The following is a 144,179-nucleotide window of genomic DNA, read 5'->3' as shown; positions in this document are numbered from 1 at the left end:
CCCTGAGATTGAGGTTTAAGTAACCCCCCCCCTCTCTTCCTCTCCTTCTTATAGTAGTTTTCTTCCCCTCCCCTTCCCATGTGAATCTTTGTGTGAGAACCATTATTCTATTTGGTCTTTCTTTACCCCCTATTTATACATTACATTTTCCCCACATGTTAGTATACATGGATTGATATAAATGTAGTCTTTATAGAAGAGAGTTTGAGTAAAAGAAGAAGATAACATTTTTCCCCTTTCCTTAATATTTACCTTTTCAGGTATTCCTTGCTCTTTGATTTTCGGTATCAAACTTTCCACAGAGCTCTGGTCTTTTCTTTGCAAAAAGTTGGAAGTCTTCTATTTTGTTGAATGCCCATACTTTCCCTTGGAAGTATATAGTCAGTTTTGCTGGGTAGCTGATTCTTGGTTGGAGACCTAGCTCTCTTGCCTTTCTGAAGATCATGTTCCATGCCTTACGATCATTCAGAGTAGAACTTGCAAGGTCTTGTGTGACCCTGATTGGCATTCCTTTATATCTAAATTGTCTTTTTCTGGCTTCCTGTAGGATTTTTTCTTTTGTTTGATAGCTTTGGAATTTGGCAATTACATTCCTGGGAGTTGTCTTTTGGGGGTTTAGTGTAGAAAGTGTTCTGTGAGCTCTGTCAGTGGCTGTATTGCCCCCTTGTTCTAGAATCTCTGGGCAATTTTCTTTGATTATATCTTGTATCACCGTGTCCAGTTTGGTGTTTATTTCTGGCTTTTCTGGGAGTCCAATTATTCTTAAATTATCCCTTCTCCCCCTATTTTCCAGATCTATCACCTTGTCGGTGAGATATTTTATGTTCTCTTCTAATTTCTTGGTATTTTGGCTTTGCTTTATTAATTCTTGCTCTTTTACACGATCGTTGTCTTCCAGCTGCCTGATTCTGGCCTTTAAAGCCTGGTTTTCCTTTTCAGTTTCATCATACCGGTTTTGTAGATGCGTGAATTTCTTTTGCATTATTTCAAACTTTTCCTCCCAGAAGGCTTCCATCTTTTTGGTCATTTCTGATTCAAATTCTTCATAGGTTTGTGGAGAGTTTCCGTTTCCTTTGGAAGGTTTTGGAGCATTTTCTTTTATATTATCTTCTATCTGCTCTGTATTTTGTATTTTGGCTCCATAGAATGTGTCCAAAGTCGCCCCTTTCTTCTTATTTTTCTTGGGATTTGGGGGCTTCTGTGCTTCTGTGGAGTTTTCCATCTCTGAATGTGGAGGATTGGCTTTTCTTGTCTCTGTCTGGTGTTCAGAGGCTTTAGTCCTGGGCAAATTGTGGGTTCTATGAGCTTTCCCTGTGTTAAACTGAATATGCCTCACTGGAACTGGAATGGAAGGGTCGGACCACGTTGCTTTCCGGAAGTTGCCTTCAGAATCGCTGGCCGTGAGGCTGTTTCGTCGGCCTGCGGGGGGATGGGCTGCAGCTTCCCCAAGCTCCAGGGGCACAGACTTTCACTGAGACTTGGATAGCAGGATCCAGCCCGTGAGGCTGTTTTGCCCGCCCTGAGGGTTGCTGTTGTTTCGACCAGCTCTCTGCAGCGGAAGCCCCAGGCAGTAACTTTCACCCGGACTCGGGTAGAAGGCCCTGAGGGTTGTTGTTCCGCAGATCCTTCTCTCTGAGCCCAGCTGGGCTGCGGCTTCCGGGAGCCTTGGACTCTGCGCTCCCACCCCCGAGGTCCGAGTGATCTCTGGTTCTGGCTTTTGAGGGGAGCCGTACCTTTTGAACCGGGTCCAGGTCCAGGAGGAGGGTTCCTCTGTGCTGTTGATCGTTTTGAATTTCGGCGCCTTAGGAGCTTATATTTTGAGATCGGTCGGGAAGGGTTTTCCGGAGATCTGAACTTCAGCTTTCTCTAAGCCGCCATCTTAACCGGAAGTCTCTGACCCTGTCTCTAGAGGAAATGACCGAGTAGATGCCTCTGCAAAGCTAGCAGCCATAGAAGGACCTGGATTAATTTTAACATTAACAACTACTGATGATTTAAATTTATCACTTCCTATAATGAAAAGGAAGTGGAAAAATGGAAACAAAAATTTAAAGCAAAACAGATTAATGGAGTGTGGCTATCATCTGAAGGGAAAAACCCCTTCTCCCTAGAAGTTTCTATCACCAAATTTGCCAATCTATTCATAAAAATGGTCACTTTGGTACCCAGGGCATCGTGGACTCTGTTAAGAGAGTATGGATAGCCCCTGGTATAACTACCATAGCCTCTAAAGTGTGTTCAGTCTGCTCTACCTTCCAGGCATATAACCAACACCCCTTTTGTGGCAAAGCTTTTGGTGGGCGTCCTCTGGTTTACACACCTTTTCAGCACCTACAGATAGATTTCATAACAATGCCAAAGGCCGGACATTATAAATTTTGTCTACTCATAGTAGAAAAACTGACCAGATGGCCAGAAGTATTTCCTGTGACCCGAACCATGACGGATTTTGTTGCTAAGGTGCTTTTAAAAGAAATTATTCCTCGTTTTGGCCTGCCAGCATGTATTGATTCAGATAGAGGAAGTCATTTTTCTGATTCTGTGTTAGATCAAATATATTCTTGCTTGGGGATAACTCCCAAATTCCATATTCCATATCATCCCAAGAGCTCAGACCAAGTTGAAAGGATGGATAAAGAACTTAAAACTATGATTGGCAAATTATGCACTGAGACCCATTTAAAATGGCCTGAAAATCTCCCTCTGACCCTATTTTATCTCAGAAGCAGGCCTAGAGCAGACTTACATATTTCACCATTTGAGATGCTTTTTGGACATCCCCCTATACTGGTTAAGCCTTTCTCCCCGGGATATACATCACTATTAGGGGGAGATACTACTATTTCTTCCTATATACAGGAATTACAGCATAAACTGCATGACCTTCATGAATCTGGAGCTGCAGTACAAGCCGGACCACTAGACTTTTCTCTTCATGACCTGAACCCAGGAGATAAAGTGTATATTAAGAATTTCAAGCATACTGGAGCAACTCAGCCTTCATGGGAAGGACCATTCCAAATATTGTTAACTACTCCAACATCTATAAAGGTTGGAGAAAAGGACTCTTGGATTCATTGTTCACATGTAAAGAGAGCATTTTCTGCTGAGACTGATTGACTGTATCCTATCACATGCATTGAAGATAATAATCCATTGACAAGTGGATGCTGTTTTTTCAAAAGCACATTGAATTCCTGATTTTTTCTTCTCTTTCCCTTATTTTTTTATTATTGCTTTTGTTTTGAATATTTGAATTTTTTCCCCTTTCCTCATTTCTTGTATAAAAGGTACATACAATTAAATTTTTTTCTCTCTCTCTGCAGTAATATAAGTTTAAATATACATACCCAAACAGCTTTAGACTGTGGGAACCTGCCATTTTTATTTTTATTTATTTATTGATAAAATGTTATGGGACTATGATTAATGTTTGTGTCTGATTCCAGGAAATCGGATAAAAACAAGGAGCACAGACTTTACCTGAATAGTGCCAAAAGAGCACACAGGATATACTAATGTGGACATGAGGTTGCGACGCTTGACATACGTTAAGTCGTAGGACTTCCTTGTATCTACCCTCTTTATGAAGTATTCATACAAGCACAAAAATTTGACTATCATGCTGATTCCCTATATCCTTGAGAATGAAAAAAAAGTCAGATCAGGGAATGACACTTCCCTATCAAAATAAAATTCTAGTTCCTTTCCTTCTTATAATATGACAACTTCCTGTAGTCTTGGCTGCAAATGAGTAAATGAAATATTACTGCATTCTGCCCTACAGACTTGTGGGATAGAAATTACTTTAAATTGGACCTTTAGAAGGGCCCATTATGAAGTTATTCTTGTTTACTCAACATTTTATACATATATTTTGTTATTTTGATTCTGATTTTGAATTTTTTTCTTCCCTTTCTCCCAAAAGTTTAATTTTCTTCCATATTTTTTCCCTTTATATATTTTTGGTTTTTTGTTTGCTTTGTTTTTATTGTTTTTGAATTCTTTTAATAACTGACTCATATACCCCCATAACTCAACAGTGCATCCTGAGCTGAACTGGATTTTTTTAACACCCACTTCAGGGGGGATTGTATTTTAATAAAATTCCAAGATTTTGAAAAGTATTTTTTGTTTGAGAAACATCTTCAAGGAAGAAGCTGGCTAACTCCTAAATCCAGAGAATGAACTGTTGCAGAAAGATGCCAGAAAACCTACATTACATCAAAATCAAGAATGAACCTTGGGGTGTGGTTGCTTGAACTGGAGGTTGATTGAATTTATTTTGAATGTACACTCTTCTGCCAAAGAGGACTGCCCCCTAATTGGCTTTTGTCAATGTGCCCAGCAAAACATTGGTTTTGCTGTCTCTATCTCTCCTATTTTTCCCTTATCTCTAACTATTGTAATTTCATAGCTAGAATGTTTACAAGACCCATCAGAGAGGTTAGCCTTCCTAACCTCTCTCCATTTTGTATGGCTGAAGTTGGTCTCCAGACTCTGTGACAGTGGAGTTCAGAAATTTCCAGCTAGGCTTTACCTATGATATGATGGCAGCAACAGAATACAGTGGAAAGGGCATAAGACTGGGTGTCAGGTTGGGACTTGATTAAACACTGTTCTCTCATCTTCTTGTATCACTTTTCCAATTATCTCTTTGATTTTGTGTTTCTGCATGCCAAGAGAATGGGTATAAAAATAAATATCAGACATCGGGAAAGTGGAGCAGCTGTCAGATGCAAAACAATCCCATGGCTGTTATGATTAAGTTGTCTTCTGTTTGTTATTTTTGTTAACTGATCATTCATACCCCGGAGTCTCGGGCATGGGTGGATTTTGCCCATGACATTCATCCACTGAGGAATCTCTGCTCCAATTTAGAAAATTTCAGTAAAGAAATTAAGCATTTTATCACAAATGTAGGCTTTAATTGATTTTGTGTCTATCTTTCAATGTGACCAGCACTGGGGTCTTTCAAGAGAAAAGGGATATTATCTTTTCTGAAGAATTTTTTTGCTTTAAAGAAGTTTTGCTTTATCCCACTAGTATAGTTTTACTATTTATTTCCTCCTTCAATTCTACTAGTTTCTCCATTAGAAATTTGGGTTGCTAGATCATTTGGTCCATACATGTTGATTAAGTGATATTTCCTCATTATCTATACTCCCCTTTATCAGGATGTATTTACCTTCCCTATCCCTTTTAATCAGGTCTATTTTTACTTTGGCTTTCTCAGATATCACGATTGCAATTCCTGCCTTCTTTCTGTCAGTTGAGGCCCAATAGGTCTTAATCCACCCTTTACTTCTGACCTTGTGAGTATCTACTCGTCTCGTGTGTGTTTCTTGTAGACAACATATGGTAGGATTCTGGATTCTAATCCACTCTCATATTCATCTACTTTTTATGGATGAGTTCATCCCATTCATGTTCAAAGTTATGATTGTCACTTATGAATTCCCTAGCATTTTGATATCCTCTCCTAGTTCTGACCTTTCTCCTTTGGCTATATCCTTTTAAACCTTTTATTCAATCCCCCTATTCCCCTCCCCCCCTTGATATGCTTCCCTTTCTGACCCCTCCCTTTTTGTTCTCTTATTGTTTTTTTAGGGTCTGTTCAGGTTCCTGCCCCCATTCCTTCCTTCCCTTTTTTTTTAACTCCCTCCCCTCTACCCTCCTTAGTTTTCCCTTCTTCCTTTCCCTGAAGGATAAGATACACTTCAAGGTCCCAATGGATTTAGATGCTCTTCCCTCTCAGAATTTATTTCACTGAGAGTAATATTCGAATATTACCTATTAGCACTCTCTTCCTCTCCCTCTTATGAGTATTCTTGCCCTCCCCTTCCCATGTGAATATTTTTGTGACAAAGATCATTCTGTTTATTTTATTTGTTCAAGTATCTCTTGGTACCATCATTGATTCCCCCTCCCCCTTCTTTTTTTTGCATATCATTTTATAGCCTTTAATGCCCCAATCAATTCCTATGAATGATTCTTCTCTTTGTTATAATAATGAAAACATTTTTACAGTTACAAATTTCAATATTTCCCCCATATATTAATATATATAATTTGATCTAATTGTAGCCCTTAAGGAAGAGATTTTGAATAAAAAAACCATTTTTCTCCTTTTCCCTCTCTTTCATATTTACCTTTTCCAGTTTCTCTTGAAGAAAGAAACAAGAAGTAAATTATGTGAACACAGAATAGTATACATGTCAGACCTTTGGGAAGGGAAAGATTTTAAAACCAAGCAAGACTTACAAAGAGTCACAAAATGTAAAATAAATAATTGTGACTACATCAAATTAAAAAGTTTTTGTACAAACAAAACAATAGTAACTAAAATCAGAAGGGAAGCAATAAATTGAGAAACAATCTTCATTACAAAAACCTCTGACAAAGGTTTAAATACCCAAATTTACGAAGAACTAAATCAATTTTACAAAAAATCAAGCCATTCTCCAATTGATAAATGGGCAAGGGACACGAAGAGGCAATTTTCAGTCAATGAAATCAAAACCATTAATAAGCACATGAGAAAGTGTTCTAAATCTCTGATAATCAGAGAGATACAAATCAAAACAACTCTGAGGTATCACCTCACACCTAGCAGATTGGCTAACATGGCAGCAAAGAAAAGTAATGAATGCTGGAGGGAAGGTGGCAAATTTGGGACATTAATGTATTGTTGGTGGAGTTGTGGATTGATCCAACCATTCTGGAGGGCAATTTGGAACTATGCCCAAAGAGTGATAAAAGACTGTCTGCCCTTTGATCCAGCCATAGCACTGCTGGGTTTGTACCCAAAAGAGATAATAAGGAAAAAACGACATGTAGAAGAATATTCATAGCTGCGCTCTTTGTGGTGGCAAAAAACTGGAAAATCAGAGGATGCCCTTCAATTGGGGAATGACTGAACAAATTGTGGTATATGTTGGTGATGGAATACTATTGTGCTCAAAGGAATAATAAAGTGGAGGAATTCCGTGGGGACTGGAACACTCCAGGAAGTGATGCAGAGTGAGAGGAGCAGAACCAGGAAAACATTGTACACAGAGACCGATACACTGTGGTACAATCAAATGTAATGGACTTCTCCATTAGTGTCAATGCAGTGTCCCTGAACAATCTGCAGGGGTCCATGAGAAAAAACAGAATCCACAAGCAGAGGACAAACTGTGGGAGTAAAAACACTGAGGAAAGGCAACTGCTTGACTACAGTGGCCGAAGGGATATGATTGGGGATGTAGACTCTAAATGAACATTCTAGTGAAAATACCAGCAACATGGAAATGGGTTCAGATCAAGGACACATGTGATACACAGTGGAATCATGCGTCAGCTATGGGAGGGGCGGCAGGAGGGGAGGGAGGGAAAAAATGATTTTTGTATCCAATGAATAATGTTTGGAAATGACTAAATAAAAATAATGTTTAAAAAAGTTTTGCTTTATTTAATCATTTTTCTCCAGGTAATCTGACCAAAGCGAAAAAGCACAGATTGAAAACAAATGCTTGGAAGCATCTTCTAACTTGGATAAACTCAAAGAATAGACAGCTCGGGTAAGGCCAAGTTGTACTCATGCAGGCCTTTTAGGGAGCTGTAGGCTCTTCTCATTCTTTTGCCTTGCTCATCTGGCAGGCCTGGGGATAACAGGCCTAGAAGGTTGGAAGCCATTTAAACCAATCATTTTCCACGGGTAGAATAGTAACAAAGTTCAAATTGTAGCCAAAACAATTTCTCTGAATCCTTTAACATGTGATCCTACCCTTCATCCTGTGGACATCCCTTTTCAGGAGAGGGCAACTTCAGACCTTTTTCTGAGACAGTTGGATACCCAAAGGCTCTGCTTCTGAGTACTAAATGTCTTAGAGGTTCCTCTTCTGAAGATTGTACCCCTATCTTATACCCTCTCTCTAACTAGAGGGATGGTGGACTAACCCTGAAGGTACTGAGTGCATCATTATGGGGTCCTGGATTATAATTAATACTCTTAAGATTCAGGGGCCTATTTTAGAAAGTTCTCCAATTTCAAATTTCTGAAATAGGCCATTGGGGGCCTCAGATAGGCCCATTAGGGCTTTAGTATCTTAAGCAGAAACCCTAATATCACTGAAAATGACTTTATTCATATTATAAACAATAAAATGTATATATCCTTAAAAAAAAACAAAAAAACCTTCCATCCCTGACCACCAGCAAGTACAAAATCTATTTGAAATTTGCAATTTTTTTTGTTTGTTTATTTTCCTGGCTGGAGGCTGAAAAAGTGGCAGTAGCAGTGATTCTATTATAGCTCTCTGATAAGACTCTCTGATAAGAAAAAAGGAGAAAAAAAATCAACCTAGGCTTTAAAAGATGAAAATATGGCCAAATAATTCAAGGAATTTACATAAGTGCTGGTTAATTCACATAATTTAGTCATAAACCCAAATAGTCACTTTCAGTACAATTGGGACCTCCTTTTACCCCTTTAAATTTGTGGGGTGTTGTGGGGGAGTGATTTCAGGTAAACTCACCAATCTGTAGCCTTGGGGAGACATCTTAAGCTTGGAGAATTTGTGTAGGAACAGTAGAGAGTCCCATCAACCTAAGTCTTTGTTGGTGGGTGAGCCAGTTGTGAAAATTCATCCAGGTACTAGCTTCCTATTTTTTAAAGGGGGAGGAGTACGTTGAGGAGTGGGATGGAGCATCTAGGGAAGGTCCACAGTTCATCATCCTATCAGGGGTAACCATAATGTAATGCCAGAAATGATCTAACCTATAAATAAGGTCACTGAGGCAGATCTCTGAGCCAATTACTATTTATTAAAGGGACCTGGCCACTATCTGAGACTGCCTCATGTTCAGCCAAGTTTTATAATCCTGAAGTCTCATCAGACAGTTCAGATGGGACAGTTCAAAGTACAGAATCTCCTTGGGGGTCCCACAGTCACTCTGGGGTTCACAGAGTAAAGGTCTAGTAGATCTCCACCTCTATTGTTGAGTAATGGGCTTACAAATATAAGTACAGAGCAGGCAGAATCCCACCCAAATGTTGGGCAACAGACTCCTAACTTGGGGACATTTTACATTTTGCAGGGACCTTCCAACACATTAGAACATTTCTATCCTCCAGTACTCAGACCGTCCAGGCTGGAGGTCTGGGAGTCTTCCTTGCCCACGTAGTCATCAGGCCACATCGATGGAGGTCCCCTAGTTAGGACACTCTTGTGCTCAGCCAAGTACATGTTAATGACAAGTTGAAAATCTACTATAAAATAGGATCTATTTAACCTACTCTAATTATTCTGAATTGTGTTACATATTGGGATTAGTTGATTATCCTTAACTGACTCAATGTACAATAATGTCTTTTAATACACAAGAAATAATCTGTCCCCTTATGAAATGTCTTTAAACTGGATTATACTGATGAGCAATTAGACTAGGGGTAAAATCATTGATTAAGGAGGGGCAGAGGGCTACTCAAATAGGGTGGGGGTCCAATTATTGCTCATTGTACCCATCTAGCAAGAAATGGATGGAACCACTAGAACCATATATAGTCTATATTATTCATACTCAGTGATTCCAGTAGTGTCAATAGGAAGATTGACACAAGTAGATCTCTGAGCAATTGTATCAAACAGTGGCTGTCTCAGACCTCCCTCTTCCCCAGAGGATCAGAAGACTTGACTCCCAGGGTAGGTTACCTCCACTGACAGATGTACCCATGAGATTGCATTCACTGTCTCTGGTTTGGTTGGTTTGTCTGTCACCAAAAGGATTCAGTCTGGACAGAGAAAGTTGTTTATCTCCTTTCCAGCATAAAGAAAAAAATAATAATCAATCAAATCTCAAAGGGAAAGGAGATGGAAAGGCCTAGAGCACAAGGTTACAGGAGATCATTTGTAGTAGTCTTCCCAATAAGGATAATTGATGGGGGAAAGGAGGAACCAACATTCCCTTTGCTTTTTACCAGAAAACAACTCTTGCTGGAGAAGAACCTTGTAAATGCTATCACTGTGGGAAGATGGAAGCTTGGATCTGTTTCTGATACCTTTAGAAAGCCCCTGCTTAGACTTGCCTCATTTCTGAGATATCATATAGAAAAGCCAACCTGTGAAATTCAGGAGGGAGCTCTGGAGCCAGCCTGACTCTACGATGATGCTGTTGAGGTTTGGCATGCCTTTGTGGACATCTTCTCCTTGAAGCATATTTAGAACCTGTGGGAAAACCAGATTCCTTTGTTGGAAACTCTCTTGTCCTGTGTAGCTTCGAGACTGGACTTGTTTATGGGTCTGGGTCCAGATTTGTTGCTTAATCAGCACCTACAACTCATGTTGATCCCAGAAGCCTTTCAGGAGCTCCACAGATTGAAGTAAAGAAATTTCTGAGCTAGACCTTTTAACAGGCTATGAGCTGTATCTGGGAAGTGCCTCAGCCATTGTTTCCTCATTCCTATGTTTCAAATTTATAGAAGTAAAACTTCTAGACGCTCCTCGACAGGCCCCCTATTTTGGCTCTCACTTCTGCTGCAGGACTTAATCAGCCATTCTGAGACCCAAGACCTTAATAGTAGAAATGGAAATGCACATGTGGGCATGCTGGGATTTGAGGGAATTTAGTATTTGGAAGTTGTTTCTGACTTTTGTTTTTAATCAATGCCTGGTATCTCCAGAGACTACTATTTCTTGGGGTCCCAGATGTTTAATAAATGCTTGTTGACTTAAAATATCTGAATGCAAGCTCCTCCAGGGAGTTATCATGTAATCTTTTTTTTTTTTAATCTGTAGCACTTAGTGTACTGTCTGGCCCTTAGTAGGTCCTTTATAAATGAGTACTGATTGAGAAATGCTTCTTGAATTAACATGATTTGAATCTCCACTTCAAGGGAATTTGAGGCATTCTTCCCCTCCACCCCTCCAAAGTCCCCCTCAGTCCAAGACCAGAGGAAAGCAAATCTAATCAAGGAAGACTGTGATCTGCATTCAGACTCCATCAGGTTTCTTTGGGAGTAGCATTTTTTTTATCCAGGGTCCTTCAGAATTGTCTTGGATCACTGTATTGCTAAGAATACTTAATTCATTCATACTTGATCACTGAATAATATTGTAACTACAGTGTATAATGTTCTCCATATTCTGCTCACTTTACTTTGAATCAGATCATGAAAGGCTTTTCAGGTTTTTTTCTGAAATTATCCTCATCATTTCTTATAGCACAACAGTATTCTGTCATAATTATGATACCAAAACTTCATTTATTCCTCAATTGATGGGAATCCCCTCAATTTCCAATTCTTTACCATCACAAAATGAACTGCTAGAAAATTTTGTCCAAATAAGCCTTCCCCCCCCCCAAAAAAAAAGATATCTTTGGGATACAGACCTGGTCATGATATTGCAGTTTTAGAACCTTTTGAGCAAGCTTCTAAGTTGTTCTCAAGAATGTTTGAATCAGTTCAAAGTTCAACCAACAATACATAAGCATCTCAATTTTCCCACATTTCCCCCATTTGTCATTTTTCTTTTCTCTCATATTAGCCAATCACATAGGTATAATGTAAGTACCTGAAGTATTTTAACTTCCATTTCCCTAAATATACATATATATTCTTCATATTTAACTTGCTGTAATTTTTTTTTACATTAGGATTAACTGGGTATTTTCCTCCATCCTATTTTCCCCTGTTTATCTTACTTGCTTTTCTCCTTTCATTCTCAAGTGTTTTCCTTCTGACTACTGCCTATTCCAATTAACCCATTCTCTTTTCTTATCCCTTCCCTATTCTCTTACAAAGAAATACACTTACAAGTGTATTTCTATCCTCAGTTGGGTGTTTACTGTTTGCTCTTTGAGCCAATTTCAATAAAATTTAAATGTTTCTCCCCAACTCCATCTAACCCTCCACTTCAAAAGCTTTCACTCTTTTTTTGTGAGATAAAGTACCCCATTCTACTTCTCCCTTCCTCCTTCAAATGCATCCTTCTCACCCCTTACTTTTTTATGCATTCATCTCATTATAGTAAACTCATACCCATGCCCTTCTAACTGCCATAGTAATGATAAGGCTCCTAGGAATTATAAATATCATTTTTTCATGTAGGAACATAAGCAGCTTAAAGTTACTGATTGATCTAGGATTTCTTTTCCTTTATGAATCTCTTGAGATTTATATTTGAAAATCAGATTTTCTTTTCAGCTCTGTCCCTTTCACAAAAAATGCTTATGAAGACCTCTATTTCACTGAACATTCATTTTTTCCTCATGAATGTTTGTACTCAGTTTTACTGGGTGGATGATGCTTTGTTGTAATCCTAGTTCTTTTACACTCTGGAATATCATATTCCTAATTCACCAATCATTTAACATCAAAGCTGCTAAATCTTGTGGTATGATGACTATGGCTACACAATATTTGAATTTTGTTTCAATTCAGGGGATTGTTTGCTATATTTCCTGCTTAATCTGGGAGCCCTGGAATTTAATTTTTTTTTTTTAAATCATGGCATCTACTGCAGGTCAGTTATTTTTCCAATGAGATATTTCACTTTTTTTCTATTTATTTATTCTTTTGATTTAAATTTTTTTTCTTAACATCTCATGGAGGCATTAGCTTCCACTTGCCCAATTCTAATTTCTAAGGAATTATTTTCTTCATTTAACTTTTGTAGCTCCACTTTCCATTTGACTAGCTCTACTTTTTTTTTTTTAACTTTTAAACCTTATTTTATTTGTTCATTTTCAAACATTATTCCTTGGAAACAAATATCATTTTCTTTTCCTCCCCCTCTCCTCCCACAGCCAAAGTGCGATTCCACTGGGTATCACATATGTCCTTGATTCGAACCCATTTCTATGTTGTTGATATTAGCATTATGGTGTTCATTTACAGTCTCTTCCATTTGGCTAGTTCTACTTTTTAAGAAGTTCTCTTCAATACATTTTTGTATATCTTATTCCATTTGGCCAATTTTGATTTTAAAGAAGTTCCTTTTTTCAATGGATTTTGGTGCCATTTTCATCACTTGCTTTATTGTTTTTTAACATCTTTTTTTTTCAGTATTTTTTAGTGCCTCCTTTACCAAACTACAGACCATTTTAAAAGAATTATTTTATTTATCACTCAATTATTTTCTCAATTTCCCTCTATTTCTCTTATTTGAGTTTTTAAATCCTTTTTTGAGCTCTTCTAGGATGTTTTTGTTCCTGAAATCAATTCACATTTTTCATTGAGACTTTGTCATTTTCAGTTTGTTTTGATCTTCTTGTAACCACAGTAACTTTTTATGGTGAAGTGCTTTTTCAAAGTTGTTTGCTCATTTCCGTAGCCTATTTCTTGACTTTTATGCTAAATTTTAAGTCTGCTCCTGGGTAGAGGAGGCATTGTTTGAAGCTTGGTGTTTTGTTTTTAAATATAAGTGCTTTCAGAGGTGGTGCTGGAATGGGGTGGAGTGTTTCTATACATTTTCACTTCTTCCAAGGTGATGTGATGTACAAAGAGGTGTGTTCACTACTCTCTTAGCCTATACTCTGGACTGTGAATAACCAGCCTTTTATTTTACATTTTGGAACTGTGATCAACATCCCAAATCCCTCATGGGTGCAAATTCTACTACTTCTAGAGCTTGTCACTAATGGAGGTTCTTACATTGGGACTGCCACCAGGCCTGGAACTAGAACCCACATATGAGCTATGAAACAGACTCCTGCACACAATGCTAGAAAAAGCACCTTTGATCTTCTGTTAAGTTGTCTGACCACCCCCTGCCCTTACTGTCTGTGGACTAAGAGCTCCACAAGTTGTTGCTGCCAGTTCAGTTCCCTTAAGGGCCTGCTGCTGATGAGTCAGGGCACATGGCTTTGCTGCTGACAGAGTAAGGCATGGCCTTGCTATTATTCTGTTAGGGTATAGCCTGTGCTAGACTTTGCTCCACTTTCACCATGGTGGGAGTGACCTTTCCTGCTGGCCTTCTAAAGTCTCTAGGCAGAAAAATTCTTTAACCTCATCCTTTTTGGAGTTCTTCTGTTCCAGAATGTTTTGAGACATTTAAGTCATATTGAGGAGAATTTGGGAAACCTGAGGTAAATCCCTGATTTCTGTCTGCTGTCTTGGCTCTGGTGACCCAGCATTTTTTTTTTTGAATTTCAAATTCTCTCCCTCCCTACTTTTTCACCCGACTCCTTGAGACGGCAAATAATCTGATATAGGTTATACATGTGCAGTCATCTAAAACTGATTTCCATATTGCTCATGTTGCAAAAGACAAGATGACTTGCAATGCCCCCAGATACGGTGAATTATCTTGGAGTCGTTGATGTCTGATCAAACTCTAAATGCTTCCATAGTGTTTGCTTCAGCTACATTCATGGTACTGAAACAAACTGCTCTTATCAACTAATTCCAATTAAGCAGCTAAGTGGCACAATGGATAAAGTAATAAGAATTTTAAATGGTAAATTGCCATTCATCTTGCTGACTGGCTAAGGAGCTAAAAACAAACAAAAAAAAGGCATATTCATCCCTCAGCAAGAAAGTTTGTAAACTTCTCTCATTTTCAACCTCACTCATATATGAGCATTTTTAGTTTTCTAGTACATTGGATAGAAGCATATGAATCTCAGACATTCGCTAGTACTGTGACCCTGGGAAAGTCATAAGACCTCTGCTCACTCCGGTTGCTTCACTTATAAAATGAGAATAATTATTACACTGAACCCTTATGGTTCTTATGAGAACCAAATGAGCTAATATTGATGAAATGCCCTGCATATACAGTAGGTGCTATATAACTGCTATCTATTACTTTTTTCATTATGATTGTAATTTTTATTATTTGTTCCCCAATTCTGCCCTTCTTAAACTGTAATTGTTCTCATACTTTTATTCACTCATTTCCCTGTTTAACTAAATGCATTTCCATCCATAAAACACCCTCTTTTCCCTGGATCATTTAACAGCCAGATTCATGATCTTTTACTGTAAAAAAATAGACTCGAATACAGGACTACAATCCCCACAAGCCTTTGCTCCACTTCCCCAAAATGCTTTGTAATCTCCTTGGGAATTCTGAGGTGGGCCGAGATCGAGGAAGGATTTAAGCTGGTGGCAAAGGTTTTTGCGGCTCTCTCTCGTCCCTTTTTGGACTTCTGTTTTGGAGCAGACGCGTCTCTTCCGTGATGTGAGGTTATTTTGTCTAGGCCTCTGGCCTAGGCACATGTTTCTTACTTGTATATTCTTTAATCCTTAATAAACCTCTAAAAAATATAATATTCCTTGCAGAGAGAAACTAATTTCAACCTGCCTCAGTCTCCCCATATTCCTAAATTTTAACTGTTACAGATGGTGACCACTAGATTGGATGAGAACTTCTCAAATTTTTTAGCCTAGAGAATTTTTTTTAAGCCATGTATCTCCAAGATGCCTTTTAGAAAACCATCTTGATCAGCTCCTGCCTGCAGCCCTCTCCGGCTCCTACTTCTGCTCCTGGACTCTCACCTGGTGCCTGAGCTCCCGGCCCCGGCGGTCTGTCTCTCACCCATCTGGCCTCCGACCCAGACAGCTCATCACCCAGATCCTTGGAGCAGATCGCTCAGGACTCATTGAGATCAGCTGGTAACAGTATTGGCCACGTGGGCGGAGGGGAGAGACGAGAGGGAAAGAAGAACTGGCAATTTTCCCTTAAGCTAAGCCTCCAAGTGGACAGGGGTATTGACTCCACGTGGGCGGCCTGGGCTCCACGTGGACTAGGGCAGGAGGAGGTATCAGAGCAGGGGAGAGAGGAAAGGGAGAGAAGAAACAGATTTTTTCAAACAGAAACTTAAAAAGCAATGGGCTGTTTAAAAGGATACCTTTTGATTCTTCTGGTAATTTCATTGATTTTACCTGCCTGTCAGGGAGCAGACTCAGTCCAAAGATTCAACTTTAACTTTGAAGGGGCAAATGGGTGGCTCAACAAACTGGAAGCCAGACCTGAGGACATGAGGTCCTGGGTTAAAATCTGGCCTCAGATGCTGAGCAGACCCCTTAGACCTCATTGCTTAGCCCTTACTACTCTGCTTTTCTGACAATAGACATTTAAATGGATAAGAACCCAAGGAACTTTGAAGAGACTAAAGGCTATATTCTAAGGCATTTCCGACTCCAATGGTTTATAAAAATTGTTGTATTCTATTGCATTTTTTGTTATGGTTTAACTTTGTGATTTTAAGTACATATATTACTGGATTCAATATTATTCTGCTTGAACTGAAGGTTGATTGAATTTATTTTGAATGTACTTAGTTTTAAAAATTCTGTTGTTTTTCCCCTATAACTGTGCTGAACAAATATTATTATGAATAAGCCATATATGAAAAAACAGCTTTTTTTCTATTTTGCCGAGGATAGATGGACTTCAGAACTGGTTATAATTGTGTTAACAACTTTGGAAAATTTAATGTGCTAAATACCTCAAATGATTTTAAGGGGTTTTTTAAATATGATTTTTGTAATTTTTTTAAACAATCTCTGGTTATTTTTGCCTGCCCCTACCACGAGGTAAGGCCTAGTAGCTGAAGTGAAATACATTTTATAACCCCCAACCTTCCCGCATTTCTAAATATGTGAATGGAAGTTGGGCAATTAATATCAGGGCATTTGTACCCTTAAAAAGCCTCCAAAAAAAAGGAGCATCCCTTTATTTATACTCTTCAGCTCACTATTTTACTTCTACCAGAATGAGATATAGATTTCTTGATTATGTTCTTAACCCAAGATGAGTTTTACTTTGTTTAAAAATATGTTTAAATACCAAGGTTAAAAGATTGCTATGTTTGTAAAAATTGTGACAAATGTCCATCAATTCATAGGTTTTAAAAATGTCATACAGCAACTTATGTAAAATATGAAAGTGTGTTTGTTTGCTATTGTAATTAATTGGGCTATTGAGAATATTGGGGATATTGATATCTACATATTTGTACTATTATATTTTTAAAAAATGAAAAATTAACCTTGTTCAATTCATTTGCCTTCTACTCACAGTGATCATGGCCAGATATTAAGAGGAAATGGATCTCATTTTTTGTGAGAAAGCCTTGCATTTTATATTTTCTTAGCTGACACAGAGTGTCAATGATTATAAGCTATATTTTTGAATTTTTTAAAGCTCTTTTATTATTATATTTTTCTTGCATGTGCAATATACTTTTTCAGGTTTTTTATTAATTTTTTTCTCTCCTTTTTATATTTGAAGCACATGTCACCAGCATTAAGATTTCTTTAACCTTTTGATTTTTAAGTTTTAAGATACATTTGCTAATGCATACCCTAAAAAGCTAGAGACTATAAAAACGATGCTACTAATTGTTTAAAAAATTATGGGACTTTGCTTAATGATTCTGTCTGATTCCAGGACAAGATATACACACAAGAGCCATTGCACAGAGCCAAAGAAAGGCCAATCCAGGATGGATTGATGCACTTCTAGGCCAATACAAAGGTCTTGAACCTAGTGTGAAGACTCGAGGTTACTATATTTAACATGTGTTAAGACATATGTAAACCTTAAAATTTCTTAGACTTATGAATGTTGGAAATTTCCCCATTGGGAAATTTCATACTTGAAAAATTTTCTACTGATAGTAAGAACTCTATTGGAATGTGAAACTCCTTGGCATGGGAGGATCCTTCTCCTCCCTACTTAAGACTACTTTAGGACAGAAACCTTTTGCTAAACAATGGAAAGGGCTTTGACCTATGCTTAAGCATAGAACAGGAAGTTCTTTGAGTCGTGATTGATTTTAGAATTGATACAATAGAGATACTTGGAATGACAGAACCAGGTCTTACAATCTCCTTACAATCTCCACCCTACTCAGAGTAACAGGATTTAATAAGGGCTACAGCAAAGATCAAGATTTAATTATTTGAGAATATGACCTTCAACAGACATGTGCAAAGGAAACAGACCTCTGGGCGGTCCTGGGTTAAGCTAGAGCCACCATTGGCACAGGGGAGACATCGACAGTGATTGGTAGATGTGAGAACTGAGGGGAGGGGACTTAGATGGTTTCCTGAAAGATAGCTGAGGTCTGAGAGGAGAAGGCTGGAGGGAGAGTTCCTAGGAGGTTGCTCTGAAGGAGGAGAGGAGTTTTTGCTCTGAAGGAGGAGAGTTCCTGGAGGGGGAGTGGATGCTCTGAAGGAGATCTGAGAGGAGAGAGGTCCTGGAGGGAGAGCTCCTGGAGAGGTCTTGAAGGAGGCTGTGGAAGGAGAACTCAGGAGGAGTCAGGAGGAGAATTCTCTGGAAACATTTCTTGAAAGGAGGCTCTCTTGAAGGTGGAGCCTGAGGTTGGCATGAGAAGCCTTACATAGAGAGATCTTGGGTGAGTGATAAAACCAACTGACTGATTTATTCATTCTTATTCCTTTCTTACTTTCTCTCTTTTTCTATTGATTAATCAGTGTATTATAAATTAAATTTCTCTATAAAACCCAGTTGGCTTCGGCATATTCATAAATTGGGAATATATTCCCTGGCGACCATCTTATATTTATATAAAACCAAGACACAGTAGAAAACATATTTCAGAGGTCATAATTGTTATACATTTCCCTTGCTCCCAAAACATTTTAATTATAATAGTTTATGGCTCCCACTCTCTTATCTACAACTATTTAATGCTCAAAACTATTTTAAATCTAACACGTAGGCTTTCCTTGTGTCCACACTCACTCTGAAAATACTCACAGACAAGTATCCCCAAACCTTGGCTCCTATAATCTGGTCCCCTTTTCTGCCTTCCGTAATGTGGTACCTTTCTGTAGTCCTGGCTACTGACTGGGTAAATGCATCATTGCTTAGATCATTTTGATTGGGCCCTAATAGAAGGACCTGTTATAGATTTATTTTTCTTTTTACTTGGAATTTTTACACATAAGACTTTGATAGTCTATATTTTCATCCAGAAATTTTTTCTTTTCTTTTGGATTTTTCTGATATCATTTTAATATCTCTTGCCAATTGATTCATATACCTCGGCCATGCATCCCTAAATGATCCCGGTTTTTTAATCACCCTCTTAACAGGGGGAATGTAAAAAAAAATATCATTATTTAAATTGCAAAGTTTAAATTCCTTTTGAGAAGAATTTTAGGTAAAGAAGATGCTACCTCTCTGAATCCAGAATTGAACTGTTAGAGAAGCCATCATGAAGAAGCCTCCAGACCACAAGTTGCACAAAACTGAAATTTGGGTGTGGTTAATGAACATTTATTTCCATGTATATTTCATGCTAAAGGTGACTGCCCCCTAAATGGCTTTTTGTCAATGCGTTTCAGCAATTATTGGTTTAATTTTTTTCTTTCTCTTTTTTTTAAAATATATTTTATTTGATCATTTCCAAGCATTATTCGTTAAAGACATAGATAATTTTCTTTTCCTCCCCCCCACCCACCATAGCCGACGCGTAAATCCACTGGGCATTAGATGTTTTCTTGATTTGAACCCATTGCTTTGTTGATAATATTTGCATTAGAGTGTCCATTTAGAGTCTCTCCTCTGTCATGTCCCCTCAACCGCTGTATTCAGGCAGTTGCTTTTCCTTGGTGTTTCCACTCCCATAGTTTATCCTTGCTTATGAATAGTGTTTTTTTCTCCTGGATCCCTGCAACTTGTTCAGGGACATTACACCGCCACTAATGGAGACGTCCATTACGTTCGATTATACCACAGTGTATTAGTCTCTGTGTACAATGTTCTCCTGGTTCTGCTCCTCTCGCTCTGCATCACTTTCTGGAGGTTGTTCCAGTCTCCATGGAACTCCTCCACTTTATTATTCCTTTTAGCACTATAGTATTCCATCACCAACATATACCACAATTTGCTCAGCCATTCCCCAATTGATGGGCATCCCCTCGTTTTCCAGTTTTGGGCCACCACAAAGAGCGCAGCTATGAATATTTTTGTACAAGTCTTTTTGTCCATTATCTCTTTGGGGTACAGACCCAGCAGTGCTATGGCTGCATCAAAGGGTAGATATTCTTTTGTCGCCCTTTGGGCATAGTTCCAAATTGCCCTCCAAAATGGTTGGATCAGTTCACAACTCCACCAGTAATGAATTAATGTCCCTACTTTGCCACATCCCCTCCAGCATTCATTACTTTCCTTTGCTGTTATGTTAGCCAATCTGCTAGGTATGAGGTGATACCTCAGAGTTGTTTTTATTTGCATCACTCTGATTATAAGAGATTTAGAACACTTCTTCATGTGCTTGTTAATAGTTTTGATTTCTTTATCTGAGAACTGCCTATCCATGTCCCTTGCCCATTTATCAATTGGAGAATGGCTTGATTTTTTGTACAATTGATTTAGCTCTTTATAAATATGAGTAATTAAACCTTTGTCAGAGGTTTCTATGAAGATTTTTTCCCCAATTTGTTGTTTCCCTTCTGATTTTAGTTACATTGGTTTTGTTTGTACAAAAGCTTTTTAGTTTGATGTAGTCAAAATTATTTATTTTACATTTTGTGATTCTTTCTATGTCTTGCTTGGTTTTAAAGCCTTTCCCCTCCCAAAGGTCTGACATGTATACTATTCTGTGTTTACCCAATTTACTTATGGTTTCCTTCTTTATGTTTAAGTCACTCACCCATTTTGAATTTATCTTGGTGTAGGGTGTGAGGTGTTGATCTATTCCTAGTCTCTCCCACACTGTCTTCCAATTTTCCCAGCAGTTTTTATCGAATAGTGGATTTTTGTCCCAAAAGCTGGGATCTTTGGGTTTATCGTATACTGTCTTGCTGAGGTCGCTTTCCCCCAGTCTATTCCACTGATCTTCCTTTCTGTTTCTTAGCCAGTACCAAATTGTTTTGATGACTGCTGCTTTGTAATATAGTTTAAGGTCAGGGACTGCAAGGCCCCCATCATATGTGTTTTTTTTCATTATTTCCCTGGATATCCTTGATCTTTTGTTCTTCCAAATGAACTTTGTTATGGTTTTTTCTAAATCAGTGAAGAAGTATTTTGGTAGTTCAATGGGTATGGCACTAAATAGATAAATAAGTTTGGGCAGGATGGTCATTTTTATTATATTGGCTCGTCCTATCCATGAGCAGTTAATGTTTTTCCATTTGCTCAAGTCTAGTTTTAGTTGTGTGGCGAGTGTTTTGTAGTTGTGTTCATATAGTTCCTGTGTTTGTCTTGGGAGGTAGATTCCTAGGTATTTTATTTTGTCTAAGGTGATTTTGAATGGGATTTCTCTTTCTAGTTCTTGCTGCTGAGCTGTGTTGGAGATATATAGAAAAGCTGATGATTTATGTGGGTTTATTTTGTATCCTGCAACTTTGCTAAAGTTGTTGATTATTTCGATTAGCTTTCTGGTTGAATCTCTAGGATTCTTTAAGTAGACCATCATGTCATCCGCAAAGAGTGATAACTTGGTTTCCTCCTTGCCTATTTTGATGCCTTCAATTCCTTTATCTTCTCTAATTGCTACTGCTAGTGTTTATAGTACAATGTCAAATAGTAGAGGTGATAATGGGCATCCTTGTTTCACTCCTGATCTTATTGGGAATGCATCTAGTTTATCCCCATTGCAGATGATATTAGCTGATGGTTTTAGATATATACTGTTTATTATTTTTAGGAATGACCCTTCTATTCCTATGCTTTCTAGTGTTTTTAATAGGAATGGGTGTTATATTTTATCAAAGGCTTTTTCTGCGTCTATTGAGATAATCATGTGGTTCTTGCTAGTTTGCTTGTTGATGTGGTCAATTATGTGGATGATTTTCCTAATGTTGAACCAGCCCTGCATCCCTGGTATGAATCCTACTTGATCATGGTGAATGATCCTTCTGATCACTTGCTGGAGTCTTTTTGCTAGTATCCTATTTAAGATTTTTGCATCTATATTCATTAGGGAGATTGGCCTATAGTTTTCTTTCTCTGTTTTTGACCTGCCTGGTTTTGTAATCAGTTCCATGTTTGTGTAGTAAAAGGAGTTTGGTAGAACTCCCTCTTTGCTTATTATGTCAAATAGTTTGTATAGTATTGGGATTAACTGTTCTCTGAATGTTTGATAGAATTCACTGGTGAATCCATCAGGCCCTGGGGATTTTTTCTTAGGAAGTTTTTTGATGGCTTGTTGGATTTCATTTTCTGATATGGGATTATTTAAGAATTCTATTTCCTCTTCTGTTAGTCTAGGCAGTTTGTATTTTTCTATATATTCATCCATTTCTCCAAAATTGGTGTATTTATTGCCATATAATTGGGCAAAGTAATTTCTAATGATTGCCTTAATTTCCTCTTCCTCAGAGGTGATGTCCCCCTTTTCATCTTTAATGCTGTTAATTTGCTTTTCTTCTTTCCTTTTTTTAATTAGATTGACCAGTACTTTGTCTATTTTGTTTGTTTTTTCAAAGTACCAGCTTCTTGTCTTATTTATTAAATCAATAGTTCTATCACTTTCGATTTTATTAATTTCTCCCTTAATTTTTAGGATTTCTAGTTTGGTTTTCTGCTGGGGGGGTTTTAATTTGATCGCTTTCGAGTTTTTTCATTTGCATTTCCAATTGATTGATCTCTGCTCTCCCTTGTTTGTTAATATAAGCATTCAGGGATATGAATTTACCTCTGATTACCGCTTTGGCTGCATCCCAAAAGGTTTGAAAGGATGTTTCGTCATTGTCATTTTCCTCAATGAAATTATTAATTGTTTCTATGATTTCTTCTTTAACTAAACGGTTTTGGAGTATCATATTGTTTAATTTCCAATTGGTTTTAGATTTGGTTTTCCATGTACCATTACTAATCATTATTTTTATTGCCTTGTGATCTGAGAAGGCTGCATTCATTATTTCTGCTTTTCTGCATTTGTGTGCTATGTTTCTGTGACCTAATGTATGGTCAATTTTTGTGAATGTGCCCTGTGGTGCTGAGAAGAAGGTGTATTCCTTTTTATCCCTATTTATTTTTCTCCATATGTCTATTAATTCTAATTTTTCTAAGATTTCATTCACTTGTTTTACCTCTTTCTTATTTATTTTTTGATTTGATTTATCTAAATTTGATAATGGTTGGTTTAAGTCTCCCACTAATATGGTTTTACTGTCTATTTCTGCCTTCTATTCTCCTAGTTTCTCCATTAGAAATTTGGGTGCTATATTATTTGGTGCATACATGTTGATTAATATTTCCTCATTGTCTACAGTCCCTTTTAACAAAATATAATTACCTTCCCTATCCCTTTTGATCAGGTCTATTTTTGCATTGGCTTTATCAGATATCATGATTGCAACTCCTGCCTTCTTTCTATCAGTTGAGGCCCAGAAGGTCTTACTCCATCCTTTAATTCTGACCTTGTGGGTGTCAAACCGCCTCATGTGTGTTTCTTGAAGACAACATATGGTAGGGTTTTGGATTCTAATCCATTCTGCTATTCGTCTACGTTTTATGGGTGAGTTCATCCCATTCACGTTCAAAGTTATGATTGTCATTTGTGGACTCCCTGGCATTTTGATTGCCTTCCCTAATTCTAACCTTTTCTTCTTCAGCTCTACCTTTTAGTCCAGTGATTTACTTTGAATCAGTCCTCCTTGTCCCCTCCCTTGATGTTTCCCTTTTTAGTCCCTCCCTTTTTGTTCCCTGCCCCTCCCCCCTCTCTTTCCCTCCCTTTTTGTTCTCCCTCTCCCCCTCCCCCCCTTGGTTTTCCCTTCTCCCTACCCTTGTTGGGTAAGATTGAATTCAAGATCCCAATGGATCTGGATGTTTTTCCCTCTCAGAGTTGATTTCCTTGAGATTAAGGTTTAAGTAAAAAAAACCCTCTCTTCCTCTCCTTCTTATAGGAGTTTTCTTCCCCTCCCCTTCCCATGTGAATCTTTGTGTGAGAAAGATTATTCCATTTGGTCTTTCTTTACCCCCTATTTATACATTACATTTTCCCCACATATTAGTATACATAGATTGATATAAATGTAGTCCTTATAGAAGAGAGTTTGAGTAAAAGAAGAAGATAACATTTTCTCCCTTTCCTTAATATTTACCTTTTCAGGTATTCCTTGCTCTTTGTTTTTCGGCATCAAACTTTCCACAGAGCTCTGGTCTTTTCTTTGCAAAAAGTTGGAAGTCTTCTATTTTGTTCAATGCCCATACTTTCCCTTGGAAGTATATAGTCAGTTTTGCTGGGTAGCTGATTCTTGGTTGGAGACCCAGCTCTCTTGCCTTTCTGAAGATCATGTTCCATGCCTTACGATCATTCAGAGTAGAACTTGCAAGGTCTTGTGTGACCCTTATTGGCATTCCTTTGTATCTAAATTGTCTTTTTCTGGCTTCCTTCAGGATTTTTTCTTTTGTTTGGTAGCTTTGGAATTTGGCAATTACATTCCTGGGAGTTGTCTTTTGGGGGTTTAGTGTAGAAGGTGTTCTGTGAGCTCTGTCAGTGGCTGTATTGCCCCCTTGTTCTAGAATCTCTGGGCAATTTTCTTTGATTATATCTTGTATCACGATGTTGAGTTTAGTGTTTATTTCTGGCTTTTCTGGGAGTCCAATTATTCTTAAATTATCTCTTCTCCCTCTATTTTCCAGATCTGTCACCTTGTCGGTGAGATATTTTATGTTCTCTTCTAATTTCTTGGTATTTTGGCTTTGCTTTATTAATTCTTGCTCTTTTACACGATCGTTGTCTTCCAGCTGCCTGATTCTGGCCTTTAAAGCCTGGTTTTCCTTTTCAGTTTCATCACACTGGTTTTGTAGATGCGTGAATTTCTTTTGCATTATTTCCAACTTTTTCTCCCAGAAGGCTTCCATCTTTTTGGTCATTTCTGATTCAAATTCTTCATGGGTTTGTGGAGAGTTTCCATTTCCCTTGGACGATTTTGGAGAATTTTCTTGTATATCATCTTCTATCTCCTCTGTATTTTGTATTTTGGCTCCATAGAATGTGTCCAAAGTCGCCCCTTTCTTCTTATTTTTCTTGGGATTTGGGGGCTTCTGTGCTTCTGTGGAGTTTGCCATCTCTGAATGTGGAGGATTAGCTTTTCTTATCTCTGTCTGGTGTTCAGAGGCTTTAGTCCTGGGCAAATTGTCGGTTCTATGAGCTTTCCCTGGGTTAAACTGAGTATGCCTTAAGGCAATGACTTTCACTCGAACTGGAATGGAAGGGTCGGACCAGGAGGCCACACTCTCCCCCGGCTCTCTGGGTCGGGTTGCTTTCCGGAAGTTGCCTTCAGAATAGCTGGCCGTGAGGCTGTTTCCTCGGCCTGCGGGGGGATGGGCTGCGGCTTCCCGGAGCTCCGAGGGCAGTGACTTTCACTGAGACTTGGATAGCAGGATCCTGCCCGTGAGGCTGTCTTGCCCGCCCTGAGGGTTGCTATTGTTTCAGACAAGCCTGCTCTCTGAGGGGGGAGCTCCGAGTGCAGTGACTTTCACTGGGACTTGGATAGAAGGCCCTGAGGGTTGCTGTTGTTTCAGACAACCCTGCTCTCTGAGTGGGGCCGGGCTGCGGCTTCCCGGAGCCTTGGACTCTGAGCTCCTACCCCTTAGGTCCAAGTGATCTCGGGTTCTGGCTTTTGAGGGGGGCCGTACCTTCTGATCCAGGTCCAGGTCCAGGAAGAGGATTCCCAGGGTCTATGCTGTTGATCGTCTTGAATTTCGGCGCCTTAGGAGCTTATAGTTTGAGATCGGTCGGGAAGGGTTTTCCGGAGATCTGAACTTTAGCCTTCTCTAAGCCGCCATCTTGACCGGAAGTCCTTTTTTCTTTCTCTTATCCTCAAATTATTGTAATCTTTAAATTGATTATGTTTTCATGATCCTTTGGAAAAAAATTAATTTTTTTTGAAAACGATCAAACGGAGAAATGTGAAAAATAGATTCGAATACAGGACTACAATCCCCACAAGTCTTTGCTCCACTTCCCCAAAAGCTTTGTAATCTCACAGGAATTCTGAGGTGGGCCCAGATCGAGGAAGGATTTAAGCTGGTGGCAACGATTTTTGGGGCTCTCTCTCGTCCCTTTTTGGACTTCTGTTTTGGAGCAGACGCGTCTCTTCCGTGATGTGAGGTTATTTTGTCTAGGCCTCTGGCCTAGGCACGTTTCTTACTTGTATATTCTTTAATCCTTAATCCTTAATAAGCCTCTAAAAAGTATAATACTCCTTCCAGAGAGAAACTAATTTCAACCTGCCTCAGTCTCCCCATATTCCTAAATTTTAACTGTTACATTACTGCTTCTTGACTATCACTATGTTTGTATACTAGATTCTGAGCTCTGACAACAGGGACTATCTTTTGTTTCCCTTTGTGTACTCAGAGGCTAGACCATAGTAGGTGCTTCATTAATGTTTACTAACTAACAGACTCGGCCCGGGCTGATATGAGGCCCCAATCTCCAACTCCTTTCTGCATTCGGATGTCTTTCCTAGTAGTTAATGCACGCTCTGGCTTCAGTATCTCACTATCTTTTTCTTGTACCTAATCACCTTTAAATGATTATACCTAACACTGAAGATCACGGAGGCTCCCTTCTAGGCCCCTGAAGCCTCATGCTATGAGGCACCAAGCAGTCTCTATTTCTCATCTTCCTAAATTGAAGTGATAATCATACTCATGATTCCATCGGGAAAAAGAAAGGGATTCAGCTTGAATTATGTAAACCTTAGCATTGGATTATTTCCAAATAAGACAAAACCATTTCTCTTACTTGTGTGCTCCTCCATCATTAGGCAAAGCCTTGGACCATGTCTGATCAATGTGCTGAAGCCCCACGTCCAGGGCCAGTCCAGGGTCCCTGCAATCTTCCTTTATTCAGCATCTTGACCCCAGGGTCATCAGTAGAGCAAACGTTCTCAAAGGTATGGCTGGGATCCACACAGCTGCCCCCAAGGACTGCTGTTTACTGATTTGGCAGTGCCTGAGGGGAAATAAGGGTTGACTTTTGAGTGTGGGCTTTACTAAGCCGGTAACAGTCATAAGATTTCTCTCCAGTGTGGATTCTCTGATGTATAGTAAGCTTGTTCCTCCCTATAAAAGCTTTTCCACACTGATTACATTCAAAAGGTTTCTCTCCAGTGTGGATTCTCTTATGTACAGTAAGACGAGACTCGTATGTAAAAGCCTTTCCACAGAGATTACATTCATAAGGTTTCTCTCCAGTGTGGATTCTCTGATGTACGGTGAGAGTGGCCCTCTTTGCAAATGTTTTACCACATTGATTACATTCGTAAGGTTTCCCTCCAGTGTGGATTTTCTGATGTACATCCAAGTTTTCTCTCCAAGTGGAATCACAGGCACCATCACCAATGCATCTTTGCTTCTGAGTTTCTTCCCCAGAATGGCTTAACTCTGCAGTCATCTCTTTCATTTCAAGTCTGATCTTTCCTTCTGAAAGAAACAAACAACACACACGCATAGTCACCTCGACACATATACATCCCTTTTCCTCCACTGGCAGAATAAAAACTGACTTTCATTCTATTTCCCCAGGCAAAGAGAAAAGTCTACAAACACAAATGGTCAGAATCAATCATTTCAACGTGCCATTAGCTCACAACTAAAGGAAGACTTCACTGATGAAGAGTTTTACTCACATTCATTTTAGATCCTCACAAGAAACTTGGAGCACAGGCAGGGGAAGCATTCTCATTGCATTCACAGCTCAGGCCATGAGCTCAGAGTGTCTGAGTGACTTGAACAAAATCCTAAAAGCTGAGACTAGAACTCAAACTCCATAACGTTGTCTCTACATTCAGTCTTTCTTTTTCACTTTGACTGTCTGTACTCTCAGTCCTCTCTTCACAAATAATTACACTACTTGGTGCATATATACAGAAGATTTATATTATTTCATGATGTATCATTTGTAAGCATAATATAATTTTCTCTCTTCTTTTTTTTTCTTTAAACCCTGACCTTCCATCTTGGAATCAATACTGTGTATTGGTTCCAAGGCAGAAGAGAGCAGTAAAGGCTAGGCAATGGGGGTCAAGTATCTTACCAAGGGCCACACAGCTAGGAAGTGTCTGAGGCCAGATTTGAACCTAGGACCGCCTGCCTCTAGACCTGGCTCTCAATCCACTGAGCCACCCAGCTGTCTCCCATAATGTAATTTTCTAAGGGATCATGTTCAATCTCATCTTTTCTGTTACAGTAACTGACATCACATGATGAATGCCAACACTACATTTTTCTATTGACCTGAGCCATGAGGAATTTACTTTTTTGGAATACTCATTACTTATTTCTTTTAAAAAAATTCATCCTTAAATGCCACTGATCACTAAAATAAAAAGATTCCTTATAATAAACACCATTTAAAAAAAAGAAAGACATTGGGGAGCATCTGGGTAGTTCAGTGGATAAAGCGTCAGGTCTAGAGATGGGAAATCCTGAGTTCAAATCTGACCCTGAAACACTTCCTAGTTGTGTCATCCCTGGGCAAGTCACTCAACCCCATTGCCTAAACATTCCCACTCTTCTGAATTATTGGTTCCTTGGCGGTTCCCACTGTAACCCAAGAGATCTGAGTTCAAAATGTGTGACTGGCACCTCAAACAGTAAAGAGTTGGCCAGTTTTGTTAGGAAGCTGTTTTTCCTCTGGGATAAGCATGTGCATGTTTCAACTTTAATAAATTTCTTTCTGTAGTGATTCTAACCATTATAGTGGAGGATATAATGCTTTTGGGGTTCATGCAGTGATTAGATTAATCCCTGACAGCTTCTGACTATGGGCACCATGTCCTTTCTGTTACCCAAGTGCACATCAAATTCTTTCCAAACTTCTGGGAAGGTTGAACATTTAGGTGTGAGAAGATCATTAAAGCTCTCTCCTAGGGTCCTGCCCAAGACACTGCATTCCTGGAGCTACCTCTAATAAGAGAATCTTTAAATATACAGGCTCCATATGTAGAACGATTCAATGGGGGGAGATGTGTCATGTTAAATCTCCTAGAACACCCAAGTGAGGAGATTTAGCATGCTGGTCTCCCAAAGAATAAAAGGGGAGATTGTGAAAGGAAATATGCCCTTCCCCCTTTCTCTACATGTACCTCACATGGGACTTGGAAGCAAGGACTATGTGAGGGAAATCATGGGGTAGATTAGCTTATGAGGATAGAATGGCAGCTAGAAAAAGCCAGCAATGGACTCAAGAATATCAAGAGAGAAGGGGGATGGGCAATCTTCCCCTGCACAGCACCACTGGGAGCCAAGATCAAATTAGAAAGCATGGCTGGCTCGAGAGATGTCATGTGTGAGAGTTAGTGAAGAATAAATAGGAGAATAAATTTGATAAAGTGAGGTATGAGTGAATTTTGGCCTCTTCTCCTCCATGTTTGTTGCTAACCAGACCTGCCTGTGAGGGTGGCTAGGGGCCCTCTAGGAGGCCATAGAATAGCCATCTAAATGAAGCAATAAGGAAAGTACCTTTATATTTCTCACTCTTATTTTTCCATCTTTCTTTTTCCCCTACTATCTTTGATTAATAAAAATATTTATTTATGGCTAGTCTCCTAATTTTAATTATTACATTTTTGGCAAACATGGAGGAATCAGATGTTATAGAATTACTTCATTCTATTTTAATGGGTTAATGGGTGGTGAAAGGAACATAATCTTTTCCATTGTAACTAAGTCTCAAAATGATGATACAGTATGTTGGCACCTAGAAAACCTGAAATGAAATTTTAATTCAAGCAAAGATTACATCCATCTATGTGAGAGTAGAAATATATTATTAAAGGGAACGAAAGCTTGCTCTGACAGGCCAAGTGATTGGACTAAATTCGATGACCTCAGACAGGGAGAGAATAAGAGACCATTTCAGTTTTATGACAGTTCTATGACAGTTAAACTAGGTTCTAGGTATCTTGGCATGGATGTCTCCAGAGGGATAGATGCCAGACTCATAAGGATTCATTTTGTAAAGAATCATTCCTGAGAGATTAAGGACTATTTTAAGAACAATTGCCAAGACTGGCCCATCATGGACACAGAAAAGCTAAAGAGGACACCAGCATGTCTTTGAGGGCTGTGAAAGATGAAATAGAGAGAAAGCTGAAAAAGAGGAACTGGAGAGATTTTGAAAGGAAAAAACTGAGTAAGAGGTGAAATTAAAGAAGAAAAAATATGAATTATAAAAACAAATAAAAGAAAGAGCTGAAAGACAAACAGAGGTCATAGCACCTTTAAAAGAATCCATCAAGCAACCAATGCCATGTTCTTTTTGTGGGAAACAAGGTCATGTAGCTATGAGTTGTAGAATGAGAAACAAAAGGTGGAGAAATAATAATAATAACAACAACAATAATAATAATAGATCCTCTAATAAGTTCAGTGATTATAATGAATAAATTATAACTCAATTCATAATACTCCTCAAGGAATCTGTAATTATGGTGGAGCACCACAGAGAAATGGTCAGAATGACCAAAGTGATGGCTAGAGGTATGGCCAAAGGAATCAAGATGTATGATGATACTCGGGAGGGGAAGGGACCTCAAGGAGTCTGGAGGTGAATTTTAAGCCTGTTCAGACCTCACTGTTATCCTCTCCACAGTGAAGAAATCTGTAATGCAATCTTAAATACAGATCTACACCCAGAAGACAAGGTGTAAATAAAGTACTGTTAACCACTACAACAGCTACCTAAATCAGAGAAACAAGTCTCTTGGATACAATCCTTGCATGTAAAACGGGTACTCTCTACTGACACTGAGTGACATCCTATCACATATAATGCATTTGCTGGTTTTTCTTTAGCTTTAATTTTGCCCTTAAGTTTACATATTAATCTAATGTTACTTTCAGTTAATATGTTTTCATTAATAGCTATATGTTGTTACATTGTCCTTATTTGTATCTTCATCCTATGATTAGACTAGGGATAATGCCATTATAAAAGTCCATAGACAAGTTGGACAAACTCTTTTCATGGCAAAGCCATTGGTCCCAATGGATGCTGGGTCTGTCCCTGGATCCATCAGAACTCTGTTTTGTCATGGGCAACAATTCCAGTCCATAGGAACGAGACGTGACCAGAGTTTGCACCATAGGAAGGTCATATATTACTCAAATAGCCTTTTGCTCCTTTTAGCTTTTTTAACTGTTACATAGATGATGATGGATGGACTCCATCAAAAAGGTTACAACCTGTATCAGTAACCTTTGATGAATTTAAGGAACTGAAAATAACAGTTGATTTGAATCGGTCTTCAGAAGTGTTTTTTAGATATCTAGGACCACCATATCCTCAGACTGATCATTTCCCTACCTTTGACTAGTGTCTGACAAGAGATATGGGCCCGTTACGTACCAGTAAGTATATGGGTGACAAAGTGAAGTGTAACCTCACCATTCCATTCCTACCTCCACATTCATGTGTGCTAGAGCAAAGCTTAGAAATGCGATGGACGGGACACATAAGTACATGTCTTTTATGACTGTTATGGTCTCATCCCAGTGGAGGATTTCCCATGGGGTTTGGTGAGCCCCAGACAGTTTTACGTTTGTAATTCTTCAGCTTATTCTACTCTTCCTGAGATGGTATGCTACTTGTCGTTGGGCTTATGTTATTCCATCTCTCTCAGTGCACAATCACTATATTGGTCAGGTAGACAAGTCCATGGCCAGAAATCTGGGGTCTTGGTGGCATTCTAGACCCAAGAGGCCAAGGTCAAATTCAGCAGCATCCTCATCAACAGTATAGAGGTTTTTCTGCCCACTCCTGCCAATCTTTGGAATGATGGCAGTAATAGACTCTGTTAGAAACATCTCAGCTGAGGTTGAAAGATTGTCTCAAGACACAGCTCAAGCCATCTCTCAAACAGCGGAGGCCATCTCTTTCCTACAAGAAGAGACTGACTCCTTAGCAAAAACAGTTCTATAACATCAGCTGGCCCTTGACATGCTTACAGTTGCATCAGGAGGTACATGTGCCTTTATTAATCAATTTTGTTGTTCTTATGTAAAGAGATCTGGGGAAATTGTGACAAACATCCATGAGCCTGAAAGGATTTTAAATGTCACACAAGCTGCTGTAGAGACTCATGGCTGCAGGGTACTGGTTTGCTACTATAATCAAATGGACTCATAATTTTGGGAATTACAGTACTTTTTAGAATTTGTATTAGCTGTTTTACTACTGTTTATAACAAGTTTTACCTCGTGAAAAAATTATGTACACACACTGTGGATCATGGCCATGTTAGAGAAGAAATTGAGCTCACTTTTGAGTGAGGAATCCTTGTATTATGCCTTTGTTTGGCTAACCCATTGTCACATGGCATGTGCAAGATGAGTTTCTGGTTGTTTTTCATATTTGGGAATTTCCCATGGAGACCACTTAATTTAGATTTTAAAACAAAACACTAAAAATTATCCATTACAATTTTGGTCAAAACCTTTACAGTTCAGGCCTTTACAGTTTTTAATATTTACAGTCTTCTTTTGGTTTTCATTCTGGCTCACCTCTCCCTGAGATAGAAGGTAAAATCAGACCAGGGAATTGTAGTTCCCTTTTACCTCACACTTTGTCCCCTTATCTCTTTTATACTATGGCAATTTTCCTTAGTTCCTGATGACCCTGGGTAAGTACAACATTGCAGCAATTGTCCTGCATGTTTGTAAGATATAAGCTACTTCAATTAGGCCTCACTGGTGATTCAAGGACCCGTTATGATTGAGTTTTGCTGGTAATTTTATATACATAGGATTTTGATATGTATTTTTATCTAGATTTTAAAAAATTCTTTTCTTGGTTTTGGGGTTTTGAGGTTGTATTGTTTTGTTTTAGGAATTGCTTCATATACTTCATAGCTCAGCTATGTCTCCTGGGGTGGTTCTGATGTTGGTCAACACCTTCCCAAGGGGGGATTGCATAATTATGCTAAAACCCAAGTTTCAAGATCTTTTAAAGCTATTTTTAGGAAAAGAAGATCACCAACACCTTGAATCAAGAAAGTGAATCTTCTGGAAAAGATATCATAAGAATGCCTACAGAAACCCACATATTACATCAAAAGATCCAAAATGAAGTCTGGGATATGATAAACTGAACTGAATGGGGTTGAACCTATCATTCTGAATGTAAATTCTTATGCCAAAGCGCAGTGCCCCCTAATCGGCTTTTTGTCAATGTGCCTATCAATCATTTTTTGTTTTCTCTCTTTTTTCTTTTTTCCCTTGTATCTCCCAAATTGTTGTAATTCCCTCTTTGTAAGGTGCAATATTTTAGATATCCCTAGTACACATGTGTAACGATTCATTGAGGAGACCTGACATGTTCATCTCCTTAAGAACCCAATGGAGATTTACCATGCTGGTATGCCAAATAATCAAAGGGGGGTTACATGAAGAGAATTTATACCCTTCTACTAGGGTCTTTGGGGGGTTGCAGTCCTGCCTTCATCCTTGTATCCCTGGAGCTACGACATTTATGTCACCTAGGCTGGTCACCTACGTACATGAGCTAATGTAGGCTAAATGACTTTGAACTTGATCCAGACATCACTCTACATTTGAACCAGGAGTAAAGAGAGAAGATAAGAGGGGTGAACAAGGAAGTGCTGTTTTCTCTGTCTCTGGTGTCTAGCCAAGGAAGATGCTGCTGAATATCACACTGTAAACATCCACATGAGAGCTAGATTAGACGATTTTATTCTATCTTTCTACATATTTCTCATCTTTTGCCTATCCAAGTAATTCTAATAAACTTAATTAAATTATAAGGGCCAGAGTCGTAATTTCACTATAACATATGCAAAAAGCCACAGGCTTTCACTGGATGGCTAAGACTACACTAGATTAGCTTTTTCATATCTGGGATATCTTGGAATAACAACTCATGAAAGCTGAAATCACTAGACCAAGATGTTTCATGGATTTGCATTCTTGTAGCAGTCTCTTTGAAAACCCTGATGGATAGCCATGCACAGTGAGGCCATTATGAGACCATTATGGACCACCACCACTGTTCTCCAAAAACAGACCTTGAATTGCCCCTAATTGCAATGCAAAGCTGGTTTTCTGATCAGAACTCATCCTTGGCTCATGGTATTATTCTTCTATCTAGAAGCTTCTCAAAGGCACTAATGGGCAACACTATTTAGCCATTCACTAGAGTTCCAATGAGAGAATAACCAGTTACCAGTGGAAGAAAGGAGAAGGTTATGTTTGAAGAAATTCTATACTTAAAAACGTTGTCTTAGATCTAAACATTTTTTTAAAACCCTTTAGCTTCTGACTTAAAATCAATATTAAGTATCAGTTCCAAAACAGAAGAGCATTAAGGGCCAGGCAACTGGGGTTAAATGAATTGTCCAGGGTCACACAGATAAGAAGGGTCTAACATCAGATCTTAACACAGAACCACCTATCTCTATGTCTGCCTATTGATCCATTGAGCCATCTAACTGCTTATTCATTAACACTTTTAAAAAAGGAAAAATATAATGTACAAGTAACCTCCGTGTAAATTTATCATTCAATACATTACTTGTAATGATCCAATAGAAAATTGCACCTTTAAATATATTATCAATTCATTTTGTTGATTGGTTGGGGAGCTAAAAACAAAGAATGAATTTCCATCCCTCAGTAAAAGAACTTCAACAATTCACCTCCTATTTTCTCTCTCATATATGTATGAGCACGCTCAGTTTTCTACATAAAAATGAGAATACAGCAAGTGGTTCAGTGGGCAGAACACCAAGCAAGGTCAAGAAGACCTGAGTTCTAATCCCACCACAGAACCTGGCTAGTACTGTGACCCTGGACAAGTCAGCTTCTGCTTCTTCGTCTGTAAAATGAACATCATAATAACTCCAACCTCCTCAGGTTTGTGAGGATCAAATAAGATTTAGAAAATGCCTGACATAGAGTAGGTGCTGAGTAAAAGACAGCTATTAGTTTTTTCATTGTTAATTTTATTTTGACTATTCACTCCCTAATTCTACTCTTTCTTAATCTGTTAATGTCATCATGTGTCCATTCCCTTATTTCCTGTTGAACTAAATGGATTTCCATTCCAAAACACTGTCTTTTCCCAAGATTACCTAAGAGTGTGGTTCATGATCTGCTGCTGCTTCTCGAACTATTTCTATGCTTTTTTTCTAGATATTGAGGTTCCTGACAGCATGGCCTGCCTCTTCCATTCTCTTTGTGGGAAGTAAATTATTGAGGGGACTTGGATCTCTATCCCCCTTCTATCCTCAGGATCAGACCACAGGAAATGCTTAATCAATGCTACTGACTCATTGCCTAGACCCAGGACTGATCCCATCAAGACCATTAATCTACAAGGAGGGGTAGAAAAGTTAATGCTGATGGAGCAGCTGCTTTTCAAGGACTCACCTATACAAGTGCCTGTCCCAGCTTCTCCCTCTTCATTCTGTACATCTTCTCTCTTCAACAGGAAGAACAAATATAATTTGGAAACGGGAATCCCTGCAACACGGACAGAAAAAAGAGCTGAGTTCAAAGAGCTATCTGAGAATTCAAAAGTTTTAAAATAAAATTTTTTTGCATTTCTTCTGTTTTCAGAACACTTCAGTTTCTCATACTATTCCAACCTTTTCCCTCTATCAGACAGTAATTCCTCATCAAAAAAAAAAGAAAAAAGAAATTTTATTGAAAAAGAGGAAGATAAAAACAAATTTTAAAATCAATCAGTATGTCAAAAATCTGCCATCATATGCAAAGTTCCAGAAGTCTCAGTCTGCAGGCTACAAATGATCAGTCAAGAAGAAATGGAAAATCAGGCAGGTAAGGAAATGTAGAGGGACTCTATGTTGTAATCCAAGACAAGATTGGTCAAAATTCCATGTACACAAAGGCTAGCCATCCAAAGGTCTATCATAATCAGGACAATACACATTTCCCGACAATTAAAAAATTCCAAACAAAATAAATACAAACTAAAACAATAAATCCACATGTAGCATTAAAGGCTATCCTGCTGGTCAGCAATGCCTTCTGGTTCTGGATTTCTGTGCATCTCAAAAACATGTTTAAAAAGATCTTTTCTTTCTTTCTCCTTAGCACTCTGAGCCCCAGGCTCCATACGCAATTCTCCTGCTTCAACCAAAATGAGAGGGAAAACCCCTCATCCCAAATGTGCCAGTCAAGCCCTGGCTGTACTTTCTTCTTCTTCTTTTTAATATTTAAAACTCATTTTATTTGGTCATTTCAAACATTATTCATTAGAAATAAAGATCATTTTTCCTCCCCCCCCCTTCCCATTGGAGATGCATGATTCCTCTGGGTGTCACATGTGTCCTCGACCTGCACTCATTTCCATGTTATTGCCTTTGGCACTAGGGTGTTCCTTTAGAGTCTTTCCCCCATCATATCCCCTCCACCCCTGTAGTCAAGCTGTTGCCTTTCCTCAGTGTTTTTACTACCACTGTTGGTCCTCTGCTTGAGGGTAGTGTTTTTTTAACTTGATCCCTGCAGGTTGCTCAGGGGCATTGCATAGAGACTAATGGAGAAGTCCTTTACTTTCAACTGTACCACAGTGTATCAGTCTCTGTGCACAATGTTCTCCTGGCTCTGCTCCTCTCACTCTGCATCACTTCCTGGAGGTCGTTCCATTCTCCATGGAATTCCTCCAGTTCATTATTCCTTTGAGCACAATAGTATTCCATCACCAACATATACTACAATTTGTTCAGTCATTCCCAATTGAAGGGCATCCCCTCATTTTCCAGTTTTTTGCCACCACAAAGAATGGAGCTATGAATGTTCTTCTACAAGTCTTTTTCCTTATTCTCTCTTTGGGGTACAAACCCAGCAGTGCTATTGCTGGATTAAAGGGCAGACCGTCTTTTAGCACCCTTTGGGCATAGTTCCAAATTGTCCTCCAGAATGGTTGGATCAATTCACAACTCCACCAGCAATGAATTAGTGTCCCAACTTTGCCACATCCCCTCCAGCATTCATTACTTTCCATAGCTGTCATGTTAGCCAATCCACTAGGTGTGAGGTGATACCTCAGAGGTGTTTTGATTTGCATCTCTCTGATTATGAGAGCACTTTTTCATGTGCTTTTTTTTTTTCTAAAAACCCTTACCTTCCATCTTGGAGTCAATACTGTGTATTGGCTCCAAGGCAGAAGAGTGGTAAGGGTAGGCAATGGGGGTCAAGTGACTTGCCGGGGTCACACATCTGGGAAGTGTCTGAGGCCAGATTTGAACCTAGGACCTCCCATCTCTAGTTCATGTGCTTCTTAATAGCTTTGATTTCTTTGGCTGAAAACTGCATATTCATGTCCCTTGCCCATTTATCAATTGGAGAATGGCTTGATTTTTTGTACAATTGATTTAGCTCTTTATAAATTTGAGTAATTAGACCTTTGTCAGAGGTTTTTGTTATGAAGATTGTTTCCTAATTTGTTGGTTCCCTTCTAATTTTGGTTACATTGGTTTTGGTTGTACAAAAGTTTTTTAATTTAATGTAATCAAAATTATTTATTTTATATTTCATTACTCTTTCTATGTCTTGCTTGGTTTTAAAGTCTTTTCCTTCCCAAAGATTTGACATGTATACTATTCAGTGTTCACCTAATTTACTTATAGTTTCCTTCTTTTTGTTCAACTCATTCTCCCATTCTGAGTTTTTCTTGGTGTAGGGTGTTAGTTGTTGATTCAAACCTACTCTCTCCCATACTGTCTTCCAGTTTTCGTCAAATAGTGGGATTTTGTCCGAAAACCTGGGGTCTTTGGGTTTGTCATAGACTGTCTTGCTGAGGTCACTTACTCCAAGTCTATTCCATTGTTCCTCCTTTCTGTCCCTTTCCCAGTACCAAATTGTTTTGATGACTACTACTTTATAATACAGTTTGAGATCTGGGATTGCAAGGCCACCTTCCTTTGTATTTTTTACATTATTTCCTTGGATATCCTTGATCCTTTGTTCTTCCAAATGAACTTTGTTATGTTTTTTTCTAAATCAGTAAAAAAAAATTTTAGTGCAAAGGGGATGGCACTAAATAGATAAGTTTGGGTAGGATGGTCATCTTTATTATATTGGCTCATCCTACCCATGAGCAGTTAATGTTTTTCCAATTGCTTCAGTCTAGTTTTAGTTGTGTGGAGTATTTTGTAGTTATGTTCATATAGTTCCCATGTTTGTCTGGGGAGATAGATTCCTAAGTATTTTATTTTTTACAGTGATTTTGAATGGGATTTCTCTTTCAAATACTTGCTACTGAGATGTGGTGGAAATATATAGAAATGCTGATGACTCATATGGGTTTATTTTGTATCCTTTGCTAAAGTTGTTGATTATTTTGGCTAGCTTCTTTTTTGTTGATTCTCTTCGATTCTTTAAGTAGACCATCATATCATCTGCAAGAGGAATAACTTGGTCTTCTCCTTGCCTATTTCAATACCTTCAATTTCTTTTTCTTCTCTAATTGCTACTGCTAGTGTTTCTAATACAATGTTAAAGTACAGCTGGAAACCTTAAACAAAAGAGCAGACCATACTGAAAAGGAAAACCAGACCTTAAAGACCAGAATTAAGGAACTGGAAGACAATGATCTTGAAAAACAGCAAGAATTAATAAAGCAAAGTCAAAAAATTAATGAATTAGAAGAAAACATAAAATATCTCACTGACAGACCAGGAAAAGAGAGGAAGGAGAGACAATTTGAGAATCAATTGCTCTACCTGAAAAAAAAACAGAGATTAACAAAAACCTTGATGCCATACTACAAGAAATCATCGAAGACAATTGCTCTGATGTTCTCAAACAAGGGGGCAAAATAGAAATCGAAAGAGTTCATAGAACACCCTCTATACTAAATCCGCAAAAGACAACCCCCATGAATGTAATCGCAAAACTCAAGAGCTTCCAAGCTAAGGGGAAAATCTTACAAGAAGCTAGGGAAAAAAAACAAACAAACTTCAGATACAAAGGAGCTCCAATAAGCATCACACAAGAACTAGCAGCAGCTATGCTACAAAATTGCAAACTCTGGAACACAATATTCAGTAAGGCAAGAGAACTGGGTCTTCAGCAAAGAATCAGCTACCCACCGAAACTGACTTGATACTTCCAGGGGATAGTATGGGCATTCGACAAAATAGAAAATTTCCAAGTATTTGTAAAGAAAAGACCAGAATTCAGTGGAATGATTGACATCCAAACACAAAGAGCAAGAGAAACATGAAAAAGTAATATGAAAGAATGGGAAAAGGAGAAAAGTGCTTTCCCCCCCCCCTTTTATTCAAACTCTCTTTTATAAGAGCCACAATTAGATCAAATTATATATACTAACATTTGGGGGAAATGTATGTGTAACTTTCAAAAATTGTATGTATTAATAGAGTAATCAGAAGAAGCACTCATAGGGAAAGATTGGGGCACTAACACAATTTGATGGGGGGAAAACAAAGAGAAAGAAAAAGGGAGGGGGGAATCAATCATGGTATTAAGATATACTTGAAGATATAGAAATAAATTAAACAGAACAATCTTTGTCACAGAAAGATACATACGGTAAGGGGAGGGGAAGAATTCTCTTATAAGAAGGAGAGGAAAAGAGAGCTAATTGGTATTACTTAAACCTTATTCTCAGTAAAATCAACTCAGAGAGGGAAGAGCATCTAGATACATTTGTATCTTGAATTCTATCTTATCCAACAGAGTAAGGGAGAAGGGAAAACTAAGGGGGGAGTAAACATAAAAACAGAGGGAAGGAGAGGGGGAAGGGGAAGGGAAGAACAAGGAAGGGGCTAGAAAGGGAAGCACAACAAGGGAGGGGACTAGGGGGACTGATTTAAAGTAAACCACTGGTTTAAAAGATAATAGCAAAAGAAGAAAGGTCAGAATTAGGGGAGGATACCAAAATGCTGGGGAAATCACAAATGGCAATCATAACATTGAACGTGAATGGGATGAACTTACCCATAAAACATAGACAAATAGCAGAATGGATTAGAATACAAAACCAATCCATATATGGTCTTCAGGAAACACACATGAGGCAGGTAGATACTCACAAGGTCAAAATTAAAGGTTGGAGTAAGACCTATTGGGCCTTCGTACAAACAAAAGAGTGGTTTTCTTATACTGTGACTGTGAAAATATGGTTTAAAGACTGTGAATTGGCAAAACTGCAAAGATAAATTTTAATGTCTTGGTTTTATGTTAAAAAATAAAGTGGTCGCCATGGGAAAAATTCCCAAAATATGAAATACCCAAGTCAGCTGGGTTTTATGGAGATTTTAATTAATACAAATTAAGAAATTAAGAACAAGGAGAGAGTATAAGAGAAATATAGTATGAAGGGCCAAGACCAACATGGCCTAGGCCTGAGCCTTAAGAGAGACTAGTCAATCTTTTATCACTCACCCCAAGATCCTTCCAAGCAAAGCTCTAGTGTTCAAAGAGACCAAGCTACTCCAACTAGTCCCAGCTCCAACTCAGCTACCAAAGCTGAACTCAACTCCAGAGCCCTCCAGCTCCTTCCTTTTAAAGAAAATTTTCTCCTATGTCACCTCCCCTAAATTTGTACATCTACCAATCACAGTAGACATTTTCCAAAGGAATGACCATTCTTAATTCATACCTGAGTAGACTAAAACTTTTGAGTAATTCACACCTGATTAGAATAATCTTGTCCTTTGCAAGTTGCCTTGATTAATTTGATCTGCAAGGTACTTAGCACCCTTTTGTATTATATCTAAAAATAAACCTAGCTTAAGGGTTCTTCACTTTAAGTATGGGTTGGGGACTTTTCATTGTTCAATCAGGAGTTTTACAACTTTATCTTCCCCTAAATTATGCCTAAGTATGGGTGGAGTAATGTTAGAGTTCGCACCTACATTCCTGACCAAAGTCCCATCATTGTTTTAAAATGGGGAATACTCCTAACCAAATATTCTAAGGTAGAGTCTGGGAATTTTTAAGATTCACAAGTCTTAGAAATTTTAAGATGCACAGCCTCAATTGACAGAAAGAAGGCAGGAGTTGCAATCATGATATCTGACAAAGCCAAAGCAAAAATACACCTGATTAAAAGGGATATGGAAGGTAAATACATCCTGATAAAACGGAGTATAGATGAGGAAATATCACTAATCAACATGTATGCACCAAATGGTATAGCACCCAAATTTCTAATGGAGAAACTAGAAGAATTGAAGGAGGAAATAGATAATAAAACTATACTAGTGGGAGATATGAACCAACCACTAACAAATTTAGATAAATCAAATCAAAAAATAAATTAAAAAGAGGTAAAAGATGTGAATGAAATCCTGGCTGAAATTTCACTCAGGCCCTAACTGGTCAAGGTGGAGGAAATGGATTCCTCCCCATTTCCAAGTGCCACTCAAAGCTCTCCCTCTGCAGTCATCACTCGTTAATCTCTCCTCCTCTGAAGTTCATTCAATACAAAACTACCATCCAGGCTAAGCTTTGGCAGCTCTTCCTCTAATGACCTCTGGGCCCTTCCTCTCCTTCCTCAATGAGTTCAGTGCCTGCCTGGATCAGTCTTTCTCTCCTGCCCATCCAAGAACACACAAACAAGGTCAGATGCCTTGTAACCTCACCCGGGCCGAGAGCTAGATGGGGTGTTTAACCTGGTTGTAAAGGCTACTGGCCCTCTTTTCTACTTCCGCTTCGGATCAGACGTGTCTCTAATGATGTGAGTGAAATTGAATTGGGCCTTCCGGCCCACCTAACACATGCCTTTCTTACTTGTATTTTCTTTATATTTTAATCTTCAACAAGCCTTTTAAAATATAATACTCCTTGCAGAGAGAAACTAATTTCTACCTGCATCAGTTCCCCCTAAATTTTAATCTTTACAGTTTGGCAACCACTTTGGGAAAACAAAGTATCTCAATCTTCTGATTCTTTTCTCTACTAAGTTCAGCTTTTCATAGCTACTGCCTAGAAATTTTTTTTAAGTCACATTTCTTCAAGATGCTTTTTTAGAAACCATCTTGATCAGCTCCTGGCGGCAGCCCTCCGCTTCGGACTTTTTGATTCAATATCGATCATCTGGTAACAGCCCTTCTAGCCCAGCTACTGTTGCCTGTAATCTGGACCTGTTTGATATCGCTCACCTGGTCCCAGCCTTGCCCACCACCTCAGACTGTTCCGGCTCCTGGCCGTGCTTTCCTGCGTTCCTGTCTCTGCTCCAGACTGTTTCACTGTTTGACCCAGATCACGACCAACTGGTGACCTGCCTGGCCAACAAACCCTAGCCTTAGAGCAGATCACTCATCACCCAGGACTACCTGGTAAAAAAAGGGGGGTATTGGCCATGTGGCGGATCATAGGAAGAGAGAGAAAAAGGGAAAGAAGAAAGGTTTTTTTCCAAGTGAGAACTTAAAAGCATGGCTATTGTACAAGGATATCTTTCAATTGCATTGATCCTTTAATTGACTTCAGCAGCGTGTCAGGAAAAATATTCAGCTCTGTACAACCTTTTAGCTAACTTTGGGGAGGCAGCTAAGTGTCTCAGTGGACTGAGAGCCAGGCCTAGAGACGGGAGGTCTTTGCTTGAAATCTAGTCTGAGACACTTCATGGCCTTGTGGCCCTGAGCTGATCACTTGGAACCCATTGCTTGCCCCTTTTCAATTTGCCTTCTGACAATAGGCATCTAAATGGATAACAAACCCAAGGAACTTTAAAGACTGGAGGTTATATATTTTAAGGCATTTCAATGGACTCCAATGGTTTATAAAACTCTCTGTATTCTATTGCATTTTACTGTTTGCTTTGTTTAAGGTTTAAATTTGTAATTTTAAATTCATGTATTACTGCATTCAATATTATTCTGGTGCACGGAATCATTTTAATGTACTGAGTATTAACTACTGTTAATTTCTGTTGCTCTTCCGTTATAACCATATTGAACAAATATCATTGTAATTAAGCCCATATATGAAAAAACAGCTTTACTACTTTTGACTTTGTAAATTGTCACATAGAGGATAGATGGACATCGTCAGAACTGGTTACAATTGCTATAACAACCTTTCGAAAATTTAATGTGCTAAATATCTCAACTGATTTTAAGGGTTTTTTAAACACAATTTTTGGAAAAAAAATTTTTTTAACCCTTACCTTCCGTCTTGGAGTCAATACTTTGTATTGACTCCAAGGCAGAAGAGTGGTAAGGGCTAGGCAATGGGGGTCAAGTGACTTGCCCAGGGTCACACAGCTGGGAAGTGTCTGAGGCCAGATTTGAACCTAGGAACTCCCGTCTCTAGGCCTGGCTCTCAATCCACTGAGCTACCCAGTTTCCCCCTGGAATTTTTTTTTAACAATCTCTGGTCATTTTTGCCTGCCCCTAACACGAGGTGTATGGCCAATTCTAGTAGCTGAAGTGAAATACAATTATAACTCCCAACCTTCCCACATTTCTACATATGTGAATGGAAGTTGGGGCAGGTAATCTCAAGGCATTTCTATCCCTAAAAAGCCTCCAAAAAAGGAGCACCCTTCACTTATACTCTTCAGCTCACTACTTAACTTCCACCAGAATATCTAGATTTTTTGATGACGTTCTAAATCCACAATGAGTTTTACTTTGTTTAAAAATATGTTTAAATACCAAGGTTGAAAGATTTGTTACAGTTGTAAAAACTTGTGACAAATATCCATCGGTTCATAGGTTTTAAAAGAAAATACCATACAGCAACTTATGTGAAATATGATAGTGTGTTTGTTTGCTATTGTAATTAATTGTGCTATTGAGAATTTTGGGGATTTAGATAACTACATATTTGGACTACTGTTCTTTAACAATGAAAAATGTTACGTTGCTCAATTCATTTCCTGATACTTACAGTGGATCATGGCCAGATATGAAGAGGAAATGGATCTCATTCTTGGTGTTATAGAATTATTTTTCTTTTACTTGGAGTTTTTACACATAAGACTTTGATTGTCTATATTTTCATCCAGAAAATTTTCTTTGTTACTTGGATTTTTCTGATATCTTTTTAATTTCTCTTGCCAATTGATTCAAAAACCTTATACCTCAGCCATGCATCCCTAAGAGTTCCTGTATTTTTTAATCATCCACAACACGGGGAAATGTAAAAAATATTATTATTTTAAACTGCAAACTTTAAATTCCTTTTAAGAAGAATTTTAGGTAAAGAAAGATACGACCTCTCTGAATCCAGAAACTGAACTGTTGGAGAAAACACCATAAAGATGCCTCCAGATCACAAGCTACCCCAAAAAAAAAAAAATCCAAATTGAACTTTGGGTAGATTGATGGAACATTTATTTGTATGTATACTTTCATGCCAAAGCGAACTGCCCCGTAAATGGCCTTTTGTCAATGCGTCCAGCAATTATTGATTTTGTTCTTTTTTTTCTCTTATCCTTGAATTATTGTAATCCTTAAATTGATTATGTTTTCATGATCCTTTGGAAAAAATTGTTTTTTTTCTCAAATGATCATACGAGGAAATGTAAAAATGCAGATTTGAACTCTGGACTCCATTCCCCAAAAGTCCTTGCTCACTTCCCAAAATGCCTTGTAACCTCACCTGGGCCGAGAGCTAGATGGGGTATTTAACCTGGTTTAAAAGACTACTGGCCCTCTTTTCTACTTCCTCTTTGGAGCAGACACGTCTCTCATGATGTGAGTGAAATTGAATTGGGCCTTCCGGCCCACCTAGCACATGCCTTTCTTACTTGTATTTTCTTTATATTTTAATCTTCAATAAACTTCTAAAAATATAATACTCCTTGCAGAGAGAAACTAATTTCTACCTGCATCAGTACCCCCTAAATTTTAATCTTTACAATCTCTCCCTTCACCTCTGTCTTATATAATGAGGGGGCCATTCTCCTGAACAAGGCTGACTGCTCCATGTGCACAAGAGATTCCATTAAGTCCTCGGTTCTGCTGCTGACTGTCCACTTATCTTCAGTCATTCCCTCTCTGCTACTCCACTGTCTACATTGCCACATCTCCCCTATTTGTGAAGACCCACCAGTCTCTGCTGCTGCCGTCCCCTCCCTCTCGTCTTCTGTGGCTAACCTCCCTGAGGAGCCCACCCAGAACACATGCCTCCAACTCCTTCCCTCTCACTCTCTCCTTAACCCACTACAGGCTGGATTCCAAACTCATCATTCAATGAGAAGTGCTCTCTCTAAACTCACTGATGATGTCTCAACAGCCAATTCCAATGGCTTTTTTCAAACATCGTCTAGAACCTCAACAGCCTTTAACATTGACAATCACCCTCTTTTCCTTCCCTTTCTCTTCTCTAACTGCCTCTCTACTCAGTGACACTCCTCTATCCTGATTCTCCTCTTATCAAGATGACTCCTTCTCAGTAACCAGAGGTTCCAGAAAAGAGAAGGCACATAAGAAAGGAGCCATCTATCCTTCCATCATATGAGGTTTAAAGGAAAAGTGGTTTTAAGTGTTTAAACCTAAGGCCAAGATATGATCTAGCCATGTTTTATATTTACTATAGAGCTAATGAATTTGAAATTCCTCTTCAGGTTTTGTGACTAAATTGTAATAAATTAATTATTGCCAAAATATGTAAGAATAACTGCTATAATGTAGACTCATAGGACTTAAGGAAAAGATTGTTTCAGGGTATGGAAATTTGTTTCTGGACTACTGGTGAGTAGAATTTATCTGAGATGAAATGTGTGAGACTTGTCTTTTAAGGAAAAGGAAGGCTTCTGGGATTTAATGGTGACAAAGTACACAAAGGACAGAGAATGTCCTGGGATGGTCACAGAGGCATATTCTGGCCTCACCTAGTACTTTTTCTGACCATAAGACTGTCCAACTATGATCCTTCACCAGCAATATCAAACTGACTCCCAATGAATCCCCTTATGAGGATACAGTTGCATGAAGAAGATTCCTCATGTATAGTAGAAGAAGTAGGGAATGAAGGTCAGAAAAACCTCCCTCTGGGGGCCAGGGGGTAAACTCTTGCCCAAGTCAGCATAACCTTTCCAGCATCTAAGCAGAGTCCCTGTATTGTCAATCCCTCAGCTAGATGCAACTGCCAAATCGCGACATCCTATTGTTCAACATTTCATGCTAGCCTCCAATACTATAAGCATGAACTAAGCATGAAATTTCATCATGGCAACTCCACACAGCATCAAGGGATAATTTCTGTTTCTACAGCATTTTCTTTCTTGTTCCTTCTCATTTCCATTTCTTTTTTTTTTTAAAAAACCCTTACGTTCCATCTTGGAGTCAATACTGTGTATTGGCTCCAAGGCAGAAGAGTGGTAAGGGCTAGGCAATGGGGGTCAAGTGACTTGCCCAGGGTCACACAGCTGGGAAGTGTCTGAGGACAGATTTGAACCTAGGACCTCCTGTCTCTAGGTCTGACTCTCAGTCCACTGAGCCACCCAGCTGCCCCCTCATCTCCATTTCATTTTAAAAGATTGTTTAATAATTCTTCATTTAACATTTATCAAATGGAATGATAACTTCTCTCTATATGAAAAGGCCAATTTCAATTATGTTGCCTTTTTAAAAATTGTACAAGTTCAACATGCCACCTTTACAACTGTCTAACACATCCTGCGATTGTGACTTCTTGACTTTTTTCTGTGAATTTTAAAAAATTTGCCACTTCTCCATTCTTGTTTGCTTTTTTTTTTATTTAAACCCTTACCTTCCATCCTGGAATCAATACTGTGTATTGGCTCCAAGGCAGAAGAGTGGGAAGGGCGAGGCAATGGGGATTAAGTGACTTGCCAAGGGTTGCACGGCGGAGAAGTGTCTGAGGCAACATTTGAACCTAGGACCTCACATCTCTCTGCCTGCCTCACATCCACTGAGCTACTCAATCTACTGAGGCTTGGGTCCCAACATGAATTCGAGTGAGCACAATTTGAGTGAAGACAGGAAAGAAATGTTAGAAAAGAGAGGCTAATGGTGGAGACAGGACAAAGGAGAAAGAGAGTAACAGTAACTTACCTGAATCTGACAGCCAGGACTCCAGAAGTCCCTTCTTCCTTCTCCTCTATGCTGCTGACTTGGGGAAGAGCTATATCTGGAGAAACAGAGCTGGATAAGGAGATGTCCTAGGCTGGGTCAATCTTGCTTTGTGGCTCCTAGACAAAGCCCTCACTAGCACCCTCAGGCCCCAAGCCCATCTTGCATTGTCAATGCTCCTGGACAGATCACTCCTCTACCAAATTCTCTAACCCTGGCTCATCTCACAATCCCAGCTGGAGAAAGCCATGACCATGTGTTTTGTCTAGGGTTCAATGGCCCTCACCACTGCCCCTAGTAACCCTTTATTTCACCTTTCCTGGCACCTGCTCCAGCTAAGGACCCTGGAATGCCCCCATTTTCAATTAGTGCTATGTGTGGGTGAGAGAAAAAGGCTGGCTCTATTCCCTGGCTTTCCTCAAAGGAGGTACTAGCCTCTGGAGGGGCCCCTCACTTGGGAGGAGGCCTCTGGGCTAAAACATCTGTTAATTGACCCTCAGGCCCTCCAGTTGGGGCTTCTGGAGCCTTGCCAAAGTAAAGCCAGGGCTTAAGCAATAGGAAAGCTCATTAATTTAATTTCTTACTCTACCTTCTTTCTCCTTCCTCTAACTTCACTTTCCCTCCATTTTATGAATGAATTGCTAAAATTCATTGTGAATTGAATTTTGTTTATTTTTAACCCTTTTATTTTTAGCCCTTACATTCTGGCCATTACACTCCCCAGAGGGAAGGGATAAAAGTTCTCTCACACTGGGAATGTTCCATTCCCCCACTGATGATCCTGGAATTCTCACCCTTCTCCTGATATGTCAGGACCACGTCTTCCATGCTTGCCCATCCTTTTTGTTTTCTCATTACTCTGACTTCATTCACGTCCTTTCTGCCCAGCTAGGAGAAAGACTGGCTTCACTACTGCCCTGGAGCTGGATGAAAGGTTGCAGAGCAGGGATACTCTCCTGGGTTGTACTCCCTTCCTTGGGGGGAAATCCTACACCACCTTCTCCTTGCACTAAAGCTGAGGCCTGTAAAAAGATAATCATGTTACTTAGAGATCTGGGGACCAGATTCTTATTCCCAGCTGGGAACTGACCCTCTCTCTGAGGGCTGGGCTCCTGAGGACTCTGCTAGGAGCCACTGAGACCAGAGAAAGGATGGAGATCACAGGAGGGCCCTGAAATCACAATCACAATATTGGAAATCAGAAGCTGGACATTGTGAACCTTAAAAATTCTCAGACCCTACTTCATAAGGTTTGGTTAAGACCATTCCCCATTTGGGCAGTGAAGGTACTTGACCAGGAATGCGGGAACTCTATTCCACCCCTACTTGGGCAAGCCCTAGGGGAAGATAAAGTTGTAAACTCCTTGATAAACAATGAAAAGTACTTAAACCCATAGTTATAGTAAGACAAAAGTTCTTAAGCTGTGCCTACTTTTAGATCTAATACAAAAGAATGCTAAGTACCTATAAAGATCAGGCAACTTGTGAAATTACAAGGAGCAAAGAGGTGAGAAACTTACTGAGAGGTTTTCTGGTGTGAACTTAATCAAAAAGTTTAGCTTTCTTAGGTGTGAATTAAGAATGGTCTGTCCTTTGGAAAACGTCTACTGTGATTGGTAGATGTGAGAACTTAGGGGAGGAGACATAGGAGAAAATTCCCTTTAAAAGGAGAAGAGAAACAGAGAGCAGGGACAGTCTTGCTGGAACTCCCTCTGAGGAGGACTCTGTCTGGAACTCCCTCTGAGGAGACTCTGTCTCTCTCTCGGGACAGTCAGCTGAAAAGTCTGAATTGCAGCTAGTGCCTCTCTGAACACTAGAATCTTTGCTTGCACAAATCTTATGGTGAGTGGATAAAGACTAACTGAACTCTTTCTTAGGGCTTGGGCCTGGGCTGCCCAGGGCTGGCCTGGGCCAGCCTATCCTTTATCTCATTATTTCCTTTTCTCTCTCTCTCTCTCCCTTTCTTTAATTCCTCATTTTGTATTAATTAAAATCTCTGTAAAACCCAGCTGACTTGGGTATATTTAATAATTGGAATTTTACCCTGGCGAACACCTTATATTTGATTTAAAAACAAGACACTATCTTGAAAACATATTTTCTGTGGTCACAATTTAAGGCTCCAAATCTTTTATCCGCAACAATTTAAGTCTTCCACTATTTTAATCATCACAACATACAACTGGGCAGGTCACGAATTTTATTCATTTAAGAAAAAAACTCACATCTCACATTGGGAAGGAAACAATGATTCGTGAATTTAAGGCAAGAATTAGCAATGTCAAAACAATTTTGATACCCCTACTCAATTTAATCAGTACTAATTTCAGTGCAATTTAATAGGAATCAGTGATTATAATTAGTGAATTAAGCTGAATAGGAGGAAATTTGAGGTCCTTTTCTTAGTTAATACTGTAGGAATAAGAGTTATGGAAGTTAGTAGTATGAACTCACAAAGGACTGGTGAGATTTTCAGGTATCAAAAGATTTTATTAATTGTATTTGATCTATTAAAGAGATTCACGTTGTAACAGTTAATTCTGTATTTGGGATTTATCTCAGCTTGTGAAGCTGTATTAACACAAAATCAATTCATAATTGTAAGGATAATTTTAGGATTGTGACGAAAAGTAAATTAATTTGGTCACCAAGGTCTATCCCAAATAAAATACCCAAGTCAGTTTGGAAATTTATGGTGATATAATCAATATAAAGGGAGGAAATAGAAGAGGAGAGTCAAAGGTATAGGATTTCTCCCACCTGGCCTGTGCCAGGGGGAGTTCAAATTCCATTAACACAAGGACTTTGAAGATTAAAGACTTTCTCTAAGAGGATAGTGTTTGGATGGTAAAGGAGAAAGCAATCAGCCTAAACTCCAGTTTGTTTGTTGGTTCTGGGAGGGGGGAGGAAAGAGGGGACATAGAGATAATGATTCATATAAGCATAAAAAAATATTTAAAATTAAAAAAAAAAGAAATGATTTCCTATGCCTTAGCAACAGTCCTCACAATCCTGAATCATTAGCTCCATTCCCAAGTGACCCTTGAATTTAAAACTACACCATCCTAAGAGCCGCCATCACTGAGTTCTTGGATCCTAACATATTGTTGACCAAAGCCATGCTAAGATGACCAGATGGATTGCAGACAGCTCAAGACCTTGCTGACAGGGTCTCCTGACCAGGGGAAGGTCTCAGGACAGGATATGATTGATGACCTGTGAAAAGAACAGTGGACAAAATGGCTCTGGATGATGTCCGGGTCCGTTAGTCTATCAGAGGAGCTCCCCCAATTCTGCAGAGACCAGTCATGGAACTGTAGCACCCCGTTTTTTGGTAGCCTTCCAAGTGCTAGAAACTCTCTGAGACCCTGAGCAGAGGGTCCTGGACTGTAAGCTAGGTCTTGGACCCAGTTGATTAGTGAACACCAGATTCCCTAATGAATTGATTGATCATGCCTGGGGCTCTGACTTGATGACTTTTGTAACAGATAGGATATTTTGGGACCAAAAGCAATTCCCAGAAAGTGGGGCATGTGGGGGTTCTTTTTAATGGCACCTGCCTTGGCACACAAAGTAGAAGGGACAAAGGAGATACCAGTGTATCCGAAGGTTCCTTACAACGGTAGCCCAACAGGAGAGGCAGGGGCAGCTCTCATCTGACCCCAACATGGCCTGGGCTCTCCAAGCAGAAACACCCCCAGAACTGATAAAATATTAAGCCTGGGCAGATGGGGCATCACAACATGCAAAGTCAGGGGGTTCCCACATTCTTCTTGGGGCATGAGGGCCTCCCAGAAAAGGTGGGTGGGAAAATAGGTGAGAAGCAGAGGCCAAGAAAACACCTTCTACCCAAGAGGCCTTCTAGATCATCTGGCCACATATCTGAGACTTCACCCTTACACACGTGTGCACAAACGGCACCCCAAAGTACTCTCCAGCATGAAATATAGACTAACTCATATGAAACCCACCAACCCAATTAATCCATGAACCAAAAAGCATTTCTTGGTCACCTACTTCACGCCAGACCCCATGCTGGGCACAGCAGAGCAAAGACAAAAGACAAGGAAGGAGCTCAGGGGCCAGGAGGGAGACAAGATGTGCCACAGGTCTGTGCCAAACAGATTTAACGCAACAGTAGGGAGGGAACACTTCTGCTCGGCATTGAAAGACTCTAAGAATACCAGCCAGATGAAGCACTCCCATAATGCACCGCCCTTGTGACCAGACTTCAGCGCGCATTCTGGGAAACAGAGTCTGAGTCCCGCCTCCATTTCCCCGCCCACCCTCAGCCTCTTCTAGCACCGCAGTGCTTTTCCCCTCCGCTCCTCCCCTTCCTTCTTGGCAGGGGAAAGAAGGCTTTGTCCTGTCCCAGTTATCTCTAGCTTAGATTCTCTGGCTTTGATTAAGAAGGTTAAAGAGGGATGTAACTGACTGGCCAAATCAAGGTCCTGTCCAGCCTCAGGCCTCAGTTTCCTCCTCTGTAAAAAGGGCAGGTTCGGCTGGTGACCACAAGCATCCCTGAGCCTTCAGGCTGTCGCCCCACGTTCTGGCCTGAGAGTCTGAACGGGAAGGATGGAGTGACAGCCAGCGAGACCCTTGGATTGTTGCACCGGACCCGTGTCCCGGCCCCTCTTCAGCCCTGCGGGTCCTCACCCGCTCTAACCCCTGTAGTCCCGGCTCCTGCCCGGTCTGTCTGGCAGAGCAGCAGAGGCACCCAACATCACTAGCACGAGGGGGTCCCTCAGGCTCCCACGGAGAACAACCCTTCCCCGCTGGTCTCCTTGGACACAGGCATCCGGCCTCACGCCTGTTCTCTGCTTTCACTAAAGATGGACACCGCGGACTCTGGTCCTGAAGCTGTGAGGACCTACTGCTGCGACAGAGGAAGGGTCCGAGTCCAGATTCAAGCCCAGGACCTCCCCTCCCCCGTTCCAGGCCTGGCACTCCCTACTGAGCCTCCCAGCCTCCCCCCAAAGATAAATGTTAAAAAAAAGAAATAAGAAATGGCCCTTCCAAAAAGCAAATCCTTTATAGCTCAGGTCAGTACAAAAAGGGTGCCGTCATTGGTCACGTGCCCTGAGATAACGCCACAGAAAAGATCCGCTGGAAAGTGATCCGGAGGAAATGACATCCTGCTTCCAGGAGAACAATCAGCACCAAAGGGCTTAATATCAGGCTAGAGAGGATGGAGAGTGCAGATGGGGTGAAAGGAAAGCCAGGGAGCACCCACGTGCCTGGTAACCTGGACAGAGCACGTCCCCGCTCAGGCTTGGAGCTCAAGGCTGGGCTGCCCTGAGCTGGCATTGGAGAAAGCCTGCCCTGCCTGGGCTCCAGGTTGGCAAGGATCCATGGGATTGGGGTGAAACTCTGCCCATGAGGGCATCCTGCAGTGGGGAGCTAATGGCGGTGCGAAATGACTGATTCTGCCCATGTGTGTCTGTAGATTTTCTCACTGCAGAGCTCAGCCTTTCTGGGGAAGAAACTCAGAAGCAAAGATCCACTGGTGATGGTGCCTGTGATGTACAGCAGAGAATCCACACTGGAGGGAAACCCTAGGAATGTAATCAGTGTGGTAAAACATTCACCCGGAGGCCCAGGCTTACTGTGCACCAGAGTATCTCCATGGGGAGAAAACTTGGGAATGATATCTCTGAGGGAAAACTGTCTAAATCAGGTCTCCCTCTCTCTGCCTCTCTGTCTCTGTCTGTCTCCCCCCTCTATGTGTCTCCCTCTCTGTGTCTCTCTGTCTGTCTTCCTCTCTCTCTGTCTGTCTCTCTTTTTAAACCCTTACCTTCTATCTGAGAATCACTACTAAGGGGGCACCTAGGTGGCTCAGGAGATAGAGAGCGAGGCCTGGACAGGAGAGGTCCTCAGATCCAATCTGACCTCAGACACTCCCTAACTGGGTGACCCTGGGCATATCACTAAACCCTCATTGCCTCGTCCTTACTGCTCTTCTACCGTGGAACCTTTAATTAGTACTTTAGTAGTGATTCTTTTTTTTTTTTAACATAAATACTTACCATAGAAGAAATTCTAAGTATGAGATCTAAGGCAGAAGAGTAGTAAGTGTTGACAATTAGGGCTAAGGGATTTGCCCAGAGTCACACTTACATCCCTTCTTAATTTTCTTTTTTCTTTTTTTTTTTTGAAACCCTCACCCTCTGCCTTGGAGTCAATACTGTGTATTGGCTCCAAGGAAGAACAGTGGTATGGGCTAGGCAATGGGGGTTAAGAGACTTGCCCAGTGTCACACAGCTGGGAAGACTCTGAGGCCAGATTTGAACCCAAGACCTCCTGTCTTTAGGCCTGGCTCTCAATCCACTGAGGTACCCAGCAGCCCCAACCTCCTTAACCTTCTTAATCAATGTCAGAGAATCCAAGCTGGAGCTAAACTTTGTGAATGTTATCAGTATGGAAAATCTGTCAGCTATCAGAAGAATACTGATATCCATCAGAGAATCCATGGGAGAGAGAATCCTTTTGAATGTAATCACTGTGAAGAGGCTTTTAGACAGAGATCCACTCTTTCTGTACTTCATTAGAGAATCTACACTATAGAAAAATCTTATGACTGAAATCAATGTTAGAAGTCCTTTACAAAGAAGGTTGGTTTTACTGTATATTACCATGATGGCAAACCTACGACACGTGTCAGCACTGACACACGTAGCTGCCTGCAGGCTCAGTACTCCTCAGGGCCCAGGAGCCCCACATCTTCAGGTGGGGTGGTGAGCATTGGACAGTGTGCTCCAAGTGACTGGGGCCTGTGGTGCTCCAGCTGGGTCAGGGAGGAGCTGGGCAGGCAGGCTGGCTGGTGGGCAGTAGCCACTCTTCATGTGGCAGAACCCTCCTTCCCCCACAGCACTCAGGGCAAGGGAAGGGTGGGGCCAGAGGAAGACTAGGCAGGGTCCTGACCCACTTGCAATGCATGAGTGCTTGGAACCACCAAATTTGTTTCTTGTGACAACATATAACAGGATTCTCCATTTTAATCCACTCTGCTCTCTTCTGTTTTATGGGTGAGTTCATCTCTTTCACATTTAGCATTATGATTACTAACTGTGTATTGCCATCCATCTTATTGTACCCTTTAGATCCTGTTATATTGTCTTTCACTCTGTTCCTCCTCACCAATATTTTGCTTTTTGTCACCCACACACACCTTCCCCTCTCTTCCATTACGTCCTCTTTCTTTTGTCTTATTCTCCTTCTACTTCTCTGTATGGTGATAGAATTCTATACCCCACTGAGTATAGTTTTTCCCCTCTGTAGTCAGTTATGATGAGAGTAAAGTTTAAGCATTATCCATAACTATCTTTATCTTCCCTTCTCTGAAGTGATTTTTCACACCTCTTTATGTTATAGAATTTACCCCAGTCTATCTCTCCCTTCCCTTTTCTCTCAGTGCAATCCTCTCACCTCTTGATTTTTTTACATATCATTCCTATGCATACATATCTTACATACATATCATTTTGTATGATCACATTTACATACATATATCACCCTTTATTATCATGTACATCATATCATCATAGTCAGCTTACTTACCCACCCTCTTTCTGTATAAATTCCTTCTATCTTCTCTACTAAGACTAATTTTTGAGAATTATGGGTATCCACTTTCCATGAGAACATAAAGATTTTGACCTTGATGAATACCTTAAATTTTCTCAGTTCTTGTTTACCTTTTTAGGCTTCTCTTGTGTCTCCTGTTTAGACTTCAAATTTTTTGTTTAGGTCTGGTTTGTTCCTGTGAATCTTAAAAATTCTCAGACCCTACTTCAGAAGACTTGATTAAGACCATTGGCCATTTTAAACAGTGAAGGTACTTGATCAGGAATGTGAGCATTCTACTCCACCCATACTTAAGCATACTTTAGGGGAAGATAAAGTTGTAAACTCTTTACTGAGCAATGAAAAGTACTTAACCCATACTTAAAATAAAGCTAAAAAACCTTAAGCTGGGTCTATTTTTAGATCTCATACAAAAAGGTGCTAAATACCTATGAAGGTCAGGCAATTTGCAAACCTGCAAGGGACAAGCTTAACAAAAGAGGTTTGAGGTTTTAGTCTACTCAGGTGTGAATTACTCAAAGGTTTAGTCTACTCAGATGTGAATTCAGAATGGTCAGTCCTGTGAAAACATCTACTGTGATTGGTAGATGTGAGAACATAGGGTAGGTGACATAGGAGAAAATTTGCTTTAAAAAGAAGAGGTTTAGGTCTCTGGAGAGAGAGCTTGCCAAAGCTGAATTGGAGGGCTTGGTGGCTGAACTGAGTTGAGCTGAGGAGCTGATCTGGAGGGTCTCTCTGAACACTAGAATCTTGCTTGGGACAAATCTTTTGGTGAGTGGATTAAAGACTGATCTCTCTCTCTTAAGGCTTAAGCCTAGGCTGGCCAAGGCTGGCCTACCCCTTTTCTCATTATTTCCTCCTCTCTCTCTCTTTCTTTCTCTCTCTCTTTCTCTCTTTCTCTCTCTCTCTCTCTCATTAATTATTTATTTCTATTAATAAAAATCTCCATAAAACTCAGCTGACTTGGGTATATTTAATATTTGAGAATTTTCCCTTGTCGACCACTATATTTTTTATTTGAAACTATATTTCCGTGGTCATGGTTTAACCAACCACTCTTTTAACTGTAACATTCCTAAGGAATACATGGAAATCTTCTGACTTATTGTATGTCCATTTTTTCCCCTGAAAGAATATACTCAGGTGACTCTGGGTTGTAAACCCAAATCTTTTGCCTTTTGCCTTTCTGAATATCATATTCCAGGCTCTTTGATCCTTTAATGTAGAAGACCCTAGGGCTTGTTTTCTTTCTGGTTGTTTGAAGAAGTTTCTCCTTAGCTTGGTGGTTCTACAATTTAACTATTATATTCCTGGAAGTTGTCATTTGAGGATTTATATCTGGAGGTGATCTGTGAATTCTTACAATTTCAATTTTATTTTCTTGTTCAGGGAACTCTTGGAAATTTTATTTGATAATTTCTTGAAGTGTGATGTCCTAGGTTTTTTCTTGATCATGGCTTTCAGGTAGTCCAATAATTCTCAAATTGTCCTTCTTAGATATATTTTCTCTATATCAGTTGTTTTTTCAATAAGATATTTCATTTTTCCTCTTTTTTCATTATGTAGATTCTGCTTTATTGTTTCTTGGTTTCTTTTTTTTTCTTTTTTTAAAATAGTATTTTATTTGATCATTTCCATGCATTATTCATTAAAGACAAAGATCATTTTCTTTTCCTCCCTCCCACCCCCCGTAGACGACGCGTGATTCCACTGGGTATCACATGTGTTCTTGATTCGAACTCATTGCCATGTTGTTAGTATTTGCATTAGAGTGTTTATTTAGAGTCTCTCCTCTGTCATGTCCCCTCAGCCATTGTAGTCAGGCAGTTGCTTTTCCTCGGTGTTTTTATTCCCTCAGTTTGTCCTCTGCTTATGGATAGTGTTTTTTCTCCTAGATCCCTGCATATTGTTCAGGGACATTACACTGCCACTAATGGAGAAGTCCATTACGTTCGATTATACCACAGTGTGTTTCTCTGTGTACAATGTTCTCCTGGTTCTGTTCCTCTTGCTCTGCATCACTTCCTGGAGGTTGTTCCAGTCTCCATGGAATTCCTCCACTTTATTATTCCTTTTTGCACAATAATATCCCATCACCAACATATACCACAATTTGTTCAGCCATTCCCCAATTGATGGGCATCCCCTCGTTTTCCAATTTTTGGCCACCACAAAGAGCGCAGCTATGAATATTTTTGTACAAGTCTTTTTGTCCATTATTTCTTTGGGGTACAGACCCAGCAGTGCTATGGCTGGATCAAAGGGTAGACATTCTTTTATCGCCCTTTGTGCATAGTTCCAAATTGCCCTCCAGAATGGTTGGATCAGTTCACAACTCCACCAGCAATAAATTAATGTCCCTACTTTGCCACATCCCCTCCAGCATTCATGTTTATTGGTTTCTTATGAAATCATTAGTTTCAAGATTTTCAATTCTGATGGTTAAGGCCTGATTTTCCTCTGTCAGTTTTTGGTTCTCCCTTTTCTGTTGGCCTGTTTCTTTTTGTATCACTTTTCCTCTGCCTCTCTTAATTGGTTTTTGAAGTCTTTTCTGAGTCTGTGTCCAATTCATTTTTTTCTTTTGGATTTTGCATCTGTTTCCTTTGCTTTCATTGTCCCCTTCTGTGTCTGTATCTTGCTCATTGTGTCCATAAAAATTCTTTAGAGTTAACTGCTTTTTTGGGTTTTTGTTCTTTTTTCTTATCTAATTAGAGGTAGGCTTGAGGGGATGATGTGATGGTCTGAGCACTGAGAGCTTTGAGAGCCTCCCCCTGCTTATTCAATTGACCCTTGAGCTGGTAGCTTAAAGCTTTAAGCTGGTAGCTTAAAGACTTGCCTCAGATTTAGGTGTGAGCCTTTGATTTCACTCTGATCTTGATCAGTTCAAGGGCTGATCAAATTCTAGCCCTAGGTTTAGTCTCAACTGTTTGGTTTAGGTTTTGGTCTCACTGTGTACTTGATCCAGTCAGGCACACCCTTGATTGTCCTGTCTTGGAGCTCTGGCCTGAGCTTTAGGCAAAAAGATCAGTACTTAATACTTAGTATTAATACTTAGTACTTAATACTTAGTATATCACACCCCAATGTGGGAACTGTGTGCTTATCCCAAGCCCAGACTAGAATTCCCTGGGCTAGGACTCTGGATTTCTCCACATATTTTAATCTTGATTGAGGAGGATTCTCATGGATGTACAGAACTGCTCTGGATTACTCATCTATCTTGACTCCACTCCCAGAAATCTATCTCAGAAATTTTTTCTTTTTAATTTTTGCGATTATTGTCTTATTTGAATACTTTTTCTTGTGGATATCACTAATTGCTGTCCTTTTTCAAGAGAAAATGATGTCTTTTGCTTTTATCTTCTTTGAAATTGTTTTTGGCTTTCTGAACTTGAGTGCCATCAATAAACATGAATATTTCTGAATATAAAGTACAAGAGCACAAGAAGATTTTTGACATAATTACAAATTTCCAGGACAACCTCTTAGTTCCTTTGTAAAAATACAGAATGCATTCATGTCCCAATTTTGCCACATTCCCTCCAACATTTCGTAACAGTCCACACATGCTTATGTATAAGGTAGATATTTGGTCTATGGAATTGCATTAAGAAATGCATGGTCAGACCTGAGCATGGCAGTAAAGGTCTCGACCTTTGATCTCATCATTCCTAACATTCTGGCATGAATCCAGGCTTTTTTGTCTTCACCTGGTTAGAGTAATCCACACCTGGAACTTGTTGTAATTTACATTTGAACCAATGGAAATCCACTATGTGCTGTTGCATATGCATTATGTTTCTCTTACCTCATTACCTCAATAAAGATAGGACCTGCAGTGATCCTCCTCCTCTCTTTTTCTTTCTTCTTTTCTCTCTCTCTTACCTGCCTGCTGGCCACATGGAATGCTCCTGCTATGGAGCCCCATTGTCTTCTTTCTTTATTCTTTTCTTCCCTTCTCACCTGATCACCAGCCAGTGCAATCTGCACTTGGCTCCCAATTCTGCCAGTGGTACTTCTTCATCTGATTCTATCCTCTCACCTGATTCCTGATCCTATCTAAGTATTCCACTATCCACTCATTCTTGGCTAATTTTTATCTTTCTTCCCTGAATACCCTACAAAGAAAGATAACAGGAGTGTGATCCCATTCCTCCCTGCAATCTGATCTGTATGTGTCTGCCTCAGTTTACTGATAATGTCTTTGATCTAAAAACCTCTCTCCGGCTTCTTTCTCCTTCTCAAAATCATAATCTGGTAGATATTCCCTTATATGCAGGGGCTGCTGGCTGGCTCCCTACACATTCATTACAGGAAAGCTTTATTTCCAAAAGAACACATCATTTTTTATCAGAGAAATCAAAGGAAAAAAATTGAATATGATGAATATGGGGAAACTTTCAGGGTAAGGTAAAGCCTTATAAAACATCAGAGAATGTCAGTAGGAACTGGAGAGAAACCATTTCAATGTAATGAATGTGGGGCAAGCTTCCATCACCAAATAGCACTACATATCAGAGAATCGATACTGGGTAGAAAAGTCCTTTGAATTGATTTAATGTGAGAAAGTTTTCATTTTAATGCCTTACCTTATTGTTCAAAAGAGAACTTGCACTGGAGAGAAGCCACTTTACTGGAATGACTATAGGAAAACCTTTAGTTATAGCTTTATTACCAATGTGGGAAAACTTAATTGCAGTATTTGAGTCCAGTCCTGCACAGTGAGACACCAGAGTTGTTTGTCACTTAGAGATAAGAATTATGTAATTCTGGATATGCAGGCCAGGTTGATCCCTAATAATATTACAGGGGATCTGGAGGTTCCTGCAAGGATTTTTCTTAGTAGTACATTTTAGGTCATTTATGTGCCTAATTTGGGGAACTGCCTACCTGCTGGCCAATCAGATGTTTTATCCTCCATCCTTTGAACTCTAGATAATGTAAAACTTACAAAAGCCTGGCGGTGAGGATGGGTCTGTACTTCTTTGACTCTCTCCTCTGCTAAATGACTTAGGAAAACTTGTAAAATTTTTTGGGTTTGGATTTGTTTTTGTCTGACTCTCATCAGTGAACTCATGCTTAGAAACTAGTTGAATTTAAGGAATTTGAGAAAGTCATCAGTAAGAATGAAGGAACCAAAAGCCATCTATTCATACAGAAAGGAATCCTTCATGTGTAATGAATGTAAAAAATCCTTAAGAGCAGGAGAACACAATATTGTGGGAAGTGTTGGGTTTGGAGACAGAGAACCAGGGTCCAAATGTCTGTTCTGACCTTGGGGAGCTCACAGATTCTTTGGCCTTTTCTTGACCCTCTGTTGAGGGAAGTTGTTGTACTAGCTGGCCCTTCAGCACCCTTCCAATTCTCAATCCAAAGCTCTTTGATCTAATGGATGTTAGCAAATATGTAACTTACACTATAGTGAATGACTTGGGATATAGCACATTCAAAGAGTGTTTGTTAATGGGTCACAGTCAAAAGAATCCAAAGATCTCTGAGAGGTATTTGTTTTGTATCTGTTAACATTTCTCTCAGGGGCAGGGCATAGTCATCATGTTTGCAGGTGACAAAGCAGGAAGGTAACACAATGACATGTTCCAGAAAGTCTTGATTGGATGGAGCAGGGGCCAAGGGCCAGCTCCGGCCCCTCCACTATTTCTGTACAACTTGAGTACCAAGAATGGTTTTTCTCATTTTTAGATGCAATAAACTTACCAATCATAATAACTTTATTTTAAAGGTAAAAATCATGTTTAACTTTCTGGTCACACAAAAACAGTGGTGGGTAAAATTTGTTCCACAGACTATAGCTTGTCAACTCCTAGGATAGAGCATTAGACTGATCAAATAAGAAGAAATTCCATAGGGATGAATGTAAAGTGACATAGTAGAAGAGTGACAGAACAGCGTTTAATCAAGTCCCAACCTGACACCCAGTCTTATGCCCTTTCCACTGTATTCTGTTGCTGCCACCATATCAGAGGTAAAGCCTAGGTGGAAATTTCTGAACTCCACGGTCACAGGGTCTAGAGACCAGCTTCAGCCATACAAGATGGAGGAACCCAAATTACAAAATGTCAGAAAACAATGATCTAAAATTGGTTTCTGGGGATAATTTTTTAAAAATCAGAGGTTGGACATTTGTTCTTCTTTTTTCTTTTGGAGTAGAAGTTTTATCCCAGAAGGAAGAGAGATGAAAATTCCCAAAGCAGCAGGTACAATTCACAGAAGTCTTGTCAGCACTGGGAACAGATGTGGATATAGGACAGTCTTTCCTGGACCTCTGTTCCCATTATACTGCTAAAATCCTGAAGCAAGTCCATCAGGATTTCAGTGGGTTTGACTGGGTCCAGGATGCCGTGTGGTCACTAAGTATCTGTTTGAATGGGCCATTCAAAGTTGGGACATTTGGACTTTGGGATCAGCTAACTTTCAAGGAGCCCTTATGTAAATCCCAACATCTTTTCCAACCTCAATTTCTTCTCTAAAATGGAATAGGCCATTGCAAAAGTCTGCTCTGGTTCTAGAATTCCATGATATCTTCCCACTTCTGGGCCATCAAAGTCAACCATTTGGCTCTGATGACTATAATACTATGGTGGATTCTCAATAATCCAGCTCTCAGTCACTACCATGAATCACATCTAAATGATTTGGGGAAGAGAATCTAAGTTGACTAAGCTCTCAGAGAGAAGCTAACAGTAAGATTCCTCCTTCAAACAGAGACTAGACCTGACTTGATGCTAGTTGAAATACAGGGCATTCCAAAAGTCTCTGTGCAGTATGAAGTCGCAAGTCTTTAATACTGTCAACTAGAAAAAACACAGAACTATTAAATAGTCAAAAATCACTCTTTAATCAAGGGAAAAGGGGTTAGCACTACTAATACCACAACAGAGCTGCTTTCCAAGACTGCACAGAGTCAAGACACCCTGGTCACCAGCCCCTGGGACCTGGGGGCTTTAGGATTAGAGGGACAGTTGATTGACTTTACAATGGTAAGAAAGGAAAATGAAGAGTTCCAGACAGGAATAATAGTGAGGGGCTGGGGCCCTACAATGGACACAAAAGGTAAAGACTCAGCCTAGGGCTGGGTCACCTTGGTCATGGACCTTAGCCTAGGGGGAAGAAACCATTGGGACAAAAGGGATGTTCAATATTGGATGGGATTAGCTGTTCCCACCCAAACTACCAGGAAGCTCACTGTCTGATGAAGAGGGACCTTCCCTCAGGGGGAAACCTCTCCTGTGACAAGGTCAAAACCTGGGGTTTCTACACTCAAACTAAATAAACTGGGGATCTCTATATTTCCATGTTGACAATACTATTAATACATTCAGCTAAAATATGTTAAACTCTTAAAGCATCAAACTGCACATACGCTGTACTATATAGACAAGACTACACCTGAGGAAGCAGTTTCTACTTCGAAGGGACCAGTTGTCATTTGTGGGCTAATCTACACAAAGCCCACTTCATCTTGGGTATAACACCACTATCCATGACATGGGGCCAACACTGTTCTTTTATTCTCTCATTTAGTGGATGCATAACAGCTTAAGCATCACAAGCCAGTCCTGGGTCCTCCTTTCTTCCAGATTCTCTTTCCTAGGAATTTTCATCTCTGGTGACACCAAACTCCAAAAACTTCCTCACTTCCTACTTCAACAAACCAGAAAAGATCCTATTGCCAACATATCCTAACCCTACATCCCCTACATTGATCTCGCAAAGCTTCCCATAAATACCCCCAACTTTGAAAAGATCTTAGTTCCAATGGTCCATTTTGAGTTGAGAACAAAGTTTTTTGGGGCATAATTTTTAAGACTTAAAATTATATTGGACTAACATATGAAAAAAGTAGGTTCCAAAATCCTGTTTGAAGTTTATCCCTTTTCCCACTGGGCACTGGGTACACTGGTTTCTTCTGAAACCTGATTCCCTGGTTTCTTTTTATTCACACTGATTGTATTTGGTCCTATGCCTGGGAGTCCGAGCAGAGGAGTTGCAGTAGTGATCCTGTTGAGGAAAGGGAACCACAAGAGTATCTTATCCAGATTCTTGACAGGGAACTGAACATGAAAGATCAGACTGAAATACATTAGATGAATATTTTGAATATGATGCAAAGGAATTCTCTGTCTCCCTGGCCTTGCTAATTACAAAAGGAAGAATATCTGAATGTTCTGTAACAGGTCCAACTGAAAGCTTTCATTGTTCTCCAGCCAACTTGTTAGTATAGAAAACCATTGAAATAAGAACACTGAGTTCAAAATGTAAAAGTGAGTCAGATTAATTCAAAGCATCTCATCAAAGGATAAGAATGAGAACCCAATGGATGAAGAAGGAGAAAAGTTAGAAAGGACTGTGGTTCTAGGTGTGAACAACTGAAAACCACAGAGGTGCCAAGAATTATATACCTGAAACATCCAAGTGTGTGGTGAAAACATAATTTTCATTCACTGCATGGAACCTCAACTAAAACCTTCCAAGCTTGAACTCTATTGCATCTTCTTTCAAGTCCTGTTTCTTCTTTCTTTCTTTCTTTTTTAACATTTAGTATTAAGGATTTTTATTGCATCCTCTTAATTATTGCCTTTGCATTTCTTCTTTGAAAAGGAGAGCCCCACACAGAAATAGAGTTGTAAGATACTCTATAGTTTTCCACAGGATTGGGCCCATTTTTTGCAACCTGAAAAGGGTCAAGGAAAGGATTTTGGGGAAAATGCATTAGGAAATGTTTTATGTAGTGAACAAAGTATCTTATTTATTACATTTTCTTAAAAAAAAAGAAAACTAACAACTTAAGGCCTGCTTTCCATGGGGTAACTAAAGTATTGTTTAGAAATTTTCAATTATTTTTTCATTTGAATTTCTTCATTTTTAGGTTTATATTCATTTTAGTGTTTAGGTAAACACTCAAAGGAAAATACAATCAAATTGCTTTGATCTGGACATTTCCTTACTCCATTTGAAAAAGTTGTCAACCAGAAGACCACAAGAGTGTATGAATATCAAAGATGAGCCAGCTGTCTATGGAAAACCACTTCTGAATGATAGTGCTCCCCCATAGCAAGTCACAGGAGACACAGGAAGTGAGGTAGGGAACAGCCTCTGCCCAAGGGAGCCGGCGGGGAAGGGTCCTTCTCCGTGGGAGTCTGTGGGAACCCCCTTGTACTTGTGATGTTGGGTGCCTCTGCTGCTCTGCCAGAGAGACCGGGCAGGAGCCGGGTCTACAGGGGTTAGAGCGGGTGAGGACCCGAAGGGTTGAAGAGGGGCCGGGACACGGGTCCTGTGCAACAATCCAAGGGTCTCGCTGGCTGTCACTCCATCCTTCCCGTTCAGACTCTCAGGCCAGAACGTGAGGCGACAGCCTGAAGGCTCAGGGATGCTTGTGGTCACCAAGCCGAACCTGCCTTTTTTACAGAGGAGGAAACTGAGGCCTGAGGCCGGACAGGATCTTGATTTGGCCAGTCAGTTACATCCGTCCTTAACCTTCTTAATCAAAGCCAGAGAATCTAAGCTAGAGATAACTGGGACAGGACAAAGCCTTCGTTCCCTTGCCAAGAAGGAAGGGGAGGAGCGGACGGGAAAGGCACCGCGGTGCCTGAAGGGGGCTGAAGGTGGGCGGGGAAATGGAGGCGGGACTCAGACTGTTTCCCAGAATGCCCGCTGAAGTCTGGTCACAAGGGCGGTGCATTATGGGAGTGCTTCATCTGGCTGTCCATCTAGCCTGCTGTGGCCCTGCCCTAAAAGGAAGCTGGCAGAGTCACGTGAGCGAGATTCCGGGAGGAGTGCACATGCGTATTCCAGCTCTGGGCTCTGTCTCCTCAGTGCTAGGGAAGCTTGCAGGGTCCGTGAGAGAGGGAGGACAGGAATGCCCACCGGCGTGTCAGTCGTGGGGTGAGGATCGCAGTGCACAGGCGCAACACAGTTGGCTTCCCCTTCCCCCTCTTCACTATAGATTCCGGGGTGAGTCTGGGAAGGCGGGTTGGGGTGGGGAAAGCAAAGGGAAACGCGTGGGTGGGTGTGGGTTGGGTTCCGTGTGTGCTGGGGGGGGGGGGTTGAGAGGGTGCACACGCGTGCGAAGGGTGTTGTGCTCACCCTACCACGAGGGGCCGAGTTCCCCTCTCCTTCCCAGGAAGAACTGTATCCTTGAGCCTTTGTCTGTCCTCACTCTACGGAAGCCCCTCCGGGCTCCCCTGAAGACCCGACGTAGGACCAGGCTGTCCCGTGACCTCTCCCACCCCCGGTAATGTGGTAGCGTGACCTCTCCCCACCCAAGTCCCTCTCACTTCCTTCCAGCCGCCTCTTTCCCTTCTATGTGCCGGGCACAGTAGTAGGTGCTTCCTCCATAGCCCTGGGAAGTGGAGCTTTCTCTTGTTCAGTGGTTTTTCTGTCTCTTCTCACTCTTCATGACCCTGTTTAGGGTTTTCTTGCAAACATAATGAAGCATCCGGCCATTTCTTTCTCCAGCTAAAGGGGAAACTGAAGCAAATAGAGTTAAGTAATTTGCCCAGGGTCACAGAAGCCAGTAACTATATGAGGCTGCATTTGAACTCGGATCTCCCTAACTCCTGACCCTGCACTCAGTACCCTGTGCAGAAGGAGTGTGTGTTCTCCTTCCCTCTGTCTCCCCTGCCACCCTGCCCACACTTGTGCCCCATCTCAGAGCTTCCACCTTCCCCAACTCCTGGTACCCTCACACATGCCCAGATCTGTCTAGTCATTCCAAGCCTCCACCAGCCCTTCGGGCCTCCCTCTGTCCACTGATGGTCACAGTGACTGGATACCAGACTGTCCTCTCCTTTTCCTGCCTCCTACATCCCACATGCCCTTCCTTCCTCTCCTTCCTTCTCTCCCTTCGTGTCTGTCTCTCTGTCTCTCTGCCTTTCACTTTCTCTGTCTCTGTCTCTCTCTGTCTCTCTGTCTCTGTCTCTGTCTCTCTCTCTTTCTCCCCTCTCTTGTTACCACCTGTTGTGGCACTTTCCCCAGCCCTTCCCAATTACTGGTCGGCCATATTGGCACTGTCGCTCACATGGACACCCTTGACCACTGTCTCTCCTTGGGTGGCTTTGTGTCCATTTGCTCCTGCTCAGCCTCCATTTCTGAACCATCATCCCCTCCTACCCCCTCAGTGACTGGACCTGGCATCTCCTTCCTCCATCTTTTCTGTCCCTCGAGGTAAATCTCAGTCTTTTTTCATACTCTGCAGGTTGATGGTTCCACCCTTTGCTCTGCTCAGCTCCATCCTGTGCCACGCTATGGAGCCCTGACTCTGGAGGTGGAGGTTCTGGGTTCACATCCTGGGACTCAGTTTCCTGATCTGTAAAATCAGGGGTTGCCACTAGACACCTCAGAGGACCCCTTTCCCTCTCAGTCTCACAATCTCTTTATAAAATCCTCTTCTGAACTTCAGACAGTCATGTGGGCAGCTTTGGAATGCCGGTCAGTGCCTCCATCTCTTTCCCCTTCACCTTTATGCACTGGGCAGGTCTTGCCTTCTGTGTCCACCATTGGTCTCATTTCTGTCCCCTTCTTCCCCTACACACCTAATCCCTTACTCCTGTGCTTCAGGACCCTCATGGGCCTCCTTTTCCCAAGACTTTACCACCTCTGAGGCACACAACCAGCCAAAGGCTTTATGGCACTCTCCCACTCCAGAAAGTCCACTGATTCCCTGCTCCCTCCAGGAAGCATAAATCGGCTCAAGTGTTAGCAGCTAAAGCCCTTCCCAGTTGGACTCAAACCTCCCTTCCTCCACCTTTCCCTTCTTCCTCTCCAGATATAGGATGACCAGCCTTTGCACTTCAGCTCCTGCAGTCTCTGTGCATTTGCCCTGGCTGTGCCCTGTGCCTGGCATGCCCTCTCTGTCCTCCTGCCTCCGGGATCCTTAGAGTCTTTCAACACCAAGCAGAAGTGTTCCCTCATAACTGTTGCCTTAAATCTGTTTGGCACAGACCTGTGGCACATCTTGTCTCCCTCCTGGCCCCTGAGCTCCTTCCTTGTCTTTTGTCTTTTCTCCCCCTGTGCCCAGCATGGGGTCCGGCGTGGAGTAGGTGGCCAAGAAATGCTTTTTGGTTCATGGATTAATTGTTGGTGGGTTTCATATGAGTTAGTCCATATTGCATGCTGTAGGGTTCCTTGGGGTGCCATTTGTGCATGCGTGTGTAAGGGTGAAGTCTCAGGTATGTGACAGGATGATCTAGTAGGCCTCTTGGGTAGAAGGTGTTTTCTTGGCCTCTGCTTCTCACCTATTTTCCCACCACCTTTTCTGGGAGGCCCTCATGCCCCAAGAAGAATGTGGGAACCCCCTGACTTTGCACGTCCTGCTGCCCCATCTGCCCATGCATAATATTTTATGTTTTGGGGGTGTTTCTGCTTGGAGAGCTCAGGCCCTTTTGGGGTCAGATGAGAGCTGCCTCTGCCACTCCTGTTGGGCTACTGTTGTTGACATGGGCACTGTACCCCAGAAACCCAGGCAAACTATTATCAGGGGAACTCCCTTGTTTTTTCCTGACTCTGAGCCTAAAAACACCCAATAACCCCTCTAGGGTCCTGAGATGACTATCTTCCTTTGATCGTCCTCTAGATGGACTGAAAGATGCACCTTCAGACCACATCTCAATCCTATCAGACATCTGTTTGTTCCCTAAAACTAAGGAATCTTTATGTCCTCAGGTAGACCCCAGTATGATTACCCCACCTCATGGCTGAGTAACTAACTGTTGTGAAAAATGTATAAAATCGCCAGAACTGATGTCGTCTGGGGGAATAGCCTTTCCTTTCATGCTGTCCTCCCAGAGACCTGCTCCCCATCTTGCTGTTCCACCTTGCTATCCTCCTGGCCACTCTCGTCATTACTTTCTAAATTAATAAATCTCTTTTTGTTTTAAGCTAAGTTTTGGAGTCATTGCATGCTTGCAAAAGGCATCCTTCTGTAAACCTTAAAATTTCTTAGACTTGTGAATGTTGGAAATTTCACCATTGGAAGGTTTCATGCTTGTAGGGAATTTCCTAATGATCCTGGGAACTCTATTGGAATGTGAACCCCATTGACATGGGAGGTTCTTCCTCCTCCCTTCTTAAGATTACTTTAGGACAGAAACCTTTTGCTGAACAATGGAAAGGGCTTTGACCTATGCTTAAGCATAGAACAGGAAGTTCTTTGAGTCATGATTGATTTTAGAATTGATACAATAGAGATACTTGGAATGACAAAACCAGGTCTTGGAAAATACAATTTCCAATCTCCACCCTGCTCAGGGTAACAGGATTTAGGAAGGGCTGCAGCAAAGGATCAAGATTTAATTATTTGAGAATATGACCTTCAACAGACATGTGCAAAGCCACAGACCTCTGGGCGGTCCTGGGTTAAGCTAGAGCCACCATTGGCACAGGGAAGACATGGACAGTGATTGGTAGATGTGATTGGTAGTATCCTCTTAGAGAAAGCCTTTAATCTTCAAAGTTCTTGTGTTGAAGGAATTTGAACTCCCCCTGGCACAGGCCTGGCAGGAGAAATCCTATACCTTTCACTCTCTCTTCTCCTCCATTTCCTCCCTCCAAATTGATTAAATCACCATAAATTTCCAAACTGACTTGGGTATTTTATTTGGGTTATTCCTTGGTAACCAAATTAATTTACTTTAGGTCACAACCCTAAAATTGTCCTTACAATTGTGAATTGATTTTGTGATTTTGTTTGCCTGACCTTTATAGGTACTTAGCATTCTTTTGTATTAGATCTAAAAATAGGCACAGGTTAAGAACTTATGTCTTACTATAAATATGGGTTAAAGCACTTTTGTTTAGCAAGGAGTTTACAACTTTATCTTCCCCTAGGGCTTGCCCAAGTAGGGGTGGAGTAGAGTTCCCACATTCCGGGCCAAGTACCTTCACTGCCCAAATGGGGAATGGTCTTAACCAAACCTTATGAAGTAGGGTCTGAGAATTTTTAAGGTTCACAATGTCCAGCTTCTGATTTCCAATATTGTGATTGTGATTTCATGGTGGTCCTGCGATCTCCATCCTTTCTCTGGCCTCAGTGGCTCCTAGCAGAGTCCTCAGGAGCCCAGCCCTCAGAGAGAGGGTCAGTTCCCAGCTGGGAATAAGAATCTGGTCCCCAGATCCCTAAGTAACATGATTATCATTTTTCAGGCCTCAGCTTTAGTGCAAGGAGAAGGTGGTGTAGGATTTCCCCCCAAGGAAAGGAGTACAACCCAGGAGAGTATCCCTGCTCTGCAACCTTTCATCCAGCTCCAGGGCAGTAGTGAAGCCAGTCCTTCTCGCAGCTGGGCAGAAAGGACATGAATGAAGTCAGAGTAATGAGAAAACACAAAGGATGGGCAAGCATGGGAGACGTGGTCTTGACACGTCAGGAGGAGGGTGAGAATTCCAGGGTCATCAGTGGGGGAATGGAATTTTCCCAGTGTGAGAGAACTTTTATCCCTTCCCTCTGGGGAGTGTAATGGCCAGAATGTAAGAGCTAAAAATAAAAGGGTTAAAAATAAACAAAAATCATTTACAATGAATTTTAGCAATTCATTCATAAAATGTAGGGAAAGTGAAGTTAGAGGAAGGAGAAAGAAGGTAGAGTAAGAAATTAAATTAATGAGCTTTCCTATTGCTTAAGCCCTGGCTTTACTTTGGCAAGGCTCCAGAAGCCCCAATTGGAGGGCCTGAGGGTCAATTAACAGAGGTTTTAGCCCAGAGGCCTCCTCCCAGGTGAGGGGCCCCTCCAGAGGCTAGTACCTCCTTTGAGGAAAGCCAGGGAATAGAGCCAGCCTTTTTCTCTCACCCACACATAGCACTAATTGAAAATGGGGGCATTCCAGGGTCCTTAGCTGGAGCAGGTGTCAGGAAAGGTGAAACAAAGGGTTACTAGGGGCAGTGGTGAGGGCTATTGGACCCTAGACAAAACACATGGTCATGGCTTTCTCCAGCTGGGATTGTGAGATCAGCCAGGGTTAGAGAATTTGGTAGAGGGGTGATCTGTCAAGGTGGATGCATATGGGCTTAGGGAGTGAGGATGCTTGTGAGAGCTTTGTCTAGGAGCCACAAAGCAAGGTTGGCCTAACCTAGGACATCTCCTTATCCCGCTGTGTTTCTCCAGATATAGCTCTTCCCGAAGTCAGCAAGATAGAGGAGAAGGAAGGAGGGACTTCTGGAGGCCTGGCTGCCAGGTTTCAGGTAAGATCCTGTTACTCTCTTTCTCCTTTGTCCTGTCTCCTTCCTTAGCCTCTCTTTCCTAACATTTCTTTCCTGTCTTCACTCAAATTGTGTTCACTCAAATTCATGTTGGGACCCAAGCCTCAGTAGATTGAGTAGCTCAGTGGATGTGAGGCAGGCCTAGAGATGGGAGGTCCTAGGTTCAAATGTTGCCTCAGACACTTCTCAGCCATGTGACCCTGGGTAATTCACTCAACCCCCATTGCCTCGCCCTTCCCACTCTTCTGCCTTGGAACCAATACACAGTATTGACTCCAAGATGGAAGGTAAGGGTTTAAAAAAGAATGAAATGGAAATGAGAAAGAAAATGCTGGAAAAACAGAAATTATCCCTTGATGCTGTGTGGTGTTGCCATGATGAAATTTCATGCTTAGTTCATGATTATAGTATTGGGTGCTAGCATGCTTATAGTATTGGGGGCTAGCATGAAATGTTTAATAATAGGATGTCATGATTTGGCAGTTGCAGCTAGCTGAGGGGTTGACAATACAGGGACTCTCTGCTTAGCTGCTGGAACTGTTATGCTGACTTGGGCAAGAGTTTACCCCTGGCCCCCAGAGGGAGGTTGTTCTGACCTCCTTCATTCCCCACGTCTTCTACTGTACATGAGGAATCTTCATGCAACTGTATCCTCATCAGGGGATTCAGTGGGAATCAGTTTCATATTGCTTGTGAAGGATCATAGTTGGACAGTCTTATGGTCAGAAAAGGTGCATTCCTAGGTGAGCCCAGAATATGCCTCTGTGACCATCCCAGGACATTCTCTGTCCTTTGTGTACTTTGTCACCATTAAATCCCAGAAGCCTTTTTTTTCCTTAAAAGACAAGTCTCACCCATTTCAGCTCAGAGAGATTCTACTCACCAGTAATCCAGAAACAAATTTCCATTCCCTCAAACAATCTTTTGTGCTCATTTGCCCTCTCTAAGGATTCCTTAAGTCCTATGAGTCTACATTATAGCAGTTATTCTTACATATTTTGGCAATAATTAATTTATCACAATTTAGTCACAAAACCTGAATAGGAATGTCAAATTCATTAGCTCTGTAGTAAATACAAAACATGGCTAGATCATATCTTGGTCTTAAGTTTAAGGACTTAAACCCACTTTTCCTTTAAACCTCTTATGATGGAAGGATAGATAAGGATGGAATGCAGTCTTCTTGAGGCTATACTGCTAAAAACGTGTCTTACTAAATTGATCTTTGGATTTTCTATATAGACTGAAATGACATGATATTTTGGGGGTTCATTGTTGGGAAAAACTCAGGAACTTATACACTGGCTCCTGAGTTCAGTATTAAGTGAGGCAGAGAGCATGTGGATAATGAAGAAATATTTTTAGAGGAGTTGTCCTGATTAAGCAGGAATGTGTTCCATTCAGGAATCTTTGACATTCAAGGATGTGGCTGTGGAGTTCACCTGGGAAGAGTGGAGACACCTGGATCCTGCCCAGAGGGCCCTGCACAGGAATGTGATGTTGGAGAACTATGAGAACCTGGTCTCCATAGGTAAGCAGAACAATGCCCTGTGAATCAGTGTCAGTATGTTGGAATTTTTGCAACCTCATTTGCTGTAGGCTAAGAAAAGGCTAAATAAATATGGTCTTATTAGATAAGAACACTTAAGGCCACATATCCTATAGGGAGAGCCCTGTAATAATTAAAATTAAATTATGAGATTGCTAGTATCTTTATAATTTTATTAAATCATAGTAGTAGTAGTAGTAACGAGAGGGAAATGTAGGAAAGAGGTAGAAAGTTACTTAGCTTTCTAATCTATTGGTGACCATGATGTATTGAAGCTGAGCAATGACAAGAGTTCCTCCCGGTTCCATGCTCCAACCAGAAGACTCCAAAGACCTCTTAGTCTTCCATTTATAAGCTATTTTCTCCACCCACTAGTTCTCACACATCACATCTCAGTAACCATCTATAATTTCTTAATTTGCCTGGGCCGCCTAGGGGGCCAATGCCTATACAATAAATTTCCTGTCTTGTTGGTTCCTTAATTTTCTTTCTCTGAGGTCTTGTGTATACCTGAATTACTCAGTGGTGTTCGACCTTCAGATCATTGAGTTATGCCATTTAAATAAAAGACAACAAAATGGAAAGAGAAATTCTTTTCCAACAATCCCAAATCCTTTATGGCCAGTAGGCAAAATGTTTCTGTTTTGTGTTTCTGGGAAAGAGGTCATTGCTTTATATGATTTGAGCTCCTCTGACTCCTTTCCTCATGTGCCTTCTCTTCTCTGGAACCTCTGGTTACTGAGAAGGAGTCATCATCTTGGTAAGAGGAGAATCAGGATAGAGGAGTGTCACTGAGTAGAGAGGCACTTAGGGAAGAGAAAGCGCAGGAAGAGAGGGTGATTGACAGTGTTAAAGGCTGTTGAGGTTCTAGACGATGTTTGAAAAAAGCCATTGGAATTGGCTGTTGAGACATCATCAGTGAGTTTAGAGAGAGCACTTTCCATTGAATGATGAGTTTGGAATCCAGCCTGAAGTGGGTTAAGGAGAGAATGAGAGGGAAGGAGTTGGAGGCATGTGTTCTGGGGGGGCTCCTCCGGGAGGTTAGCCACAGAAGTGGAGAGGGAGGGGACAGCAGTATCAGAGACTGGTGGGTCTTCACAAATAAGGGAGATGTGGCAATGTAGACAGTGGAGAAGCAATGACTGAAGATAAGTGGACAGTGTGCAGCAGAACTGAGGACGTAATGGAATCTCTTGTGCACATGGAGCAGTCAGCTTTGTTCAGGAGAACGGCCCCCTCATTATATAAGACAGGTGAAGGGAGAAATTGTAAAGATTAAAATTTAGGAGGAACTGATGCAGGTAGATATTAGTTTCTCTCTGCAAGGAGTATTTTATATATATATAACCTCGGCCCAGGTGAGGTTAAAAGGCATTTTGGGAAGTGAGCAAGGACTTTTGGGGAATGGAGTCCAGGGTTCAAATCTCCATTTTTACATTACCTTGTGTGATCATTTGAAAAAAAAAATAATTTTTTTCCAAAGGATCATGAAAACATAATCAATTTAAGGATTACAATAATTCAAGGATAAGAGAATAAAAAGAACAAAATCAATAATAATTTCTGGACACATTGACAAAAGGCCAGTTACGGGGCAGTTCGCTTTGGCATGAAGGTATACATACAAATAAATGTTCAATCAACTACACCCAAAGTTCAATCGGATTTTTTTTGTGTGTGTAGCTTGTGATCTGGTTGCATCTTCATTATGTCTTCTCCAACATTTCAGTTTCTGGATTCAGAGAGGTCGTATCTTTCTTTACGTAAAATTCTTCTTAAAAGGAATTTAAAGTTTGCAATTTAAAATAATAATATTTTTTACATTTCCCCGTGTTGTGGGTGATTGAAAAATACAGGAACACTTAGGGATGCATTGCTGAGGTATGAGGTTTTTGAATCAATTGGCAAGAGAAATTAAAAAGATATCAGAAAAATCCAAATAAGAAAGAAAATTTTCTGGATGAAAATATAGACAATCAAAGTCTTATGTGTAAAAACTCCAAGTAAAAGAAAAATAAATCTATACCACCAAGAATGAGATCCATTTCGTCTTCATATCTAGCCATGATCCACCGTGAGTACAAGCAAATGAATTGAGCAAGGTTACATTTTTCATTGTTAAAGAACAGTAGTCCAAATATGTAGTTATCAAAATCCCGGAAATTCTCAATAGCGCAATTAATTACAATAGCAAACAAACACACTATCGTATTTCACATAAGTTGCTGTATGGCATTTTGTTTTAAAACCTATGAACCGATGAATATTTGTTACAAGTTTTTACAAACGTAGCAAATCTTTCAACCTTGGTATTTAAACATATTTTTAAACAAAGTAAAACTCATTGTGGATTTAGAACGTCATCAAGAAATCTAGATATTGTGGTGGAAGTTAAGTAGTGAGCTGAAAGGTGCTCCTTTTTTGGAGGCTTTTTAGGGATAGAAATTCCTTGAGATTAACTGCCCCAACTTCCATTCACATATGTAGAAATGCAGGAAGATTGGGGATTATAATTGTATTTCACTTCAGCTACTAGAATGGGTCATACACCTCGTGTTAGGGGCAGGCAAAAATGACCAGAGATTGTTAAAAAAAATTCCAAAATCCTTAAAAAACCCTTAAAATCAGTTGCGATATTTAGCACATTAAATTTTCCAAAGGTTGTTATAGCAAGTGTAACCAGTTCTGACGAAGTCCATCTATCCTCTATGTGACAATTTACAAAGTCAAAAATACTAAAGCTGTTTTTTCATATATGGGCTTAATTACAATGATATTTGTTCAATATCCTTATAGGGGAAAAGCAACAGAAATTAACAGTAGTTAAAACTCAGTACATTAAAATGATTCAGTGCAACAGAATAATATTGAATGCAGTAATATATGAATGTAAAATTACAAAGTTAAACTTTAAACAAAGCAATCAGTAAAATGCAATAGAATACAGAGATTTTTATAAACCATCAGAGTCCATTGAAATGCCTTAAAATATATAACCTCCTGTCTTTAAAGTTCCTTGGGTTTGTTATCCATTTAGATGCCTATTGTCGGAAGGCAAATTGAAAAGGGGTAAGCAATGGGTTCCAAGTGATCAGCTCAGGGCCACAGGGCCATGAAGTGTTTCAGACCCGATTCCAAGGAAAGACCTCCCGCCTCTAGGCCTGGCTCTCAGTCCCCTGAGGCACTTAGCTGCCTCCCTAAAGTTAGCTAAAAGGTTGTACAGAGCTGATTCTTTTTTCTGACACGCCGCTGAAGTCAATTAAGGGATCAATGCAATTAAAATATATCCTTGTAAAAATAGCCATGCTTTTAAGTTCTCACTTGGAAAAAAAAAAACTTTCTTCTTTCCCATTTATTCTCTCCTCCTATGATCCGCCATGTGGCCAATACCCCAGTTTTTTACCAGCTAGTCTTGGGTGATGAGTGATCTGCTCTAAGGCTAGGGTTTGTTGGGCCGGCATGTCACCAGGTGTTCTCGATCTGGATCAAACAGCAAATCGGTCTGGTGCGGAGACAGGAAAGCAGGGCCAGGAGCTGGAACAGTCAGAGGTGGTGGGCAGGGCCGGGATCAGGAAAGGGATATCAAACAGGTTCAGATTACAGGCAACAGTAGCTGGGCTGGAAGGGCTGTTACCAGGTGATTGATATTGATTCAAGAAAGTCCGAAGAGGAGGGCTGCCGGCAGGAGCTCGTCAAGTTGGTTTTCCAAAAAAGCATCTTGAAGAAATGTGGCTTAAAAAAAATTTTCTAGGCAGTAGCTATTAAAAGCTGAACTTAGTAGAGAAAAGAATCAGAAGATTGAGATATTTCATTTTCCCGAAGTAGTTGCCAAACTGTAAAGATTAAAATTTAGGGGGAACTGATGCAGGTAGAAATTAGTTTCTCTCTGCAAGGAGTATTATATTTTTAGAGGTTTATTGAAGATTAAAATATAAAGAAAATACAAGTAAGAAAGGCATGTGCTAGGTGGGCCGAGAGGCCCAATTCAATTTCACTCACATCATTAGAGACACGTCTGATCCGAAGCGGAAGTAGAAAAGAGGGCCAGTAGCCTTTACAACCAGGTTAAATACCCCATCTAGCTCTCGGCCCAGGTGTGGTTACAAGGCATCTGACCTTTGTGTGTTCTTGAATGGGCAGGAGAGAAAGACTGATCTAGGTAGGCACTGAACTCATTGAGGAAGGAGAGGGAGGGCCCAGAGGTCAATAGAGAAAGAGCTGCCAAAGCTTAGCCTGGATGGTAGTTTTGTATTGAATGAATTTCAGAGGAGGAGAAATTAGCAAGTGATGGAGGCAGAGTGAGATCTTTGAGTGGCACTTGGAAATGGGGAGGAAACCATCTCCTCCACCTTGACCAGTTAGGGCCTGAGTGAAAGTGCAGCCAGGATTTCATTCACGTCTTTTACCTGTTTTTAATTTATTTTTTAATTTGATTTATCTAAATTTGTTCGTGGTTGGTTCAGATCTCCCACTAGTATAGTTTTATTGTCGATTTCCTCCTTCAATTCTCCTAGTTTCTCCATTAGAAATTTGGGTGCTATACCATTTGGTGCATACATGTTGATTAGTGATATTTCCTCATCTATACGCCGTTTTATCAGGATGTATTTACCTTCCCTATCCCTTTTAATCAGGTCTATTTTTGCTTTGGCTTTGTCAGATATCATGATTGCAACTTGTGCCTTCTTTCTGTCAGTTGAGGCTGTGAATCTTTTTTTTTTAATTTTAAACATTATTTTATTTGGTCATTTCCAACTATTATTCATTGGATACAAAAATCATTTTCTTTTTCCCCGTCCCCCCCCACCTCTCCCATAGCTGACGCTTGATTCCACTGGGTATCAGATGTGTTCTTGACTCAAACCCATTTCCGTGTTGTTGGTATTTGCATTAGAGTGTTCATTTAGAGTCTCCTCAGTCATATCCCCTCCACCCCTGTAGTCAAACAGTTGCTTTTCTTCGGTGTTTTTACTCCCACAGTTTATCCTCTGCTTGTGGATAGTGTTTTTTAGATCCCTGCAGATTGTTCAGGGACACTGCATTGTCCCTAATGGAGAAGTCCATTACCTTCAATTGTACCACAGTGTATCAGTCTCTGTGTATAACCATTTCCTGGTTCTGCTCCTTTCTCTCTGCATCACTTCCTGGAGGTTGTTCCAGACTCCATGGAATTCCTTCACTTTATTATTCCTTTTAACACAATAGTATTTCATCACCAACATATACCACAATTTGTTCAGCCATTCCTCAGTTGAAGGGCATCCCCTCATTTTCCAATTTTTGGCCACCACAAAGAGCGCAGCTATGAATGTTCTTGTACAAGTCTTTTTCCTTATTATCTCTTTGGGGTACAAACCCGGCAGTGCTATGGCTGGATCAAAGGGCATACAGTCTTTTATCGCCCTTTGGGTATAGTTCCAAATTGGCCTCCAGAATCGATGGATCAATTCAAAACTCCAGCAGCAATGAATTAGTGTCCCTACCTTCCCTATCCCTTTTAATCAGGTCTATTTTTGCTTTGGGTTTGTCAGATATCATGATTGCAACTCCTGCCTTTTTTCTATCAGTTGAGGCTGTGAATCTTAAAATTTCTCAGACCTGTGAATCTTAAAAATTCCCAGACTCTACTTTAGAACATTTGGTTAGGACTATTCCCCATTTTAAAACAATGAAGGGACTTTGGTCAGGAATGTATGTAGGAACTCTAACATTACTCCACCCATACTTAGGCATAATTTAGGGGAAGATAAAGTTGTAAACTCCTGATTGAACAATGAAAAGTCCTCAACCCATACTTAAAGTGAAGAACCCTTCAGCTAGGTTTATTTTTAAATGTAATACAAAAGGGTGCTAAGTACCTATGCAGATCAAATTAATCAAGGCAACTTGCAAAGGACAAGATTAGTCTACTCAGGTGTGAATTTACTCAAAAGTTTCAGCCTACTCAAGTATGAATTAAGAATGGTCATTCCTTTGGAAAACGGCTACTGTGATTGGTAGATATAGAAATTTAGGGGAGGTGACATAGGAGAAAATTTTCTTTAAAAGGAAGGAGTTGGAGGGCTCTGGAGTTGAATTCAGCTTTGGTAGCTGAGTTGGAGCTGGGACTAGTTGGAGTAGCTGGGTCTCTCTGAACACTAGCGTTTTGCTTGGAAGGATCTTGTGGTGAGTGATAAAAGATTGACTAGTCTCTCTTAATGCTCAGGCCTAGGCCATGTTGGCCTTGGCCCTTCATACTATATTTCTCTTATACTCTCCTTTTTCTTAATTCCTTTATTTGTATTAATTAAAATCTCCATAAAACCCAGCTGACTTGGGTATTTCATATTTTGGGAATTTTTCCCATGGCGATCACTTTATTTTTTAATATAAAACCAAGACATTAAAATTTATCTTTGCAGTTTTGCCAATTCACAGTCTTTAAACCATATTTTCACAGTCACAGTTTAAGAAAACCACTCTTTTGTCTTTAACAAGGCCCAATAGGTCTTACTCTTACCTTTAATTTTGACCTTGCGAGTATCTACCTGCCTCATGTGTGTTTCCTAAAGACAACATATGGATGGGTTTTGTATTCTAATCCATTCTGCTATTTGTCTATGTTTTATGGGTGAGTTCATCCCATTCACGTTCAATGTTATGATTGTCATTTGTGAATTCCCCAGAATTTTGGTATCCTCCCCTAATTCTGACCTTTCTTCTTTTGCTGTTACCTTTTAAACCAGTGGTTTACTTTAAATCAGTACCCCTAGTCCCCTCCCTTGTTGTGCTTCCCTTTCTAGCCCCTCCCTTTTTCTTCCCTTCCCCTCCCCCCTCTCCTTCCCTCAGTTTTTGTGTTCCCTCCCCCCTACCCCCCTTAGTTTTCCCTTCTCCCTTACCCTGTTGGATAAGATAGAATTCAAGATGCCAATGTATCTAGATGCTCTTCCCTCTCAGAGTTGATTTCACTGAGCGTAAGGTTTAAGTAATACCATTTAGCTTTCTTTTCCTCTCCTTCTTATAAGAGAATTCTTCCCCTCCCCTTACCATATGTATCTTTCTGTGACGATTGTTCTGTTTAATTTATTTCTATATCTTCAAGTATATCTTAATACCATCATTGATTCCCACTCCCTTTTTCTTTATTTTTGTTTTTTTCCCCCTCCAAATCATGTTAGTGCCCCAATCTTTCCCTATGAGTGCCTCTTCTGATTACTCTATTTATGCTTACAATTTTTGAAAGTTATACATACATTTCCCCAATTGTTAGTACATATAATTTGATCTAATTATGGCTCTTATAGAAGAGAGTTTGAATAAAAGGAGGGGGGGGAGCACTTTTCTCCTTTTCCCATTCTTTCATATTACTTTTTCATGTTTCTCTTGCTCTTTGTGTTTGGATGTCATTCTTTCCACTGAATTCTGGTCTTTTCTTTACAAATACTGGGAAATCTTCTATTTTGTCGAATGCCCATGCTATCCCCTGGAAGTATCAAGTCAGTTTTGATGGGTAGCTGAATCTTTGCTGAAGACCCAGTTCTCTTGCCTTACTGAATATTGTGTTCCAGAGTTTGTGATTTTGTAGCATGGCTGCTGCTAGTTCTTGTGTGATACTTATTGGAGCTCCTTTGTATATGAAGTTTGTTATTTTTTCCTAGCTTTTTATAAGATTTTCTCCTTAGCTTGGAAGCTCTTGAATTTGGCAATTACATTCATGGGGGTTGTCTTTTGGGGATTTAGTATAGAGGGTGTTCTATGAATTCTTTTGATTTCTATTTTGCTTTCTCATTTGAGAACATCAGAGCAGTTGTCTTCGATGATTTCTTGTAGTATGGCATCAAAGTTTTTGTTAATCTCTGGTTTTTCAGGTAGAACAATAATTCTCAAATTGTCTCTCCTCTGTTTTCCTGGTCTGTCACCTTGTCAGTGAGATATTTTATGTTTTCTTCTAATTCATTAATTTTTTGACTTTGCTTTATTAATTCTTGCTGTTTTGCAAGATCATTGTCTTCCAGTTGCTTAATTCTGTTCTTTAAGGACTGGTTTTCCTTTTCAGTATGGTCTGCTCTTCTGTTTAAGGCTTCCAGCTGTACTTTAACATTGTATTAGAAACACTAGCAGTAGCAATTAGAGAAGAAAAAGAAATTGAAGGTGTTGAAATTGGCAAGGAAAAGATCAAGTTATTCCTCTTGCAGATGATAGGATGGTCTACTTAAAGAATCCAAGAGAATCAACCATAAAAGAAGCTAGTCAAAATAATCAACAACTTTAGCAAAGTATACAAAATAAACCCACTTAAGTCATCAGCATTTGTATATATTTCCAACACATCTCAGTAGCAAGAATAGAAAGAGAGATCCCATTCAAAATCACCATAGAAAAAATAAAATACTTAGGAATCTATCTCCCTCCATATGAACACAACTACAAAACACTCTCCACACAACTAAAACTAGACCCGAGCAATTGGAAAAACATTAACTGCTCATGGGTAGGATGAGCCAATATAATAAAGATAACCATCCTACCCAAACTTATCTATTTAGTGCCATACCCATTGAACTTCCAAAAAACTTTTTTTTTTACTGATTTAGAAAAAACCATAACACATTTCATTTGGAAGAACAAAGGATCAAGGATATCCAGGGAAATAATGAAAAAAATACAAAGGAAGGTCACCTTGCAGTCCCAGATCTCAACCTATATTATAAAGCAGCAGTCATCAAAACAATTTGGAACTGGCTAAGAGACAGAAAGGAGGATCAATGGAATAGACTTGGAGTAAGTGAACTCAGAAAGCCAGTGTATGTCAATCCCAAAGACCCCAGTTTCTGGGACAAAATCCCACTATTTGACGAAAACTGGAAGAGACAGTATGGGAGAGAGTAGGTTTGAATCAACAACTAACACCCTACACCAAGAAAAACTCAGAATGGGAGAATGAGTTGAATATAAAGAAGGAAACTATAAGTAAATTAGGTGAACACAGAATAGAATACATGTCAGATCTTTGGGAAGGAAAAGACTTTAAAACCAAACAAGACCTAGAAAGAGTCATGAAATATAAAATAAATAATTTTGATTACATCAAATTAAAAAGGTTTTATACAACCAAAACCAATGTAACCAAAATTAGAAGGGAACCAACAAATTGGGAAACAATTTTTATAACAAAAACCTCTGACAAAGGTCTAATTACTCAGATTTATAAAGAGCTAAATCAATTGTACAAAAAATCAAGCCATTCTCCAATTGATAAATGGCAAGTGTAAGAATTAAAATAGCTGGAGGCCATAAACTGTAGTGATTAAAATAGTGGAAGACTTAAATTGTTGTAGATAAAAGAGTGGATGAGTAAATTGTGACTGCAAAAAATATGGTTTCAAGACAGTGTCTTGTTTTAAATCAATATATAAGTCATCGCCAGGGGAAAATTCCCAATTATTCAATATACCCAAGTCAGCTGGGTTTTATAGAGATTTTAATTAATACAAATGAGGAATTAAGAAAGAGAGAGAGAGAGAGAAAAAGGAAATAATGAGAAAAGGATAGGCCAGCCATGGGCAGCCCTGGCCAGCCCAGGGCAGCCCTGGCCAACCCAGGCCTAGTCAATGACAAATCAGAAATAACTAACTGCCCACCTGGGCTGTCCTAAGCCAAGCTAGAGCCAACCATTGGCATTTTGTGAGACACAGGAAGTGAGGTAGGGAACAGCCTCTGGAATTCGCTCACTTCCTGTGGAGAGAGCGAGATGAGAGTTGGTGTTAGGAGCTTGGAGGGAGCTGATGCCCGCAGACAGCTTTCCTTCAGATTGGTCACGTGAGTTAAGGACTGATTCTTTCCACCTGGGCCTTTGGGCCTAAAACTCCCTCTGCCTTGGTCAGATGTTGAGTAGCCCCTTTCCCTTTTCTCTTCTCTCCTTCTCTCCCTATCCTTTTCCCTACTCCCAGTGTGATTAAACCTCCATAAACTCCATTCTGACTTGAGTGTTTCATTTTTAGGAATTTCATAAGTAAATTCCTTGGCGGCCATTGTTCAATATTACATAAATCCTATAGCCACATTCTTAACCATTACAATATTATAACCTTTCCCAAAAGCCCTAAATTTCCACCATTACATTTCCCCAAAATATTAGTACATATAATTTGATCTAATTATGGATCTTATAGAAGAGTTTGAATAAAAGGGGGGGGGGAAGCACTTTTCTCCTTTTCCCATTCTTTCACATTACCTTTTCATGTTTCTCTTGCTCTTTGTGTTTGGATGTCAATCTTTCCACTGAATTCTGGTCTTTTCTTTACAAATACTGGGAAATCTTCTATTTTGTCTAATGCCCATACTATCTCCAGGAATTGATGCAGAGTGAGAGGAGCAGAGCCAGGAGAACATTGTACACAGAGACTGATACACTGTGGTACAATTGAAAGTAAAGGACTTCTCCATTAGTCTCAATGCAATGTCCCTGAACAACCCGCAGGGATCAAGGAAAAAAAACACTACCCTCAAGCAGAGGACAAATAGTGGGTGTAAAAACACCAAGTAAAGGCAACAGCTTGACTACAGGGGTGGAGTGGATATGATGGGGGAAAGACTCTAACCGAACACCCTAATGCAAAAGGCAATAACATGGAAATGAGTGTGGATCGAGGACACATGTGACACCCAGAGGAATCAAGGATTGCCAATGGGAAGGGTGGTGGGAGGGGGGAGAGGAAAAGAAAAATGATCTTTATTTCTAATGAATAATGTTTGAAATGACCAAATAAAATAAGGTTTAAATATTTAAAAAAGAAGAAGAAGAAGAATGGGCAGCCAGGGCTTGACTGGGCACATTTGGTCTGAGAGGTTTTCCCACTCAATTTGGTTGAAGCAGGAGGAATGCGTGTGGAGCCTGGGGCTCAGAGTGCTAAGGAGAAAGTAAAAGGAAAGAAAAGAAAAGAAAAGATCTTTTTAAACTGGCTTTTGAAATGCACAGAAATCCAGAACCAGAAGGCATTGCTGACCAGCAGGATAGCCTTTAATGCTACATTGTTTTAGTTTGTATTTATTTTGTTTGGAATTTTTTAATTGTCGGGAAATGTGTATTGTCCTGATTATGACAGACCTTTGGATGACTAGCCTTTGTGTTCATGGAGTTTTGACCAATCTTGTCTTGGATTACAACATAGTCCCTCTACGTTTTCTTACTTGTCTGATTTTCCATTTCTTCTTGACTGATCATTTGTAGCCTGCAGACTGAGAGTTCTGGAACTTTGCATATGATGGCAGATTTTTGACATTCTGATTGATTTTACCAAATGTTTTTATCTTCCCCTTTTTCATTAAAATTTCTTTTTTTTTTTTGATAAAGAATTACTATCTGATAGGGAGAAAGGGTTGGAATATTAAGAGAAACTGAGGTGTTCTGAGAACAGAAGAAATGCACAAAAATTTTAGTTTAAAACTTTTGAATTCTCAGATAGCTCTTTGAACTCAGCTCTTTATTCTCTCCATGTTGCAGGGATTCCAGTTTCCAAACTAGATTTGTTCTTCCTGTTGAAGAGAGAAGATGTACAGAATGAAGAGGGAGAAGCTGGGACAGGTACTTGTATAGGTGAGTCGTTGAAAAGCAGCTGCTCCTTCAGCATTGAATTTTCTACCCCTCCTTGTAGTTTAATGATCTTGATGGGATCAGTCCTGGGTCTAGGCAATGAGTCAGTAGCATTGATTAAGCATTTCCTATGGTCTGATCCTGAGGATAAAAGGGAGGTGTGGATCCAAGTCCCCTCAATAATTTACTTCCCCCAAAGAGAATGGAAGAGGCAGGCCATGCTGTCAGGAACCTCAATATCTAGGGAAAAAAATAGAAATGGTTTGAGAAGTAGCAGTAGATCATGAACCACACTCTTAGGTAATCTTGGGAAAAGACAGTGTTTTGGAATGGAAATCCTTTTAGTTCATTAGGAAATAAGGGAATGGAAGCATGACGACATTAATAGATTAAATAAGAGTAGAATTAGGGAGAGAATAATCAAAATAAAATTAACAATGAAAAAACTAATAGCTGTCTTTTACTCAGCCTACTCTATGTCAGGCATTTTCTAAATCTCATGTGATCCTTATATAAACCTGAGGAAGTTGGGGATATTATGATATTCATTTTACAGATGAAGAAGCAGAAGCTGACTTGTCCAGGGTCACAGTACTAGGCAGGTTCTGAGGTGGGATTAGAATTCAGGTGTTCCTGACCTTGCTCTGTGTTCTGTCCACTGAACCACTAGCTGTATTCTCATTTTTAAGTAGAAAACTGAGCGTGCTCATACATATATGATAGAGAAAACAGGAGGTGAATTGTTGAACTTCTTTTACTGAGGGATGGAAATTCATTTTTTGTTTTTAGCTCCCCAACCAATCAACAAAATGAATTGATTGTTAATATATTTAAAGGTACATTTTTCTATTGGCTCATTACAAGTAATGTATTGAATGATAAATTTATATGAAGGTTACTTGTGCATAATATTTTTCCTTTTTTAAAAGTGTTAAAAAATAAGCAGTTGGTGGCTCAGTGGATCAAGAGGCCGACCTAGAGATAGGTGGTTCTGTGTTAATATCTGATGTTAGACCCTTCTTTGGGTCTAACCCCTCTTTGGTTTTCTTTTCTCTGGTTAGACTAAATCTTCTGAGTACTTCACACCTATTTGTTACCCTTGACTTTTGTAAGTTGCTTGACCTTTCAGGTACTAATTTAACCTTTACAAGTACTTAACACTGTTTTGTATTAGATCTAAAATAGGCCTAGCTTAATGTTCTAGCTTTACTATAAGGTATGAGTTGGGGACTTTCATTGTTCAATCAGGAGTTTACAACTTTATCTTCCCCTCAGGCACTGTCTGAGTAGGGTGGAGTAATTTTAAAAGTTCCCAATACATCGCCCATTAAGGATCTCCATTGTTATAATAGGGGAATAGCTTAACCAAATCTTCTAAAGTAGAATCTGAGTAAATTTAAGATTCGCAAGATATTTGTAGAAACCTGGCCCAAGGAAGTCCAGTGTCTGAATTTGCCATACAGCTGCTTCCTCAATCCCCAAAACAAGTCCTCTGTCTTGTCCTAGATCCTTATCCATCCCACAGGGATTGTTGGTCTCCTTGACTTGTGCTTCTTTGCACTGTACAGTAGCTCCTTAGTGATCCCTTCTTCTGGAATTAGATACAAATATTAAAGTCACATAATACTTCACACTCAATGGCAGGTTTTCATAGTCTAAGTTTTTTGGGTATACATTAGTATCAGGGTTAATAGGTATTGTAAACTTATCTTTCAAAATCAAAAACATAAATACTGATTCCATATACTCAAGTAAAAAAAATTTTTTTTAAATCAAATTTCCCATTGGAAATCTAGAGAAAAGTAAATTGAAAAACAACCAGAAACTCATCTTTTATTTTATAATATTTTATTTGATCATTTCCATGCATTATTCATTAAAGACAAAGATCATTTTCTTTTCCTCTCCCCTCACCCCCCATAGCTGACGCGTGATTCCACTGGGTATCACATGTGTTCTTGATTCGAACCCATTGCCATGTTGTTAATATTTTCATTAGAGTGTTCATTTATAGTCTCTCCTCTGTCATGGCCCCTCAACCGCTGTAGTCAGGCAGTTGCTTTTCCTCGGTGTTTCTACTCCCGCAGTTTGTCCTCTGCTTATGGATAGTGTTTTTTCTCCTAGATCCCTGCAGATTGTTCAGGGACATTACACCGCCACTAATGGAGAAGTCCATTATGTTCGATTATACCACAGTGTATTAGTCTCTGTGTTCAATGTTCTCCTGGTTCTGCTCCTCTCGCTCTGCATCACTTCCTGGAGGTCGTTCCAGTCTCCATGGAATACCTCCACTTTGTTATTCCTTTTTGCACAATAGTATTCCATCACCAACATATACCACAATTTGCTCAGCCATTCCCCAGTTGATGGGCATCCCCTCGTTTTCCAATTTTTGGCCACCACAAGGAGAGCAGCTATAAATATTTTTGTACATGTCTTTTTCTCCATTATCTCTTTGGGGTAAAGACCTAGCAGTGTTATGGCTGGATCAAAGGGTAGATATTCTTTTATCGCCCTTTGGTCATAGTTCCAAATTGCCCTCCATGGATGGATCAGTTCACAACTCCACCAGCAATGAATTAATGTCCCTACTTTGCCACATCACTCCAGCATTCATTACTTTCCTTTGCTATCATGTTAGCCAATCTGCTAGGTGTGAGGTGATACCTCAGAGTTGTTTTGATTTGCATCTCTCTTATTATAAAATGAGATGTAGAACACTTCTTCATGTGCTTATTAATAGTTTTGATTTCTTTATCTGAAAACTGCCTATCTATGTCCCTTGCCCATTTATCAATTGGAGAATGGCTTGGTTTTTTGTACAATTGATTTAGCCCTTTATAAATTTGAGTAATTAAACCTTTGTCAGAGGTTTTTATGAAGATTTTTTCCCAATTTGTTGTTTCCCTTCTGATTTTAGTTACATTGGGTTTTTTTGTACAAAAGCCTTTTAATTTGATGTAGTCAAAATTATTTATTTTACATTTTGTGATTCCTTCTATGTCTTGTTTGGTGTTAAAGTCTTTCCCCTCCCAAAGGTCTGACATGTGTACTGTTCTGTATTCGCCTAATTTTCTTATAGTTTCCTTCTTTATGTTCAAGTCATTCACCCATTTTGGATTTATCTTGGTGTAGGGTGTGAGGTGTTGATCAATTCCTAATCTCTCCAACACTGTCTTCTAATTTTCCCAGCAGTTTTTTTCAAATAGTGGATTTTTGTCCCAAAAGCTGGGATCTTTGGGTTTATTGTATACAGTCTTGTTGAGGTTGCTTGCCCCCAGTCTATTCCACTGATCCTCCTTTCTGTCTCTTAGCCAGTACCAAATTGTTTTGATTACTGCTGTTTTGTAATATAGTTTGAGGTCTGGGACTGCAAGACCCCCCATTTGTGGGTTTTTTTTTTTTCATGATTTCCCTGGATATCCTTGATCTTTTGTTATTCCAAATGAACTTTGTTATGGTTTTTTCTAAATCAGTAAAGAAATTTTTTTGGAGTTCAATGGGTATGGCATTAAATAGATAAATAAGTTTGGGTAGGATGTTCATTTTTATTATATTGGCTCGTCCTATCTATGAGCAGTTAATGTTTTTCCATTTGCTCAAGTCTAGTTTTAGTTGTGTGGCAAGTGTTTTGTAGTTGTGTTCATATAGTTCCTGTGTTTGTCTCGGGAGATAGATTCCTAGGTATTGTAAACCTCAAAATGTCTCAGAGTTATGAATGTTAGGGGTTTCCCCCATTTGGGAATCTTCTACTTAAAAAAGTTCCCTAGCAGATGGTGAGAACTCTATTTGAGTGTGGGGGTTCCTTGCCTTGGGAATATCCCTACTCCACCCTACTTAGGACTGCTTTAGGACAGAGAGCTCCTTGAGAACAATGAAAAGTACTTTGATCCATGCTTATGGAAGGGACAGGTAGTTCTTTGAGTCATGACTGTTTTAGAATTGATACAATGGGATACTAAGAACCTATAAAGGTGGGCAACTTGTAGAGTACTTAGACCTAAAAGGTGAAAACCTACTCAGGGGTTTTCTCTTAATGAAATTTGTTGACACAGCAGCATTTTTTCATAACTTACTAAAGAGATTAAAACTACTCAGCTGTGTATTCAAAATGGGCAGTCCTTTAGAAACATCTACAATGATTGGTAGATGTAAGGACTTAGGGGAGGTGACGTAGGAGATTTTGCCCTTAAAAATAAGAGCTCAGAGAAGAGTTGGATCTGTTTCTGAGGGAGCTCATTTTGAAAAGACTCATTCAGGGATCTTGATTTCTGACTCTCATCCTGAAGGAGAGTTCTTTGAGGAGCTCCTCTGAGGGGCTCTGTATCTCTGGGGTAGGAGCTCTGGAGGCTCTTTGGAGAGGCCCTTTGAAACAATCTCTGGCTGGAAGACTCTTTGAGGAAGGAAGCTGGCCTGGTGTTACTAGAATCCTTGTTTAGTCAGACCTTGTGGTGAGTGTTAAAAATCTGACTGATTTCTCTTTTAAGACTCAGGTCTAGGCCATATTGGCTTGAGGCCCTTCATACTTATTCCTTTCTTACTCTCCTTCTCTTTCTTTGATTACTCATTGTATTGTTAATTAAAATCTCTATAAAACCCAATTGACTTGGGTATTTGAATATTTGGGAATATTTCCCCGGTGACCACCTTATATTTGATTTTAAACCCAAGACACTGTAGTGAAACATATTTCTGCAGTCAAATTTACTCACGCTCTCTTATATCTATCACAATTTATATCTTCCACTATTTTAATCAGTACAGTTTAAGACCTCAACCATTTTAAATCTCACAGTATTTTATTTTGTCTAAGGTGATTTTGAATGGGATTTCTCTTTCTAGTTTTTGCTGCTGAGTTGTGTTGGAGATATATAGGAATGCTGATGACTTATGTGGGTTTATTTTGTATCCTGCAACTTTGCTAAAGTTGTTGATTATTTCAGTTAGCTTTTTGGTTGAATCTCTAGGATTCCTTAAGTAGACCATCATGTCATCTGCAAAGAGTGATAACTTGGTCTCCTCCTTGCCTATTTTGATGCCTTCAATTTCTTTTTCTTCTCTAATTGCTACTGCTAGTGTTTCTAGTACAATGTCAAATAGTAGAGGTGATAATGGGCATCCTTGTTTCACTCCTGATCTTATTGGGAATGCATCTAGTTTATCCCCATTGCAGATGATATTAGCTGATGGTTGTAGATATATACTGTTTATTATTTTTAGGAACGACCCTTCTATTGCTATGCTTTCCAGTATTTTTCATAAGAATGGGTGTTGTATTGTATCAAAGGCTTTTTCTGGGTCTATTGAGATAATCATGTGGTTCTTGTTGGTGTGCTTGTTGATGTGGTCAATTATGTGGATGGTTTTCCTAATATGGAACCAGCCCTGCATCCCTGGTATAAATCCTACTTGATCATGGTGGATGACCCTTCTGATCACTTGCTGGAGTCTTTTTGCTAGTATCCTATTTAAGATTTTTGCATCTATATTCATTAGGGAGATTGGTCTATAATTTTCTTTCTCTGTTTTTGACCTGCCTGGTTTTAGAATCAGTACCATGTTTGTGTCATAAAAGGAGTTTGGTAGAACTCCCACTTTGCTTATTATGTCAAATAGTTTGTATAGTATTGGGATTAACTGTTCTCTGAATGTTTGATAGAATTCACTGGTGAAACCCTCAGGCCCTGGGGATTTTTTCTTAGGAAGTTCTTTGATGGCTTGTTGGATGTCATTTTCTGATATGGGATTATTTAAGAATTCTATTTCTTCTTATGTTAGTCTAGGCAGTTTGTATTTTTGTATATATTCATCCATATCACCTAGGTTGGTATATTTATTGCCATATAATTGGGCAAAGTAGTTTTTAATGATTGCCTTAATTTCCTCTTCATCGGAGGTGATGTCCCCCTTTTCATCTTTAATGCTGTTAATTTGCTTTTCTCCCTTCCTTTTTTAAATTAGATTGACCAGTACTTTTTCTATTTTGTTTGTTTTTTCAAAGTACCAGCTTCTTGTCTTATTTATTAAATCAACAGTTCTATCACTTTCAATTTTATTAATTTCTCCCTTAATTTTTAGGATTTCTAGTTTGGTTTTCTGCTGGGGGGTTTTAATTTGGTCGCTTTTGAGTTTTTTTATTTGCATTTCCAAATGATTGATCTCTGCTCTCCCTAATTTGTTAATATATGCACTCAGGGATATGAATTTACCTCTGATTACCGCTTTGGCTGTATCCCAAAAGGTTCGAAAGGATGTCTCGCCATTGTCATTTTCCTCGATGAAATTATTAATTGTTTCTATGATATTTTCTCTAAACGATTTTGGAGTATCATATTGTTTAATTTCCGATTTGCTTTTCTATGTACCATTACTGATTATTATTTTTATTGCCTTGTGGTCTGAAAAGGCTGCATTTATTATTTCTGCTTTTCTGCATTTGTGTGCTATGTTTCTGTGACCTAATGTATGGTCAATTTTTGTGAATGTGCCATGTGGTGCTGAGAAGAAGGTGTATTCCTTTTTACCCCTATTTATTTTTCTCCATATGTCTATTAATTCTAATTTTTCTAAGATTTCGTTCACTTCTTTTACCTCTTTCTCATTTATTTTTTGATTTGATTTATCTAAATTTGATAATGGTTGGTTCAAGTCTCCCACTAATATGGTTTTACTGTCTATTTCTTCCTTCAATTCTCCTAGTTTCTCCATTAGAAATTTGGGTGCTAGATTATTTGGTGCATACATGTTGATTAGTGATATTTCCTCATTATCTAAAGTCCCTTTTCACAAAATATAATTACCTTCCCTATCCCTTTTGATCAGGTCTATTTTTGCTTTGGCTTTATCAGATATCATGATTGCCACTCCTGCCTTCTTTCTGTCAGTGGAGGCCCAGAAGGTCTTACACCATCCTTTAATTCTGACCTTGTGGATGTCTACCCGCCTCATGTGTGTTTCTTGAAGACAACATATGGTAGGGTTTTGGATTCTAATCCATTCTGCTATTCGTCTTGATTCCTTTGGCCATACCTCTTGCCATCACTTTGGTCATTCTGACCATTTCTCTGTGGTGCTCCACAATAATTACAGATTCCTTGAGGAGTGTTATGAATCAAGTTATAATTTATCCCATTACAATCATGGTCTCTATTGGAGGATCTATTATTATTATTATTATTTCTCCACCTTCTGTTTCTCATTCTACAACTCATAGCTACATGACCTTGTTTCCCACAAAAAGAACATGGCATTGGTTGCTTCATGGATTCTTTTATGACCTCTGTCTGTCTTTCAGCTCTTTCTTTTATTTGTTTTTATAATTCTTATATTCCCTTCTTTAATTTCACCTCTTATTCGGTTTTTTTCCTTTCTTACTCTCTCCAGTTCCTCTTTTTTTCAGCTTTCTCTCTATTTCATCTTTCACAGCCCTCAAAGACATGCTGTTGTCCTCTTTAGCTTTTCTATGTCCATGATGGGCCAGTCTTGGCAATTGTTCTTAAAATAGTCCTTAATCTCTCAGGAATGATTCTTTACAAAATGAATCCTTATGAGTCTGGCATCTATCCGTCTGGAGACATCCATGCCAAGATACCTAGAACCTAGTTCAGTTGTCATAGAACTGTCATAAAACTGAGATGATCTCTTCTTCTCTCCCTGGCTGAGATCATCAAAGTTAGTCCAATCACTTGGCCTGTCAGAGCAAGCTTTCATTCCCTTTAATAATGCATTTCTAGGGGGCAGCTGGGTAGCTCAATGGATTGAGAGCCAGGCCTAGAGATGGGAGATCCTAGGTTCAAATCAGGCCTCAGACACTTCCCAGTTGTGTGACCCTGGGCAAGTCACTTGACCCCCGTTGCCTACCCCTTACCACTCTTCTGCCTTGGAGCCAGTACACAGTATTGACTCCAAGACAGAAGATAAGGGTTTAAAAAAAAAATGCATTTCTAGTCTCACATAGATGGATGTAATCTTTGGCTGAATTAAAATTCCATTTCAGGTTTTCTAGGGGCCAACATACTGCATCATCATTTTGAGACCCATTCACAATGGAAAGGATCGTGTTCCTTTCACCATCTGTTAACAGAGCATAAAGTAATTCTATAACATCTGATCCCTCCTTGGTTGCCAAAAATGTAATAATTAAAATTAGGAGACTAGCCATAAATTAATATTTATATTAATCAAAGATAGTAGGGGAAAAAAAGATGGAAAAATAAGAGTGAGAAATATAAAGGTATTTTCCTTATTGCTTCATTTAGATGGCTATTCTATGGCCTCTCCTCACAGGCAGGTCTGCTTAGCAACAAACATGGAGGAGAAGAGGCCAAAATTCACTCATACCTCTCTTTATCAAATTTATCCTCCTATTCATTCTCCACTAACTCTCACATGTGACATCTCCAGAGCTAGTCATGCTTTCTAATTTGACCTTGGCTCCCAGTGGTGCTGTGCAGGGGATGATTGCCCAGCCCCGTCTCTTAATATTCTTGACTCCATTGCTGCCTTTTTCCGGCTGCCATTCTATCCTCATCAGCTAATCTACCCCATGATTTCCCTCACATAGTCCTTGCTTTGAGGTCCCATGCGAGGTACATGTAGTGGAAAGGGGGAAGGGCATATTTCCTTTTCACAATCTCCCCTTTGATTGTTTGGGAGACCAGCATGTTAAATCTCCTCACTTGGGTGTTCTAAGAGATTTAACATGACACCTCCCCCCAATGAATCGTTCTACATATGGAGCCTAAACATTTAAAGATTCTCTTACTAGAGGTAGCTCCAGGAATGCAGGGTTTTGGGTATGACCCTAGGACAGAGCTTTAATGATCTTCACACACATAAATGTTCAACCTTCCCAAAAGTTTGGAAAGAATTTGATGTGCAATTGGGTAATAGAAAGGACATGGTGCCCATAGTCAGAAGCAGTCGGGGTTTAATCTAATCACTGCAAGAACCCCAAAAGTATTATATACTCTACCATAATGCTTGGAATCACTGTAGAAAGAAATTTATTAAAGTTGAAAGAAGCACATGCTTATCTGAGAGGAAAAATACCTTCCTAACAAAACTGGCTAACTCTTTACTGTTTGAGGTGCCATTCACACATTTTGAGGTCACATCTCTTGGGTCACAGTGGGCACCTCCAAGGGGTTCCCACTAAATGGGAAAAGCTGCAAGAGGACTAAGAGTTAAGCTGGCTTTGCTCTTCCTTCCAAAAAGGTGATGGATTCAGGTTCCTGTATGAGACACATTTTCAGATACAGAAAATGGCATGCATTTTTTTTTAATCCTATACCTTCTGTCTTAGAACCAATAATGCAGAAGTATGGGAAGGTTTACGCAATGGGGTTGAGTGACTTGCCCAGGGCTCACACAGCTGGGAAGTGTTTGGAGGCCAGTGAACCACCAAGATACCCCCTAATGTCTTTCATTTTTTAAAAATGGTCTTTATTGTAAGGAATTTATTTTTATTTTAGTGATCAGTGGCATTTAAGGATAAATTTTTAAAAAAGAAATAAGTAATGACTATTCCAAAAAAGTAAATTCCTTATGGCTCAGGTAAGTAGAAAAAAATAGTGTTGGCATTCATCATATGATCTCAGTTTCTGTAACAGAAAAGATGAGATTGAATGTGATCCCTTAGAAAATTACATTATGGGGGGCAGCTGGGTGGTTCAGTGGATTGAGAGCCAGGCCTAGAGGCAGGAGGTCCTCAGTTCAAATCTGACCTTAGACACTTCCTAGTGGCCCTGGGCAAGTTACTTGACCCCCATTTCCTAGCCCTTTCTGCTCTTCTACCTTGGAACCAATACACATTATTGATTACCAGATGGAAGATAAGGGTTTAAAGGGGGAAAAAAAAGAAATTTATATTATGCTTACAGGTGATACATCATGAAATAATATAAATATTCCTATATGTGCACCAAGTAGTATTAGATCTATGAATAGATGACTGAGAGTACAGACAATCAAAGTGAAAAGGAAAGGCTGAATGCAGAGACGTTACAGAGTTTAATTCTAGTCTCAGCTTTTAGGATTTTGTTCAAATCACTGACACTGAGCTCATGGCCTGAGCTGTGAATGCAATGAGAATGCTTCCCCTGCCTGTGCTCCAAGTTTCTTGTGAGGATCTAATATGAATGTGAGTAAAACTCTTCATCAGTGAAGTCTTCCTTTAGTTGTGAGCTAATGGCATGTTGAAATAATTGATTCTGCCCATTTGTGTTTGTAGACTTTTCTCTTTGCCTGGGGAAATAGAATGAAAATCAGTTTATATTCTGCCAGTGGAGGAAAGGGGATATATATGTGTCGAGGTGACTATGGGTGTGTGTTGTTTGTTTCTTTCAGAAGGAAAGATCAGACTTGAAATGAATGAGATTTCTGCAGAGCTACGCCTGTCTAGGGAAGAAACTCAGAAGCAAAGATACATTGGTGATGGTGCCTCTGATTCCACTTGGAGGGAAAACTTGGATGTACATCAGAAAATCCACACTGGAGGGAAACCTTTTGAATGTAATCAGTGTGGAAAGGCATGCAGATCTAGAAATAGTATGGTTAAACATCAGAGCATTCACACTGGAGAGAAACCGTATAAATGTAAGCATTGTGGGAAAACATTCACACAGAGGGCCACTCTCACCGTACATCAGAGAATCCACACTGGAGAGAAACCTTATGAATGTAATCTGTGTGGAAAGGCATTCAGATATAGAAAGGATATAGTTAAACATCAGAGCATTCACACTGGAGAGAAACCTTATGAATGTGATCAATGTGGAAAGGCTTTTACACAGAAGTCTGCTCTTACTGTACATGAGAGAATCCACACTGGAGAAAAACCTTATGAATTTAACCATTGTGGGAAAACATTCAAAGAGAGGGGCACACTTACTGGACATCAGAGAATTCACACTGGAAGGAAAGCTTATGAATGTAATCAATGTGGTAAAACATTTGCAAAGAGAGCTGCTCTTACTGTACGTGAGAGAATCCATACTGGAGAAAAACCATATGAATGTAATCATTGTGCGAAATCATTCACACAGAGGGCCACGCTTACTGTACATCAGAAAATCCACACTGGAGTAAAACCTTATGAATGTAACCATTGTGGGAAAACATTCAAAGAGAGGGCCAGTCTCACCGTACATCAGACAATCCACACTGGAGAGAAACCTTTTGAATGTAATCTGTGTGGAAAGGCTTTCAGATGTAGGAACTATCTCAAACTACATCAGAGAATCCATATTGGAGGGAAACCTTTTGAATGTAATCAATGTGGTAAAACATTTGCAAAAAGAGCTGCTCTTACTGTACATGAGAGAATCCACACTGGAGAGAAACCTTATAAATGTGATCAATGTGTGAAAACATTCACAGAGAGAGCCAGTCTCACCATACATCAGAGAATCCACACTGGAGAGAAACCTTTTGAATGTAATCTGTGTGGAAAGGCTTTTATACGGAGAGCCAGGCTTACTGTACATCAGAGAATCCATACTGGAGAGAAGCCTTATGAATGTAATCAATGTGGAAAAGCTTTTACACAGAAGTCTGCTCTTACTATACATCAAAGAATCCACACTGGAGAGACTCCTTTTGAATGTAATCAATGTGGAAAGGCTTTCAGAGGTAGGAATGGTCTCAAGCTACATCAGAGAATCCATACTGGAGAGAAACCATATAAATGTAATCAATGTGGAAAGGCTTTCACACATAGGTCCACTCTTACTGTACATCAGAGTGTCCACACTGGAGAAAAACCTTATGAATGTAATCAGTGTGGAAAGGCATTCAGATCTAGAAATAGTTTGGTTACACATCAGAGCATTCACACAGAAGAGAAACCTTATGAATGTAATCAGTGTGGAAAGGCTTTTATACGGAGATCCAGGCTTACTGTACATCAGAGAATCCATACTGGAGAGAAGCCTTATGAATGTAATCTGTGTGGAAAGGCTTTTTCACAGAAGTCTCATCTTACTGTACATCAGAGTGTCCACACTGGAGAAAAACCTTATGAATGTAATCTCTGTGGAAAGGCATTCAGAACTAGAAATAGTATGGTTAAACATCAGAGCATTCACACAGAAGAGAAACCTTATGAATGTAATCAATATGGAAAGGCTTTTTAGTTTCCAGACACAGAAGTCTGGTCTTATTGTACATCAGAGAATTCACACTAGAGATAAATCTTATGACTATTATTGGCTTAGTAAAGTCCTCAGTTAAATGTCAACCCTTACTTTCTCTCATCCACTGCCAAGTCAATAAATAGCAGTCCTCGGGGGCAGCTGTGTCAACCCCATCCATACCTTTGGGGGCTTTTGCTGTACTGATGACACTGGAGTCAGATTGCTCATTATAGGAAGATTGCAGGGGTCCTCCACTGGCCCTGGACGTGGGACCTTAACATATTGATCAGACATGATCCCAAGCTGTGCCTAATGATGGAAAAGCACATGAATAAGAGCAATGACTTTTGTCTCATTTAAAAGTAATCCAAGGCTAAAGTTCACATAATTCAAGCTGAATTCCTTTCTTTTTCCCATTGGAATCATGAGTATGATTACCACTTCAGTTTAGGAAGATGAGAACTAGAGAATCCTTGGTGTCTCATAGCATGAGACTTCAAGGGCCTGTAAGGGAGCCTCCATGATCTTCAGTGTTAGGTCTAGTCATTTAAACGTGATTAGGTACAAAAAAAAAAAGAGAGTAACATACTATGAATTTTAAAACTACTCCACCCTACTCAGGTGTACTTCAGAAGATCTGATTTAGCTATTTCCTGATTAGAACAATGTAGATACTTGGTTTAACAGAATTAAGTCTTGGGAACTATACCTTTCTCCACCCTACTTAGTTTCACAAGTTCAGGATGCCTGTACCATACTCAAAGATTGAAGTATCTGAGGAAATGGCTTTCAACAGACAAGTGAGGAAGAAGCGGACAGATCCTTGGGGTGTCCTAAGTCAAGCTAAGCTATCATTGGTACATATGAGATGCAGGAAAGTGATGTAAAATCGTCTATATAAGGCACATCACTTGCTCTCTCCTTCCCCCCCCCCCCCCCCCCCCCGAGAGTCGACCCTGGCTGGCAGCATGCTAAGGTTCTGACATCTTGACATAGTGGCATCTATTGTCTGGGTTTGGTGGTGAGTTTGCCCCTGAACTGATTCAGGTTCAGGCATCTTGGCTGAGTTCAGGCTGATTCTTTCCTCCTTACTCTTCAAACCCTTATCTTCCTAAAGCCTCTGGTCTTCCTCCTGGCACTAACCAGGCGGGAAAAATCCTACACCCTTTTCCTTTTTCCTTCTTAATTTCTTTCCACTATATAAATGAAATCACCATTAATTTCCAGTTGACGTGGTTAATTTTTTTTTACATTTGGGATATCTATAGCAACCAAATAATTAATATAGTTTAGATCACAATGCTAAATTATCCTTTACAGTTTCTGCTGACTATGTCGGTTGTGAGGAAATACCCTCAATCTTCTAATCTTTCCTAAATCTTTTCTCTTCTGTGACTATCCCTAAGTTGAGCTTTTAATAGCTTATTTTGATCAACTGTAGAGGTAAGAAAATTTGGAATTTTTTCCCCTCTCTCCTTACATTAGACAGACTACAGCTGTTTTGTTTTTTTTTTTAAACCAAACCTTCAGGACTGTGAAAGCTGTGTAGCTACAAATCCTCTTTCCCTCAGGAAACAACTGCAATATTTGGTAAAGGAAGCACAAAAAATACTGAATAAAATGATGTTAGAAAAACAATAGACCAAATGGTGAAAAGGGCAAAAAATCCATTGAAGAAAGGAACTTCTTTAAAATCAAAATTGGCCAAATGGAAAAAAGATATACAAAAATGTACTAAAGAGAACTTCTTAAAAAGTAGAACCAGCCAAATGGAGAGTAGAGATACAAAAGTTAAATGAAGAACATAATTACATAGAAATTAGAATTGGGCAAGTGGAAGCTAATGCCTCCATGAGATATTAAGAAAAAATTTAAATGAAAAGAATAAATAAATAGAAAAAAAGTGTGAAATATCTCATTGGAAAAATAACTGACCTGAAATAGCTGCAGGAGAGATAATTAAATGACTGTACAACCTGAAAGCCATGATTTAAAAAAAAAATAACTAAATTACACGGCTCCCAGGTTAAGGAGGAAATGTAGCAAAAAATCCCCTGAATTGAAACAAAATTCAAATATTGTTTAACCACACTCAGTATACCACAAGATTTAGCAGCTTTGATTTTAAATGATTGGCAAATTTGGAATATGATATTCCAGAAGGTAAAAGAATTAGGATTACAACCAAGCATCATCCACCCTGTAAAACAGTAGAAACATTCAGGAGAAAAAAAATGAATGTTCATTGAAATAGAGGACTTTTCAACTCTCAAGAAATGTATAAAAAGAAAAGAAATCCTAGAGCAATCAGTAAATTTAGGCTGTTTATATTCCTACATGAAAAGATGATATTTGTAATTCCTAAGAACATTATCATTCTTAGGGCAGTTATAAGGGCATGGATATGAGTTTACTATAATGAGATGAATGCATAAAAAAATTAAGGGGTGAGAAGGATGTATTGGAAGGAGGAAGGGAGAAGTAGAATGGGGTACTTTATCATAAAAGGTCAAAAGAGTTTTTAAAGTGGAGGGTTAGATGGAGTTGGGGAGAAGCACTAAAATTTTATTGAAATTGGGTCAAAAGGCAAATAGTATACACACAACTGAGTATAGAAATACACTTTACCTTGTGAGAGAATAGGGAAAGGGGATAAGAAAAGAGAATGGGTTAATTGGAAGAGGCAGTAGTCAAAAGCAAAACACTTGAGAATGAAAGGATAAAAGCAAGTAAGATAAATAGGAAAATAGGATGGAGGAAAATACCCAGTTAATAATCCTAATGGGGAAAAAAGTTTAGAGCAAGTTTCTTTAAATATGAAGACTATATATGTATATTTAGGGAGATTAAAGTTAAAACAACTTAGGTACTTACACCTATCTGATTGGCTAATATGAGAGAAAAGAAAAATGACAAATGGGGGAAAATTGAGATACTTATGTAGTGTTAGTGGAACTATGAACTGATTCAAACATTCATGAGAACAATTTAGAAGCTTGCTCAAAAGGTTCTAAAACTATGCAATATCACTACCAGGTCTGTATCCTAAAGATATCTTTTTGGCAAATAAAAAAGGTCTATTTGTACAAACCTTCCTAGCAGTTCATTTTGTGATGGCAGAGAATTGGAAATTGAGGGTATGCCCATCAATTGAGAAATAAATGAAGTTTTGGTATAATGATTATGACAGAATACTGTTGTGCTATAAGAAATGATGAGGATGATTTCAGAAAAAACCTGAAAAGCCTTTCATGAACTGATTCAAAGTAAAGTGAGCAGATTATGGAGAACATTATACACTGTAGTTGCAATATTATTCAATGATCAAGTGTGAATGAATTAACTATTCTTAGCAATACAATGATCCAAGACAATTCTGAAGGACCCTGGATAAAAAATGCTACTTCCAAAGAAAAGTGGAGTCTGAATGCAGATCACAGTCTTCCTTGATTAGATTTGCTTTTGTCAGGTCTTCAAATTCAGGTGGGAAAAGAATGCCTCAAATTCTCTTCAACTGGAGACTCAAATCATGTTACTTCAAGAAGCATTTCTCAATCAGTTCTCATAAATCACCTACTAAGAGCCAGACAGTAGACTAAGTGCTATGGATTAAAAAAAAAAAAAGATGAAATGATAACTCCCTGGAGGAACTTGCATTCTAATGGTTTAAGTCAACAAGCATTTATTAAACATCTGGGACCCCAAGAAATAGTAGTCTCTGGAGATACCAGGCATTGATTGAAAACAAAAACCGGAAACAACTTGCAAATACTAAATTCCCTAAAACCCTACCATGTCCACATGTGCATTTCCATTTATATTATTGAGGTCTTAAGTCTCAGAAAGGCTTATTAAGTCCTGCAGCAGAAGTGAGAGCCAAAATAGGGGGCCTGTTCGAGGAGCCCCGAAAAGTTTTACTTCTATAAACTTGAAACACAGGATTGAGGAAACAATGGCTGAGACACTTCCCAGATACAGCTCATAGCCTGTTAAAAGGTCTACCTCAGAAATTTCCTTATTTCAATCTGTGGCGCTCCTGAAACGCTTCTGGGGTCAACATGAGTTGTAGGTGCTGATTAAGCAACAAATTTGGACCCAGAGCCATAAACAAGTCCAGTCTCGAAGTTACACAGGACAAGAGAGTTTCCAACAAAGGAATCTGGTTTTCCCACAGGTTCTAAATATGCTTCAAGGAGAAGATGTCCATCCACAAAGGCATGCGAAACCTCAACAGCATCATCGTAGCGTCAGGCTGGCTCCAGAGCTCCCTCCTGAATTTCACAGGTTGGGTTTTCCATATGATATCTCAAAAATGAGGCAAGTCTAGAAGGTCCTTTCTAAAGCTATCAGAAACAGATCCAAGCTTCAGTCTTCTGACAGTGATAGTATTTACAAGGCTCTTCTCCAGCAAGAGTTGTTTTCTGGTAAAAAGCAAAGGGAATGTTGGCTTCTCCTTTTCCCCATCAATTATACTTATTGGGAAGACTACTACAGATGATCTCATGTAACCTTGTGCTCTAGGCCTTTCCATCTCCATTCCCTTTGAGATTTGATTGATTATTATTTTTTCTTCATGCTGGAAAGGAGATAAACAACTTTCTCCTTCCAGACTGAATCCTTTTGGTGACAAACAAACCAAATCAGAGACAGTGAATGCAATCTCATGGGCACATCTCTCAGTGGGGATAACCTACCCTTGGAATCAAGTGTTCTGATCCTCTGGGGAAGAGGGTGGCCTGAGAGAACCACTGTTTGATACAATTGCTCAGAGATCTACTTGTGTCAGTCTTCCTATTGACACTACTGGAATCACTGAGTATGAATAATATAGACTGTATATTGTTCTAGTGGCTCCATCCATTTCTTGCTAGATGGGTACAATGAGCAATAATTGGACCTTCACCCTATTTGAATAGCCCTCTGCCCCTCCTAAATCAATGATTTTAACCCTAGACTAATTGCTCATCAGTATAATCCAGTTTAAAGACATTTCATAAGGGGGCTGATTATTTCTTGTGTATTAAAAGACATTATTGTACATTGAGTCAGTTAAGGATAATCAACTAATCCCAATATGTAACACAATTCAGAATAATTAGAGTAGGTTAAATAGATCCTATTTTATAGTAGATTTTCAACTTGTCATTAACATGTACTTCACTGAGCACAAGAGTGTCCTAACTAGAGGGCCTCCATCGATGTGGCCTCATGACTACGTGGGCAAGGAAGACCCCCAAACCTCCAGCCTGGACTGTCTGAGTACTGTAGGATAGAAATGTTCTAATGGGTTGGAAGGTTCATGCATAATGTAAAATGTCTCCTAGTTAGGAGTCTGTTGCCCAATATTTGGGTGGGATTCTGCCTGCTCTGTACTTATATTTGTAAGCCCATTAGTCAACAATGCAGGTGGAGATCTACTAGGCCTTTACTCTGTGAACCCCAGAGTGACTGTGGGACCCCCAAGGAGATTCTGTAGTTTGTACTGTCCCATCTGAACTGTCTGATGAGACTTCAGGATTATAAAACTTTACTCTGAGCATGAGGCAGTCTCAGATAGTGGCCAGGTCCCTTTAATAAATAGTAATTGGCTCAGAGCTCTGCCTCAGTGACCTTATAGTTTAAATCATTTCTGGCATTACATTATGGTTACCCCAGATGGGATGATGAGGTGTGGACCTTCCCTACATTCTTCATCCCACTCCTCATGGTACTCCTCCCCCTTTAAAAAATAGGAAGTAGTACCTGGATGAATTTTCACAACTGGCTCACCCACCAACAAAGACTTAGGTTGATGGGACTCTCTACTGTTCCTACACAAATTCTCCAAGCTTAAGATGTCTCCCCAAGGCTACAGATTGGTGAGTTTACCTGAAATCACTCCCCCACAACACCCCACAAATTTAAAGGGGTAGAAGGAGGTCCCAATTGTATTGAAAGTGAGTACTTGGGTTTATGACTAAATTATGTGAATTAACCAGCATTATTTGGCCATATTTTCAGCTTTTAAAACCTAGGTTGATTTTTTTTCTCCTTTCATCTTATCAGAGCTAGGGAAATATAACAGAATCACAGCTACTGCCACTTTTTCAGCCTCCAGCCAGGAAAACCAACAAACAAAAAACATTAGAAGTTTCAAACAGATTTTGTACTTGCTTGTGGTCAGGGATCAGAGATTTTTTTAAAATGATATATACATCTTATTGCTTGTAATAGGAATAAAGTGATTTTCAGTGATATTAGGGTTTCTGCTTCAGACACTAAAGACCTAAGTGGCTCATCTGAGGCCCCCAATGGCCCATTTCAGGAATTTGAAGTTGGAGAACTTTCTAAAACTGGTCTCTGACAAAGACACAAATACAGAAAAAGTTACTAAAACTTCTAGTCTTGGCAGAAAGCACAAGTTGAACACAAATGAGCTAGAACACCTGGAAGAGATGTTTTTATAAAATGAAAAGATATGGAAAAGACATTAAAAACTTGTTGCAAGAGGTAGAAATCCTTACCCAAGCAGCAAATTCTTTGAAAATTAGAATGAACTAAATAGAAGGCAATGATTCCAAAGTCAAAAGACTGGGAAAAACAACTGAGTTGGGGAAAAAATAGATTGAAGAGAAGAACCCTTAATCCTTGGACCATCTGAATACTGAGAAAAGAGATCTAGAACAGATCTGTTTAGGTTTGTTTTTTTGGTCTAGTGTGCAAAGGGGAACCACTGGTTACTAATTGGAAGAAACACCAAAATGAAAACTTCCAGGAATATCAGAAAACAATCAAAGCTACTCAGAGAAGTAATGCAAGCAGCCAGAAACAAAATTCAATCACCAAGGATCCTATCAAGCTTACATGTGATTTTAGCAGCCACTACTACTTAGCCCAAGCATATGGACTTACAGCCAAGAATAACTTAAGCAAAATTGAATATAATAAGAGGGGGAAAATGAACCTTGAATGTCAATAGAGAATTTCCAAGGAATCCCAATGAAGGCGAGGATTGCATTAAAACATAGGAAGGAAGAGAAAAAGACAAATGTGAATGAAAGATAAGGGACAAAACAAGATGATATACAAATGTCCCCTCTGAACTCTTATCATCAGAGGTGGTTCTGTTATGTCTTAATATAGAGAAGAATGGAAAGAAGAGGAAGTGGAAACAAAGGGAAAGGAAGATTAGGGGAAATTATTAAAGTAGAAAAGCAGATATTTTTACAAATGAAGGGGGAACAGTTGATTGAACCTTAAAGGAAAAGTACAGACATATACAATTAGATTCAGAAGTACATTTAACTCAATGAAGTAGAAGGAAAAGGGGAGGAGAAAAATTGGTCCTAAACACAAATGTAGAAATATAGTTCTTTTTGAGTTGGAAGAGAATCTTGGAAACATGGAAGTTTCCATAAATTGGAGAATGAACAAGTTATGGTGTATTAATGTGGTTAAGTTTTCTAAAAGTTGTGCTATAAAAAATAATGGAGGTGATGCCTTCAGAGAATATTCTATTATATTCATACACCATTATCTGTTCAACCATTCCCCCATTGAAGCACAGGTAATAAATGCTGTGTACTTTAAAAAAACAAACAAACAAACAAAATAGGTCCCTGAATCTTAAGAGTATTCATTATAAGCCAGGACCCCATAATGATGCACTCAGTGCCTCCAGGGTTAGTCCACAATCCTTCTAGTTAGAGAGAGGGAATAGGATAGGGGTACAATCTTCAGAAGAGGAACTTCTAAGACATTTAGTCCTCAGAAGCAGAGCCTTTGGGCATCCAGTTGTCTCAGAAAAAGTTCTGAAGTTGCCCTCTCCTGGATAGGGATGTCCACAGGATGGAGGGTGTTAGGATCACATGTTAAAGGATTCAGAGAAATTGTTTTGGCTACAATTTGAACTTTGTTACTATTCTACCCTTGGAAAATGATTGGCTTTAATTGGCTTCCAGCCCTCTTGCCCTGTTATCCCCAGACCTGCAAGATGAACAAGGCAAAAGAATGAGAACAGCCTACAGCTCCCTAAATGGCCTGCATGAGTACAACTTGGCCTTACCTGAGCTGTCTGTTCTTTGGGTTAATCCAAGTTAGCAGGTGCTTCCAAGCATTTGTTTTCAATCTGTGATTTTTCGCTTTGGTCTGATCACCTGGAGAAAAATGATTAAATAAAGCAAAAACAATTTTTTTAAACATTATTTTTATTTGGTCGATTCTTTTCCTCCCACCACCCCTCTCATAGCTGATGTGCGATTCCACTGTGTATCACATGTGTCCTTGCTCTGAACCCATTTCCATGTTGTTGGTATTTGTACTAGAATGTTCATTTAGAGTCTACATCCCCAATCATATCCCCTCAGACCCTGGAGTCAGGCAGTTGCCTTTCCTCAGTGTTTTTACTCCCACAGTTTGTCCTCTCCTTGTGGATTGTTTTTTTTTTTCCTAATGGATCCCTGCAGATTGTTCAAGGCCATTGCATTTACACTAATGGAGAAGTCCATTACATTAGATTGTGCCACAGTGTATCACTCTGTGTACAATGTTCTCCTGCTTCTGCTCCTCTCACTCTGTATCACTTCCTGGAGTGTTCCAGTCTCCATGGAATTCCTCCACTTTATTATTCCTTTGAGCACAATAGGATTCCATCATCAACATATACCACAATTTGTTCAGCCATTCTGTGACCGAAAAAATATGGTTTCAAGACTCTGAATTGCCAAAACTTTAAAGATAATTTTTAGTATCTTGATATTATATTAAAAATAAGTGGTCACCATGGGAAAAATTTCCGAATATGAAATACCCAAGTCAGCTGGGTTTTATGGAGATTTTAATGAATACGAATGAAGGAATTAAGGGAAGGGAGACAGAGTAAGAGGAAATAGTAGGAAAAGGCTAGGGCCCAGGCCAATGGCCTAGGCCTTTCTTTTTATGGAAGAAACTAAGTCAGTCTTTAATCACTCACCACAAGATTTTGTCCCAAGCAAAACTCCAATTCTTCACTGAAATCCTCAACTCCTGAACTGAGTTCAGAGACCCAGCTCTGACTTCTGACCTCCAATTCAGCTTTTCAAAGTTGAACTTACCTTCAGAGCCCTCAAGCTACTCCCTTTTAAAGAAAATTTTCTCTTGTGTCACCTCCCCTAAATTTTCACGTCTACCAATCACAGTAGGCGCTTTTCCTAGGACTGCCCATTCTTAGTTTTAACCACTCTTTAGTTCTCACCTTCTCTGGGTAGATTATATCTTCTGAGTACTTCACACCTCTTTGCTAAGCTTGCCCCTTGTAAGTTGCTTGACCTTTTAGTGATTAATTTGACCTTCATAGTGTCAACATGGAAATCTAGAGATCCCCAGTTTATTTAGTTTGATTGTTGAAACCCCAGGTTTTGACCTCCTCACATGAGAGGTTTCCCCCTGAGGGAAGGTCCCTCTTCACCAGACAATGGACTTCCTGGTAGTTTGGGTAGGACCAGCTAATCCCACTCAATATTAAGCATCCCTTTTGTCCCAATGGTTTCTTCCCCTAGGCTAAGGTCCATTACCAAGGTAGCCCAGCCCTGGGTTTGGTCTTTCCCTTTTGTGTCCACTGTAGGGCATCAGCCCCTCACTGTTATTCCTGTCTATGGAACTCCTCATATTCCTTTCTTACCATTGTAAAGTCAATAAACTGTCTCTCTAATCCTAAACTCCCCAGGTCATCTAGAGTTCTATATAGGTTCCTTAAGTTCTTTTGTTCCTCGGAGTCCATCCTGAGTTGGTGGCACTCCCAGGGGCTAGTGACCAGGGCATCTTGACTCTGTACAGTCTTGGGAAGCAGCTCTGTTGTCCCATTAGTAGCACTAACCCCTTTTTCCCTTGATTAAAGAGTGATTTTGACTATTTAATAGTTCTGTGTTTTTTCTAATTGACAATAGGTACTTAGCACCCTTTTTGTATTAGATCTAAAAATAGAACTAGCTTAAGGTTCTGGCTTCACTTTAAGTAAGAATTAAATACTTTTTCATTGTTTAGTAAGGAGTTTTACAATGTTATCTTCCCCTAAAATATATATATATATATATTTATAACCTCGGCCCAGGTGAGGTTAAAAGGCATTTTGGGAAGTGAGCAAGGACTTTTGGGGAATGGAGTCCAGGGTTCAAATCTCCATTTTTACATTACCTTGTGTGATCATTTGAAAAAAAAAATAATTTTTTTCCAAAGGATCATGAAAACATAATCAATTTAAGGATTACAATAATTCAAGGATAAGAGAATAAAAAGAACAAAATCAATAATAATTTCTGGACACATTGACAAAAGGCCAGTTACGGGGCAGTTCGCTTTGGCATGAAGGTATACATACAAATAAATGTTCAATCAACTACACCCAAAGTTCAATTGGATTTTTTTTGTGTGTGTAGCTTGTGATCTGGTTGCATCTTCATTATGTCTTCTCCAACATTTCAGTTTCTGGATTCAGAGAGGTCGTATCTTTCTTTACCTAAAATTCTTCTTAAAAGGAATTTAAAGTTTGCAATTTAAAATAATAATATTTTTTACATTTCCCCGTGTTGTGGGTGATTGAAAAATACAGGAACACTTAGGGATGCATGGCTGAGGTATGAGGTTTTTGAATCAATTGGCAAGAGAAATTAAAAAGATATCAGAAAAATCCAAATAAGAAAGAAAATTTTCTGGATGAAAATATAGACAATCAAAGTCTTATGTGTAAAAACTCCAAGTAAAAGAAAAATAAATCTATACCACCAAGAATGAGATCCATTTCGTCTTCATATCTGGCCATGATCCACTGTGAGTACAAGCAAATGAATTGAGCAAGGTTACATTTTTCATTGTTAAAGAACAGTAGTCCAAATATGTAGTTATCAAAATCCCGGAAATTCTCAATAGCGCAATTAATTACAATAGCAAACAAACACACTATCGTATTTCACATAAGTTGCTGTATGGCATTTTGTTTTAAAACCTATGAACCGATGGATATTTGTTACAAGTTTTTACAAACGTAGCAAATCTTTCAACCTTGGTATTTAAACATATTTTTAAACAAAGTAAAACTCATTGTGGATTTAGAACGTCATCAAGAAATCTAGATATTCTGGTGGAAGTTAAGTAGTGAGCTGAAAGGTGCTCCTTTTTTGGAGGCTTTTTAGGGATAGAAATGCCTTGAGATTAACTGCCCCAACTTCCATTCACATATGTAGAAATGCAGGAAGATTGGGGATTATAATTGTATTTCACTTCAGCTACTAGAATGGGTCATACACCTCGTGTTAGGGGCAGGCAAAAATGACCAGAGATTGTTAAAAAAAATTCCAAAATCCTTAAAAAACCCTTAAAATCAGTTGCGATATTTAGCACATTAAATTTTCCAAAGGTTGTTATAGCAAGTGTAACCAGTTCTGACGAAGTCCATCTATCCTCTATGTGACAATTTACAAAGTCAAAAATACTAAAGCTGTTTTTTCATATATGGGCTTAATTACAATGATATTTGTTCAATATCCTTATAGGGGAAAAGCAACAGAAATTAACAGTAGTTAAAACTCAGTACATTAAAATGATTCAGTGCACCAGAATAATATTGAATGCAGTAATATATGAATGTAAAATTACAAAGTTAAACTTTAAACAAAGCAATCAGTAAAATGCAATAGAATACAGAGATTTTTATAAACTATCAGAGTCCATTGAAATGCCTTAAAATATATAACCTCCAGTCTTTAAAGTTCCTTGGGTTTGTTATCCATTTAGATGCCTATTGTCGGAAGGCAAATTGAAAAGGGGTAAGCAATGGGTTCCAAGCGATCAGCTCAGGGCCACAGGGCCATGAAGTGTTTCAGACCCGATTTCAACCAAAGACCTCCCGCCTCTAGGCCTGGCTCTCAGTCCCCTGAGGCACTTAGCTGCCTCCCTAAAGTTAGCTAAAAGGTTGTACAGAGCTGATTCTTTTTTTCTGACATGCCGCTGAAGTCAATTAAGGGATCAATGCAATTAAAATATATCCTTGTAAAAATACCATGCTTTTAAGTTCTCACTTGGAAAAAAAAAAAACTTTCTTCTTTCCCTTTTATTCTCTCCTCCTATGAACCGCCATGTGGCCAATACCTCAGTTTTTTACCAGCTAGTCTTGGGTGATGAGTGATCTGCTCTAAGGCTAGGGTTTGTTGGGCCGGCATGTCACCAGGTGTTCTCGATCTGGATCAAACAGCAAATTGGTCTGGTGCGGAGACAGGAAAGCAGGGCCAGGAGCTGGAACAGTCAGAGGTGGTGGGCAGGGCCGGGACCAGGAAAGGGATATCAAACAGGTTCAGATTACAGGCAACAGTAGCTGGGTTGGAAGGGCTGTTACCAGGTGATTGATATTGATTCAAGAAAGTCCGAAGAGGAGGGCTGCCGGCAGGAGCTCGTCAAGTTGGTTTTCCAAAAAAGCATCTTGAAGAAAAGTGACTTAAAAAAAATTTTCTAGGCAGTAGCTATTAAAAGCTGAACTTAGTAGAGAAAAGAATCAGAAGATTGAGATATTTCATTTTCCCGAAGTAGTTGCCAAACTGTAAAGATTAAAATTTAGGGGGAACTGATGCAGGTAGAAATTAGTTTCTCTCTGCAAGGAGTATTATATTTTTAGAGGTTTATTGAAGATTAAAATATAAAGAAAATACAAGTAAGAAAGGCATGTGCTAGGTGGGCCGAGAGGCCCAATTCAATTTCACTCACATCATTAGAGACACGTCTGATCCGAAGCGGAAGTAGAAAAGAGGGCCAGTAGCCTTTACAACCAGGTTAAATACCCCATCTAGCTCTTGGCCCAGGTGTGGTTACAAGGCATCTGACCTTTGTGTGTTCTTGGATGGGCAGGAGAGAAAGACTGATCCAGGTAGGCACTGAACTCATTGAGGAAGGAGAGGGAGGGCCCAGAGGTCAATAGAGAAAGAGCTGCCAAAGCTTAGCCTGGATGGTAGTTTTGTATTGAATGAATTTCAGAGGAGGAGAAATTAGCAAGTGATGGAGGCAGAGTGAGATCTTTGAGTGGCACTTGGAAATGGGGAGGAAACCATCTCCTCCACCTTGACTAGTTAGGGCCTGAGTGAAAGTGCAGCCAGGATTTCATTCACGTCTTTTACCTGTTTTTAATTTATTTTTTAATTTGATTTATCTAAATTTGTTCGTGGTTGGTTCAGATCTCCCACTAGTATAGTTTTATTGTCGATTTCCTCCTTCAATTCTCCTAGTTTCTCCATTAGAAATTTGGGTGCTATACTATTTGGTGCATACATGTTGATTAGTGATATTTCCTCATCTATACGCCGTTTTATCAGGATGTATTTACCTTCCCTATCCCTTTTAATCAGGTCTATTTTTGCTTTGGCTTTGTCAGATATCATGATTGCAACTCGTGCCTTCTTTCTGTCAGTTGAGGCTGTGAATCTTTTTTTTTTTTAATTTTAAACATTATTTTATTTGGTCATTTCCAACTATTATTCATTGGATACAAAAATCATTTTCTTTTTCCCCGTCCCCCCCCACCTCTCCCATAGCTGACGCTTGATTCCACTGGGTATCACATGTGTTCTTGACTCAAACCCATTTCCGTGTTGTTGGTATTTGCATTAGAGTGTTCATTTAGAGTCTCCTCAGTCATATCCCCTCCACCCCTGTAGTCAAACAGTTGCTTTTCTTCGGTGTTTTTACTCCCACAGTTTATCCTCTGCTTGTGGATAGTGTTTTTTAGATCCCTGCAGATTGTTCAGGGACACTGCATTGTCCCTAATGGAGAAGTCCATTACCTTCAATTGTACCACAGTGTATCAGTCTCTGTGTATAACGATTTCCTGGTTCTGCTCCTTTCTCTCTGTATCACTTCCTGGAGGTTGTTCCAGACTCCATGGAATTCCTTCACTTTATTATTCCTTTTAACACAATAGTATTTCATCACCAACATATACCACAATTTGTTCAGCCATTCCTCAGTTGAAGGGCATCCCCTCATTTTCCAATTTTTGGCCACCACAAAGAGCACAGCTATGAATGTTCTTGTACAAGTCTTTTTCCTTATTATCTCTTTGGGGTACAAACCCGGCAGTGCTATGACTGGATCAAAGGGCATACAGTCTTTTATCGCCCTTTGGGTATAGTTCCAAATTGGCCTCCAGAATCGATGGATCAATTGAAAACTCCACCAGCAATGAATTAGTGTCCCTACCTTCCCTATCCCTTTTAATCAGGTCTATTTTTGCTTTGGGTTTGTCAGATATCATGATTGCAACTCCTGCCTTTTTTCTATCAGTTGAGGCTGTGAATCTTAAAATTTCTCAGACCTGTGAATCTTAAAAATTCCCAGACTCTACTTTAGAACATTTGGTTAGGACTATTCCCCATTTTAAAACAATGAAGGGACTTTGGTCAGGAATGTATGTAGGAACTCTAACATTACTCCACCCATACTTAGGCATAATTTAGGGGAAGATAAAGTTGTAAACTCCTGATTGAACAATGAAAAGTCCTCAACCCATACTTAAAGTGAAGAACCCTTCAGCTAGGTTTATTTTTAAATGTAATACAAAAGGGTGCTAAGTACCTATGCAGATCAAATTAATCAAGGCAACTTGCAAAGGATAAGATTAGTCTATTCAGGTGTGAATTTACTCAAAAGTTTCAGTCTACTCAAGTATGAATTAAGAATGGTCATTCCTTTGGAAAACGGCTACTGTGATTGGTAGATGTAGAAATTTAGGGGAGGTGACATAGGAGAAAATTTTCTTTAAAAGGAAGGAGTTGGAGGGCTCTGGAGTTGAATTCAGCTTTGGTAGCTGAGTTGGAGCTGGGACTAGTTGGAGTAGCTGGGTCTCTCTGAACACTAGCGTTTTGCTTGGAAGGATCTTGTGGTGAGTGATAAAAGATTGACTAGTCTCTCTTAAAATGCTCAGGCCTAGGCCATGTTGGCCTTGGCCCTTCATACTATATTTCTCTTATACTCTCCTTTTTCTTAATTCCTTTATTTGTATTAATTAAAATCTCCATAAAACCCAGCTGACTTGGATATTTCATATTTTGGGAATTTTTCCCATGGCGATCACTTTATTTTTTAATATAAAACCAAGACATTAAAATTTATCTTTGCAGTTTTGCCAATTCACAGTCTTTAAACCATATTTTCACAGTCACAGTTTAAGAAAACCACTCTTTTGTCTTTAACAAGGCCCAATAGGTCTTACTCTTACCTTTAATTTTGACCTTGCGAGTATCTACCTGCCTCATGTGTGTTTCCTAAAGACAACATATGGATGGGTTTTGTATTCTAATCCATTCTGCTATTTGTCTATGTTTTATGGGTGAGTTCATCCCATTCACATTCAATGTTATGATTGTCATTTGTGAATTCCCCAGAATTTTGGTATCCTCCCCTAATTCTGACCTTTCTTCTTTTGCTGTTACCTTTTAAACCAGTGGATTACTTTAAATCAGTCCCCCTAGTCCCCTCCCTTGTTGTGCTTCCCTTTCTAGCCCCTCCCTTTTTCTTCCCTTCCCCTCCCCCCTCACCTTCCCTCAGTTTTTGTATTCCCTCCCCCCTACCCCCCTTAGTTTTCCGTTCTCCCTTACCCTGTTGGATAAGATAGAATTCAAGATGCCAATGTATCTAGATGCTCTTCCCTCTCAGAGTTGATTTCACTGAGCGTAAGGTTTAAGTAATACCATTTAGCTTTCTTTTCCTCTCCTTCTTATAAGAGAATTCTTCCCCTCCCCTTACCATATGTATCTTTCTGTGACGATTGTTCTGTTTAATTTATTTCTATATCTTCAAGTATATCTTAATACCATCATTGATTCCCACTCCCTTTTTCTTTATTTTTGTTTTTTTCCCCCTCCAAATCATGTTAGTGCCCCAATCTTTCCCTATGAGTGCCTCTTCTGATTACTCTATTTATGCTTACAATTTTTGAAAGTTATACATACATTTCCCCCAATTGTTAGTACATATAATTTGATCTAATTATGGCTCTTATAGAAGAGAGTTTGAATAAAAGGAGGGGGGGAGCACTTTTCTCCTTTTCCCATTCTTTCATATTACTTTTTCATGTTTCTCTTGCTCTTTGTGTTTGAATGTCATTCTTTCCACTGAATTCTGGTCTTTTCTTTACAAATACTGGGAAATCTTCTATTTTGTCAAATGCCCATGCCATCCCCTGGAAGTATCAAGTCAGTTTTTATGGGTAGCTGAATCTTTGCTGAAGACCCAGTTCTCTTGCCTTACTGAATATTGTGTTCTAGAGTTTGCGATTTTGTAGCATAGCTGCTGCTAGTTCTTGTGTGATACTTATTGGAGCTCCTTTGTATCTGAAGTTTGTTATTTTTTCCTAGCTTTTTATAAGATTTTCTCCTTAGCTTGGAAGCTCTTGAATTTGGCAATTACATTCATGGGGGTTGTCTTTTGGGGATTTAGTATAGAGGGTGTTCTATGAATTCTTTTGATTTCTATTTTGCTTTCTCATTTGAGAACATCAGAGCAGTTGTCTTCGATGATTTCTTGTAGTATGGCATCAAAGTTTTTGTTAATCTCTGGTTTTTCAGGTAGAACAATAATTCTCAAATTGTCTCTCCTCTGTTTTCCTGGTCTGTCACCTTGTCAGTGAGATATTTTATGTTTTCTTCTAATTCATTAATTTTTTGACTTTGCTTTATTAATTCTTGCTGTTTTGCAAGATCATTGTCTTCCAGTTGCTTAATTCTGTTCTTTAAGGACTGGTTTTCCTTTTCAGTATGGTCTGCTCTTCTGTTTAAGGCTTCCAGCTGTACTTTAACATTGTATTAGAAACACTAGCAGTAGCAATTAGAGAAGAAAAAGAAATTGAAGGTGTTGAAATTGGCAAGGAGAAGATCAAGTTATTCCTCTTGCAGATGATAGGATGGTCTACTTAAAGAATCCAAGAGAATCAACCATAAAAGAAGCTAGTCAAAATAATCAACAACTTTAGCAAAGTATACAAAATAAACCCACTTAAGTCATCAGCATTTGTATATATTTCCAACACATCTCAGTAGCAAGAATAGAAAGAGAGATCCCATTCAAAATCACCATAGAAAAAATAAAATACTTAGGAATCTATCTCCCGCCATATGAACACAACTACAAAACACTCTCCACACAACTAAAACTAGACCCGAGCAATTGGAAAAACATTAACTGCTCATGGGTAGGATGAGCCAATATAATAAAGATAACCATCCTACCCAAACTTATCTATTTAGTGCCATACCCATTGAACTTCCAAAAAACTTTTTTTTTTACTGATTTAGAAAAAACCATAACACATTTCATTTGGAAGAACAAAGGATCAAGGATATCCAGGGAAATAATGAAAAAAATACAAAGGAAGGTCACCTTGCAGTCCCAGATCTCAACCTATATTATAAAGCAGCAGTCATCAAAACAATTTGGAACTGGCTAAGAGACAGAAAGGAGGATCAATGGAATAGACTTGGAGTAAGTGAACTCAGAAAGCCAGTGTATGACAAACCCAAAGACCCCAGGTTCTGGGACAAAATCCCACTATTTGACGAAAACTGGAAGAGACAGTATGGGAGAGAGTAGGTTTGAATCAACAACTAACACCCTACACCAAGAAAAACTCAGAATGGGAGAATGAGTTGAATATAAAGAAGGAAACTATAAGTAAACTAAGTGAACACAGAATAGAATACATGTCAGATCTTTGGGAAGGAAAAGACTTTAAAACCAAACAAGACCTAGAAAGAGTCATGAAATATAAAGTAAATAATTTTGATTACATCAAATTAAAAAGGTTTTATACAACCAAAACCAATGCAACCAAAATTAGAAGGGAACCAACAAATTGGGAAACAATTTTTATAACAAAAACCTCTGACAAAGGTCTAATTACTCAGATTTATAAAGAGCTAAATCAATTGTACAAAAAATCAAGCCATTCTCCAATTGATAAATGGCAAGTGTAAGAATTAAAATAGCTGGAGGCCATAAACTGTAGTGATTAAAATAGTGGAAGACTTAAATTGTTGTAGATAAAAGAGTGGATGAGTAAATTGTGACTGCAAAAAATATGGTTTCAAGACAGTGTCTTGTTTTAAATCAATATATAAGGTCGTCGCCAGGGGAAAATTCCCAATTATTCAATATACCCAAGTCAGCTGGGTTTTATAGAGATTTTAATTGAATACAAATGAGGAATTAAGAAAGAGAGAGAGAGAGAAAAAGGTAATAATGAGAAAAGGATAGGCCAGCCATGGCCAGCCCTGGCCAGCCCAGGGCAGCCCTGGCCAACCCAGGCCTAAGCCTTAAGAGAAAGATCAGTCAGTCTTTTATCACTCACCACAAGATTTGTCCAAGCAAGGAGTCAGAGGGACAGAGTCTCCTCAGAGGGAGTTCCAGTCAGAGTCAGCCTCCCTCAGACTGTCTTCAAGAGACTGTCCTCAAGAGACTGTTCCAAGAGACTGTTCATCAACAGACTGTTTTACTTATCAGTTTCTCTTCTCCTTTTAAAGGGAATTTTCTCTTATGTCTTCCCTAAGTTCTCACATCTACCAATCAGAGTAGACGTATTTCAAAGGACAGACCATTCTTAGTTCATACCTACGAAGACTAATCTTTTGAGTAATTCACACCTGAGTAGACTAGAATCTCTGAGTAAGTTCTCACCTCTTTGCTCCTTGTAAGTTCACAAGTTGCCTGACCTTTATAGGTACTTAGCACCCTTTTGTATTAGTCCTAAGAATAGGCATGGCTTAAGAACTTTTTGTCTTACTATAACAATGGGTTTAAGTACTTTCATTGTCCAGCAAAGAGTTTACAACTTTATCTTCCCCTAAGGCATGCTTAAGTATGGTGAAGTAGAGTTCTCACATTCCTGATATTAGTTACTTCATTGTTTAATGTGGGGAATGGTCTTAACCCAACCTTATGAAGTAGGGTCTGAGAATTTTTAAGGTTCATACAAGGGACATGAATATACAATTTTCAGCCAAAGAAATCAAAGCTATTAATAAGCACATGAAAAAGTGTTCTAAACCTCTCATAATCAAAGAGATGCAAATCAAAACAACTCTGAGGTATCACCTCACACCTAGTGGATTGGCTAACATGACAGCTATGGAAAGTAATGAATGCTGGAGGGGATGTGGCAAAGTCGGACATTAATTCATTGATGGTGGAGTTGTGAACTGATCCAACCATTCTGGAGGGCAATTTGGAACTATGCCCAAAGGGCGATAAAAGACGGTCTGCCCTTTGACCCAGCAATAGCACTGCTGGGCTTGTACCCCAAAGAGATAATAAGGAAAAAGACTTGTAGAAGAACATTCATAGCTGCGTTGTTTGTGGTGGCAAAAAATAGAAAATGAGGGGATGCCCTTCAAGTGGGGAATGTCTGGACAAATTGTGGTATATAATGCTGATGGAATACTATTGTGCTCAAAGGAATAATGAACTGGAGGAATTCCATGGAGAATGGAATGACCTCCAGGAATTGATGCAGAGTGAGAGGAGCAGAGCCAGGAGAACATTGTACACAGAGACTGATACACTGTGGTACATTTGAAAGTAAAGGACTTCTCCATTAGTCTCAATGCAATGTCCCTGAACAACCCGAAGGGATCAAGGAGAAAAAAACACTACCCTCAAGCAGAGGACAAACAGTGGCAGTAAAAACACCAAGGAAAGGCAGCAGCTTGACTACAGGGGTGGACAGAATGTGATGGGGAAAAGACTCTAAAATTAACACCCTAGTGCAAAAGGCAATAACATGGAAATGAGTGCTGATCGAGGACACATGTGACACCCAGAGGAATCATTCATCGCCAATGGGAAGGGTGGTGAGGGGGGGGTGGAAAAGAAAAATGATCTTTATTTCTAATGAATAATGTTTGAAATGACTAAATAAAATAAGGTTTAAATATTTTTAAAAAGGAAGAAGAAGAAGAAAGGGCAGCCAGGGCTTGACTGGGTATATTTGGGATGAGAGGTTTTCCCTCTCATTTTGGTTGAAGCAGGAGAACTGCATGTGGAGCCTGGGGCTCAGAGTGCTAAGGAGACAGTAAATGGAAAGAAAAGAAAAGATCTTTTTAAACTGGCTTTTGAAATGCACAGAAATACAGAACCAGAAAGCATTGCTGACCAGCAGGATAGCCTTTAATGCTACATGTGGATTTATTGTTTTAGTTTGTATTTATTTTGTTTGGAATATTTTAATTGGTCGGGAAATGTGTATTGTCCTGATTATGACAGACCTTTGGATGGCTAGCCTTTGTGTACATGGAATTTTGACCAATTTTGCCTTGGATTACAACATAGAGTCCCTCTACGTTTTCTTACTTGCCTGATTTTTCATTTCTTCTTGACTGATCATTTGTAGCCTGCAGACTGAGAGTTCTGGACTTTGCATATGATGCCAGGTTTGTGACATACTGATTGATTTTACCAAATGTTTTTATCTTCCTCTTTTTCATTAAAATTTCTTTTTTTTGATGAGGAATTACTATCTGATAGGGAGAAACGGTTAGAATATTGAGAAACAGAGGTGTTCTGAGAACAGAAGAAATGGATAAAAATTTTATTTTTAACTTTTGAATTCTCAGATAGCTCTTTGAACTCAGCTCTTCATTCTCTCCGTGTTGCAGGGATTCCCGTTTCCAAACTAGATTTGCTCTTCCTGTTGAAGAGAGAAGATGTACAGAATGAAGAGGGAGAAGCTGGGACAGGAGCTTGTATAGGTGAGTCGTCGAAAAGCAGCTGCTCCTTCCGCATTAAATTTTCTTCCTCTCCTTGTAAATTAATGGTCTTGATGGGATCAGTCCTGGGTCTGGGCAATCAGTCAGTAGCATTGATTAAGCATTTCCTATGGTCTGATCCTGAGGATAAAAGAGGGGTGTGGATCCAAGTCCCCTCAATAATTTACTTCCCAGAAAGAGAATGGAAGAGGCAGGCCATGCTGTCAGGAACCTCAATATCTAGAAAAAAAACATAGAAATGGTTTGAGAAGCAGTAGCAGATCATGAACCACACACTCTTAGGTAATCTTGGGAAAAGACAGTGTTTTGGAATGGAAATCCATTTAGTTCAATAGGAAATAAGGGAATGGAAGCATGAGGACATTAACAGATTAAATAAGAGTAGAATTAGGGAGTGAATAATCAAAATAAAATTAACAATGAAAAAACTAATAGCTGTCTTTTACTCAGCCTACTCTGTGCCAGGCATTTTCTAAATCTTATGTGATCCTTATATAAACCTGAGGAGGTCAGGGATATTATGATGTTCATTTTACAGATGAAGAAGCTGAAGCTGACTTGTCCAGGGTCACAGTACTAGGCAGGTTCTGAGGTGGGATTAGAACTCAGGTCTTCCTGACCTTGCTTGGTGTTCTGTCCACTGAACCGCTAGCTGTATTCTCATTTTTAAGTAGAAAACTGAGCGTGCTCATACATATATGATAGAGAAAACAGGAGGTGAATTGTTGAAGTTCTTTTACTGAGGGATGGAAATTCATTCTTTGTTTTTAGCTCCCCAACCAATCAACAAAATGAATTGATTGTTAATATATTTAAAGGTGCAATTTTTTGTTGGCTCATTACAAGTAATGTATTGAATGATAAATTTACATGAAGGTTACTTGTGCATTATATTTTTCCTTTTTTAAAAGTGTTAATGAATAAGCAGCTAGGTGGCTCAGTGGATCAAGAGGCCGACCTTAGAGATAGCTGATTCTGTGTTAATATCTGATATTCGACCCTTCTTAAATGTGGGAATTCATTTAACCCCAATTGCCTGGCCCTTAATGCTCTTCTGTCTTGGAACTGACACTTAATATTGATTTTAAGTCAGAAGGTAAAGGGCTTTAAAAAATGTTTAGCTCTAAAACAACGTTTTTAAGTATAGAATTTCTTCAAACATAACCTTCTCCTTTCTTCCACTGGTAACTGGTTATTCTCTCATTGGAACTCTAGTGAATGGCTAAACAGTGTTGTCCATTAGTGCCTTTGAGAAGCTTCTAGATAGAAGAATAATACCATGAGCAGAGGATGAGTTCTGATCAGAAAACTAGCTTAGCATGGCAATTAGGGGCAATTCAAGGTCTTTTTTGGAGAACAGTGGTGGTGGTCCATAATGGTGTCATAATGGCCTCACTGTGCATGGCTAGCTATCAGGGTTTTCAAAGAGACTGCTACAAGAATGCAAATCCATGGAACATCTTGGTCTAGTGATTTCAGCTTTCATGAGTTGTTATTCCAAGATATCCCAGATATGAAAAAGCTAATCTAGTATAGTCTTAGCCATTCAGTGAAAGCCTGTGGCTTTTTGCCTATGTTATAGTGAAATTACGACTCTGGTCCTTATAATTTAATAAAGTTTATTAGAATTACTTGGATAAGTAAAAGATGAGAAATATATAGAAAGATAGAATAAAATCGTCTAATGTAGATCTCCTGTGGATTTTTACAGTGTGATATTCAGCAGCATCTTCCTTGGCTAGACACCAGAAACTGAGAAAAAGAGCATAGAGAGAGGAGAGAGAGAGAATTAGTTAGTTTGAATTGCTCTGACTCAGGCTGAGCCAAGCAGTAGAAAAAGAGCCTAGGCCTGAGCCTAATGGAGAGCGAGTCAGTCTTTATCACTCACCACAAGATTGTCTCCAAGCTGGGTTCTTCCACTCTGAACTGAAATTACTCTCCAAATTGAATTCAGTTGCAAACTGAAGTCAAATTTTTTCATGTCTTCTTACCCCTTCCTTTTAAAGAAATTTTCTCTTTTATGTCACCTCCCCTAAAAATTCACATCTACCAATTACAGTAGACGCTTTTCCCCAGGACTGCCCATTCTTAGTTTTCACCAACTTTGGTTTTCACCTCCTCTGGTTAGACTAAATCTTCTGAGTACTTCACACCTCTTTGTTACGCTTGCCTTTTGTAAGTTGCTTGACCTTTTAGGTACTAATTTAACCTTTACAAGTACTTAACACTGTTTTGTATTAGATCTAAAATAGACCTAGCTTAATGTTCTAGCTTTACTATAAGGTATGAGTTGGGGACTTTTATTGTTCAATCAGGAGTTTACAACTTTATCTTCCCCTCAGGGAAGTCTGTCTTCCCTGTCTGAGTAGGGTGGAATAATTTTAAAAGTTCCCAATACATTCCTGATCAAGGATCTCCATTGTTATAATAGGGGAATAGCTTAACCAAATCTTCTAAAGTAGAGTCTGAGTAAATTTAAGATTCCTAAGATATTTGTAGAAACCTGGCCCAAGGAAGTCCAGTGTCTGAATTTGCCATACAGCTGCTTCCTCAATCCCCAAAACAAGTCCTCTGTCTTGTCCTAGATCCTTATCAATCCCACAGGGATTGTTGGTCTCCTTGACTTGTGCTTCTTTGCACTGTACAGTAGCTCCTTAGTAATCCCTTCTTCTGGAATCAGATACAAATATTAATTAAAGTCACATAATACTTCACACTCAATGGCAGGTTTTCATAGTCTAAATCTTTTGGGTATACATTAGTATCAGGGCTAATAGGTATTGCAAACATCTTTCAAAATCAAAAACATTAATACTGATTCCATATACTCAAGTAAAAAAAAATAAGAAAAAATCAAATTTCCCTTTGGAAATCTAGAGAAAAGTAAATAAAAAAACAACCAGAAACTCGTCTTGCACATGCCATGTGACAATGGGTTAGCCAAACAGAGGCATAATACAAGAATTTCTCCCTCAAAAGTGAGCTCAATTTCTTCTCTAACTTGGCCATGATCCACAGTGTGTGTACATACTTTTTTCACAAGGTAATACTTGTGATAAACAGTAGTAAAACAGCTAATACAAATTCTAAAAAGTACCGCAATTCCCAAAATTATGAGTCCATTTGATTATAGTAGCAAATAAACCAGTATCCTGCAGCCATGAGACTCTACAGCAGCTTGTGGGACATTTAAAATCCTTTCAAGCTCATGGATGTTTGTCAAAATTTCTCCAGATCTGTTTACATAAGAATAACAAAATTGATTAATAAAGGCACATGTACCTCCTGATGCAATTGTAACCATGTCAAGGGCCAGCTGATGTTGTAGAACTGTGTTTGCTAAGGAGTCAGTCTCTTCTTGTAGGAAAGAGATGGCCTCCACTGTTTGAGAGAAGGCTTGAGCTGTGTCTTGAGCCAATCTTTCAACCTCAGCTGAGATGTTTCTAACAGAGTCTATTACTGCCATCATTCCAAAGATTGGCAGGAGTGGGCAGAAAAACCTCTGTACTGTTGATGAGGATGCTGCTGAATTTGACCTTGGCCTCTTGGGTCTAGAATGCCACCAAGACCCCAGATTTCTGGCCATGGACTTGTCTACCTGACCAATATAGTGATTGTGCACTGATACAGGTGGAATAACATAAGCCCAACCACAGGTACCCTACCACCCCGGGGGAAGAGTAGAATAAGCTGAAGAATTAGAAACCTAAAACTGTCCGGGGCTCGCCAAACCCCATGGAAATCCTCCACTGGGATGAGACCATAACAGTCATAAAAGACATGTACTTATGTGTCCCGTCCATCGCGTTTCTAAGCTTTGCTCTAGCACACATGAATGTGGAGGTAGGAATGGAATGGTGAGGTTGCACTTCACTTTGTCACCCATATACTTACTGGTATGTAACGGGCCCATGTCTCTTGTCACACACTAGTCAAAGGTAGGGAAATGATCAGTCAGAGGTAATGGTGGTTCTAGATATCTAAAAAAACACTTCTGAAGACCAATTTAAATCAACTGTTATTTTCAGGTCCTTAAATTCATCAAAGGTTACTGATACAGGTTGTAACCTTTTTGATGGAGTCCATCCATCATCATCTATGTAACAGTTAACAAAGCAAAAAGGAGCAAAAGGCTGTTTTAGTAATATGTGACCTTCCTATGGTGCAGGCTGTGGTCACGTCTGGTTCCTATGGACTGGAATTGTTTCCCATGACAAAACAGAGTTCTGATGGATCCAGTGGCAGACCCAGCATCCCTCGGAACCAATGGCTTTGCCATGGAAAAGAGTTTGTCCGACTTGTCTATGGACTTTTATAATGGCATTGACCCTAGTCTAGTCATAGGAAGAAGATACATATAAGGACAATGTAACAACACATAGCTATTAATCAAAACATATTAACTGAAAGTAACATTAGATTAATATGTAAACTTAAGAGCAAAATTAAAGCTAAAGAAAAAGCAGCAAATGCACTATATGTGATAGGGTGTCACTCAGTGTCATGTTAGTTTTAAAATGGTTGAAAACCTTAAACTGTAACAGTTAAAAGAGTGATGATGTAAACTGTAGTGAGTTAAAATGGTGGAACATATAAATTGTGATAGATATAAGAGAGGGTGAGTAAATTTGACTGCAGAAAAATATGTTTCACTACAGTGTCTTGGTTTTTAAATCAAATAGAAGGTGGTTGCCAGGGAAATATTCCCAATTATTCAAATACCCAAGTCAACTGGGTTTTTATAGAGATTTTAATTAATTCAAATGTAGAATTAAAGAAAAGAGAAAAAGAGAGAAAAAGGAAATAAGTATGAAGGGCCTTAAGCCAACATGGCCTAGACCTGAGTCTTAAGAGAGAGAGAGATATCAGTCAGTCAGTCTTTTAACACTCACCACAAGGTCTGTCTAATTTACAGTCTGTCTGATTTACAGTCAGTAGAGAGTACCCATTTTGTACATGCAAGGAATGTATCCAAGAGACCTTTTCTCTGATTTAGGTAGCTGTTGCAGTGGTTAACAGTACTTTATTTACACCTTGTCTTCTGGTTGTAGAGCTGTATTTAAGATTGCATTACAGATTTCTTCACTGTGGAGAGGAGAACAGTGAGATCTGAACAGGTTTCAAATTCACCTCCAGACTCCTTGAGGTCCCTTCCCCTCCCGAGTATCATCATACATCTTGGTTCCTTTGGCCATACCTCTCGCTATCACTTTACTCATTCTGACCATTTCTCTGTGGTGCTCCACAAAAATTACAGATTCCTTGAGAAGTATTATGAACTGAGTTATAATTTATGCATTATAATCACTGAACCTATTGGAGGGTCTATTATTATTATTATTGTTATTATTATTATTTCTCCACCTTCTGTTTCTCATTCTACAACTCATAGCTACATGACCTTGTTTCCCACAAAAAGAACATGGCATTGGTTGCTTCATGGATTCTTTTATGACCTCTGTTTGTCTTTCAGCTCTTTCTTTTATTTGTTTTTATAATTCATATTTTTTCTTCCTTAATTTCACCTCTTATTCAGTTTTTTCCTTTCAAAATCTCTCCAGTTCCTCTTTTTCAGCTTTCTCTCTATTTCATCTTTCACAGCCCTCAAAGACATATGCTGCTGTCGTCTTTAGTTTTTCTATGTCCATGATGGGCCAGTCTGGGCAATTGTTCTTAAAATAGTCCTTAATCTCTCAGGAATGATTCTTTACAAAATGAATCCTTATGAGTCTGGCATCTATGCCTCTGGAGATATCCATGCCATGATACCTAAAACCTAGTTCAACTGTCATAAAACTGAGATGGTCTCTTATTCTCTCCTTGGCTGAGGTCATCGAATTTAGTCCAATCACTTGGCCTGTCAGAGCAAGCTTTTATTCCCTTTAATAATGCATTTCTATTCTCACATAGATGGATGTAATCTTTGGTTGAATTTAAAATTCCATTTCAGGTTTTCTAGGGGCCAACATACTGCATCACCATTTTGAGACTTATTTACAGTGGAAAGGATCATGTTCCTTTCATCATCTGTTAACAGAGCATGAAGTAATTCTATAATATCTGATTCCTCCATGTTTGCCATAAATGTAATAATTAAAATTAGGAGACTAGCCATAAATTAATATTTTTATAAATCAAAGCTAGTAGGGGGAAAAGAAAGATGGAAAAATAAGAGTGAGAAGTATGAAGGTACTTTCTTTATTGCTTCATTTAGCTGGCTATTCTATGGCCTCCTAGAGGGCTCCTAACTACCCTCACAGGCAAGTCTGCTTAGCAACAAACATGGAAGAGAAGAGGCCAAAATTCACTCATACCTCACTTTATCAAATTTATTCTCCTATTTATTCTTCACTAACTCTCACACATGACATCTCCAGAGCCAGCCATGCTTTCTAATATGGCTGTGACTCCCAGTGGTGCTGTACAGGGGAAGATTGCCCATCCCCCTTCTCTCTTGATATTCTTGAGTCCATTGCTGGCTTTTTCTAGCTGCCATTCTATCCTCATCACCTAATCTACCCCATGATTTCCCTCACATAGTCCTTGCTTCCAGGTCCCATGCGAGGTACATGTAGAGAAAGGGGGAAGGGCATATTTCCTTTTCACAATCTCCCCTTTGATTCTTGGGAGACCAGCATGCTAAATCTCCTCACTTGCGTGTTCTAGGAGATTTAACATGACACATCTCCCCCAATGAATCGTTCTACATATGGAGCCTGTATATTTAAAGATTCTCTTACTAGAGGTAGCTCCAGGAATGCAGGGTCTTGGGCAGGACCCTAGGAGAGAGCTTTAATGATCTTCACACACCTAAATGTTCAACCTTCCCAGAAGTTTGGAAAGAATTTGATGTGCAGTTGAGTAACAGAAAGGACATGGTGCCCATAGTCAGAAGCAGTCAGGGATTAATCTAATCACTGCATGAACCCCAAAAGCATTATATCCTCCCACCATAATGCTTAGAATCACTGCAGAAAGAAATTTATTAAAGTTAAAATAAGCACATGCTTATCCCAGAGGAAAAATAGCTTCCTAACAAAACTGGCCAACTCTTTATTGTTTGAGGTGCTATTCACACATTTTGAACTCAGATCTCTTGGGTCACAGTGGGAACCTCCAAGGAACCAATAATGCAGAAGAGTGGGAATGTTTAGGCAATGGGGTTGAGTGACTTGCCCAGGGCTGACACAGCTAGGAAGTGTTTAGAGGCCAGATTTGAAACTCAGGATTTCCCATCTCTAGACCTGGCTCTTTATCCACTGAACTACTCAGATGCCCCCTAATGTCTTTCTTTTTTTTAAAATGGTGTTTATTATAAGGAATCTATTTTTATTTTAGTGATCAGTGGCATTTAAGGATAAATTATTTAAAAAGAAATAAGTAATGACTATTCCAAAAAAGTAAATTCCTTATGGCTTAGTTCAATAGAAAAAACTAGTGTTGGCATTCATCCTGTGATCTCAGTTACTGTAACAGAAAAGATGAGATTGAACATGATCCCTTAGAAAATTACATTATCGGGGGACAGCTGGGTAGCTCAGTGGATTGAGAGCCAGGCCTAGAGGCAGGCAGTCCTAGGTTTAAATCTGGCCTCAGACACTTCCTAGCTGTGTGGCCCTGGGCAAGTTACTTGACCCCCATTGTCTAGCCTTTACTGCTCTCTTCTGCCTTGGAACCAATACACAGTATTGATTACCAGATGGAAGCTAGGTGTTTAAAGGGAAAAAAAGAAGAAAGAAAACAGAAAATGATATTATGCTTCCAGATGATACATCATGAAATAATATAAATCTTCTGTATATATGCACCAACTAGTATTAGATCTATGAATAGAGGACTGAGAGTACAGACAATCAAAGTGAAAAGGAAAGGCTGAATGTAGAGACATTACGGAGTTTGAGTTCTAGTCTCAGCTTTTAGGATTTTGTTCAAGTCATTGAGTCACTCTGAGCTCATGGCCTGAGCTGTGAATGCAATGAGAATGCTTCCCCTGCCTGTGCTCCAAGTTTCTTGTGAGGATCTAATATGAATATGAGTAAAAGTCTTTATCAGTGAAGTCTTCCTTTAGTTGTGAGCTAATGGCATGTTGGAATGATTGATTCTGCCCATTTGTGTTTGTAGACTTTTCTCTTTGCCTGGGAAAATAGAATGAAAGTCAGTTTTTATTCTGCCAGTTGAGGAAAAGGGATGTATATGTGTTGAGGTGACTATGGGTGTGTGTTGTTTGTTTTTTTCAGAAGGAAAGATCAGACTTGAAATGAAAGAGATGACTGCAGAGTTAAGCCTGTCTGGGGAAGAAACTCAGAAGCAAAGATGCATTGGTGATGGTGCCTGTGATTCCACTTGGAGAGAAAACTTGGATGTACATCAGAGAATCCACACTGGAGAGAAACCTTTTAAATGTAATCAGTGTGGAAAGGCTTTTACCCAGAAGGCTGGTCTTATCATACATCAGAGAATCCACACTGGAGAGAAACCTTTTAAATGTAATCAGTGTGGAAAGGCTTTTACCCAGAAGGCTGGTCTTATCATACATCAGAGAATCCACACTGGAGAGAAACCTTATGAATGTAATCAATGCGGTAAAACATTTGCAAAGAGAGCGCATCTTACTGTACATCAGAGAATCCACATTGGAGAGAAACCTTTTGAATGTAATCAGTGTGGAAAAGCTTTCAGACTCAAGTACAGTTTTAATCTACATCAAAGAATCCACAATGGAGAGGCTCCTTTTGAATGTCATCAATGTGGAAAGGCTTTTACACAGAAGTCTCATTTTACGGCACATCAGAGAATCCACACTGGAGGGAAACCTTTTGAATGTAATCTCTGTGGAAAGGCTTTTACACAGAAGTGTGGTCTGACTGTACATCAGAGAATCCACACTGGAGAGAAATCTTATGACTGTTACCGGCTTAGTAAAATCCTCAGTCAAAAGTCAACCATTATTTCCCCTCAGGCACTGCCAAGACAGTAAACAGCAGTCCTTGGGGGCAGCTGTGTGCACCCCAGCCATACCTTTGGGAGCTTTTGCTCTACTGATGACCCTGGGGTCGCCTGCTAACTAAAGGAAGATTGCAGGACCCTCCACTGGCCCTGGACGTGGGGCCTCAGCACATTGATCAGACATGGTCCCAGGCTGTGCCTAATGATGGAGGAGCGCACAAGTAAGAGCAATGGTTTTGTCTCACTTGGAAGTAATCCAAGTCTAAGGTTCACATAATCAAGCTGAATCCCTTTCCTTTTCCCGATGGAATCATGAGTATGATTACTACTTCAATTTAGGAAGATGAGAAATAGAGACTGCTTGGTGTCTCATGGCAGGAGACTTCAGGGGCCTAGAAAGGAGCCTCCATGATCTTCAGTGTTAGGTCTAGTCCTTTAAATCAAGAAAAAGAGAGTCACATACTAAAGCCAGAGCGTGCATTGACTACTAGGAAAGACATCAGAATGCAGAATAGAGATTGAGATTGAGGCCTAGTATCAGCCCTGGCCTAGTCTATTAGTCAGTAAACATTAATGAAGCACCTACTATGTTCTAGCCTCTGAGGACACAAAGGGAAACAAAACACAGTCCCTGTTGTCAGAGCTCAGAATCTAGTATACAAACATAGTGATAGTCAAGAAGCAGTAAAAGATCATAAACCTGACTGTTAAATGATCCAGGGAAAAGAGGGTGTTTTATGAATGGAAATCCATTTAATTAAACAGGGAAATAAGTGAATAGAAGTATGAGAACAATTCAGTTTAAGAAGGGCAGAATTGGGGAACAAAGAGTAAAAATCAAAATCATAAGGAAAAAAAGTAATATCTAGCAGTTAAATAGCACCTACTGTATGCAGTGCATTTTATCAATATTACCTCATTTGGTTCTCATAAGAATCATAAGGGTTAAAATTCTTATTACTTTATCCATTGTGCCACTTAGCTACTTAATTGGAATTGGTTGATGAGAGCAGTTTGTTTCAGTACCATGAATGTAGCTGAAGCAAACACTATGGAAGCATTTAGAGTTTGATCAGACATCAACGACTCCAAGATAATTCACCGTATCTGGGGGCATTGCAAGTCATCTTGTCTTTTGCAACATGAGCAATATGGAAATCAGTTTTATATGACTGCACATGTATAATCTATATCAGATTGCTTGCCATCTCAAGGAGCAGGATATGAAAGTAGGGAGGGAGAGAATTTGAAACTCAAAATTAAAAAAAAATGCTGGGTCACCAGAGCCAAGACAGCAGACAGAAATCAGGGATTTACCTAAAGTTTCCCAAATTCTCCTCGATATGATTAAATGTCTCAAAACATTCTGGAACAGAAGAACTCCAAAAAGGATGAGGTTCAAGAATTTTTTTGCCTAGAGACTTTAGAAGGCCAGCAAGAAAGATCAATCCCACCATGGTTAAAGTGGAGCAAAGTCTAGCGCAGGCTATACCTTAACAGAATAATAGCAAGGCCATGCCTTACTCTGTCAGCAGCAAAGCCATGTGCCCTGACCCATCAGCAGCAGGCCCTTAAGGGAACTGAACTGGCAGAAACAACTTCTGGAGCTCTTAGTCCACAGACAGTAAGGGCAGGGGGTGGTCAGACAATTTAACAGGAGATCAGAGGTCCTTTTTCTAGCATTGTGTGCAGGAGTCTGTTTCATAGCTCATATGTGGGTTCTAGTTCCAGGCCTGGTGGCCGTCCCAATGTAAGAACTACCAGTGCGACAAGCACTAGAAGTAATAGAATTTGCACCCATGAGGGATTTGGGATGTTGATCACAGTTCCAAAATGTGAAATAAAAGGCTGGTTATTCACAGTCCAGAGTATAAGCCAAGAGAGTAGTGAACATACCTCTTTGTATATCACATCACCTTGGAAGAAGTGAAAATGTATAGAACCACTCAACCCCATTCCAACACCACCTCTTAAAGCACTTATATTAAAAAAAAAAATACCAAGCTTCTAACAATGCCTCCTCTACCCAGGAGCAGACTTAAAATTTAGCATAAAAGTCAAGAAATAGGCTACGGAAATGAACAAACAACTTTGAAAAAGCACTTCACCATAAAAAGTTACTGGGGTGACAAAAAGATCAAAACAAACTGAAAATGACAAAGTCTCAATGAAAAATGTGAATTGATTTCGGGAACAAAAAATCCTAGAAGAGCTGAAAAAAAAGATTTTAAAACTCAAATAAGAGAAATAGAGGGAAATTGAGAAAATAATTGAGTGATAAATAAAATAAAATTTTTTAAATGGTCTGTAGTTTGGCAAAGGAGGCACTAAAATACTGAATAAAAAGATATTAAAAAACAATAAATGAAGCGTTGAAAAGGGTACCAAAATCCATTGAAAAAAGGAACTTCTTTAAAATCAAAATTGGCCAAATGATATAAGAGATACAAATATATATTGAAGAGAACTTCTTAAAAAGTAGAACTAGCCAAATGGAAGAGACTCTAAATGAACACCGTAATGAGAATATCAACAATATAGAAATGAGTTCGAAGCAAGGACACATGTGATACCCAGTGGAATCGTTCGTTGGCTAAGGGAGGAGTGGGAAGAGGGGGGGGGGTGGAAAAGAAAATGATCTTTGTTTCCAAGGAATAATGTTTGAAAATGAACAAATAAAATAAAAAAATAGAGCTAGTCAAATGGAAAGTAGAGCTACAAAAGTTAAATGAAGAAAATAATTCCTTAGAAATTAGAATTGGGCAAGTGGAAACTAATGCCTCCATGAGATGTTAAGAAATATTTTAAATCAAAAGAATAAATAAATAGAAAAAAAGTGAAATATCTCATTGGAAAAATATCTGACCTGGAATCAATGCAGGAGAGATAATTGAATGACTGTACAAGCTAAAAGCTAGGATTAAAAAAAAAAAGCTAAATTCCAGGGCTCCCAGATTAAGCAGGAAATATAGCAAACAATCCCCTGAATTGAAACAAAATTCAAATATTGTGTAGTCATTATACCACAAGATTTAGCAGCTTTGATATTAAATGATTGGTGAATTTGGAATATGATATTCCAGAGTGTAAAAGAACTAGGATTATAACCAAGCATCATCCACCCAGTAAAACTGAGTACAAATATTCATGAGGAAAAAAATGAATGTTCAGTGAAATAGAGGTCTCCTCAAGCACTCTTTGTGAAAGGGACAAAGCTGAAAAGAAAATCTGATTTTCAAATATAAATCTCAAGAGATGCATAAAGGAAAAGAAATCCTAGATCAGTCAGTAAATTTAAGCTGCTTATGTTCCTACATGAAAAGATGATATTTATAATTCCTAGGAACCTTATTGTTAGATGGGCATGGGTATGAGTTTATAATGAGATGAATGCATAAAAAAATTAAGGGGTGAGAAGGATGCATTTTAAGGTTCGTTTGTTCAACGATTAAAGTCCTACGTGATCTGAGTTCAGACCGGAGAAACCCAGGTCGGTTTCTATCTATATAATTACTTCTCCCAGTACGAAAGGACAAGAGAATTAAGGCCAACATTATAAACAAGCCTTACAACTAACTAATGAACCTATCTTAATTAGTTAGTGCAAGTTTTTATTACTCTAGAAAAGAGTTATTAAGGTGGCAGAGCAGGTAATTGCATAAAACTTAAGCCTTTATTATCAGAGGTTCAACCCCTCTCCTTAATACATGTTCCTAGTCAACCTACTAATTTATATTATTCCCATTCTACTAGCAGTAGCTTTTTTTAACATTAATTGAACGAAAAGTTCTAGGTTACATACAACTCCGAAAAGGCCCTAACGTCATCGGACCATACGGTATTCTACAACCATTTGCAGACGCGGTTAAACTATTTACAAAAGAACCACTCCGACCTCTAACATCATCAGTTTCAATATTTATTATTGCACCTATTCTAGCTTTAACCTTAGCCCTAACAATCTGAACCCCCTTACCTATACCCCACACCCTAATTGACTTAAACCTAGGACTTTTATTTATCCTAGCCCTATCAGGATTGTCTGTTTACTCAATCCTATGGTCAGGATGAGCATCAAATTCTAAATATGCACTCATTGGAGCCTTACGAGCTGTAGCCCAAACAATTTCATATGAAGTCACATTAGCAATTATCTTACTTTCAATTATACTAAGTAATGGCTCCTTTACCTTAAAAAAATTTAATAATTACCCAAGAAAATTTATGGTTAATTATAACCGCATGGCCCCTAACTATAATATGATATATCTCCACCTCAGCCGAAACAAACCGAGCTCCTTTTGACCTAACAGAAGGAGAATCAGAATTAGTATCAGGCTTTAATGTTGAATATGCCGCAGGACCATTTGCTATATTTTTCCTAGCAGAATATGCAAATATCATAGCAATAAATGCCATAACAACAATTCTTTTTCTTGGTCCCTCACTAAACCACAATTATCCACATATTAGTACTACTAATTTTATATTTAAAACAATATTATTAACATCAGCCTTTTTATGAGTAGGAGTATCATACCCTCGCTTTCGATATGATCAATTAATGTACTTACTATGAAAAAGCTTGCTACCAAGCACCCTAGCACTATGTTTAATGTTTATTTCTATTCCAATCGCACTATCAAGCATCCCACCACAAATATAAGAAATATGTCTGACAAAAGAATTATCTTGATAGGATAAATTATAGGGGTTTAAACTCCCTTATTTCCAGAACAATAGGAATCGAACCTACATTCAAGAACTCAAAATTCGACATTCTATTAAGGTCAGCTAAATAAGCTATCGGGCCCATACCCCGAAAATGTTGGTTTATACCCTTCCCATACTAATGTCCCCCTATGTATTAACCATTGTTTCGCTCAGCTTATTAACAGGAACTTCAGTAACTCTAATTAGCAATCACTGGTTAACTGCCTGAATAGGCCTAGAAATTAATACACTAGCTATTATTCCATTAATAACTTACCCCCACCACACATGAAATACAGAATCAGCTATTAAATATTTCATAACCCAAGCTACAGCTTCAATAATCCTAATATTTTCTATTATTTATAATGCATCCTTTACTAACCAATGAACCATTAGTCATATACCCAATCAATGAGCTTCACTACTAATAACCCTAGCCCTAGCAATAAAACTAGGGTTAGCTCCATTTCACTTTTGAGTGCCAGAAGTTACACAAGGAATTCCACTCCTATCTGGCATAATACTCCTAACATGACAAAAAATTGCTCCTATCTCAATTATATATCAGATTTCACCCTCACTAAATATATATGTATTAATAATTTTAAGCATCCTATCAACACTCCTAGGAGGCTGAGGGGGATTGAATCAGACACACCTACGAAAAATATTAGCATACTCATCAATTGCTCACATAGGATGAATAACCATTATTATCATAATTTAACCCACACTTACTATATTAAACTTATTAATTTATTTTACTACAACTATTACTATGTTCCTTATACTTAACCATTCATCAATAACTAAAATTAATTCACTGTCAACCCTATGGAACAAATCCACCCCTATAATTATTATTATCATACTAACTCTTCTATCCTTAGGAGGACTACCCCCATTAACAGGTTTTATACCTAAACTTTCTAGCAGTTTATTTTGTGATGACAAAGAACTGGAAATTGAGGGGATGCCCATCAATTGAGTAATAAATGAAGTTTTGGTATAATGATTATGACTATACTGTTGTGCTATAAGAAACGATGAGGATACAAAAACTTTTTAATTTGATGTATTCCAGATTATTTATTTTGCATTTTGTAACTCTTTCTAAGTATTGCTTGGTTTTGAAGTCTTTCCCTTCCCAAAGGTCTGACATGTATGCTATTCTGTGTTCGCCTAATTTTCTTATAGTTTCCTTTATGTTCAAGTCATTCACCCATTTGGAATATATCTTGGTGTAGGGTGTGAGGTGTTGATCTAAACCTAATCTTTCCCACACTATCCTCCAATTTTCCCAGCAGTTTTTATGAAATAGTGAATTTTTGTCCCAAAAGCTGGGGTCTTTGGGTTTGTCATATACTGTCTTGCTGAGGTCGCTTTCCCCCAATCTATTCCACTGATCCTCCTTTCTGTCTCTTAGCCAGTACCAAATTGTTTTGATGACCGCTGCTTTATAATATAGTCTGAGATCTGGGACTGCAAGGTCCCCTTCCTTTGTATTTTTTTCCTGATTTCCCTGAATATCCTTGATCTTTTGTTCTTCCAAATGAACTTTGTTATGGTTTTTTCTAAATCAGTAAAAAAAAATTTTGGAAGTTCCATGGGTATGGCACTAAATAGATAGATGAGTTTGGGTAGGATGGTCATTTTTATTATATTGGCTCATCCTACCTATGAGCAGTTAATGTTTTTCCAATTGTTCAAGTCTAGTTTTAGTTGTGTGGAGAGTGTTTTGTAGCTGTGTTCATATAGTTCCTGTGTTTGTCTCGGGAGATAGATTCCTAAGTATTTTATTTTGTCTAAGGTAATTTTGAATGGGATTTCTCTTTCTGGTTCTTGCTGCTGAGCTGTGTTGGAATTATATAGAAATGCTGATGACTCGTGTGGGTTTATTTTGTATCCTGCAACTTTGCTGAAGTTGTTGATTATTTCGATTAGCTTTTTGGTTGAATCTCTAGGATTCTTTAAGTAGACCATCATGTCATCTGCAAAGAGCGATAATTTGGTCTCCTTCTTGCCTATTTTAATGCCTTCAATTTCTTTTTCTTCTCTAATTGCTACTGCTAGTGTTTCTAATACAATGTCAAATAATAGAGGTGATAATGGGCATCCTTGTTTCACTCCTAATCTTAATGGGAATGGATTTAGTTTATCCCCATTGCAGATGATATTAGTTGATGGTTTTAGATATATACTGTTTATTATTTTTAGGAAAGACCTTTGTATTCCTATGCTTTCTAGTGTTTTTAATAGGAATGTGTGTTGTATTTTATCAAAGGCTTTTTCGGCATCTATTGAGATAATCATGTGGTTCTTGTTGGTTTTCTTGTTGATGTGGTCAATTATGTGGATGGTTTTCCTAATATTGAACCAGCCCTGCATCCAAGACAATTCTTTTTTTTTTATAGTATTTTATTTGATCATTTCCATGCATTCTTCATTAAAGACAAAGATCATTTTCTTTTCCTCCCCCCCACCCCCATAGCCGACGCGTGATTCCACTGGGTATCACGTGTGTTCTTGATTCAAACCCATTGCTATATTGTTAATATTTGCATTAGAGTGTTCGTTTAGAATCTCTCCTCTGTCATGTCCCCTCAACCGCTGTAGTCAGGTAGTTGCTTTTCCTCGGTGTTTCTACTCCCACAGTTTGTCCTCTGCTCATGGATAGTGTTTTTTCTCCTGTATCCCTGCAGATTGTTCAGGGACATTACACCGCCACTAAAGGAGAAGTCCATTACGTTCGATTATACCACAGTGTGTTTGTCTCTGTGTACAATGTTCTCCTGGTTCTGCTCCTCTCGCTCTGCATCACTTCCTGGAGGTTGTTCCAGTCTCCATGGAATTCCTCCACTTTATTATTCCTTTTTGCACAGTAATATTCCATCACCAACATATACCACAATTTGCTCAGCCATTCCCCAATTTATGGGCATCCCCTCGTTTTCCAATTTTTGGCCACCACAAAGAGAGCAGCTGTGAATATTTTTGTACAAGTCTTTTTGTCCATTACCTCTTTGGGGTACAGACCCAGCAGTGCTATGGCTGGATCAAAGGGTAGACATTCTTTTATCGCCCTTTGTGCATAGTTCCAAATTGCCCTCCAGAATGGTTGGATCAGTTCACAACTCCACCAGCAATGAATTAATGTCCCTACTTTGCCACATCCCCTCCAGCATTCATTACTTTCCTTTGCTATCATGTTAACCAATCTGCTACATCCAAGACAATTCTGAAGGACCCTGGATAAAAAATGCTACTTCCAAAGAAAACTGATGGAGTCTGAATGCAGATCAAAGTCTTCCTTGATTAGATTTGCTTTTGTCAGGTCTTGGAATGCAGGAGGGAAAAGAATGCCTCAAATTCTCTTGAACTGGAGACTCAAATCATGTTACTTCAAGAAGCATTTCTGAATTAGTTCTCATTTATAAAACACCTACTAAGGGCCAGGCAGTAGACTAAGTGCTAAGGATTAAAAAAAAAAAAGAATGAAATGATTATTCCCTGGAGGAGCTTGCATTCTAATGGTTATAGTCAATAAGCATTTATTAAACATCTGAGACCCCAAGAAATAGTAGTTGCTGGAGATATCAGGCATTGATTGAAAACAAAAACCGGAAACAACTTGCAAATACTAAATTTCCTCAAATCCCAGCATGCCCACATCTGCATTTCCATTTCTACTATTAAGGTCTTAGGTCTCAGAATGGCTGATTAAGTCCTGCAGCAGAAGTGAGAGCAAAAATAGGGAGCCTGTCGAGGAGCCTCTAGAAGTTTTACTTCTAAAATTTGAAATATAGGAATGATGAAACAATGGCTGAGGCACTTCCCAGATACAGCTTATAGGCTTCTAAAAGGTCTAGCTCAGAAATTTCCTTATTTCAATTTGTGGAGCTCCTGAAAGGCTTCTGGGGTCAACATGAGTTGTAGGTGCTGATTAAGCAACAAATCTGGACCCAGAGCCATAAACAAGTCCAGTCTCGAAGCTACACAGGACAAGAGAGTTTCCAACAAAGGAATCTGGTTTTCCCACAGGTTCTAGATATGCTTCAAGAAGATGTTCACAAAGGCATGTGAAACCTCAACAGCATCATCGTAGAGTCAGGCTGGCTCCAGAGCTCCCTCCTGAATTTCACAGGTTGGCTTTTCTATATGATATCTCAGAAATGAGGCAAGTCTAAGCAGGGGCTTTCTAAAGGTATCAGAAACAGATCCAAGCTTCAATCTTCCCACAGTGATAGTATTCACAAGGCTCTTCTCCAGCCAGAGTTGTTTTCTGGTAAAAAGCAAAGGGAATGTTGGCTCTACGGTTTCCCCATCAATTATTGGGAAGACTACTACAAATGATCTCATGTAATCTTGTGCTCTAGGCCTTTCCATCTCCTTTCCCTTTGAGATTTGATTGATTAATATTTTTTTTCTTTATTCTGGAAAGGAGATAAACAACTTTCTCCTCCAAATCAGAGACAGTGAATGCAATCTCATGGGCACATCTGCCAGTGGAGGTAACCTACCCTGGGAGTCAAGTCTTCTGATCCTCTGGGGAAGAGGGAGGTCTGAGACAGCCACTGTTTGATAAAATTGCTCAGAGATCTACTTGTGTCAGTCTTCCTATTGACACTACTGGAATCACTGAGTATGAATAATATAAACTGTATGTGGTTCTACTGGCTCCATCCATTTCTTGCTAGATGGGTACAATGAGAAAAAATTGGACCTTCACCCTATTTGAATAGCCCTCTGCCCCTCCTTAAGAAATGATTTTACCCCTAGATTCATTGCTAATCAATATAATCCAGTTTAAAGCCATTCCATAAGGGGACTGATTATTTCTTGTGTATTAAAAGTCATTATTATACAATGAGTCAGTTAAGGATAATCAACTAATCCCAATATGTAACAGAATTAAGAATAAATAGAGTAGGTTAAATAGATCCTCTCTTATAGGAGATTTTCAACTTGTCATTACCATGTACTTCACTGAGCACAAGAGTGTCCTAACTAGAGGACCTCCATCGATGTGGCCTGATGACTAAGTAGGCAAGGAAGACCCCCAGACCTCCAGCCTGGACGGTCTGAGTACTGGAGAATAGAAATGTTCTAATGGGTTGGAAGGTCCCTGCAAAATGTAAAATGTCCCCTTGTTAGGAGTCTGTTGGCCAACATTTAGGTGGGATTCTGTCTTCTGTATACATACATTTGTAAGCAATGCAGGTGGAGATCTACTAGGTCTTTGCTCTGTGAACCCCAAAGTGACCATGGGACCCCCAAGGAGATTCTGTACTTTGTACTGTCCCATCTGAACTGTCTGGGATTTAAGGATTATAAAACTTGACTCTGAACACGAAGTGGTCTCAGATAGTGGCCAGGTCCATTTAATAAATAGTAATTGACTCAGAGCTCTGCCTCAGTGACTTTATTTATAGGTTAGATCATTTCTGGAATTACATTATGGTTACCCCAGATAGGATGATGAGGTGTGAACCTTCCCTAGATGCTATACCCCATTCCTTAAGGTACTCCTCCCCCCTTTAAAAAATAGGAAGCTAGTACCCTGATAAATTTTCACCATTGGCTCATCTGCCAACAAAGACTTGGGTTGGTGGGACCATCTATTGTTCCTACCCAAATTCTCCAAGCTTAAGATGTCTCCCCAAGGCTACGGATTGGTGAATTTACCTGAAATCACCCCCCCCACAACACCCCACAAATTTAAAAGGGTAAAAGGTCCCAATTGTATTAAAAGTGACCATTTGGGTTTATGACTAAATTATGTGAATTAACCAGCACTTATTTAAATTGCTAGAATTATTTGGCCATATTTTCTGCTTTTAAAGCCTAGGTTGATTTTTTTCCTCCTTTTTTCTTATCAGAGCTAGGGAGGTATAACGGAATCACTGCTACTGCCACTTTTTCAGCCTCCAACCAGGAAAACCAACAAACCAAAAAATATTTTAAGTTTCAAACAGATTTTTTACTTTCTGGTTGTCAGGGGTGGAAGTTATTTTTTTTAAGGATATATACATTTTATTCCTTATAATATTAATAAAGTCATTTTCAGTGATATTAGGGTTTCTGCTTCAGACACTGAAGACCTAAGTGGCTCATCTGAGGCCCCCAATCGCCCATTTCAGGAATTTGAAATTGGAGAACTTTCTAAAATAGTTCCCTGAATCCTAAGAGTATTAATTATAATCCAGGACCCCATAATGATGCACTCAGTACCTCCAGGATTAGTGCACCATCCTTCTAGTTAGAGAGAGGGAATAAGATAGGGGTACAATCTTCAGAAGAGGAACCTCTAAGACATTTAGTACTCAGAAGCATAGCCTTTGGGCATCCAGTTGTCTCAGAAAAAGTTCTGAAGGTGTCCTCTCCTGGATAGGGATGTCCACAGGATGGAGGGTAGGATCGCATGTTAAAGGATTCAGAGAAATTGTTTTGGCTACAATTTGAAATGTGTTACTATTCTACCCTTGGAAAATGATTAGCTTTTATTGGCTTCCAACCTTCTTGCCCTGTATCCCCAGGCCTGCCAGATGAGCAAGGCAAAAGAATGAGAACAGTCTAGAGCTCCCTAAAACACCTGCATAAGTAAAATTTGGCCTTACCTGAGCTGTTCTATTCTTTGGGTTAATCCAAGTTAGCAGGTGCTTCCAAGCATTTGTTTTCAATCTGTGCTTTTTCACTTTGGTCTGATCACCTGGAGAGAAATGATTAAATAAAGCAAACCTTTTTTAAAAAACATTTTTATGGGGGCAGCTGGATGGCTCAGTGGATTGAGAGCCAGGCCTAGAGATGGGAGGTCATAGGTTCAAATCTTGCCTCAGACACTTCCCAGCTGTGTGACCCTGGGCAAGTCACTTGACCCCCATTGCCTAGCCCTTACCACTCTTCTGCCTTGGAGCCTATACACAGTATTGACTCCAAGATGGAAGGTAAGGGTTAAAAAAAATTTTTTTTATTTGGTCAATTTCAAACATTATTAATTGAATACAAAAATCGTTTTCTTTTCCTCACTCCCCTCCCACCACCCCTCCTATAGCCAACGGGTGATTCCACTGGATATCACATGTGTCCTTGCTCTGAACCCATTCCCATGTTGTTGGTATTTGCACTAGAATGTTCATTTAGAGTCTACATCCCCAATCATATCCCCTCAGTCCCTGGAGTCAGGCAGTTGCCTTTCCTCAGTGTTTTTACTCTCACAGTTTGTCCTCTTCTTGTGGATTTTTTTTTTCCTAATGGATCCCTGCAGATTGTTCAAGGAAATTGCATTGACACTAATGGAGAAATCCATTACATTCAATTGTACCACAGTGTATCAGTCTCTGTGTACAATGTTCTCCTGCTTCTGCTCCTCTCTCTCTGCATCACTTCCTGGAGGTCGTTTCAGTCCCCATGGAATTCCTCCACTTTATTATTCCTTTGAGCACAATAGTATTCCATCACCAACATATACCACAATTTGCTCAGCCATTCTGTGACCGCAAAAATATGGTTTCAAGACTCTGAATTGCCAAAACTTTAAAGATAATTTTTAGTGTCTTGATTTTATATTAAAAATAAGTGGTCGCCATGGGAAATATTCCCAAATATGAAATACCCAAGTCAGCTGGGTTTTATGGAGATTTTAATTAATACGAATGAAGGAATTAAGGGAAGGGAAAGAGACAGAGTAAGAGAAAATAGTAGGAAAAGGCTAGGGCCTAGGCCTTTCTTTTTAAGAGATAAACTAAGTCAGTCTTTAATCACTCACCACAAGATTTTTTCCCAAGCAAAACTCCAATTCTTCACTGAAATCCTCAACTCCTGAACTGAGTTCAGAGACCCAGCTCTGACTCCTGACCACCAATTCAGCTTTCAAAGCTGAACTTACCTTCAGAGTCCTCAAGCTCCTTCCTTTTAAAAAATATTTTCTCTTGTGTTACCTCCCCTAAATTTTCACGTCTACCAATCACAGTAGAAGCTTTTCCTAGGACTGTCCATTCTTAGTTTTCACCACTATTTAGTTCTCTCCTTCTCTGGGGAGATTATATCTTCTGAGTACTTCACACCGCTTTGCTAAGCTTGCCCCTTGTAAGTTGCTTGACCTTTTAGTGATTAATTTGACTTTCATAGGTACTTAGCACCCTTTTTGTATTAGATCTAAAAATAGACCTAGCATACGGTTCTGGCTTCACTATAAGTATGAGTTAAATACTTTTTAATTGTTTAGTAAAGAGTTTTACAATGTTATCTTCCCCTAAAATATGCCTAAGAATGGGTGGAGCAATGTAAAATTCCCAATACATTCTTGATCAAGTACCTCCAGAGTCTGAGAAATTTTAAGATTCACAATTCCCCAATTGAAGAACATTCCCTGATTTTCCAGTTTTTTGCCACCACAAAGAGCACAGCTATGAATATTCTTGTACATGTCTTTTTTTTCTTATTATCTCTTTAGGGTACAAACCCAGCAATGCTATGACTGGATCAAAGGGCAAACAGCCTTTTATTGCCCTTTGAGCATATTTCCAAATTGCCTTCCAGAATGGTTGGATCCATTCACAACTCCGCCAGCAGTGCATTAATGTCCCCTCCAGCATTCATTACTTTCCTTTGCTGTCATGTTATCCAACCTGCTAGTTGTGAGGTGTTACCTCAGAGTTGTTTTGATTTGTATCTTTCTGATTATCAGAGATTTGGAACACTTTTTCATGTACTTATTAATGGTTTGATTTCTTTCACTGAAAATTGCCTGTTCATGTCCCTTGCCCATTTATCAATTGGAGAATGGTTTGATTTTTTTGTACAATTGATTTAGTTCTTTGTAAATTTGGGTAATTAAACCTTTGTCAGAGGTTGTTTTGTTTTGTTTTGTTTTTTATTTATTTATCTATTCATCGATGCCAGTCAAGTTATTTCTTTTTTTTAAACCCTTATATATATACTGTATATTATATATTTGTATATGTATATATATGTATATGTATATGTATATATATGTATATATATATATACTGTGTATTGGCTCCAAGGCAGAAGAGTGGTATTATTTTATTATTTTATTTGGTCATTTCCAACCATTATTCATTGGATACAAAAATCATTTTCTTTTCCACCCCCCCACCCCCGCCCCACCTCTCGCATAGCTGGCACATGATTCCACTGGGTATCACATGTGTTCTTGACTCGAACCCATTTCTGTGTTGGTATTTGCTCTAGAGTGTTCATTTAGAGTCTCTCCTCAGTCATATCCCCTCCACCTCTGTAGTCAAGCAGTTGCTTTTCATCAGTTTTTTTACTCCCACAGTTTATCCTCTGCTTGTGGGTAGTATTTTTTTTTAGATCCTTGCGGATTGTTCAGGGAAATTGCATTGATACTAATGGAGAAGTCCATCACCTTCGATTATACCACAATGTATCAGTCTCTGTGTATAATGATTTCCTGTTTCTGCTCCTTTCACTCTGCATCATTTCCTGGAGGTTGTTCCAGACTCCATGGAATTCCTCCACTTTATTATTCCTTTTTGCACAATAGTATTCCATCACCAACATATACCACAATTTGTTCAGCCATTCCCCAATTGAAGGGAATCCCCTTGTTTTCCAATTTTTGGCCACCACAAAGAGCGCAGCTATGAATATTTTTGTACAAATCTTTTTGTCCATTATCTCTTTGGGGTACAAACCCAGCAGTCTATGGCTGGATCAAAGGGCAGACAGTCTTTTATCGCACTTTGGGCATAGTTCCCAATTGCCCTCCAGAATGGTTGGATTAATTCACAACTCCACCAGCAATGAATTAGTGTCCCTACTTTGCCGTATCCCCTCTAGCATTCATTACTTTCCATAGCTGTCATGTTAGCCAAACTGCTAGGTGTGAGGTGATACCTCAGAGTTGCTTTGATTTGCATCTCTCTGATTATAAGAGATGTAGGGCACTTTTTCATGTGCTTATAAATAGTTTTGATTTTTTTGGCTGCGAACTGCCTGTTCATGTCCCTTGCCCATTTATCAATTGGAGAATGGCTTGATTTTTTTTTGTATAATTGATTTAGCTCTTTGTAAATTTGAGTAATTAAACCTTTGTCAGAAGTTTTTATGAAGATTGCTTCCCAATTTGTTGTTTTCCTTCTGATTTTAGTTACATTGGTTTTGTTTGTACAAAAACTTTTTAATTTGATGTATTCCAAATTATTTATTTTGCATTTTGTGACACTTTCTAAGTTCTGCTCGGTTTAAAGTCTTTCCCGTCCCAAAGGTCTGATATGTATACTATTCTGTGTTCACCTAATTTACTTCTGGTTTCCTTCTTTATGTTCAAGTCATTCACGCATTCTGAATTTATCTTGGTGTAGTGTGTGAGGTGTTGACCCAAACCTAATCTCTCCCACACGGTCCTCCAATTTTCCCAGCAGTTTTTATCAAATAATGGATTTTTGTCCCCAAAGCTGGGGTCTTTGGTTTTGTCATAAACTGTCTTGTTGAGATCATTTACGCCAAGTCTATTCTACTGATCCTCCTTTCTGTCTCTTAGCCAGTACCAAATTGCTTTGATAACCCTTGCTTTATAGTATAGTTTGAGATCTGGGACTGCAAGTCCTCCTTCCTTTGAATTTTTTTTTTAATGATTTCCCTGGTTATCCTTGATATTTTGTTCTTCCAAATGAACTTAGTTATGGTTTTTTCTAATTCAGTAAAGAAGTTTTTTGATAGTTCAATGGGTATAGCACTAAATAAGTAAATTAATTTGGGCAGGATTATCATTTTTATTATGTTAGCTCATCCTAACCATGAGCAATCAGTGTTTTTCCAATTGTTCAAGTCTAGTTTTAGCTGTGTGGAAAGTGTTTTGTAGTTTTGTTCACATAGTTCCTGTGTTTGTCTCGGCAGATAGATTCCCAAGTATTTTACTTTGTCTAAGGTGATTTTGAATGGGATTTCTCTTTCCAATTCTTGCTGCTGAGATGTCAGAGGTTTTTGTAATGAAGATTGTTTCCCAATTTGTTGCTTCCCTTCTGATTCTAGTTACATTGGTTTTGTTTGTACAAAACCTTTTTAATTTGATGTAGTCACAATTATTTATGTTACATTTTGTGACTCTTTGTAAGTCTTGCTTGGTTTTAAAATCTTTCCCATCCCAAAGGTCTGACATGTATAGTGTTCTGTGTTCACCTAATTTACTTATAGTTTCCTTCTTCCAGAGAAACAGGAAAAGGTAAATAGGAAAGAGGGAAAAGGAGAAAATGGTTTTTTTATTCAAAATCTCTTCTTGAAGGGCTACAATTAGATTAAATTATATATTAATATATAGGGGAAATGATATTTGTAACTCTCAAAATTGTTTTCATTATTATAATAAATAAAAGAATCATTCATAAGAAAACATTCGGGAATTAAAAGCTATAACATGATATGCAAAAAGAGAAGGGGGAAGGGGAATCAACTGCCCCTTTCATGAAGTATTTTTGATGAGTGTCGACAGAACCCTGTAAACTTTGGGAGGTTCCAACCAAAACTGATACCTTGAGATTACTTTTGACTGTGCAAGTTGAATTTTTAAATCTGATTTAATGTAGGTTTCACAGAAATGTTAAAATAAAGATCTTGGGGAGATAGGACAATAAAAATTTGAGGAAAAATTATGTGAGCCTGAAAAATTCCACCATTTGAGACTGTTTGATATTTGGCATTGAGGGAGTAGTTCAGGGAGTCAGAGGTCTAATAATGTGTTACTGTTGAAGTGCTTGATTATTGATTCCAAAGATGAAATCAGACCAACCATGTAACACACAGAAGGGAGGTTTATTAACCAAAGTGCACTGTGGGGCCCAGCACTAAAAATGGCTGGCCTCCAGTCTGGGGCTAACAGGCTTTTTATATATTTTTGTGGTAGGGGGAGTGCAAAGGAATTCCTGGGGTGGGGGGAGTGAACAGGAACTCCTGGGGCTGAGGTGTTCTTAGTTCCTGGCATATGCCAGGAGTGGGAGGGACAAGAACTGCTGGGGTTAGGGGTCAGGGAGGGAAAGAAGGGATGTGGGAGCTGGCTCTTCATTCCCCACTTCTACTACTGTACATGAATGAATCTTCCTCATTCTACCATATCCTCATAAGGGGATTAAGTAGGAGTCAGGGTTTGATAATGCTGGTGAAGGACCATAGTAGGATGGTATTAATGTGATCCTTGATGAAGGCTATTAGGCGATTAAGAACATAGATTCCTTAACTAGCCCCATTCCGTCAGCATAAAAGCAAAGAACAATATAGGGTCTTTTCCAGCGAGGCTGGAGGTTCCCCTTCCTATACCTATAGCAATAAACCCTCAAGCATTTGGTCAGGGGATTGCTCATCTGACTGGGGTCTGCCTGGAGACATAGGAAATGACCCTCATAAAAGATTCTTTGGTTTTAGGGAACAGACAGGAGTCTGAGATATAGCCTGATAAAATCTAGGTGTAGCCTGGAGGTGCATCTCTCTTGTCCACCTTAAATCTAAAGGACGATCAAAGAAGGACAATCATCTCAGGGTCCTAAAGCGGTCATTAGATGTTTTTAGGTTAGGAGTCATGAGGATGTAAGGGAGCAAAGGAACTTCCCTGACAATAGTTTGCCTGAGATTCTGGGGGTACAACACCCATGTATTATCCCCCCTCTCCAGATATCTAAGGGGAAAAGGGTGATGGTCTCAGTATTCTATAGCTTCTTCAGAGCTAACAATGGTTGTAGAGATGTCCCTGCCTATTGTCAGGAGAGAGGTATTGGCTGTAGGCAATGTCTTGGGATTCGGGTCGGAATACCTGCTGAGGTTACAGTGGCATCTGGGTGACTCCCATGAGTGTTTCCACCCTAGAAGCAACTAGAGAAGTGACAAGATTATAAAGGGAATAGCCAAAACTTGAACAGGGAGGGAAAGGCTGTGGACACAGGGTCTTTAGGGTCGTGTCCTCAGTGAATTCTTGGTAGGTGGGGACCTGCTTGGAGATCCGAAGGATGTCCAGTGACTGCTTCCCCAATTGGCAGACAGATCACAAGAGGGAGAGTTAGCCCCTAAGATAGAAGTGTAGAAACCAGGACTGTGACAAAAACTAGAACAACAGGTAGAAACAGAGAAAATTAATACAATAGCAATTGGCATTAAACATTTGCATTTGGGTATCTTAGCCACCAGACTTCTTCTGAAATCATCTTCTGACAGGCATAGATCCCTTTAGGAAATCTGATTCCTGAGTTGTTTGCAGAGTTGGTATGTGATGTTTCTGTTAAAGAATATCCTTTAGCAAAGTACACATTAACTATAAACATCTATAATTACTTGAGTAACAATATGTTAGAGATGAATTTCTTCACCCCAGATTCTGGGGGAAATTCAAGAAAGCTTTGAGCTATATTTCCAAGCTCAAGATCCAAACTTCAACTCTGGTAAATTAAGGCTACAAATACAAGCCATCTATGAATAAACTTCACCTACTTGTCAAAATATGTTCCGTAACAATTTAAGAATTTTCAATTATTAACCTAATAGGTTGTTTGGGAAAATGGAAACTTTAATTTTACAATTTGCATTATGTGCTGATTATAGGAATTTGTCACAAAGGAAAAGGCCGAGAGGGAAAATATTTCCTCATGTTCCAAAGGACACAGTGAGTGGCTTCATGTACAAGCCAGGGCTGCACTTGCTAATTCCATCATTATTTCACTAAAGGATTATCATCCTGGATTGTCAGAAAAGGTCCATTCCCAGGTGAGCCCAGAATATGCCTGTGTAACCATCCTAGGACATTCTCTGTCCTTGGTGTACGTTGTCACCATTAGGTCCCCAAAGCCTTCTTTTTCCTTAAAAGACAGTCTTACCCATTTCAGCTGAGAGAAATTCTGCTCATCAGCAGTCCAGAAACAAATTTCTTTACCCTCAAACAAGCATTTCTCATCATTTTCCCCCCTCTAAGGATTCCTTAAAACCTATGAGTGTATGTTACAGCAGTTATTCTTACATATTTTGGCAATAACTAATTTATCACAATTTAGTCACAAAACCTGAATACGAATGTTGACTTCATTAGGTCTACAGTAAATACAAATCATGGCTAGATCAAATCCTGGCCATATGTTATCAGAAGCAACTAAGACAATATCAGTCAGGAATGTCTCTAAGAATTTCAGAAAAATTCCAGAATTATTTGTGATTTTTCAAAACCACATGCATCAATTATAGATATTATCCCTAAGTTAAAGATCCAATTATGAGAGCGGAACATCTATATGTTTTCTCTCTCTCTCCATCTCTCTCTCTCTCTCTCTCTCTCTCTCTCTCTCTCTCTCCATCTCTCTCTCTCTCTCTCTCTCTCTCCATCTCTCTCTCAGATCTGCGTTGTCTAAGAGAGTGTCCAAAGGGTTATCTCGAGGCTTTTCTGCCATGGACACTAATGTTTCACAATTGTGTAATGGTTCTCCTGAAGTTGCTAAATCTGGAAGCAAGGTGGCTGGGTTAAGAGCAGTACAGGGTTTTAAGGTAATGTTTTCTCTATTTAACAAGGTTATTTCATACCTTGTAATTCTCTGATCTGAGAAGGTTATTTCATACCTTGTAAATTCTCTGATCTGAGAAAGCCTGTGTTCTATGTTTTATCAACAATGCTTCTACCTCATGTGGGAACATAATTGTTAATGGACATCCAAATACTAGATCAACAGTTTTTGACACTAGTAAGGCTGTAGCAGCTACTCCTCTAAGACATGGAGGTGCTCCTGCTGCTACTGGGTCCAATTGAGCAGAATAATAAGCAATTGGATGCTGAGAAGGTCC

General features: G+C 39.3%; 2 protein-coding genes and 1 long non-coding RNA gene across 9 annotated transcripts; 1 reads left to right on the top strand and 2 right to left on the bottom strand.

The window, feature by feature from the left end:
• Positions 1-25,877: 25,877 nt before the first annotated feature.
• On the bottom strand, positions 25,878-35,498 carry LOC103104371 (zinc finger protein with KRAB and SCAN domains 1-like). Its single transcript, XM_056814416.1, has 2 exons — positions 35,316-35,498; positions 25,878-27,350 (listed from the first exon to the last, which is right to left on the bottom strand). Exon 2 carries the CDS (start codon positions 27,328-27,330, stop codon positions 26,863-26,865), a length of 468 nt encoding a protein of 155 aa, XP_056670394.1. The 5' UTR covers positions 27,331-27,350; positions 35,316-35,498; the 3' UTR covers positions 25,878-26,862.
• A 28,623-nt stretch (positions 35,499-64,121) lies between these two features.
• LOC107651152 (zinc finger protein 665-like) lies at positions 64,122-134,791 on the top strand. 6 transcript variants are annotated; one of them, XM_056814402.1, is made up of 6 exons: positions 64,122-64,480; positions 69,624-69,700; positions 71,123-71,249; positions 82,750-82,842; positions 115,614-115,706; positions 123,962-134,791. In XM_056814402.1, exons 1-6 carry the CDS (start codon positions 64,144-64,146, stop codon positions 124,699-124,701), a joined length of 1,467 nt encoding a protein of 488 aa, XP_056670380.1. In that variant the 5' UTR covers positions 64,122-64,143; the 3' UTR covers positions 124,702-134,791. The 6 variants fall into 6 exon arrangements, with proteins under 6 accessions (XP_056670380.1, XP_056670381.1, XP_056670377.1 ...); XM_056814401.1 differs by lacking the exons at positions 115,614-115,706; positions 123,962-134,791 and adding exons at positions 68,669-68,896; positions 93,187-103,156 and having other exon boundaries at positions 64,343-64,480; positions 71,141-71,249; XM_056814400.1 differs by lacking the exons at positions 115,614-115,706; positions 123,962-134,791 and adding exons at positions 68,669-68,896; positions 93,187-103,156 and having other exon boundaries at positions 64,343-64,480.
• Positions 82,842-103,748, bottom strand: LOC107651219 (uncharacterized). Of its 2 annotated transcripts, none has more exons than XR_001627518.2 (4): positions 103,463-103,747; positions 103,018-103,108; positions 95,085-95,282; positions 82,842-83,079 (listed from the first exon to the last, which is right to left on the bottom strand). It is a non-coding gene; the product is annotated as an uncharacterized LOC107651219 (long non-coding RNA). The 2 variants fall into 2 exon arrangements; XR_008915900.1 differs by lacking the exon at positions 82,842-83,079 and adding an exon at positions 92,587-93,084 and having other exon boundaries at positions 103,463-103,748.
• Positions 134,792-144,179: the final 9,388 nt, after the last annotated feature.

Source organism: Monodelphis domestica, chromosome 2 (assembly GCF_027887165.1).
Source record: "Monodelphis domestica isolate mMonDom1 chromosome 2, mMonDom1.pri, whole genome shotgun sequence".
Taxonomy (NCBI): Eukaryota; Metazoa; Chordata; class Mammalia; order Didelphimorphia; family Didelphidae; genus Monodelphis; species Monodelphis domestica.
The sequence above is the reverse complement of the archived record's forward strand: the minus strand, read 5'-3'. Positions and strand labels throughout refer to the sequence as shown.

Coding starts and splice junctions, on each gene's coding strand:
- LOC103104371 (XM_056814416.1), bottom strand. CDS start 27,330: ATGAAAGAGATGACTGCAGAGTTAAGCCATTCTGGGGAAGAAACTCAG.
- LOC107651152 (XM_056814398.1), top strand. CDS start 64,144: ATGGAGGCGGGACTCAGACTGTTTCCCAGAATGCCCGCTGAAGTCTGG. Junction 64,481..69,623: donor TCTTCACTATAGATTCCGGG/GTGAGTCTGGGA, acceptor GTGTTTCTCCAG/ATATAGCTCTTCCCGAAGTC. Junction 71,250..82,749: donor TGAGAACCTGGTCTCCATAG/GTAAGCAGAACA, acceptor TCCATGTTGCAG/GGATTCCAGTTTCCAAACTA.